Here is a 135806-nt window from a genome sequence, read left to right as displayed (position 1 = left end):
TCCTTTCTATGTCTCCAAGGCCCAGCGTGAGGCCTGGCACAAAAAGGACGGGCAGAAGGAAGTAACAAGTAAGAGGCACCATGCAGCTCTCCGGTCCCACATATTCCACCTCTCCATTTCCCTGATTTCTCCTCTGAGGGCAGAGGTCGTCCCTCTTGTGCTTCCCAGTGGAGAATGTGGGGAACACAGACTGTCTCACCCACATTCATCCTCCTGCTACCCCAGACATAAATGGTCTTCTGCAATTCCTGGACTAACAAGATCTTCCTGCCTCCAGGCCTTTGCACAAGCTGATACTTCTGATCTTCCTGTGTTCTGCAAACTCCTACTCATCCTTCAAAACCTCACTCAAATATGACTTCCTGTATAGAAGTCTCTAGGGGTGGGGTCAGGGATCCCTACTCTGAGTTTTCAGTTTCCTGGGACTTCTTTTCTCTAGACCTTGATTAAATATGGCTCCTCCCCTGGGTCATTAGCTTCTCTGAGACTGGCAAAGTTGTATTCAGTAAGGACTGAATGAACGGCTGGATTCGCAAAGGAGGCAAGGCTGAGGGCCCTGGGGATCTACTGAGAGTCCCATCAGGACAAAGGACACTAACAGGCTGCAAGAAGGGCGGCGGCCCAGAGACACTTAGTGGGCACTACAGGTAAATATCACCTGGCATACATTAGGCACTCAATTAGTTGATTTTTAACTTGATTTGATACTTAACTTAGCAGCAGCTCTCACATTAAACCCTCAAAGATTTTTGCTGGCAATGAGCCCACAGCTAACAGCACGTTTTGTTTGCCAGGACTTAGCGGTCTTTGGCTACATCATCAGAGGGCACGTCTTTGGAACTGGGGAGGTGACCTGTTAGGGATAGTTCTCTGTGTTACAGACACTACCCCTATTTTGTCTTGGAGGATTGGTGGAGCACCCTTTGAAGGGCATTGATAGATGGAAATGCTTTGAGAGAATTCAACTCCTTCTCATGAGGCATGACTGGGAGAAGGGGTAGGGAATATACTGCGAAAAATTTGCACTGCCTCCGACTCCGAAAAGAGCTGTCCTAGGGTGAGGTGCGCTCCTGGCCTCAAGGCAAAGCTGGGACTGGGAGGCAGGCTCCTTTGGCACTGAAAGGGATGCTCCCAGGAGAGGGAGTGAGTGCCTCCTCAAGAGAGGGTGCTCCTTATTGAGATGGTTTAGGAGATGGCTCCCACATTACCTCTGAGGTCCTTTTCAATTTAGAAAGGTCCTTTTCAGTTTAGAAAGCACAAATTCTAGGATTATGTGGCCCTAAGATTCTAAAATGCCACAATTCTGGACTTCTGCCATATGGTTCTCGGGCTCTGAGACCCTGAAGGGAAAATAACCCAGCCTGGGGACCTTGAGGCAGGACATAAGTCTTACCCTGGCCCTACTGGCCCAGAACCCACCTGCCTCCTTGCTCCACATATCTCAAGTGGACATTTTATCCACACCCCCACCTCTAGGCTGCTTCTCCTTTCAGCCTCTCACACACCCAAAGGGCAGTTCTTACCCCTTGAGGAGAGCTAGGAGAGCATGGCGTGACAAAGGACATATGGAAGTATCAGGTAATTCGTTAGAGGGGATGATGCTAAAACAGCCAACAATGATCCCCCCTTTCCTGTCTGAATTAACTGCTTCGGTTCTCTGTGGCTGGATTTCCTCCCTGGTAGCCTTGTCTGATGCTAGCGCTTGTCAGTCCGACTACATTTCCCCCACAACCCCCACCCCATCCCCGTGAGGAGGAATGGAAGGATAAAAGGACGTAGAAGCGGTGTCGGATCCCACCCTGGCCGTGGATAACCTCATCTCAGAGGATACAAAGCAGACTGGTTTGGACAGCAATGCCCCAATGCCAATGGGAAGTCTATGTGCCTAAATCCTGCTGCATACGGCCAGAGCCCATTTCTTCTCACACAGTCTGAGAGAAGACACCAAGGGTCACTGCCTCACCTCAGGGCAGTCCAAAATGCCCTCCCAAGTATCCCCTTCCACCTCCTCCAATGCCCCGAGGTCAGCAGGAATGACACGGTACCACGTACAAGAGCAGAGTATTGGAGATTATTGCAGACTTTATAGAAAACTGCCCAAGGGACATCCAGGGGGACATTTCGGGGGTAGGTGTGGGAGGGCAGGCTTCCAGCCAGTATGTTGAAGAGGGTGACTTCCTGTGTGGAGGCAGCGCAGGCCAACCATTCTGCCTGACCAAGGGGGTGGGAGTCAGGGAGAGGCAGCCCCTCCTCACTCACCAATTGTGCTTTGGGATCATGCAGAAGGCAGGGCGCTGAGGCTCTGACCCTGAACAGGAGGGCTTGTGCCTGAGACAGAAGGCTAGACCCCCTTCCTCTTCCAGAAGGCATATGGGGGCGGAGGTACAGCAGCAAGGAATCCTTAGGGGAGTAGAAGCACATGGGTGGGAAAAGCATGTGGGCAGCAGCTCCCAGTCCTTCACAATCCCCTCCCTCACCCTTCTGAGGCCATGATGGTTCTGAGGCCTGATCTCACACCCCCAGGACTCTCCCCTCCCCATGGGGATCTGCCAGTATGGTTGGGTGTGTGTGTATGGGGGGCACCTGCACCTATCTTGAGGGGCTGGAGAGCTCATCCTAGGAGATAAAAGGGGTGGGCACATCCCAGGGATGGATTCCTCACTGAACCCCGACCCAGTGAGTGGTAAGGGTGGGTACTGAGTGCAAGCTATGGGTGTGTGTGTGGGGGGGGAATCAAGAGCCTAACACTTGGGCAGGGGCAGGAAACTCAGATGGGGATGAAGAGCTGAGAGTCTGGGATTGGGGATAAGCACTGAGTACTGGGCGCTCAGAGCCCCGGTGGGAAAGGCTGAGGATTGGCTCCACACGAAGGCTATAACGGGTGTACCTGTCCCTGGAGGGGAGAGACCAATGCAGCTGAGCCCCCAGCCTCGGCCAAGAAAGCGAGGGTGGTGGGTGGTATGAAATACATCCTCAGATTGGGGGAGGGTTCCCAACCCTCAGAGCCCCGGGAGTGGGTCTCCGTGAAGGATGAGCAAAAAAGGCTCCAAGTCCACAAAAATCTTCCTATGGGAGTGCTGTTTCTGAGACCAGAATGAGACGTGAGGGCCCAAGCCCTGGGAAGGGAGCTGAGGGCTCCGAGTTGAGATGGGGGTCGGAGACATTAAGGGTGATGTTCCCTCTGGGAGGTTAGGGCGCTAAGCAGAGTGGTGGAGTCTCAAGGCGTTCAGGTTTTAGGACAGGGTTCCTGGGTGAGTCTTGAAAGGCGACAGTGGGAGGAGGGGAGGGGGGACTTTTGGTGGGTGCAGAGAGGTGTGTCAGAGCCTGGGATGGGTGGGTAGGGTTTCTGGAATCAGAAGGGGATGTCTCTGGGTCTTTGATGGTGACAGCCTTCAGAAGCCGGGAAGAAGGGTACAGCTTGGGACCTGGGGCCGGGGGGTGGTGGTGGGGGGCAATGATGCCATGATCCAAAGGTCTCAGGTCGGTCCGGCTCAGGTCTCAAAAGCCCCAAGCTCTCAAGTGTCACACCCACGGCTTCAGGCCAGGCAGCCCCAATAAGGTCATCAGCTGGCAGGGACACACCCAACCCCCGACAGGCGGCGCTCAGAGCCCCGAGCTCGGCGAGGTGGCGCGGGAGCCGGCCGGGGCGGCCGGGGCGGGTGCGCGGCGCGGGTCGGCGTCCTGCTCGTAGCGGTAGTGGTAGCCCTCCATCTGGTCCCTGCAGGCCTCGCGCAAGTTGCGCATCCAGCGCTGGATGCCGCGGCGGTTTAGGTAGAGCACCATAAGGAAGATGAGGCCGATGAGCGCCAGCACCAGCCCGAAGAAGACATAGGAGGCTTCCAGCTCCGGGCCAGGGAGTTCCCCTTCTTCCCCGCGGCCGTCGGCGGCGCGGTTGGCGCAGCGCAGCCTGGCCTCGTCCAGGTCCAGGAAAGGGCGGTCGTGCAGCGAGCGCGGGGAGGCGCATCTTAGGCGCCGCGCATCGGGGACGCGCTCCGTCGCGTTGCGCAGCCAGGCCAGCAGGGGGCGCGCGGCACAGCCGCAGCGCAGGGGGTTGTCGGCGAGCAGCAGGCGCGGCGCGGGCAGGCCGCCATCGCGCTCGAGTGCGCGCAGCTCGTCGGGGCTCAGGCCCGCCAGGGCGTTGAGGCGCGCGTCCAGCTGTTCCAGGCGCGGCCGGCGCAGCGCGGCGGGCGGCAGGCGGCTCAGCGCGTTGCCGGCCAGGCCCAGCAGGCGCAGCTCGTCAAGCGGGCCGAGCGCGACGTCCAGCGCGGCCAGCAGTGCGGGGCCGCCCCGGGCCAGCGCGTGATTGAGCTGCAGCGAGCGCAGCGCCGGGAGCCCGCGGAAGGCGCCGCCGCCCAGGACGCGCAGCGGGTTGTGGCTCAGGTCGAGCGCCGCCAGGCTGGGCAGCCCGTCGAAGGCGCCGTCCTCCACCACCTCGATGTTGTTGTGCGTGAGGCGCAGCGCGGTCAGGAGCGGCAGGCGCACGGTGCCCGCCGCCGCCTCCTCCCCGTCCGCGTCCCCGCCCGCGAAGGCGGCGGCGCGCAGCACCGTCAGGTTGGCGCCCACGATGGTGAGGTTGCGCGCGTCGGGCGGCACGTCCCGCGGCGGCTGCCGGAGCTCGGCGCCCGACGCGCAGCGCAGCAGCAGCTGGGGGCTGCCGAAGCAGTAGCACTGGAAGGGACAGGGCGCGGCGGGCCGGCTCAGCGCCGCCGCCACGAGCAGCAGCCCCGGTAGCAGCGGGCCCCTCGGCCCCGGCTGTCCCGCGCGCGCCGGGGCCATCGCGGCTGCCCCCGCATTCAGCGCCCGGGTCGTCGCGCTCACCAGTGAGTTCGGAGCGCCCGGGGGGCGGGGAGGGGGACGGGTGGGCTAAGTCCTTGACGCGGAGAGGCTGGCAGTCGCGGTCGGTCTGTCCGCGGGCTCGTAAGTCCGAGGAGCCTTCACTTTCGTGGCTGGGGCGAGAGGGGTCCGGCGGGGAGCGGCGCCCCCCGCCCCGGTGCCCTCCTCGCCCTGTGCGCCGGCCTCCGGCTTCCGCGGCCGTGCCGGGCTCCGAGCCGAGTGGGCAGGGTTTGCCTCCCCCCACCCCGCCTCCTGGCCGCCGCCTCCGCCCCCAGCGGAGGCTCCGCGCCCTCCTCGCCGAGAGGCGGGGTGGGAGGCTCCCGAGAAGCGGCTTTCGGCCGCAGCGCTCTCTGTTCCCCGCTCTCCGGGGCTCCTGAGAAGTTTGGTTCTCCGAGGATCTGACTTGCTGCCCCCTCCTGTCCCCCATCCCACGTTTACGCTGGTCCCTTCCTCCCCCCTCTCTGGCACGTGTGGGGCGGAGCCGGATCGGGAAGAGCAGGCAGGTGGGTCAGCACCGCGAAGCGATAATTTGGGGAGAGGACTTTAGCGTTCCCCCTACCGGCGCAGGCAGGGATGAGGGGTGGGCTGAGATAATGACTCCTTTTCCAGCCTCTTCCTAATCTCTGTGGTCAAGGAGAGGGCTGTGCTGGGAGAAACTGGAACATCCCCAGCCTCAGCCCCCTTGCCTACAACCCCGGTTACTTTAGCCCGGGCTTGGGTATCACCTTTGCAAGTCCGGTGGGACTCGCGCTCTGTGGACCCCCATCCCATGCCCACCCCCGGAAGTCAGCGCTACCCCCTCCTCCTTTTCCTCCCCTCTCCCCTCTCTCCCCAACTCACTGGCTGCTACACCTGGAGTTCTTTCATCTGGTTTCCTCCACCAGGCTGGACTCCTCCAGCAAACACTCCCAAGCTGTGGGAACGGTGGGTGTGGTGATTCAGCTCTTTGCTGTCCCTTCTCCGGCATCCCAGCACCCCAGCACCCCCCTAAACTGTTCTACTGGATCTCAAGGTCTCTGGGGTTGTTGGACACCATCAGCTGCCCCTCCTCCCTCCAGGGTACCCCGCCTAGAAGTGGTGAATGGGTGGAAGGGTTTGGGGAGCCAGTGGTTAGGAGAATAGCAGATTTTGCAACATGGAGTGGAGGGGGCCTTAGAGGGGGCCAGGGCTGAGCTCTTTATAGTTTTGTTTTGTTCTGGATTTTTCTTTTTTTTTTTTTTCTTTTTGGCAGAACTGGGAAGCTCCAGACCTGATTTAAAGAGACAGACTCCTGAGAAGGGAGCACTCCTGGCCGTGGCATGAATTATTCAGGCTGACACTTGAGCCAGCAGGCCATTCTGGTATCAGCAGAGCTAGTTGGGATAGAGACTCCCCCCACCTAAGAATTAGTCAGTCTCTTTCTCCTGAATTAGGGACGGTTGTTGGTTTGACTCTGAGGTTATATTTAACAGACCGACCAACAGATCAATACCACTTAAGGAGACGCGGTAGACCCTGCAGTGGCTTGGGTCTCGGGCAAGGACCATTGGTAAGGTCCAGGGCTTTTGATGCTGGGGCAGGGGCCTGGCCTCCGGTACCCCTTCTCTCTGTCTCCCCTATCCCCGCCGTCACTCCCAGGTATTGGCAGATGAGAACAGCCACTTGCACATACATGATTGAACATGTCTGTACAGATGTCCATGTGAACACACAGACTCATGCTCACTTGGGTGTGAATACACATACATCAGAAGTCTTGCACAAGCTTGTGCAGGGTTCTAGGCAGGCTCAGATGTGCCTCGTGCAAATACGTGCAGGCTCACACATGTGCACAGGTGACTGCATCTTGGTATGTGCCGTGGATTCATAAGCACACTCATACTTGAATATTCACACTTCTGAGCCGTGCAGTTCCTCGTTGCATTCTCGGAGGGGCGAGCTAAGAGACCCCTGCGTACGAGTACAGCACGTGCATCCAGAGATTGGCCGACACTCTTGACTCCATTCCTGCCCTCCACCAGGCCCTTGGTCTGTGGAGGTGACGGCTGTGGTGTCTTGTCACATACGGTCACAAATACTCAGACAGATGCGTTGGGGCTGGGCCCTCAGCTCCTGCACCACCCTCCCCCACCCCTGCCCTGGCCCATGTCAACTCCAAGCCCCACCTCTGACATCTCCCCCAGGGGAAGGCACGACTCTTCTTCACTATTGTGTTTCTAGTGGACTAGCACAAGACAGTGTACAGGAAGTGTTGCTAGATGGAAGAAGGAGTGAAAAGGTCTCCCATTGCATGGAGCCCCTGTAGCTTCTCACGTCTGAGGAATCACAGTCCAACTGTCAAGGCCAGAGCCCCGTCCCCAGTCTCCATGGTGGCTGGTTCCTGGTTGGCCAGTGGCCTCCTGGGAACGGGCTGCAGGGCAGTAGGCAGCCTTAAGTGGCGGGGGGTTGGAGGGAGGTGCTAGACACCTCAATCGGGGGAAAAGAGCCAAAGAGAACCTAGAATCACTTAGGTGCCAGAGCACAAGGCAGTGATCGTTTTATAAATGGGAAACAGAGGCCAGAGGGTCAGAGACTTGCCCCAAAGCCAGTGGCTGTCAGGGCTTTGCCTGGAACTGTGGCCCCAGGGTCTTTGCCCAGGGCTTTGTCCAAGGTAGTGGCTGCAGCTGTGAGGGTTCAGAGCCACAGGAAATCTCATCTGGACCCAGAAGCCGAGACCAGGAACAGATACTGGCGTGGGTCTGGTGTGACCTTGGCACTTTCTCCACCCTCCTGACGCTGTCGGCTTCTGCCTCTGGAAAGTAAGTGGGCTTCTCAATTCCTCTCCTTCCTAGTCCTCTCAGAGGATCAAGGGAATGGAAAGGGCTTCAAAACAAGAAAAGCCATGTCACCTGGCATCTAGGGACCTAGCACCTATCCTGCCAGGCTTTTACCATCTGATTGGCTGAGGCATTGCCCGTTTCTGGGACTAAATAGCTCCCATGTCTTTTGGCTGTGCTCCATCTTCTCCCCTCCCCAACACAGCAAATTCATGGTATATAGTAAAAGGAGTGAGTTGGCACTCGCTGTCTCGCCGTGTTCCTCTACCCAGCCTCCTTCCACCGCCCGTCTTTGTGCAGGTGTTCCCTTATCTGTCCAGCTTCCCCTGGAGTCAAGTCTGTGAGCCATTTTGGGGTATCTGTTCTCTGGAGAAACAGCCCTGTCCATCTTAGGGCTGTCAGTGTTCAGCATGAAGTAGGTGTTCAATAAATGTATGTCGAATTGCATGGGAGGCTGTGTGTCTATTCTCTGGGGAGTCCAGTGGAAGTATCTTTGCTCAGATTGCTTGTCCCGCGAGGGTGCTCTTTCCCCTGCACAGTTTCTCCAGTCCAGCACACTGCCCCCAGGGCTCAGCTTGAGTTCTGCCCCCTCCAGGAAGGCCTCATGGCTTCCTTCTCCCTCCTTTGGATTCCACTTAGTGATCAGAGGGCTAGAGCTCCCCTGAGCCCTTTGACTGTCGGCAACCGAGACTCAGGTCTGGTCTGATTCCCTGCGTTATCAGCACACAGCTCGGAGCTCAGCATGGAGGTGTCATCAGGGAACATTCATTGAATGAAATAATGATTTAAAAGTCTCTGGCTCGATCCTCCCCTCCCTGTGAGGCAGACGAGGTGAGGATTCCCCCATCTACAATTGACACCAGGACACAGCTGCCCAGAAAGGTGAAGTGCTTTTCCCTCAGGTTGCACAGCTGACTGGACCCGAGCCTGACGGGAGCTCAGGTTTCTTGCTCCTCTCCTTTGCCACAGCCCTCCATATCCCCGGCTCATTCTCTGGGGAGTGTGACTGGGTCCTGTCTCAGGGGAACCTCTGGGCAAAGAGCCCAGGCCCTCAGGGTTTCCCTAGGATTCAGCACGTGAGTCACCCCAGCCCCACCCAAACAAAGTTGTATTCCCCATGTCGGGTTGAAAGTCCCCCAGGTCGGCCACTCTGGACCCCAAGTTTTGAATTTATTATCCCATTGGACCCCCGAGCCCCTCTCAACCTTCCAAGGCTCTGTCCCCTCCCCTGCTCACCTTCACTAGGGCGCCTTTCTCCCCACAAAGGCCCTGCCCTCTGTAAACTCCACTGAGCCTTGGTAGGGATCCGGGTGAGGTTTGGGGACTTCCTGAGGTTACCCAGCAGGTAGCCCCTTCCCCATCCTCTTCCAGCTATATTTTGTTCATCAGAAGGGTCTGTGTTACTGAAATCCTTGGGCACCTCTTTCTTTCTAGCTGTTTCCCTGTCTGCAAGAAGGTGTGTATAAACACAGGATAGGACAGTCTTGGAAGGCTTTTGAGTGATGTGCCCCTTGGCCTTTTAGGGATGGGGGTCATGGAGGGGAAGGTAATAGTGATTTGCCCAAGTTGGTGCCCCTGCCTTGCCAATGCATGACCTTGAACTTGGCCCCATCCCGACTAGACAGTGTTGGGAGGATGGTCTGGGGTTCTCCTAAGTCTGATGCCGTAGCAGCCTGTGATCCAGGGTCCCTTTATCCCGGCACCTCCTTTTCCCTCCGCTCCTCCTTCCTCTAAGGCAAGCGGTGGAACAGCCAGGAGCAGCTGGGCTGGGCTGACATGATGGAGCTCGGTCATTAGACAGTGGGGGAGGCCCCAGGTTCTTTCCTCTTACGTAGCTTCTGCACTGGCAGGAGGGGAAAACTCCACTGCCGACTTTGCCGTTCCCATTTTTCACTCTCCCTTCCCCCTCCGCCATGAGACTCAGGAAAATCCATAGGCCCAAGATTCATTTTCTCCTTTGAGTCAGCAGAGGCCACAGTGCTTCTGAGGGGTGGACACTGGCTTTTCAATAACTCTCTGATATTTAATACCCTGCTCCTCCACTCTGTGGCCTTGGCCTCTGAGGAAAGGTGAGAGTATAAGCTGGTTGAGTCCTCTGAAAGTCATAGCGCTCCTGCCTCCAGATCAACCCAGCCTCAACCCCCCACCCCAGACTTCCAGGTCCTGGGGGAAAACCCGATTCCTTACTACCTGTACACAGTGCTTTACAGTTTTTAAGTGGTGCCACAGGCTGGGTTTGTTACACCCAGTTTAGAATTAGAAACAGATTTTTAGAAAAAGGAAGTGACTCTATCTAGCTTTTGGTCTTGGTCTGCTACTGGCTGGCTGTGTGACCGTCAGCAGGTCCCTGTCCCTTTCTGGGCTTCTGTTTCCTCACTCGTACTTCATGGTGGTTCAGCTGGTGGGTTGCCGCTGGGCCCTCTAGCTGTAAAGTTTCATGAATTGCTGCCCTGGTCTAGGTCTCCTTTCCTCGAGCTACTTTTTACCTCTATACTCCTGTTCTTGGGGGAAGCTAAAGGGCTGAGTAGACGGAGGTTCAAGGCCAGGCAGGAGCTGGCCGCAGTGTAGACTCATTTGGGTCAGGAGCAGGAGTGAGTGGGGGAAAGGAGAAAGAATAGTTGTACTGTTTTCCTCTCTTCTCCTGCCCTCCCCTCCCCTCCTTCCTTTCTTTTGAGGTAGAGGTCAGGGCAGACCAAGGGAAATAACTTGTTTAAATCTTAGTTTCCTGAAAACTCAGGGTCTCAGCAGCTGTAGATGCAGTTTCAGAAGGTGGGAGCAAAACCGTCTTCCTAAGCTGTGCCAGGGTCAGGCTCCTGAAAATGGAAATTAGTGGGCCCAGTTCTCCTGGCCTCACCATTGTTCTGTGTCATTTGGCAGACCAGGATTGATATCTCTTTTTGTTATATAAGAACATTGGGAGGGGTAAGAGCTATGCTTGAGGTCACCCCAGATTAAAGATGTGTATTTTCTGATTCCCAACTTGGTGCTCGTGTCATTGCCCTCCTCCAGGCAGGAAGCTGGGGACTGAGGGATGGGAATGGGAGAGGCAGGTGGGTTCCTGCTTAGACCTGGGAGTGACCTTAGTTTGCTTGACTTCCTTAGCATCTTCTTGGGTCCTCATGATCGTTCTCAGCTGTACCAAACCTCCTTCTAGAATTATGGAATCTTGGAATCAAAATATTGAATTCTAAGAACCACAAACTCGGAGAGCTATAGAACCATGGTCTGTTTGAATCAGAACATAAGACTCTACGGTGCTGGTAATATGAATGGTGGTGAATGAAGCACTTAGAGCCTGCTGTAGGTTGTTACACAAATGCCCTGTCCCTTCATTACTGTGTTCCGCGATCTGTCCGTGGTGCTGAACGCCTTCATTTTCCTGGCCACGGTCTGCCTCTGAATGGCTATTTCCCAAGGGTAGGAATCATGGAATCATCCCCATGTGTTTGAATTCAACCTCTTCCCTCCTCACTTTTCTCCTCCCCTCCCCTTCCTTCCCCTCTTCTCTCTTCTTCTCCCCTCCTCTCCCCTCCCCTTCTGTTCCCTCCTCTCTCTGGTCCTTCCCTCCCCTCTCGTGTAGCAACCCATGCGGGCCTCTTAGAGGAAGAGACCAGAAATGAGCCATCCCAGCGGAAGCCCTCTAGACCAGTCAGCTCCCAGATAATCTTCTAGCTGTCTCCAGGAGCCTGAGTGACCCCAGGTAAGACCAGGAGAACTCCCCATCTGACACAAGCCCAAATTGCTGACTCAGGATTGTGAACGGATAAAATGGTTCCAGTTTTAAGCCATTAAGCTACACAGTAGTACATAACTGATTCAGAGCCTTAGAATTAGAATTGCAGTATCTTAGTCGTGAATTCCATATACCCTGCCATCACAGTCTCATAGATCCTAGGGACCAGAAACTGGGAATCTTTGACACAGTAACTGAAGAATAGAAGGGGTCTGAGAACTTACCTTTTAACTCCCACATAGTGCTGCACTCTCCTTTAGTTCACAGACCAACTGACCTCACACTCACCCTCTTCCAAACCTGGAGCCCTCTCCCCTACCCCTCAGGGTCCCTTATTCTTCAGTGCTCTGTCCTTATGTCACACAGCCTTCTTGTTCAATAGCTATTTCTCCTTCTCCCTCAGCTGCCTTCTCAGTCCCTGTCTTATGCTTTAGGAAGCTTTCCCACGTCGATCTACTTGCTCTGGTCTCGGGAGCTAAATGTGGCCTCGGTGAAAATTTGTCTTGATACTTATCCCAGTTCCTGGCACAGCACTTGGCACAGAGGGGAGGTTAATGAACATATCTTGAAGAAAAACACCACCCCCACAAAACTCCCTTTTCCCTGCCCTGTCCCCTCATTCCGCTGTTCTGTGATCTGTCCGTGGTGCTGAACTTCTTTATCTTCCTGGCCGCTGTCTGCCTCTGAATGGCTGCTTCCCAAGGGCGGGAATCATGGAATCATTCCCAAGACCTCGAATTCCATCCCATCACACCCCCATCTCTCATATAGAAATCATTGGCCTGGACTATTTAAAAGCAAACTATATGGTGATGTATGCTAAGGAAGTTTAGGTTCAGCTGTATGCATCAGAATGCCCAAAATAACAATCTCTTAAATGATATAGAAATAGTTCTTTTTTTCTCCTAAAAAGTCCAGAAGTAGCAGTGCAGAGTCTGAATGGTGTCTCCACCGTCATGAGAAAGCAGCACTCCGGTCAGCCTCCCCCTCTGCCCTCCCCAGCACGTAGTCCTCATCCTTACGGTATAAAAAAGCTGCTAACGCACCAGCCAGCACATCAGGGAGCAGGTGGAGGCCAAGGAGAAATAAGGGTCCACCTTCCCTTTATGGGCACTTGCCACAATTTCATTCAACATTTCACTTACATGGCTACCTCTAGCTAGCTTCAAAGGGCCTGGGAAATAGTAGTCTTTTAAGTGGGAGGCAAGGTGCCAGCAAATCGTTGTGGTCCTTATTATTGCAGAAGAAGGCAAAATAGCTATTGAAAAAGGACGAGAACCTTTGACATTAGTAACGGAACAGCAGTGTTGATGGTGACCGTCCCTGTGATATACCAGTTGTGGTGTTGATGGTGACAGTGGGAAAGAACGGTGGTGGTGCTGATGTTGGTAGAGGGGGTGATAATGGCAACAGTGGTGACGATGATAAAGAAGGGCGAAGGTGAGCATGCTGATGATAAAGCTGACGGTCAATATACGCTCTGGGCCCGGTCACAGACTCACTTAAGCATCAGCCTGGACCGGGAGAATACCAGATGAACCCAGTGACTGTAAGGTGTCTGGAGCTGGGAGCCTGCTCTCAGCCACCAGGGAGTGATTTCTGGCATCCCTGATGCTTTGCCGTTCGTCAGCCACGAGCCTTTCATCTTCTTGAGTCCAAGGCACCCCCAGCAGAGCATAAATCAGATTCTCCCCGTTGAGGCTGAAAATAACTCTGGAATGAAAACTTAGGGCCTTAGGGAGATGAAGCAGGAAGGGCAATATTGGACTTTTTTTATTAGACAATAAACACCGATGGAATTTGTTGTTACAGTCAAGGAAAGCTTTGCTGTGAAATGCACAGAGAAACACATGGACACATCGCCTCAGAAACAGAGACAAATGGTTGCAAAGACATGCAGACAGAGTTACAAGTTTGCAGAAAGAAACAGGCCCACAGTTATGGAGACCCACAGGCACAGACACACTCAGTCTCACAAGGAAGCACCAGGGTAACCCTTCCCCCCAAACAGATGCAGGCCATCAGCCACTTCATTCCATAGGACAACTCCCATGTTATTCCTTGGAACCACACACTGAACGTACCAAAGAGCCAGAAATGACATTGGTAAGGGGTCTCAGAGCTCAGCAGCCGATCAGAGAAGCAGGCGGTCTGACTGTTGGTACCCCTCCCACCTGGAGGGAGATGGCACCAGTCACCATGGCTTGCCTCAGGACAGCCCAGGTTCTGCAGCTGAAGGGGAGCAGACGGGTGGGACCTGGGTAGGAGGGGCTGTGTCCTTCAGGATGTCTCCCCCAGGGGCCCAAGGACACACCTGGAAGCCATTAGCACAGGAGCCAGCAGGCTCTGGCTCCAGGTGAGAAGGCGTGATGAGAACATGTGCCATCCTCCTGCCTGCTGGAGCTGGCGCATGGAGGACACCGTGGCCTAAGTAGTTCCGGCATCACTCCCTTAGCACCCACCTAGGATGCAGAGGGAACCCCAGCGCAGGCCCTCGTGCTTTGGCTGGTTGGTGAACCCACCCCCAGGTCCCCTCCTGAATCTTGGACATCAGATTTCCGGATCTTCATAGTGACAGCCCTTTTCCCAGAAGGCTCCCTGTGACTCCTCTGCCCCCACTCCCTTCTCTGTGCTCCCGCTCAGAGCTCCTGTATGACATTGTCCTGACCTACCTATCCTTTCCATTGATCTGTGTTCTTTGTAAATGGCATCCCTGCCTGAGTCCTGTGACTGTGGCCCTCCTCTCTGCCCAGCTGGAGCAGCTTTATTTCACTGTGGTTTCAGTCCTTTCTTAGAGGTTGAAGATGTTTGGGTCCCACCTTGGGTCTCAGCCCACTCTGCTGGTAATCCTTGGCCATGGGACACATGACTGGCTCACTTCCCACCGCTGGAGTGCTGGAGCTCCCAGCACCTGGAGGAGTCCCCAGAGAGCCCTGCTCTTTGCAGGCAGGCCATCTACTGCCACCAGCCTAGGCCTCGAGAACTAGAGCTTCTCTGCCACCCAAGAGCCCCTCTCTCCTGCTAGCCTCATGTTGGCCATTTACCAGGATGATCTAGGGCTGGTTTCCCCCAGTGAGTCAGGTTCTAGGTCCCTAAATTTCCCCAACTGTGTTTCAAAACGGTAGAGAAAGCATCGGCCTCAGGTGGGGTTGGGGTATCTTACCCCAACTTAATAAGGGCGTGATCTCTCTGGGGATTGCTGAGCTCGGTCCTCTCTGGAAGGCCTGAGTGGGCGGGAAGACCCTACAGACTGGCCCCAACTTTGATTATTGGTTGCCCCACATGTTCCTGGACTTAGGACAGGACCCTCAGGACACATGGATAGACAGCAGCCTGGACGGTCAAGAAGCAGTTTCCTGTTGGGGCCACCCCAAACTCTGTGCCTCAGCAGCCCCCATGGTACCCCCAGGATAAAGAGTTCTCACCCACTCCTTAGTGTAGGGCCTGGCTGAGGCGGGGACTTCAGCTTGGCCCTGCCAGTGTGTCTCCAGCCCCGCCCTGGGGAAGGAAAAAAGAAGCCAGTTGGAAGTCTAGAAAAGGAAAGGCTAAAAAGGAGCCCACAATCAGCCCTAATGAGCCATTGGGAGAGAGAAAAAGAGGTCAGAGGACTGAGTCTACATCTAAAAGAAAGCTCCTGTGGCAGGCAGAGCCATGGCTTGTTGGTGCCCCCACACCACCTAGCACGGGGCCTGGCCCCACGCAGGCCCGTCAGACCCTGGCCCTTAGCCACCACCACCACAATCACCCTGCTGGGGGGGCTCTATATCTACCCATGGACTCTGTCCTGGTCCTCTCCTCTGGAAGAGGCCGCTGGCTAGAGGAACAGAAGGCAGGCAGACTTCACAGCATCCACTGCAGGCAGGGCACTGAGTGGAGAACTTTACATACATGATTGCATTTAATTCTCACAGGGGCCCTGAAATGGAGATACTTTGGCCCCATTTTTTGGTAAAGAAGTGGACACTCAGGTTAAGTAGTTGACCGAAGATCACACAGCTTAAAAGGGGCCAAGTGGAGAGTCCAGCTCAGGCTGTGTGCTCTGCAGCCTGTGCTCTTGTGGCTGTAAAATGAATGCTCGGAGGGCAGAGCCCTGGCCTGTGCCATCTCTGTGCCCCCACCTCTGTGCTCGGCCTGGGAAGGGCCAGGCATGTGGCAAGTGCTGAGAGGAGCTGTAGAACTCAACAGGCAGGACAGGCAGAACCAGGGAAGGACATAAAAAGGGAGGCAGATGGAGGGATGATGGAGGTGCTGCAGAGACAGAGAGACCGATCACTCCCAGCCCCTGAGACACCGTGCAGGAGGCCTCTGGAGGGGCTTTCCTGGGGCTGAGGACAATCTGGAATGAATGCAACCTGTGCCCGGCCCTGGGGGAGGCAGGGGAGGAAGGAGTGCGGGAATAGTGCATTTCTTCTCCCCTCTGCCATTCCTCCTACCCCTCTACCCGCCCCCGATGGCTGTAGAGGAAACAAAATGAAGAACCTTTAGCCCTTGCTGGAGCCAAGCCATCCCTGCTTAGCCTGGGCAGACCAGCTGGGCTAGGACCAGATGTGGTCCAGAGTGGGGTGGGGGGCTCTGAGAACGAGAGGACACAGTGGGCCTCAGGCAGGTCCACTGTGGGCACAGTGCTCCTCCACACAGCCTGGATCTTCTGGGAGGGGCCAAGTGTCCCTCACAAAGGAGAGAGGCAGCAGGATGGAGAGGGGCGGGGAGCCTTTTTTGGCCCTGCCCATGAGCACCCCAGTAGCAACCAGGGAGTGGGAGACACACATTTTGGGTCAGGCAGACTTCCCATAGCAGCTGGTTCAGTCTTCATAACCACCATCCTGAAAGGTAGTGATTTTCAGTCCTGATTTTAAAGATGAGGCAACTGAGGCACAGAGAGGGTAAGTCACTTGCTTAAGGTCACAAAGTGAGTAGGAGGACAGCTGGGATTCCTGCCCTGGGTGTTTGGCTCCAGGCCTGTTCTTAATCATTGTGATCTCCTGAGAGAAGCAGCAAGAAGCTTGCCAGTCTGCACCCACCAGCAATTAGGGGCCCATTGGTATTGTGAAAAATGTCAGTGGAGTGTGTCTGATTAGGCTCATCAGTGCCCAGCATGGGACACATGTGTTTTTTAAGATGGATCACCATTATCCTTGGCTGAAGAATTGCGTGGGGTTTTCTAATTACAAATTATTCCTGCTGGATTTCATTATGTTCCCTCTTGTACTGGCTTTCTGTGTTCTCAATAATCTTACAAAACTTTGAAAATCATAGTCGGCCAAGCTTATTTTCTCGGTCTTAAAATATACAGCTTTGATTAAGATACAATGTTGTTATATTTTTAACAAGTGAATGTTTGACGCAAGATTAAAAGGAGACAGCAATTATTTGAATTTCACCACTTTACGCTTACAATGAGTCAGAAGAGCAGGATGGAAATTTACCTTCCTATGGAAAACCTTCCTTCAATCAGAAACCAAATTTCCTGCGGTCGAGGGAGGTTCTCATTAAGTGTTTTGAACTGTTTTTAACCAACAGCCAACCGTTGTAGGCAAGTAGCCTAGGTTAATTTGATCATTTCTAAGTGAGACCTTTCAGAGAGGACTGAAAATTCTTCAGATTTAACAGCACTAACAAACACAGCAGAATAACATTGATTTATATCAATAAAACATGTAGAAGAAGAAAATGTAGCGATCACCAGGACCCACCATAGATTTATTTAAAGGAAGTCAGGCTAACCTCCCCGCTCTTCTCCTTTGGGAGAACCGAGTAACAGATCAGGGGTCTGTCAGAGTCCTGAGAATCTTGACTTTGAAAAGGCATTTGGAATATCTTCCAAGGTGTTTTTATAGTAAGGTGAGGGGCAGAATCAAGCAGGAATAGTCCAGGGGAGTCCCTGGCTGCCTGGACTACCGGTGGAGAATTGATAAGTGCATCAATGGCAGCCTGGGGGGCAGACTCGAGCTCTGCTTGGGGCTGAGCAAGTCAGTCCTCCTGCTGACTTGCTCAGTCTGACGGGTTTTTGAAGGATTTGGATGAGGCCGAATAAAACATTTGTATTAAAATCTATAGGCAAGAGAGTGACTATATCAGATGGCAGAACTGGGTTTCAAAATGCTCTGGATTGACTTGACCTATAGGTGTCAACCATAGGTTCAAGTTCGTGGAGGTAAATGTCAAGTCCTTAGCAGGGCTCAAAGGTTGGGGTGGGGAGAGGGGAAGGAATTACTGAGCATATACTGTATATCATACCCTTTGCATATGATAGCTCATTGAATTATGAAAACTCTTAGAGGAGGGTGGTGGTCTCATTTTATAGGGGAAGAGACTGAGGTCCTGAAAAGCTAAGCATTTGCTCAAGGTCACAAGTAGTAAGAGGGAGAACTGAGATCAAAACTGGTCAGACTCAGAGGTCCACCTTCTCACAAATATGACAGGGAGGAGACAGGGAGGAGACAGAGCTGAACAGTAGTTTATATAAAAAGAAAATAGAAACACATATTTATGTGATGTTAGTCCCAAATTCTAACGCTGAGGCTTTTCTGAGCCTCTCCTTTGGGACCATCCTTCCACGAGGCTCGGGGGTGCAGAGATGAAAACAGCACATGAGGAAGCTGAGCAGCTCTGGTCTGGGGAGAGAAACTGACACAACAGGCTTTGACAGGGCGTACCACCTAGTGGCATGGGAGCCCAGGGAAAACCGGGGCCTCCTGCTTTGGGGAGTCCCAGCAAACTACACATAGGAGGCAGTGTCTGGCCCGAGGCCTGAGGACGGCTGGCTTGCCTGGGAGCCCAGGGAACACAGAGGTTGAGGGTCTAGGGGAAGCCCCAGCCTGAGCACTTCATTTCTGCCTCTCAGTACTGAGCTCCATTATAAGTCCCAGAAGCGTCCAGGCTGAGGGGATGGAGAGGTTTGACAACTCCCTACTCCCAGCCCCCAGTCGGGAAATGGAAGAAGACCACAGGAGGAGAGTGGGAGTTCTGAAAGGCTTCTGGGGCTGGAATCAGGGGCATGCCTCCGGGAATGCTGGGAGGTTCCGGGACCACAGGCTCCAAGATGCCCATTACTTTATAACCCCCGGCAGCGTCCCGCAGCTGTTCCTTCAAATGAGAAGGGCCAGAGGCTGGTGTTCAGAGGCAGTGAACACGCAAAGAACAGATGTCTTGGGAGTCATTTGGAGGAGGAAAGGAGGGCAGCCCATGTCCTTGGCCCGTAGGGGAGACAGTGCAATGAACATGTACAAAGGTCTCTGAAGTGGGGGACAAAACCAGGTGGGCTGGAGACGGAGAAGGGACCGCTGCCAGATATAATTGGTGAGGTCTGCAAAGGGCAGGTCACGCTGGTTCAAGATTTTCACCTTTATTCCAATGGCAAGGAGAAGCCACTGAAGGCCTGTGGGGACAGAGCCCCAGAAAGCAGTTTCCAGGCTCTCGGCCTCATGTGGAGAGGTGCTGGCTCAGGTAGTGGATGGCCGTCAGCTGTGGCTGGTTGGCCATCAGCTGTAGCCATTAAGCCATTGGTCACTGATATAACTGCCGTGGCTATGGAGGGGAGCCGAGGAGAGTGAAGGAGGAGACTGAAGGAGAGTGAAGGAGAGTCGAGGAGAGTTGGTCGGTTGGCAGCAAAGCGGACAGCAGGTCGCACGTCGTGTAAACCCAGCCTCCAGTGAGACCATAGTGGTATGACTTCCCTACCTATGGCCCCCTGGGTGTTCCTTTTTGGCCTCACCATGTCCTGCGTTCTTATGTGGGGAGCGGGAGCTGAGACCCTGCAGGACGCCCCGCACGACAAATGGCGTAGCGAGCAGGGTCCCCCGCAGGACAAGGCCTTTAAGCAGAGAGGTGACAATTGTATTTGCATTTTGGAAAGATCACCATCACTGCATGATTGGAGGAGGCTGAGTGTAAGAAGACAAATGAGACGCTTGGAGGAGTACAGGTGGAGGACGCTGGTGCTTGGGCTGGGTGGTGGTGTGGAGGTGGGGAGAAATGGTAGGTTTGTCATTCGGGGCCTGGTGACAGGCCGGGTACACGGCGAGTGGGAGGGATGGCTCCTGAGTGTCTGGCTTATGGATGATGGGACCATTCACTGAGAGTGGGTAGACCAGGTGCAGGGTGGACAGAGAGGGTGAACTTGGCCTTGGTCCTGATGAGTTAGAGATGCGGAGATATCCAGGTGGTAATTGAAACTGCCTGCTTAGTCAGGGTCCCACGGGCCCATTGTCTGCTATGGAAAGCAGTTCCTGACCTCCCACCCTGCTCCAAGGCTGCCTCAGGGCTGCCTCTGGGCTCCCATAGCTCCCCCATTGCAGTGTGTGGGCAATGTCTGCCTCTCCCCTTAGAGGGCGAGCTCCTTGAGGACGGGACCACATGCATCTCTGCACTCTTAGAACCCAGCACCGGTCCTGGCACAGAGGAGGAACTGGTGGCAGTTTGGTCACTGATGCATGAACCAGCTCTCAGTGGAGTGGACTGCCATAGAAAGGAATGAGCTTCCTGCCCCAGAAGGCACGTGAGCAGGGACCCTATGCCCTGTTGGGGAGTAGAGGAAATTCCTAGTAGATGTCCTCTGGGGACCCTCTCAGCCCTGGACTCTAGCTTTCCAGGACCTGAGTCACCTCCCCTAGGGAGAAGGAAGTGTCCTTTCCTCTTATCCCTGAGGGCAGGCTTTGGGCTGGGACTCTCTGTGGCCTCCTGAGAGGTTTATGGAGGCTGCGCTGACCTCAGCAGAGGGCCCCTCCCCCATGAGCCTCTCGGCCCTGGAGCTGCCACCCAAGCGTAGACGCCTTGCTAGAGTTTAGCAGAAGCTGCTGAGGTAGCTTTGGCTTGAGCTACTAGGGCTGGCGGCCTGCCCTGCCCAGCCTCCTCGACCTCGGCCTTGGCCTGGGCCCTCCTTCCCCCCCCCCCCCAAGCCGCCTCCACTCTGCCCCGCTGCATACCGTACTGCAGCAGCTTGGCCACTGCAGGAGCCAAAGCGAACCTCTGCCTGGAGTTTCTGAGGGCTTGGCAACAAGAGGGTGTACCTGGAAGGAGGAGGAGAGGGAGCAGATTGGTGAAGATGCTGGGAAGCGAAAGGAAACAGGAGGAGCTGGGAAGGGGCTAAGGAGACCCAGAATGTCCCCACTGGGTTGGAAGACCTTCACGATGATCTAGCGGCCTCACTTTGTCCAGGAAGCAACTGAGAAGCGGGTTGGGGGACTTGCCAGAGGAGGCAAGGCCACAAGCAAAGCTTCTTGTGCTTGAGGAGGTGGGGGAGGGGAGGGAGCATGGGCCCTGCAGGCCGGGGCGGCCATGACAGTGCCTGCCCCGCTGGGAGGAAGGGGTGGGCAGCTGTAGGGGTCCTGCAGAAGGCTCTGCAGTCCAGGATGGCTGAGACTGATGTCTTCTTATATGAATCAGCCCCTACTCTCTCTCCCTTTGTCTCCCCATCACACTGGGAGCTCCTGTAAACTAGGGACTGCCTCTTCCATCTGATTGAGACATTCATAAGGCAGGGAATAGCCTAGAGTCGTCCTGAGATTGAGGACTGGCTCCCCCGCCAGACTGGGGCCCAGACAGGACCAAATGCGCTGCTTATCCATGACACTTATCGTGGGGGCAGTGCAGGGCGGAGAGGGGCCTGGGGGCTTGCAACTCAGACAAAGAGATGCAGAAGGCACCTCAGAGGGGCCTTGGTGTCACGTGATTGAGCAGCCCTGCCTCCATCACAAAGGGCAAGGTAAAACTTGAAGCCTGGGAAATAAGAGATAAAACTGGCAGAGAAGAGAATTCCAGCCTCTGGAGCAGAACCCACAGTGTCGCAGGGCCTGGTAACATCCACATTGTTACAAGAGATGGGCATGCTGGGTTGTTCCCACCCTGGCTCAGAGTGTTCTGCCTGAGATAAGTGTGACTGTGATCCATGCCAGCTATGCCAGCTCTGGCAGCAGACACTGCAAGGGACTGCCAGGCTGCCCCAGAAAACTCAGAACTACCTCGGCTTCCAAACCACTCTAGGACCTGACTGTAGGTGTTTGAAAGGACCAAGACATGGCACTACCATTTCTTTGCTAATATTTTTATGCTTAGTTTTAAAATACAACTGGTTTTACTTTTTTTCAGAGTGTGCTCACTATAGAAAATTTGAAAATTAGAAGTTGAAAGAAAAATAAATACACCCATAATCCCACAATCCAGAGACTTTTTTGATGAATTTCCTTCTAGTCTTTTTTTCTATGCATATTTTCTCCATAATTGTATTAATAAGCTATAATCTTTAAAACTGTTTTACTTTATTTTTTCTTATGATTATCAAGGTAAAACATGCTCTTTGTTTTTAAAAAAGTAAAGGAAAGTACAGAAAAACATTAAGAAGCTGAAAACAATTACTCGTAATCCCACTATCCCATCAACCATTGTGTGAAGACATTGGAATATGTATTTCTAGTTATTTTCCGGTGCCCTACAGGTTTTTTTTTTTTAAAAAACATGTTAAGAACCATAAGTACAAGTGCTCTGTGTTTACAATTTAGGAGAAAGCATAACACATTTATAACAACAACAACAAAAACCCTCCTGTATTCGAATCCTGGCTCCATCACTTACTTTGGGAAAGTTACTCCACCACTAAAACCTCAATTTCTTCAGCTATGAAATGGGATTAACCATTATATAGTTAGAGAGTTGCTTTGCAGATTTGGGTGTATGAAACTCCTGGCCATGCACCCAGAACTTAGTGAGTCCTCACTGAAGGTGCAATGGAGAGTTGTCACGTGTTTTGCTGCTCAATACTTATCCCTTGCTTTGTATTTTGAGTGAATCTCCCACTCAAAACTAAGAAACTATGGCCCCCCTTCCATTTCAAAGCCAAAGGGGGTCAGATACACTCCCACTGCCACCACTTGGCAATTTGGCCCGCTGTACCTGGCTCAGGACTTCCAAGTGACCATTAGTGAGGCTAGAGGGAAGATTTGTTAGGATTCATTTACGTTTCTGTCACGAGTAGTGCCACCTCTGGGTGTACAATGCGGTGACGTTCAAAGGCTGTACTGGTGGAGCCACTGGGACCCGCTTTTCCTATAGTATGACCTTGGCTCTCAATCCGGCTGCCCACCCATTTCGTTCTCCAGCTTTCTTATCCATTCTGAGCTGCTCACCGGAACGGCCAATAGTCTTTTTTCTGTTTTACTTAGTCTGAGTTTCTATTGCTTAGGTTAGTCCCTAAATCTTTTCAACAGTAGAATAAATTTCAGGCACTAGCTTCAATTCCCAGCCAAAGTTTTCATGCGGACAAGTACTGGATGTGCTAGAAGGATTGTGCTTAATGCTGGCCTTTTGGACAAAGAACAAGGCGACCCTAGATGTGTGTCTCACTGCTCAGCCCAGAGCCTACCTAGAGAGAGGAGGTACTCAGAATTGCTGCAGAAGAGAAGGAAGGGAGAGAGCAGGCAAGGAAGGGATTTCCACCTGCTCACTTCCTGCAGGCAGCTTGTGTGAGGTCTATTTGAACTCCTAAGGCTCCTGGGGCCTCCATGTGATGAATCCTGTGACGTGAGCAGCCTGAAACCGTCGCAGCTCATATTCTTCCCCTCCCGTATCTTTACGTGCTCTTGTTTCCCAGAGGGTGGCATGGCCCAAGGTAAAAACCCTGGGTGTCTCCCAAGTCCCTTCCAGTCTACCTCGTAAATATTCGATCCATGCTTTGCCTCCATCCCCAGGACACGAGCTCAGCCCATCACTATCTCTCATCTACCAGAATTTGCTCATGGGGACCTTGCTTGCCACAGGACTAGTCTTCAGGAGGCCAGTTAAGTGGCAGAACAGGCCCGAGAGGCCAGCTTACCTTTGAGCAGCAAGATGGCTTGCCTGACTATCTCAGTCCTAAGGCAAGGGGCTGTGGGCAGGCCCAGCCAACAAATGGAACTCCAGAGACACCAGCCAGACCTGAATCCCACCCAGAGCCAAGCTGGGACTGTCCAGCATGGCAAGGGGAAATATTTGTGTGTCCTTCTAGAACTCCGGGAGGCCAGGGCCTGAGTCTACTTCGTCTCTGTTTGCCCCACTCCCACTCGACCCCAGTTCCAGTGCAAGGTCTGCCCTGCTGTCTATGCTCAGGAAGTGTGGATTAATGAGAGACTCTGGGATCATTGCCTCAGGCCTTTCTTGGCATGCCATCAAAAGTGAGACCTAGACCCTGCTACCTCTCCTGCCTCATAGCCTTCGTTCTTACCTTGCACTCCAGGCTCCATCAACACCAACTCCTTCCCGGAATGTGTGCCAAACTTTTGTCATTGCCACACCTTTGGACATGCTGTTCCCGTTGCCCAAGGTCCTCTCTCAACCACGTCAGCCCAATGAACTCCCACTAATCCATCCTTCCTTTAAGGCTTAGTGCAAATACTGCCACTCTGGGAAGGCTTCAGGAACTGGCTCCCGGAGGCTCCTTCATTATGCCACGTCTGGGCCTGCCCCTGCAGGCTTGTTATACCACTTGGCACAGTGTTGTGGTATCCCCCCCAACCCTCCAGGCAGCAGTTCTGAGGGAACTGGGTCTGTTTCTCTCTGTACCTCTAGTGCCTAGCCAGAACCTAGCACAAAGGGCAAACCAGGACTTTTCTCTCTCTGTCCACCCCCACCCCTTGGAGACAGGAGATGCGGCTAGAGAGTTTGCAGGGCCTTGAATGCCAGTCTAAGGAGAGAGGCTTGGCCAGATTTTAACTGTTGAATGATCCTGGTGGCTGGCCCCCTTCGTTTGTCGAAAGAAGAGTGATTTAATTTGGTCCTCTCCGAGCCCAGAGAACACGGGCTTGGAGTTTTCAACACGAAGGTGGAAGTTGGGCCTTTGCCTGGAGTCACTTCTGTCCCCTCCCCTGGTCTCCCTTTCCCCTTCTGTATTCACTCCCAAGTCCTGATGTCTCTCTCTAAAGGCCTGGGATCTGGGATCCATGCCCACTATTCAAGGGCCTTGTCCAAACCTCAACCCCGTTATGTAAGTGAATTATCCACTGTTCCCAACCAGTGCCAGCCAGATCTCCTCCCTCTAATTGATTTAATCTTCTCATACCAGAGAGCTGGGCGGGGTTAGGGAGACAGGTTGATCAGAAGCCAACACATCAGTGACGTAGGCTCATTAATTACAGAGAATCTAGGTCATGGATTGGCTCTGAGTGGCTCTAAATCTCCCCCTCCCCAACCATTTGTGTCTCTGAAAGAACATTTTCAGCTCCTCCTCATTCTTCAAACCCCAGTTCTACATGGAGAGAAAGTTGAGGGTCCCATAAGACTCTATTTGTCTCTCAAATCTCCCCACACCCTCAGCGCTGGACAGAAATTCCTGGCATTCTGAGCCAAGCACAGGGCACAGCTAAACCTAATTTGTTGACAAAGAGATGAACAGATGATTTAATTTTGGGGTGGGAAGAGACCTCAGAGTTGCCTTTATTTACTTTCCATACCAAGCAAGTCCCCACTTTGCAGCTTCTCTGATGGAGGATGTCCAGATCCTATGTATGTACCCCCAGTGATGCAGGGGGTCACTCTCCTCAGATAGTCCTCCGTTTGTGTTATAACCTTTCTCACAAGGGTCTAGGACATCAGCCGTGTGCCTTCCGTTGGGACCCAGATTTGCCTCTGGAAAGCTAGCCAGATCCCGAAATAGTGATTATCACCCCTGACTTGGCTCTTCTCCAGGCTGAACACCAGGGTATTTCCACCAGTTAGTTCACTTGGTAGACTTCACAGATTCCTCCTCACGGTATCTCTTATGTGGCTAAGCCACAGATGTCATCATCCAAGACACACAGACCATAACACAGGCTCCAGGACAGTGGGACAGTGTGAACAGCTCAGGTCAGCCAAGGAGGACCTTGGCTTTTCGGATCTTTTTTTTTGGGATCTTTGGATCTTGATATTAGACTTCCATTGATACAGCCCAAAATTGCCTGAAATCTTTTGGGGCCTTGCCACATTTTTGACTCAGCTTAAACATAGAGTCAGGGAACCCCATAGTCATTTTTCTGACATTAGCCATGGAAATGATCTATGTGATATTAGGAACATTTCCATGTTTCTTTCCCATAATTCCTCTTTTCATCTACCCCTACATTTATCTTTCCATACAATCAAGCAATTATCCATCCACTCATTCATCCCCAACAACTATCTAATTATATATTAATCTCTCAGTTTATCAATTCCACTGTCCACTTCCACATCCTTCTATTCAGCTGTTCATAGATTCACTCATGCGCTCCTTCACCTGTCCATTTACCCACCTATCAACCAGCCCATTTACCCATTTATCCGTTTTCTATCCATCTAGCTGATCATACACTTATCTATCCATTCATCCGCTCACCCACCATACACTCGTATATCCATTCACCAATCCACACATCCAACCCTTCATCTACTCTCTCTCCCAGTCACACATACATCTGTATTCATCATGCACCCATCCATCCATCCATTTAATACTTATTGAGGTTCTACTACATTTCAAATCTTGTGTTGAGCATTCTGAGTGATTCAAAGCTGAATAAAATACAAGCCCACCCCACCCCCCCTTCTTCAGGGAGGGGATGGGAGCCAATAAGGCAGATGATGCTGAGTACTATAAAACAGAAACAAAGAAAATGCTTTGGGAAGAGGGAGAAATTACATCTGGATAAGGTTATGGATGCCTTCCCTCCAGACGAGACTTTTGGTTTGGGCCTTCATGGAACAGCATTATTTGGATGTACATAGATGCATTAGAAGTAATTCCAAGTACAAGAAGTATTACATCAAAGATATAGAGAAAAGAATTCATATATCCTTCTTCATATCCTCTCCAAAGTGCATAGTACAGAGCTGGGCACACTTCAGTAACCTAATATATACTTGATGATTGATATTTTCCCTTCTCTTCTCTGACAGAGGCACCCCTCAACACTTGATTGGGATGAGTTCACTCTTTCACTTTAAGAAGATTCTACTGGATGGCCTGAGATAAGTCACAGAACCTTTCTGGACTTTTTGGAGTTTGAGGTTGTATCTCTGTTTCTATCAGGTGGTTCTTTCCCCCAGTTGTAATTATTTCTCTTATGCTCTCTGCTTTTTTTGTGTTGGCACAGGTGAATTCAATCCCAAGTATCTTCAGCTTCCTCAGCCCCATACCCAGGCAACAAAGTCTGTAATGTGGATGAAGGGGGAAGTTCTGTGCAAGTGAATTAGCATTGAAGTAAAAGCCAGGAGCCATGAATTTAAACCCAGCTTTGCCATGAGCTTGCTGTGTGACCTCGGGCAAGTCTCTTTCCCTCTCTGTTTTAAAAGTTCCCATCCTCGCCACAGAATCTTAGCACTGAATATAGCATTTGAGATTGTCTAGTCCAACGTCCTCATCTGACAAATGGAAAATTGACTCTAAAAGGACATATGGCTTGCTCTAGATCATATCTAGATTAGTGACAAAGCCAGAGCTAAACTTCAAATTTCCTGACTTTCGATTCATGGTTTTCTTTATCCAACTACCACGTTTAAGACTTCATTCACAGCCCCTGTTTTTCTCGGGAAGAGTTTTCTCTCCCACCTCCATTCCCCAGGAAGAAACATGAATCTTCCAAGCGTTCTGGCCCTGTTTTACTGATTCATGCCTGGGTGGGGGCTGGGCAGGCAGTATTTAAGAGAAAGTATTCCCAGCCTGACGGAGTTAATTATGTTCATCAGGAAGAGAGAAGAGAACAGAACAAGGCGCTCTGGTTATCTACGGGTCTTTAATCAAATTGAGAAACGAGGAAATCCATCACCCAGAGGCTAAGAGATTTGGAGAGCTTGGCTTCCGCTGGCTCCAGAGTCCTGTAATGGGTTGGGCGCTGTCCAAGGTGCTGACATCTTCACTTACTGCTCCGAGTTGCTGGGAGGAGCTGGGAGGGGCCCACTGGGCAGAGAGATGGCAGCTTTTAGTAGATGGCCCAGGACAGAGCAGGAAAGGGTCTGGACACGTTGGAGAGAAGCTTGAGTTCCTACCCTGCCTCCGGAATCGTCCCTTTTCCATTTATTTGTCTATCTGCTTTAGGGAAAAGATCCCTTCTTATGGCCAGAGTCCTGGGCTGGGAATTGAATGAATAAAAAAGAGAGGAGAAAGCCCTAGACCCATTTGCTCTCAAGGAGACAGCCCCCAGTATGAGGGGGGAAGCCCAGTCCTTGGCCTTAGGAAATTCCTCCTTTTAAGGGGAGATGTAGCTTCTGCTTTTATAAAATCCTCAGTGCAATGGCAGAAACACAAACTTGCCTTTGAGAATTTATTAATCTGGTGGAGGAACATCATTCTATCTTTAACTCTAACTCAAGTATGATATAAGAGAGTCATGGCTCATGTCTACATGGAGTCTCCAGTGTGATGGGGAAGACATGGTCTTCCTCTGGAAAACTCTCAGTCTGGTTGAAGAGACATGCTCCTGATTTAGAAGGAAACCTCAATTATAATCAGGGATACAGCATGGACAGATAAGTTAAAATGTTCACAATAATCAACCAAAAAGCTCAGATCTTCACACATGTGAGGATATCAATGCTAGACATCAACCAAGGAAGTATTCCTGGTAGAGGTGAGTTAGGGTTGAGCTTAAACAAAAGCAAGGGACTTGGGTCCCTAGATCTTAAGCCCCCTGAGAATCATGACTATGTCTTCTCATCCTCTTATATCCCCTTTGTAATAAGCACAAGCCTGGACATAGAGAAGGCTCTTGTTTAATGAACAATCACCAGCAGATAGAGAGTGAATGTACCTATCTGGTGAGTTGGAAGACAGCAGAGTGGAGTTGGGGTGCAGATCAGGGAAGGGTTGGTTGGAACGGAGAGCCTGAGGCTGGTATGGGGGGATGGCAGTGGAGTGATAAGAGGGATAGAGGGAGTAGCCCTATGTGTTTGCAGGCCACTGAAGCACGGCATTTAGAGTGACTTCCTCATGTTTCTGGAGCTGGTGAGAGACACTTTATTGAATCTTAGATTGTTAAAGCGAGAGACTATTAAATTACAAGATCATAGACTGCTCAGCTTCTAGAGCCACACAATCATGGAAAATTAGAGTATTAAAATCATAACATCTTAGCAGGGCAGAATCACAGTGTGTTGAAATTATAGAACTGTAGAATATTAGAGCCAAAGAGCCAAAAATTCATATGAAAGAATCTTAAAATGCAAGAATTTCAGTGTCAAGGGGGAGAAGAAACGATCATTTATCAATTCCCTCTATTTGTATCAGTTAAAGTGCTGGGAGTATTCTAGTATATTATCCGATTTAATTCCTACCACAAATTTTAAGCCATTCGGTCCCATCCCTAGTCAATGCAGTACTTTTGACAAAGGTTTATCAAACACAGGCTTCCATAAGCTTTTTGACAGGGGAGTCATTACCTCTGTGCATAATTCCACCCCTGCTGAACAACAGCTGGAAAGTTCTACCTTATATAAACTGCACTCTATCTCCTTGTAGTGTCCCCCACTGGTCCAGTTCATGTCCTATGAGCTCCACTGAGTATATCTCACCTCCTACTCACACGGCAGCCTTTCAGATGGCTAAAGACAGTCCTTATTTCTTTCTTCTCTAGGATAAGCTGGTTTGCTCATCATGTAGCTAGACATGGGATAGCAAATCAAAGAATCTTTGAGATGGAAAGGCCGTTAGAGGTCATGTTGCCCAGAGACTTTCTTTTATCACCAGGCAGTATAGCATTATGTTCAGAAGCCTGGGTTTTAGAGAGAGAGAGAGATGAGCCTGAATTCAGAATCCAGTGATATAACACTAAATGGCTGTGTAACCTTGGGCAAATTACTTAATATCTCTGGGCCTTAGTCTCTTTATCCCTAAAACAAAGAGAGTAAAAATATTGGCATAGCAGATTTGATGTGAGGATTGGATGAGATAATGGAAGGGATGATCTTACCAAAATGTTTGGCACATAGTAAGCAGTTGATAAGTATTAGCTGTAATTATTAGAGGCCCAGAGGAGCAGGGACTTGCTCAAGATCAGAGAGCAACTCAGAAGCAGAGCTGGGGTTAGACCAAGGACTCCTGCCTCCGATCCCAGTGCCCTTTCCTGTTCTGCATTTCCACACTATCTTCCTCAGGAAAAGGTGATAACCCCAAAGGGAACTAGCCAATTTTGCTTACTGAATCAGTTAGAATGCAAGTAAGAGAAAACCTGGTTTAGAGGGGCTTAAACCTTTTGTTTCTTTAACAAGGAGGCTAGAGAAAGGTGGAGCCAGGGTTGGTCTAGTGATTCAACCATGTTCTTGATGTCCCAGACTTTCCCCATTCTAAGGCTGAGTGAGACTCCCTTGTGGTCACTAAATGGCTCATGTGGCACCAAGCACGATGTTCTCCCAAGTAGGAAGAAAGGGCATGGGAACAAATAGTGTCTCCTTCCCTCATGCCTCGCTTTTATCCAGGAGAGGAGCTTTCCAAGTAGACCATCCCCATTATTTCATTGACCAAAATGGGGTCCCATGTCTACTCTTCGGCCATTCAGTGGCAAAGGAGAAGGCATTGCATAAATGCCTCTATTGTCCCTGTTGCTAGTTCAATGAAGAAGAGGGGATTTGCTGTGGAAAGGCATATTCATCTCTCCTTTTCACCTCTTCCAGGGAGCCTTCCCTGATTTCCACCCCTTAGTCCAGCACACCTTCTTCTACCATGTAATTCAGCATTGCCCAATTCAAGTCATAGTCTACTTTGCCAAGTTCTCTCATCTTTTCACGTCCAAATCTTGTCTTCCCAGCCAGTCTGTGAACATTGGGAGAATCATAGCAGCTACTAATGAATAAGTACCTACTGAGTGGCAGGCACTGTTTTGGGCACTTGTGGAAGCCAGCTTCCAATGGCTCCCAGTGATCCACACCTCCTGGTATCCACACCCTTTTCTACTACCCTCCCACACATTTTACCAGGGTTAGTCTGTGTGACCAGTGGAATATGGCAAAAGTTATAGTATGCCACTTCCAAGATATGTAGCTTCCATCTGGGTAGCACACGTTCTCTTTCTTGGATCATTCATTCTAGGGGAAGTTCAGCAACATGTCCTAAGTAGCCGTGTGGAGAGTCTTGCGTAGAAAGAAACCGAAACCTCTGACTTACTGCCAGCAAAGAATGGAGGCCTGACAACAACCAGAATGTGAGCCCGGAAGTGGATCCTTCTGCCCCAGTTGAGCTTTCTGATGACTGTAGCCCTGAATGACACTTGACTGCAACCTCAAGAGAAATCCTGAAGTAGAATCTCCTAGTTAGTACACTTCTGGGTTCTTTTTTGTTGTTGTTCTTTTTTTTCTCTCCCCGCAACCTCCCTCTGGTTCAAGCTGTTGTTTCTCAGTCTAGTTGTGTAGGACGCAGCTCCTGGGGCCCATGCTGATGTTATGAGCTTTGCTCTCCCCCGGCTGAGGCAGTTGGTTGGCCACTGACAGCAGCTCATGGCAGCTCTATTCAGCTGCTCCTGGCGCACACAGCAGCCGGTGGCAGCTCACGCCCACCTCTGGCTGCTCCTGGCAGCCCAGCTCCAGGGAGAGCTGTTGTTCACAATCTTAGCTGTAGAGGGCGCAGCTCACTGGCCCCTGTGGGAGTTGAACCCGCGACCTGGCGTTAGGAGCACGGTGCTCCAACCACCTGAGCCACCGGGCCGGCCCCCCTTCTGGGTTCTTGATCCTCCGAAACTGCAAGATAATAAATCCTTGTCTTAAGCTGCTAAGTTCTGGGGTCATTTGTTACTGAGCAATAGATAACTACTACAGTGCCACAATATCACGCAACAACCCAGAAAGCTGGAACTTGTTTCTCACAGTTTTCAGATGAGACAACCAAGGCTGAGACTTCCCATACCTGGAAAGTGGCCACCCTGGGATTTCCTCCATGTCTATTGCATTCTAAAGCAGAGGGGATCTGGTTCTATTTTCTCAGCTGGAATGTCTCCAGCTCCAGGCTGAAGGTTGAGGAACTGGGAACAGGAGGAGGCAGTTTCTTTCTCTGAGGTGTTTTCTCTCCATTTTTTTTTTCCATTCCAATCATGTTTGTTAGCAGCTACAACATCTTGTGTGTATGCGATTCAGGAACAAGTAGATTTATTAGAAAAAGCATCAGAGTCTTAACAGGGTTATACCTGGGCTCTTGAGTGATCTTGGACAAGCTCCTGCACTTTTCTAGGACTCAGTTTCTTTATCCACTCTCTGGGGCTAATAATCCCCATTCCCCATTCCTCACCAGGAAACCATGAGCATAAGTGTGAAGGGACTTTGTGCAATGTAAAGTGTTGTGATCCCGGAAAGGTTTGCTTTGAAGTAAGAGGGGCGCGCCTACCGCTGCCGGGAGGTAGCCCCGCGCAGCCACGTTTGTACAAGTGGCCAGTGATCCCTCTCCTCTCTCACTTGAGTCGAGGTTCAGGAGACAGAGAAGACTGAGAGAAATTGAAGGTCCCAACCCACTTCTTCCACTTCATCCCTCGCCACGACCTCTCGTATGCCACACTGCAGCCCTACTGAACTAGTGGAAATTTCCCAAGCCTGCCAGGAGCTTTCTGTACGCGAGTCTATCTGTGCAGTTTCTTCTCCCTGGACACTGTTCCCACCTTCTCCACCTGGTGCGTTCCTACTCATCTTTCAAGACTCAGCTTCGATGTCCCCACTTCTAGGATGCCGCTCAGACCTGCTGCAAGGCCTCCTACTCCTCTTAATTAGTGCACCAGCCTCCTGACGGCTTGGCCTCCAGCTGCTCCTTTCCACTCAAAGCCCCCATGGTGCAGCCACCGGCCTTTCTAAAACACAAATCATGTCACTCCCTGCTTAAAATAACTAGCCAATGGAATAAAGCATCAATCAATGCTTCAAGAGCTCCTCCTTGCCCTCAGGAAGCAAAGCTTTCAGCTGGAACTCAAGGCTTGGGCCCCACTGGTGTCTCCAGCCTCAGCTCTCCTTTCTGTCCCCCACTCCTACACATGTGCTACAGCCCTGCCTGTCGCTCTCATTCCATAGTCAGACATGCCTCATTCTCTTATGCCTTCCTTTCTGCTTGTCCCATTTTCCATGCCCATGCCCATCTTCTCCATATGGGGATTTCCTGCCTAATCTGGAGTGCCAGCTTTGATTTAACCTCTTCCAGGAAGCTTTCCCTGGTGGCCCTGGGAAGAGTCTGGGGCTTCTTCCCTTCCTTTTCCTATATGAGTACTCATGCTTTTATTACTGTTTGTCAGCTTGCCTGCATACACTGGGAGTTTCCCGTATCTGACACATGGCTGTGTCCCCAGCAGGGCAGCACAGGTGCTTGGAGAAGCCAAGTAGGATTCGTTGGTTGGTTGAATGAATGAATGAATGAATGATGAATGAATCCATCCTTGAACAGTCATTTCTTGGCCAGCCCCAGAACTGCCTTTTTCCAGGGTAAGCCCATTTTATAGCAAAAGGAAGAGACGGCTCTGGAAGGGAGAAAATCAATAAAAATGTAAATCTGGTTGAGAAAAGCTGTCCCAGGTTGGCTGTGGGGAGAGATAAGACCGGAATGGCTGAGCCCTGGCTGACAGTGGAAGAAAGATTAGAGACCAGCAGAGCTGTAGCCAGGGCAGGGCAAAGGGACTGTCTCCCCTCTCTGCTCATAGTGCCTCTTCCCTCTGTCTTCTCCACCTTCCCCTCCTCCTGTGCTCCATGTACTCCTTAAATTCTCTCAGGGACCAGGGAAAGAAAAGGAAACTTACAGATTACCAGGTACATGGCACTACCTGTGAGCTAGTATGTAATCATTACTTGGTCTTCACAACTTTTGGGAGACAGGAGATAGGAATGATTAACCTCAATTTCCAGGTGAAGAAACTGAGATGCAGATAAGTGAAATCACTGTTCAGCGTTACACCACAAGGGAATGAGTGGTAGAGTGATTTGAACTCCAATCATTCTAAAACTCTGCTCTTTTCACTTCACTCCACTGGAAGTCTAGAGCCAGCCTTCAGGTGGCCCCCTAGCTTGTGGAATCACATGCACAGTTGTGCATATGTTTGTGTACATTTTTTAATGAAAAGTCTGTATTTTTTATCCGATCCCATAAGGTGGTTACCCACCCCCCTTTGTCTACACCATGCTGCCTCCACAGGGAGGGGGGATGGTCTTTGAGCCAGGCCTAGAAGATTGGGTAGGACTTTATAAAGTGGGAGGCAGTGGGGTGTGGATGGAGTACACCAGCTGGGTAGAGAAGACACACATAGGGGTATGTTGGGGAGGGAAATCATTCAACACGTCCAAAGAATGCCGAGGGTGCTGTGGGTTCTTGCCCCTCATTTGTGCTCCAATTATGGCTCCTGGCTCCCAGCTCCTATGGGCCATCTGCCTGCCCTGCAACTTCCCAGCACAGGTCTACGGGCCAGAGGAAGTCTGGGCTAGGCATCAGGATGTCTGTTCTGGTTTCAGTTACGTCCTCTGCTGCATTTTACCACCAGTAGAATTGGAAGGGAGATTTCACACCTTTTCCTCCCAGCTCCCGGGGTGGTGCACTTGCTTGTGGCTTTCCATTGGCCAGAGGCCATATTAGAAAAGAGGACTATTCCCTGGACTCCCTCCATCTCCAAGAACCACCCCAGCACTTACCTGCTCCACCCCTGCCTCTCGGCCTCACGTCTCTCTCCCGATGACTCCTGGAGTCTCCGTGTCCTGACCAGCCTCACAGGTTTTAAGCACAAGGACCCCTCTTCTCCCTCAAATCTCAGCTCAACCAAGAGGCAGATTCAGCATGAATCGGATGCTGCTTGAGCATCAGGGCCTCTCCCCGGGCTCAGGGAGGCGCCTCCACAATGTGTTCACGTTGTCGGGTTCTTGAGAAATTTGCAAAGGTACAATATTTTAACCACAGTCAGTTAATATTGCTAGTTCTTTCTACTCCTTCTCTTGTGTCCCAGCTTCCCTGTGTGTGAGGTCGTTGGAGGGCCCATGGGCATTTCTGGGTCTGGCTAAGGGGTAATTGAGATGGGAATCAATTTAATTTGGGTTCATTGGAATATATTTATGCGATTCTCAGTCACCACTGAGAATAGATATAAATCATTGCTAGCCACCTCTATGTAGAGAATGGCTTCTCGGAATCTGCCTGACCACTGTCCAACTCACTCAGCACTGTGATGTCAAGGTGTCATATCCAGAGGTCATCTCATGACATGAATGTGTTTTATGCAATCTGGCCCTGGAATTATATGGGCAACAGAGGAGAAATGGGAGAAATGGGTTTAAAATGTATAGAAACAGAAGCGAGTATGTGGGAAATCCTTCCAATCATCAGGGTAAAAAAAAAAGTATTTTAGAGGTATGCACAGCAGTTAATAAAAATACTGTGCTATTTTTCTAAATTGTGTGATGTCGTTGTTTTGACTTCTTTTCTCATTCTAGGTAAAGATTCATGTTCTTACCTCATTTTATGTTCTTTTTCTTAAAGAAGACTCCCCAAATTGTATGAGTTTCAGTTCCCACAAAACCTGCATCTAACCCTGGTGCCACCATTTATTTTCTATGTGATCTTAGGCAAGTTACTTATCCTTTCGGAACTGTTTCCTCTTTGGTAAAATGTAAATAGACAGGTGAGGACTGAGAAAACCTCCTGCCCTTATTCCATTTCTGAATCCATTACTAGAGGAAGCAGCCCAGCCACACAAAATTGGACCAGAATATACAGATAGGGGAAGATGTCGTATACAAGAAATAATGGTGAGCAATGAATCCAGTAAAACTTAAATCTAAATAATTGGAAATAATGTGGTTATTGCAAACTAATGCAGTTTGTAAGAAAGGATTTTTGTAACAGAAGAGAGATTATGCAAGAACAAATTTAATAATAAGCTGTATCTATAATTCCAGATTATTTCTGCAAAACCTGGCAAACAGGAAAGAAGGAGAAGGAATATAAACATACAAACAGCCTCATCTTATTGGAGGAGACTTTGAAATTCTTGGCACTGATAAATACAGACTCAGATGTTTGTGAAACATTTCAAGGTATCAGCAAGTAGAATAAAATGGGAATTACAACTTCTGTACTTCCCTCTTCTTTCATGTGAGAGCCTCGAAGCCTGCTGCTGGGAGCTGTTCAGAGGCCCACAGCCACGTGTGTCCCCTGCCCTCCCCCCAGCTTCTCCTTGGCCCCCAGCACAGGGCTGGACGTAGGGCTTGGGAAACTGCTATGGATGGCTTCTGTCTCCTGCCTCTGGAGCAGCAGATCCCAGCCAGGTCGGGTAGGCGGGAGCAGATCAGGAAACTCTCTCATCTTCCAGGGTGATGACCAGGCCTGGCCATAAAATCGGACAAGGCCTGACGTGGACAAGGTCCAGTTTGTTCAGACCCAAACATTCCACAGACCCACTCGTTACAGAGTTGGGCGTTAACTGTTCTCAGCATTATAGGCCTGGGCAGTACAACGAGCAGGTCCTTACACCAACCGAGGCATCACAGAGAACCAGATGATACCCCCCAAAACTTGAGTGTCACAGAACCAGACATTCGCTACATATTCCCAAGTGACACAGATTCAAGCACCTGGGAGGAAAGGGTAAAATTAGGATTCTAGTTACAAAAGTCGCAGTGACTTTGATGGGGGACGCTGGTCAAATGTGTGAAATCTTGTCAATGAATAGATACCTGTGTGTGCTGGGTATGTGTGGTCTTTGAAGATGGAAATTGCTCAAGTGGGGGGCCTGCGTCTCCCTCTCCACCAGAGCACCTAAGGCAGAGACTAGATTTTATCCAGACAGTGGCGCCCTGAGGGCACGGGTTGGGACTTGCTGAGTCCAGAGAGTGAGTCTCCCCTCTCAGCTAAGACCCCCTAGGGCCCTCACACCAGGTTTCCTGAAGGTCCTACCCAGCTTGGACGACCTGACCTCCGTAGTGGGTCTCCCCTTGGAGCCCAGGGCTCTGCCTCCAGGGGGCGCCAAATGGACACTTCTTAATAGAGGCTGTCCTGGTCCTGCCTCCAGGCTGAGGGGCTGGGGAGGACACATGAGTCCATCCTGATTGCACAGTTGGTCACAGCTGGAAGGGGCTTGAAAACTGCTAAGTCCATTTCCACCTGACACAGATGGTGGCTAAGGCTCAGAGAGGGTGCTCCAGGTGAGCGGCAGAGCAGGGTTAGGGTCTGATGTGCGGGGCAACATGGCCTGCTATTGTCCATTTCTCTACCCTAGGGCCCTGGGGAGAGATGTGCAGTCCCTCCCACCCAGGAAAGCCTAGTTTCAGGTCAGCCTGTATGGCTTGGGGAGAAAGAAGTAGGACCCTCTTGCTTCAGAAGTGGCCAACAAAAAATATTTTTAAAAATAAAAATGATATATACATATATTTTTTTAAAAGTGGCCAACACAGCAACCCCCTAAGTAACCCCCTGGTTCAGATGAGCAAACAAAGACACAGAGATGGTAAGTGACTTGCCTGAAGTCACACAGCAAGTTAGTGTAGGTGTCAGAATTGGAAAACAGGGCTCCTGACAACCAATCTCAGGGAAAGGGCCCAGAGGAGATACTCGCCGTAGCTGCCTCTCTTGGCCAGGGTGGGGCCCTAGGAGAGCTCACACTCTGGATTCTTCAGGCTTCTTCTCTGGCTGCGACACTAACAGCTGCTGCTGGAGGCCAGAGCAGGTCACTTTGGGCCCTTCCTCTTTGTCCTGCTGCCTTAGGATGGCCAAAATCAAGGCAAAGCAGGCCAAGGAGCCCACCTTGAAGAAGAACTGGAGACCAATAAACCTGGGAAAGAGCAAGGGACCCGTGAGCTCAGGACATCGCCGTCCAGGGCTTGGCTGTCCTTGGGCTGGGGTCTGAATGGGGTCAGCAACCATCAGCCATTGTGCACTGGAAGCTTTGAGGCCTCGGGAGGGGGAGGGGCCTCCAGCCCCAGGGCCGTGAACTCCAGCACCATAGTCTTGGCTGGGGAGACGAGGGAGCCCCTGGTGTTGACCCCCGTGGGGGCCCTTCCCTGGAAGAGGGCGAGAGCTGTACAGGAGGATCCCTGGCTTGGGAGCAGAAGCCTAGGCATTCTCCCTGCTCTGGCCCTGACTGCCTTGTGGCCTGGGCCAGCTCTGCCTCTGCCTAGGTCTCTCGAAGGGCTCAGGGGCCTGATAATCTCAATTTTGGATTGCCCCACCCACCAAAAGCAAAAGAGGATTCCATCTCCTTCATTTGTCTAACTCACCATGTCTCTCCTTTGACTTTCCATCTCCTACAAAGTCTCTGGACAGCTCTAGCCCACAGGAACCCTGCTCTTTTCAGAGTTGGAGGTGACCAGCTCCGTGGCCCCAAGCTGCTAGCAAGTCCCCCTACTCACCCCCACCCCATCCTAGAGCCAGCAGACTCTTTGCCTTCAGGTTCCTATGGGCTTCCCATTGTACAGATGAAAAGACTGAGCCCCCCAAAAGCAGATCTCACGATAAAGGTGACCGAGCTGGGCCTGGATCCCAGGCCTTCAGTGTTCTAGATAAGGCCTTCTTCCTACTCCACCCCAATTTCTCGTTTCTCTCACAACCAGGCTTCTCCCCTGATTCTCCCCACACTTAGCCATGACGAGGCATGTTCCCGCACAGACTCTGGTCAGAAAGCTTGGGTTCAAGGACCAGCTTTGCCAGTGATCAGCTGTGTCTTTGGGCCACTTTCTTTAACTCTCCCTTTGCTCTTCCATAAAGGGGTGATAGTGTTTAGCTCACGGGACTGGTGAGCTTAGCACTGGATACAGCGCCAGCCGACTAGCAGGTGGATAGAAACAGACCCCCCCTCCCTGCTGGTATTCTGTCTGGGACTCCTGGAGTACGTCCAGCCCCCTTCCCACAGTCCCTTGGCAGCTCCCAGCCCAGGTCTCACCGGTTTCGGAGCAGGTCGTTGTCATAGTAGCGGCAGACGGCCCGACGCCCACAGCTCCAGGCCCAGTGGACACAGGTGGTGTCAATGGCGCTGCCGTGGATCACAGGGCTGGGCATCCAGGCTGGAGGAGGAAGTGCTCAGGGGACACAGGCCCGGCACTCCTGTACCCCCACCCCGCATACATACCCCTCAGGGCTCTGAGCCATGGGGGGCCTCTTGGCCCCTAAGTCTGTGACCCTCGAGCCCACCCCTTACCCTGGTATCAGATGCTGCCATCCTCATGGGCTGTCTAGCTGCTTGCACACCCACCTCCAGGTACCTGGGTCGGATCTGTTCCCCCATGGGCCTGTGAACCCCAAGGTCAGCGACTGAGTCTCATTCATCCCTGTGCCCCCCACGCCCAGCACACAGCAGGTTCTTTACCCAGAACTCTCAGGAGCATGAACTGGATCCCCACAGCCAAAGCCTTGTCTTCTTTCTTCACTCCCCTAACAAGCAGGGACATGGGTGACATGAGGATCGAGAGGGTTCCAGCCCTCAAGGGGCTCTCAACATCCCCTTCTTTCCCACCATCCAGTGCTAGCCTTCCCCCAGTTTGAAGCTCCTTGGGTGGTGGGGTGCGGAGTGGTGTGCTCAGGCTGCACACACCATCCCCCTTCGAACTGCAGAGTCGGGCCCCTATGTCCCAGGCACACGCACTGACCTCAGAGCCCTGTCCTGACCTCCCGTGTTCCTGGTCTCAGATACCTCCCTTCTCTCCCCATTCATGGCCCCACCAAATTCTCCCCTTCCTCCTACACTTAGCAAAACCTGGAGCTGGGCAGCCAGGCATGCCTTCTAACTTCCCCAACCACCGTAATGCCGCAGCCCAGGTTGCCCTGGCAATCACTGGCTCCTCTCCTAAGTAGTACCAGGGGCTGGCATTTATGGAGTGCTGACTACGGGCTCAGTTATTCTCTAATGCTATGCCCCCCATGAGGTAGGCATAGCATTAGCCCCATTTTACAGATAAGGAGACTGACAGACACTTGGACAGGTGAAGTAACTTGACCAAGATCCTACGGCTGATGGGCGGGATTTCGTGTAGCACATTGACTCCTCTTAAGCAGGCTGCCTGCTGGGGCAGCTGAGTCCTGTACTTTCTCTTGTGGCCATCCTGTTTTATGCATCTAGGTGTCTTCTAATATTTGTAAGGGGCTCCACCCCCGCCCCTTCTAATTGTCTAGGAGACAGGGAATAAAGTAATCCCGGCATAATGAAAAATTAGAATTATCCTTCTCTGAGGTGCTCTTATTCCAGCCACAACCCCAGGAGATGCTGACTGTAGATGCTGACAATGTGTCAGTCCCAGGAGCCCCTGCCCCCCAACAATGACCAGAAAGATCTTGGACCGAGGGGTGGTGCTTGGCATGGGCTGGGTCCACAGTAGGCACTTCACCAGTGGCATTCAGAATCTTGGACCACACTGACAGGGCTTGCTTTTCTGGATGAGCTCCTGTGGCCCGCCCACGACAGATGGGGGCAGGTGATGACCCTCACTTCCTCCGCCAGTGACTAGGAGGCCAGGGCAGTGCCCTGGGTGTGGCCTCCCCTCCCTGGGTCAAGGAGGGGCCTGGGCTCTGGGTCCTAGCACCAGTACTATTCCATTTGCTACCCAACACTTGATGCATGGCCTGGGGCTAGCTCCTGAGCTGCTCTGAGCCTCAGTTTTCTTATCTGTAACATGGGGACAAAACGTTTCAGCAGGCTGTCATGAGGATAAAGACAGGAAGTGGGAGCCTGGTCTGTTGTGGGGACCCAGGGCATCCGAGTGGCCTCCTCCTTTCACGTCCTCCCTCAGGATTCCCAGTCCTGCCCGTGGTTAAGGACCTTAGTATCTACTGGGTCTGGCCCCCCCCTGCTTTCACCTTAGGATGAGCATGAAGGACGGTGTGTGGGTGACAGAGGCCATGACCCCGCCCAGGCTGATCAGGAGCATGAAGGGCAGCACCAGGTGACTGCAGGCTGAGTCGCAGGAGCCCGCCTGCACCGGGCCTCTTCCTGTCACGCAGCTGCAGTTGGTGTAGAAAACCTGAAGGGAGTGGGGGGAAGAAGAACCTTCGGGAACCTCCAGGGACAAGCAGCTGGCCAAGGGCCTAAGGGCCCCTGAAGGCTTGCGAGAGACCCAAAGGCACGAGCCAGCTGGGCCGACTGGAGGCGGGGACGTCTGACCCCTTGGCTGAGTCAGGATAACTTGAGCAGCCAGGCAGCCACCCGGACACGGGCTGTCTGCACACAAATGGGCTGAGCCCGCGCTGAAGCTGGGGGGGGCAGGGAGGTGGGGAGGCAAGGGAGAGGGGCCTATGGGAGCAGCCCCAGCACCCCACACACGCTCACTCAGACATACACAGTCACACACACACACACACTCACACATACACACTCACACATACACACTCACACATACACACACCACATACACACACACATACACACACCCCACACACACGCTCACTCATACATACACATTCACACATACACACACACACATACACACTCACACATACACACACCACATACATACACACACCACACACACCACACACACGCTCACTCATACATACACATTCACACACACACACATACACACTCACACATACACACACCACATACACACACACCACACACACCACATACACACACACACACCACACACACCACACACCCCACACACACGCTCACTCATACATACACACACACACACATGCACATACACACTCACACATACACACTCACACATACACACACCACATACACACACACACCACATACACACACAGACCACACACACCACACACACACTCACCTACACACACAGACACTCATGCGTATACACATACACACGCACCCACACACATACACTCATTCTTTCACCTGGGGATGTCAGAATGTTCCAAATTCCTGACCACATATGCAAGTAATCGAAGTAACAAAAAGTGTTTCCGGGGGAAGGAACTCAGATTTTTCAGCACAGTGTCCCGCCTTCCACTGGACTGAGGTCTTTCAGGACACTGGGTTCTAGTGTAGACTCTCAAGGAGAAATTTAGAAGAAATGCAGACAGTACTATGGAGTCCTGGTTCAGCAGGTGAGGGGCAAGGAAGGCTTTCCCCCAGATGGGTATTGGATCTGGGTCTTGAGGAATGAATAAGAGTTTGCCAAGAGGAAAACCAGAATGAGTAAAGGAAAGGTCAAATGTAAAATCACAGAGGCAGGAAAGAACCCAGCAAATCTCTCCCTCTGGCTGGAGCAGACTGTGTGCAGAAGAGGGCAGAAGGGAGGTGCTCGAAGGGTTCCCTGGGGTGACATTGTGAAGAGCCTTGGACACGAAAGAGGAACCTGGGCTGCTATTTCCAGAGACACAGTGGACCAGATGCCCTGCCAATCATCCTGCTGACAACAACTTAGAATGCTGGATAAAGTATTGAACACCTTGTCTTGAATGCATTCACAAATGTTTGGTACTAAGTGAGGCAGGAATCCAGAGAGGTGAGCAGCATCTTGAAATGAGCTTTGGCCTCAAAGTGTTTGCAGAACCTAGTATAATGGTGTATAGCTTTCTGAGATTTGGGATTGGGGGAGCTACAGGGCCAGAGAATAAGTCCTAGCCCTCCCTCCTGCCAGGGTGAAAAGTCTAATAAACAGACCCCCAGAAAAGTAGGACCCCTCCAAGGGCTGAAGTTTGAGTAAATGCTGACCCCTTTCCAAAGTGCAAGGAAAGGTCCCCAGGCAGGCCAACTGTGTGTTTGATTGCAGCCCACATTCCCACCTCCTAGGTGGCCTGGAAAACCTCCAGCCAAAGATTCTTTCAGAAGTGGTCTAGACTACCAGTGACCTCAGGCACAGACAGGAGCAAAGCCAAGCCAGGAAGCCCAGGCTTTTCTTTTCTTCTCTGTAGATCAGCTTCCTGACCAGAGTGCCCAAAACCAATGTGCCCCAGGGACCTTCAGGCCTCAGATGGGAGACAAGTGTGCAGGGATTGGTCCCAATGAGGACTGGCTGGCCCAGGGCAGCTGGAATGGTCTGGGCCTCTCACTTCTAGCCTTGGCAGCCTCAGACACTTCCCAAGGTGAAAAGGTTTGGGGGAGCCCTGAGGTGGGTGCTGCTAGCCTTGTAAAGAAAAGGCCTGATAGTACAAAAGCTTTCCTGACTGCTGCAAGAGGATGGGAGTGGAGAAAAGGGGTTTGATATGATAGATATTTAGGAGGGGGAGTTAGAGCAAGGAGAGCTGGAGGGAGGGAGGGAGAGAGAGAACACACCTAGGATTCAGGCGTGGGTAACTGGGTGCGCTTTCCTGCTCTTTCTGTCACTTTGCAGAGCTCCCTGGGCGTGACAAGGCTGTGCCGCCTGTCACATGTGTGTGATCTCCTGAGCTCACACTCTTTGGACCTTCACGTACAGGCTGAGCAGCCCATTGGGTTGGAGATACAATGGAGGGACAGGTAAGGGGAGAAATACGCCAGGGCAAGGTCACTGGAAGAGAAGTACCCTACCCTGTTCCTTTTCTGAGAGGCTGGGACGGACACAAAAGCTAGAGGCCTTTCTCTAGGGGATTTTCCCAGCCCTTCATTCATATTTATCTAATTTCATGGCAGAAATTTCTTCTTATGAATGATTTCAATCTCTTCAGCTGCCTGATTCTCACTCCCTAAGGGGATTCAGCTTTCCCCACTGAGCCCTCTATCCTGCCAGCAGCCCGCCTCTCCCCATCTTTCCGCGGGTCACTTTTTCATAAATGGTATGGAGCACGGCTGAGCTGGATACCCACCCACCATCTGTGGGCCCAGAAGCTCACAGTTGGCCCACAGGAGGAGGCAGTCTCCACCAAGAGACAATTCCAGGCCAGAGTGACCTGGGCACCAACCAGGACTCAGCTGCATCCTTCACCACGTACTATAACAAAACTCCACCTCTGAGGGTGCTCCAGAGAAGACGCTGGGCTGGGCGGCCGGAACCCTGGGTTTCAGTCCCAGCTCTGGCATTAAGACTTTGGGCAATGCCTGCTTCTTTCCTGGGCCTCCATTTCCCATCTGTATAATAGGTGTAAATAGGAATATGTATTACTGAGTGCTTACATTTTCCCAGGAACTGTGCTAAGTGCTTTTCATCGATTACGTCATGTGGCTCTTCACTTACTGTTTAATGAATTCATCTGAGGGAAAGCATATTAAGCACAGTGCCTGGTATATATAGTAGATACTACTATCACTTCCATTTTATAGACTGGGAAACTGAGGCACAGATTAACTAATTTGCCAAATGTAAGAGTTAGTTAGAGGCAGAACAGGGATTTGAACCCGGTGACCCGGCCTCAGTGCTCAGGGGCCCATATCCATAGGAGTTCACTGTCCCCTAGGGGATCCTGCCCCAGATTCCAGGGCCTGGAGCCTTCTGGAATGGTCTCAGGGAGATCAAACCAGGTCAGGACAGTGCGTGCTAGGAGGCCTGAAAGGCTGGGATTGCAATTATTCCAAATGCAAACAGTTTACACAGCCCAAGTGCTGCCTGGCTGGCTTCTGAAGCACCATCAACCAGGTGCTTTACTCTGCACCAGCTCTTGGCGTCCAGGTCTCTCCCTGGAGGAACTGCTGGCTTCTGGCTTAGATGCTGATGCCCAGCAGGACATGATGCGGGGGGAGCGAGGGGGTGACTTAGAAGAGCGGGAGGTGCTTTTAGAACAACCAGCCTGACACCACACCCCTCACACACATGCTTTACTACAACCTGGGGGCCGGATATTATCCCCATTTGTCACTTGGGGGACTGAGGAGAAATGGGAGGAGGAGCCAGCTGGTCTTAGTGGCCTTACTAAGGTTTGTGCAGAATGCACTGCTGTGGGTGATGCTGCCCCCTTTTCCTGCCCTGCAAGTTCCTTGAGGGCAGGTCCCTGGGCTCAGGGTCCTCAGCCCAGAGGGTGACTGACTGAGCAGGCTCATTGCACAGCCTCCCCTCTGCTTTGCTGTCTCCTCCTGGCACTCTGCTTTCCTTCCTCCACCCCGTGGCCTCATTGTGATCAAACACAGGTCTGACCCTGCTTAAAACCCATCCAAGGTTCCCCATGGCTCTCGGGATAAAGTCCCCTCTAGAGGTCTGCGCTTTGTTTTCTCTCCATGAACCTTTATGCTTCTGCTCCAACAAGTTCGTTGTGATTTCATGAAACATCGTGTGCGTGTGTGCGTGTGTGCGTGCGTGTATGTGTGTGTGCACATGTGTATGCGCTTTCTTTCAGACTCTGCTTCTGTTGGTCCCCCTGCCTGGAGAGACCTTCCTTAGTTTGTCTACTCATCCTTGAAGGTCCAGCACAAATGCCACTTCCGGTGAAGCCTCTGGAGCCCTCTCAGGTGGGATGTATCTCCTTCCATCCTTGTCTGTACTGTGGGAACCACTTCTCCTACCTCTCAGCACCCCTGGAATTCCCAAGTTATTTCCTTTTGCGTATCCCCTGCAGACAGCTGGGGCCAGGTCTTACTCACCTGTGTGCGCTGGGCCCTGGCTCATGGCTGGGCCCAGGCTGGTAATGCAAGCGATTGAGAGAATAGTATTCTACACCTGCCAATAGAAGGAGCTAGACAAAAGAGGCAGAGGTGGAGAGGGTGACAGGCACAGAGACAGGGATGGGTAGAGCCCGTGAGAGGTGGAAGGAGCAGCCAGAGGCCGGACCTACGTGGCTTTTGTCCAGAGCCGCCTGGACCTCCTGGTTTGTGCAGCCTGCATGGCAGGGCGTGAGGTACTCCACACGGGTGCTGGAGTCGCACACAGGGTTAAAGTCGTCCAATGGGCAGGAGCAGGGCTCCATGCAGCCTGGAAGGAACTCCAGCCCGGGCTGGCTGCTGGGGAGAGAAGATTGGCAGGGTTAGCCTGACTATCCCTCCTCCACACCATAAGCTGGGTCCACCTCAGCCCTCAGCCAGGCTCCCCTCCCCAGAGACCAATGACCAGAGATTTCCATTTCACACAGGTGTTTCACTGTCAGGGCTGCTCCATGACATGAGGTGCTGAGCTCCTTGCCGAGGAGGTGTGGGAGCAGGGGGATGGGCTGGAAGCTTCAGGAGGCTTCTGCCTGGGAGAAGTGGGGAGTTGAGCCTGGACCAGAAGCCTCTGAGACCTCTTTCAGCCCCAAGAGCCTATGAGTCTTTGAGCTGCTTCTGTGGACATCTCTGTTCCTCAGTGGCCCTTCTTTAGGGAACATAAAATAAATTCCTCCCAGAATCTAGTCTCAGATGAAAAATCCTTTTTTTTTTCTTGATTTAGCTGGATTACTTCCTCTTCTTGGAAAATTTGAGCTGTGCATGTGGAACTCAGGATACCTGACTAGCTGTCCGACCTGTTCCCGCCTCTCTCTGGACCTCAGTTTCTCTGTCTGTCACCTCAGCTGGGGATCCCCCTCCCCATTGTCCAATGAGATGGAATATGAAAGACCTGGTGACTCTCAGTTCTTGGCAACTGTCGGTGTCATTAGTTGTGCTGGAGTCTGAGAAATTCTCCTCAATTAGCTCAGTTGGTCCTGAAAGGCTTGTTCAATGAATCAGGACCCGAAGTTCAGTGAGTACATTACAAGAATATAGATGAGAGCACAGGTAAGATGATATGGCAAGGTGAGAGGGAAAAGAAAAGAGAAATAGGGCATGTAGTGTAGGCTGACTTCTTTTTTTTTTTAATTGTGGTAACATATCTATGTACTTTCTATTTTAAAAAGCATTTCAAGGCCCTGGCTCCCTCCTCAGAGGGGGCTTCAGGAGGGCCTGGCTGAAGCCCTCCCTGCAGTGCCTAGAACACGGCTCACACACAGAAGGCCCCACCCTGGACAGCAGAGCGGCCTGTGTAGGGAAAGGAGAAGGAGAGGAAGGAAGTGAGGGGGGAGGAAAATGGGGGAGAGGTCAGTGAGGTGGGACCTGGGACAGAGAGGGCCAGGGCTGAGCATTTCTAGCCATTTGTCCATCCCCCTGCCCATGTCACATAGAAGGAGCCCAGGTGCAGAAAGCTAGTACCTGGATAGAGGTAGGAGACATCCAGGGAGAGGCAGGAACACAGAAATTTGGGGAATTCTAGCTGGATGTTGGGCCAGCCTAAGCCTGGAGCAGTTTCCAGGAAAAATGAAATCATTCCAGAGAAGAGGTAGCAATGTAATTTCCAACATCCTCTCCAAGTTGCTCCCAAGGGGAGAAGGTATGGGGGTGGTACGTGAGAGGGAAGGGAAATAGACATCAGAGGCTTTCCTCCTGGGCGGGGTGTGGGAGGTGCGGGTGGAGGCAGGAGATTCCCCACAGACATGGAAAAAGAATTCTGGAATTTTGGGGTTATGGAACAATAGAATTTAGCTCCACACTCTAAGAACTAAGAATCTCCAAGGTGTCCAGGCCAACCCCTTCCCAGAGCAGAAGTCCCTTTGCAGTCTCTCTGATAGGGGCCTCTCAGCCCCTGCTTGCCCCTTCTCTCACCCTTGCCCCGATGGATGGAGAGTGGTTTCCCTCCTGGGCTGGCCTGCCCTCTGCCTGGGAGCAAAAGCTTCCTCAGGCTGAGCTGGGTCCTGCTCCTAATGCACCCCGCCTCCACTGACACACAGCACTTCTCCATCCTGGCGATGCCATCCCCAAAAGTGGCTTTGTCCTGACTCAGCCTCCACCCATCTCCAGGCCTGAGCTATCCCGCTAGGTGCAGTTCCACCCCTGCCCCTTCTAGTGCTGCCTGAAACCTTCACTGGAGAAAGAAGTCCCACTGCTCACAACTAAGCCCCATAGAAAGCGGAGATGGGGATACAGGGGGTGAGATTTGTGGTACCCCACTGACCGGGCCTTGTCTGGGTCACTCCTCTTTCCTGTCCCACTCTCTCCCCTGCTTTTGCTCCTACACTTCCGCATACTCACCCAGGCTGGTGGGTGATGCCTGCGATCTGGTGGGTCGGGCAGCCCATGAAGAAGAGGGGCAGGTTGAAAAGTAGGCAGAACAGCGATCCCAGCACGCAAAGGGCACTGCAGCGCATGGGGCCCAGGTGGAGGCACTTGACCAGGATACCCCCCAGCACGATGCCCATGATGGCGGCAGGAATGGAGAGGCAGCCAATGAGCATGTTGGCGTAGGAAGCTGTGATGGAAAACTGGCGCTCCAGGAACTTGGAAAGGAAGGTGGCCACGCCCGCCACCGAGCAGGACATGCACACCTGGGACAGGACCACCAGCAAGAAGATGGGGTGACGCAGGGTCCGCAGCAGCACCCTGGGGAAGACTGTGGGGGTGAGAGGGGAGAAGGTCAGAGTGCTCAGCCAGCCACGCCATTCATTTCTGTCCCATCCTGCCCTGTTCAATTTAAACGGTTCCCTTCCTTCCATTCCATCTCATTCCATTTAATTCTATTGCATTCAAGTCTATCCCATTACATTTGACTCCTTTCCATTTAAGTCTATTTCATTTTTGAAATTCTGTTTCGTTCTATTCCATTGAATGAGATTGCATTTTATTCAACTGTATTTATTTTTATTCAATTCTATTCAAAATTCCCCTCCATATAGTGCTTTTCCATACCGTCCTACCTGATTCTGTTTCATTCATACCATCCCGTCTCATTTCATTTCTTCTGTTGCAGTTAGTCATCCCTTTTATTTCTCACTCAGCCCTTTCCATCCTGTCCTGCTGTAGCTCTTTCCAAGCCAACCCAGGCCTTTGCCTTCCCTTCTGTATCCCCAACATGGAACAGCATCCCCTCCCCTGATTTCCCCATCCCTAGTTCATGTCTCTCCATCGCACTTTACCTAACATGCTACACATTTAGCCATTTTTTTGTCACCCCACCAGAATGTAAACTTCATGTAGAGCAGGGATTTTTGTCTGTTAATTGCTGCATCTCCAGAGCCCAGGATACAGTAAGCACTCAATAAATATTTATAGAATGAATGAGGAAGTGAATGAATGGACATGCAGACTAACGTGTGATCAAATATCAAAATGTTGGGGCAGAACCTAAAGGCCTTTCGAAGAAGGAGTGTCAGGAGCAAACCACTTGCTAGACTGGGCTGGTCGGGAGAGACAGCCATGAGGCTTCTCTAGGCCGAGCTGGGGGGTCCCTGCTGTTCCTGCAGCAGCAGGACCAGGGCCTCTGTCATGGGAGATTTCTGTCCGTCCTCAGAGCACCGCCAGAGCCAAGCCAGCTGATTCCCCAGCCCTCTGGGCGGGCCTGAAGCTGTTCTCTTGGGAGTCAGAAAATAAAGACAAACAGTGCAGGCAGGTTCGGTGGCCTCTGGGGCTGTGGAATCCCCCCTCCTTCACGTCCCAGGCCTGTCTCCTGTCCCTAGTCCCTTGCCACACACGCAGTGCACTCAGCCAGGATTTGAAACAGGGCAGGGTGACGGTCTGGCGGTAGCTGCTCCAGCCTCCCTTCCTCCCTCTGTAAGTTTCCCTGGCCAGGATTGGCCTGGGTTTGGCCCAAACTGTACAGACACCCTCATTGTACAGGGGCAGCCAGGGAGGGGCAAGGACTCATCCAAGTTCATCTGGAGAGGTCAGGCAAGGCCAGGAGTTGCAGGGGGTTTCCTGACTTCTCGTATAAGGGCCATTCCCTCTGCTGTCCCCCCCACCCCACATTCCTGGGCCTCTGGCTGCCTGGCTCCAGAGGGCTCCATCCATTCATTGTTTCCCATTTTTCTGTGCTAATCACTGCAGTGCACTTTGTACCCATCCTTTGTCTCCAGCATCTGCAGCCTGTCCCTAGAACAGATGGGAAATTCCTGGAGGTCAGGGCTATGCGTTTCACTTAGATAGGGACACCTGACAGGAGACGGCAGCATTTAGCTCAAGCTCAGAAGCGTGTCTTTTTCATTAGACAAGGGCTACCCGTGGCTTAGCACAGTGTCTCCGCCATCAGATAAGCCAGGGCCTTGCTGAGCTCAGAGACTGTGTCTCCCTGTCAGACAGGCGCCTCCTGCAGCTCAGAGGCCAGGGACCTCTCTCAGAGAGCACAGGTCACCCCTTGGTTTAAGGACTATATTTCTTCCATTTGTCAGGGACCTCCCTCAACTCAAAGACAATGTCTCCCTCATCACACAGGGCCCTCCTCCAGCACACAGGCCAGGTCTCCTCCCTAAGACAAGATAGGTTCTCCCTCCTTCCGGGACTGTGTGTCTTAAATCGGACAGGGATGCCCACCCCCACCCCCACCCCCCCCACCCCCCCCAGCACAGACACTGTGTCTCTGCCAGCCACCAAGGCGTCTCCCAGCTCAGGGGCTACGTCTCCCCGTTCAGACAAGGGCCTTCCTTAGCTCAGGGACTGTTTTCCCCCAAGAGTTGAGGGCTTCTTCTGCTGAAGGACCATAATTCTACCTCCCTTTGTTTCTCCCTTGGTCCCAGATGGTCAAGGCCAAGCCTCAGGGTCAGACTGATCTTTCTGGAGCTCAGGGGAAAGCCCAGCAGCCAAGTTGGCTGACTGGCCACAGGGTTTGTGGCCAGCCTGCCTCAGGTTCCTCTAGTGTCAGGTAGAAGTTGAGTCTACCCTAGACAATCTGGCCCAGGACACAGGTTCCAGGATTCAGTGTTGGTGACGGGCTCCAGTTTTTCTCTGGGCAGGAGCCAAAGCAATGATTAATAAAGCTCTTCCATGGAGCTGCACGCCAGGGCCTTCCAGCAGCCGGGGGTGACATGAGGTTAAGGATTCTAAGCCCCTGACTCCAGGCTCAGCTCGCTGGGGTCCAGGCCCCCGTTCCCTGGGAATGCTAGAGAACCGCGGGCTACATTACTAGTATCTTAACATCATGTCTTAGGAAACACTTCCCCAAGAATTCACTTCCTATTGCAAAAGTCCTCAGTGGGGGCATGAAGAAACCCAGTGGCTATTACCTTCTTAAACCATAGGCAGCTCAATTTTCTGTCCTGGGGCAGGGTCAGAATAATAATAGTAGGGCAGGAGTGATAATTGAAATAGTAGTTATACCTTACATAAGTACAGTTTAAAAAATATATACACTAAGGGCTTTCCATTCATCATCCAATTTGATATTCCCAATAGTCCTTGAGAGAGGCAGAGCAAGGCTTGTACCCAATCTTTCATGTGAGGAAACTCAGGTCAGGGGACGAAAGGAACTTCCACAAGACTGTACATTGGTCAATGTTGGGGGTGGGCTTCTAATCCAGGTCTCTGACTTGCTGTCCAGGGCCCTATAAGAGCTTGGCACATACCATGTTTCCCTAAAAATAAGACCTAGCCAGACCATCAGCTCTAATGCGTCTTTTGGAGCAAAAATTAATATAAACCCAGTATTGTATTGTATTATATTATATTATATTATATTATATTATATTATAGACCTGGTATTATATCATACCCCGTCTTATATTAAAATTAGACTGGGTCTTATATTAATTCTTCCTCCAAAAGACGCATTAGAGCTGATGGTCCGGTGAGGTCTTATTTTTGGGGAAACATGGTAGCAGGCACTCAATCAGTGGTGATAGGATCAGAATCTTCAGAAAGGATGTCCTGGTCACATTATGGACCCTGGTTACTGATCGACATAGTCTCAGGATCAGAGTGACATGGATCTTAAATCATTCAGTCTACTCCCCACTGCACAGATGGGGAAACTGAGGCCCAGGGAGGTGCAAGTACCCAGGACAAAAGCCCAGGTTTCTGTACTTTAGCCCAGAGCTCCCTTTATCCATGCCCCAGCCTGGGAATTTCATAAAAATATTTAGTGAGAGTCTCCTGTTTGTGGGCTCAGTGGTGGGTGGGAAAAGGGTCATCGATGAGCCAGCCCAAGCCCTGGCCTTCAGGACCTCACTGCTTGGGGGAAGGACTAGACAAATGTGTAGCACAGATCTGAGCTGATATAGACATCCTGAGGTTTGGAGAGCTGAGAGGAGAGGAGAGGAGTGGTACTTGATTTGGACCTAGAGGGACAAGGGTGATTTTGATAGATAGTAATAAAAAATGATGTTCAAGGCAGAGGGGATCTTCTGAGCAAAGACAAGGAGTGTATCGTGCTTATGAGGGGCTTATCGGTGTGGGAGATGAATCGAGAAAGGCAGGAAGCGGCTGGATCTTGTACAACCTCGAATGCCTCCTCATAGCCTGGCCTGAGCTCACTTACCTTTGATGAACTGGATCATGGTCAAGTCTGGTGCAATCTGGGCTAGGCCCTGCTTCTTTGGGGGCTCCCCAGGGGGGGCGTCCTCATCCTGGGAAGACACACAACCGAGAGCAGTCAGCTGGATGCCAGACATTCTGCTCAGACATGCTTGTGGGCTGGGGAAGGGAGCGCTGGGAGAGGAGAACGTATGGCGTCTGCCACTGCCTCAGCAGCAATAGGGGCCAGCAGTGTTCCATTTGTTCTTGGCCCTTTAGGTACTGAACAAGTGGTTTTGGAAGAATGAATGACATTCCAGTGGTGAAACTTTGTCATCACCATCATTAACATCATAATAACTGTAAGGGTGAAATTCAGGGAATCAATAATGAACTTAAACTTAGCTAGTTTGCAGTTTGCCTCACTACATAGCTTACTATCTAGCCACCTGTAATTTGATCCACCCTGATATTCATCTATTTTCTCCGTTTCTCCCCTCACTGATTAACCGACGAACTCTGTTCTCTTTCTCAAGGCTACTCATACCTTGTTAAGTAACAACATCCTAACCTGAAAAGAGCAATTTCTTAGTCCTCAGGTGCCCAGACACAAAAATCCAATTTACAACTCCCTTGCAGTTTTTTTTTGTCTGTTTGTTTTTAATTTTATTGGGTAACAGTGTGTTTTTTCCTGGACTCATCAGCTCCAACTCAAGCCGTTGTCATTCAATCTCGTTGTCAAGGGCACAGCTCAGCTCCCAAGTCCAGTCATCATTTGCAATCTAGTTGCAGGGGGCGCAGCCCACCATCCCATGCGGGAATCGAACCGGCAACCTTGTGGTTGAGAGCACGTGCTCTGATCAACTGAGCCATCTGGCCACCCACCAGCAGCTCAGTGGCAGCTCAGAGGCAGCTCATTGTCTTCAATCTAGTTGTGGAGGGCACAGCTCACTGGCCCATGTGGGAATCGAGCAGGCAACCTTGTTAAGAGCTCGCACTCTCACCACCTGAGCCATCTGGACACGTACCCCTCGCCCTCCCGCAGTTTTTACTAGTGACACAGGCAGCCCCTTCAGGTCGCTATGGCGAAGTCCGAGTCCAGAGTCTGGAGATAACATCATCTTCAAACAGACCGTCCAGGAAGGATGTCAGCCTTCAAACCTGCCTGACCAGCTCCCAGATCTGCCTACTCGACCCCCACTTTCCTATGTAAGAAAAAGCTAACCTGAAGTTAGGTGCAGCTGCCGATCAGTCTCTACCCTGGCAAAGGAGTCGGCCAGTATTTCTCTCTGACCCTCTGTCTCAGCAGCTGTCCACTCTCAGACTCTGGACTCTGCCCTGGTGACCACCCCACCCCCTGCTGGGGTTTCTCTCCTTACAGCCCATGACAGTCGTCATCTTGGGACACTGCCATGAGCATTTTTTCTCTTCCTACCTTTAATAAAAACTTCCTTTGTCGAGTCTGTGAATGCTTTCACCTTTCGTGAATAAGCAGGGGTTAATTCCACTCGATGACAATAATCACCAACGTGACCATGAAAATTACCACCATAACCACCATCGTTGTGAGTATTTCCATCATGTTAAATATCACTTCATTCGCATTACCAATATCATCATGAATAAATGACCTCTATTGCCCTCACTAGTGTCCTTCCACCTGATGAGGATGGCCTGCATGCAACTCTTGAAGGAGAGGTCGTTAATCCTGGGAAAGAGGACTTCAGGGACACAATCGCAATCTCCTGAGTGTCAGAAAGGAAGAAGGAAATAATGACAAATAGTGGTTAATGGTTCCTAAGCACTTACTAGAAGCCCAGTGCTGTTCTCACCACTACCTTAATGCACTGACTCATTGAAACCTCACAGCAACCTTCTGAAGTAGGTATTATTGTAATATAATCCCCATTGTTAGGAGATCAAGTGACTTAGAGATGAAGTGACTTGCTCGGTCACATAACTAGTCAGTAGTCAGGCTATGATTTGAACCCGAATAGCTTGACTCCAGAGCCTGTATTCACTTGGCTTGTTCACCCTAAGGGGCAAAACCCAAGGTCACTGAGTGCTGGGTGGCTTGCTCTAATATAATAGTTTCATGCAGGTACTATTACCGTGCACATTTTTTAGATAAGGAAATGAAATCTTGGAGCAGTTGCTCCTGGCACAGGAATACCAGTGATCGAGTGGGGTCTGGTTTTATTACATTTTTCTATGTAGCCTGAGGCAGGAGGAACAAGTTTCATGGAAAAAGACAAGCCCAAAGTAAAGAGCACTTTGGATGAGGCTGCCCTGGGAGGAAGTGAGTTCCCCATCACTAGGAGCATGCAAGCAGAGGCTGGCTTCTCCCTGGTCCGGGGTACAATACACTATAGGAGAGGCCAATTTGGGCTGAAAAATATACGTGGGGTCCTCTGGTTGTGCCTCTTGTGGTAAAAAAAAAGGGGTTCTTTAATAAAACTGACAAATCCAGAGGTAGAAAGTACAGTTGAAGGAGGGCCCGGTTGGGACCCCTATAATAGAGACCTCCCTGGCCTCACCTTTCCTTGACCAATAGCTTAACAATAGATCATTTCCCTGCAGCTTGAGCTTGGAATGTCCTCTGTCCCAGTACCCTGCTTTAGAAAATCACGCTGAAACTTATGATTAACACTCTTAGATTTATTGATCACAATCTCTATGGTCTAGCATTCTTTCCAGGCTACTCCCATCATTGTTCCTGGATCGCTGATACCACAGGAGAGTCACGTTGCCAGAGGGAAGGCTCCATGCAGACCCCCTCCCTCTCAACCTTCATGTAGCCTCAGGAGGAACGCTCAGGTTTTCCCTTAAGTGCCCTAAGGCGGTCTGAGAATGTTAAGGCAATTTTTGGAGGTGTTAACCTGTTGCCTTCACAGACCACTAGTGCTCTGATAATAAACGCTTATCCTATAGCCCAGCTCCTGTGTCGGTCGGTTGGCTGAGTGGCACAGGCAGCACGCACCCCAGACTCGGTTGCCTTCTGGTTTCAACCTCACAGGGTAGTCTGATCACAAATTCCTAACTGAGAAGGTCATGGTGGGTAGTCATGCCCCAGGCCTATGTCTTCTTTAGTAAAAGGTTTATCTTTGCCTTAAACAAGCCCTGTCCATTTTTCTTCTCAACCTAGGTTAAAACACCTTTGAAACGCCAGAGTAATCCTTTTTTCAGACTCTTGGCAGGCATAACCACCCTCAAGGGAGCACGTGATCTTGTTAAGTATCCTATACTTTGCTTTCTCACACCTTCATGTAATCTTCCTTACATTCCCTCCTTAATTCCAAGTGCACTGAAAGAAACTTTGAAACTCATTCTACAGAGCATTTGAGGTCTTACTTCCAGGCAATTGTCAATTTGGACTCAAATAAACTCTTACAAAAATTCTCTACAGGTCTGGAAGTTTCTTACATCGACATTCTTTATATTTATGATGTACTAAAATGAGAATATCTTAGCTATAGGGGGTTAAAGGAAATATATTAATAAAATTAATTTCTTTTTACTTTTGAACATAGCTACTAGAATATTTAGAATTAGCTACGTGGCTCACATACTATTTCTTTTAGACATGCTGCCGAACGAGAATGAGAGACTCTCTTTGCTCCTTTTTCATTCGTAGCCAAGTTATGGGAGAGTGGTGTGGGAGGGACCTCCCAGTGTGGTGCCAGGCTCCTGCGTGGGAAGAGGGGTGCTCGGTGTGGGGGATACTGCCTCCAAAATGGAAGGAGGAAAGGCTGGGATAGACTGATAACTTCCCAGCCTCTCTTATCACGCAGGGGAGGGCTAGACCTTCAGACAGGCAGAATCTTGTGATTTCCTTGCCTGGGACTCCTCATCCTCAAGGAAACAATACAAACAACCACAATGTCGTCTGTGGCCACATGGACGATCCTAGATGGTCTACACTGCACTTTCACATCCACCATGTCAATGAATTCCCACAACAGTCTGGTGCAGGGATTAGTACTACATCTATTTTACAGAAGAGGAAACTAACTCCCCCCAAAAGGGAAGTGTCACCCAGGGAGCACTTGGCAGAGCAGGCTCCCAAACCCAGGTCCTACAGTAGCCCCACCTCACTCGTCTCATGCTATGAGAAAGGACATAGGGACTGGAGAAAGGAGGGGAGGGACGGACTTTCAGAGGTTGGGGGTCCTCCCTTCCAGGGAGAAGTGAGGTTTGGGATTTGAACAGTCAGAAAGGGAGAGGTACGGAAGGAGAGGCATAGTACAGCACAAGTGTGATGGTGGGAAGGGGCCTGGTGTGTGTGTGTGTGGGGGGGGGTGGTAGGGAAACCAACCTGACTACGGCCGAGTCTCTGGGGCAGGAGCTGGGCAGTTTGGAGGGCCAAGCTAAGGGCCTTGGGCTTTATCCTGTGGGCACTAGGAGCTCTGGCTGTTCCTAGATGCTGTCTCTGTGCTCTTCACGTTTCTGCCCCTCTCTCCCAGATCTGTTTTGAGGACTCCTGACTCATAGTGGGCTCCAGAAAGAGGAAACATTAGGCCTCTGCTCAGAACAGTGATTGGAGTATGACCCATCTGGCTATGGTTTGCCCAGGTCAGCAGGCTGGGATGAGGGAGCTGGTTAGAATTTCCCCTCTTGGGGCTGTGTGCTGACTGCTGCAAGCCCACAGAACACGGAGCTCTGTGTGGTCCAGTGCACGGAAGGCCCCACTGTCTACTCGGACTCCAGAGATCCAGGAGCTGTTCTCAGAGGAAGCTGGGTTCCTACAGGAAGGCTCTGACCTGGGGTTCTGTCCTAGCCCCATGGAGTCAGGGCTGAGCCTGGCGAGTGACGTGGAAGTCTCTGCCAGCCTTCAGCTTCCATCACCTGTGGTCACAAGAAGCAGCCACAGGGAAGGGGTTATCTGCTCAACTTCCTATCTCCTGTGGGAGGGAGATGGTGTTTTCTAGCAGAGTGCCTGGAGATCTGAACTTCTGTGAGGAACGTGACATGCTTTTGGCTTTCTTATAACGAGATTCATGCAACTGGCCATGCCTCACTTTCCTTTGGCTGCCAGAAAGCTCAGAACCAAATAAGTGGTTATCAATTGAATTCATCTTTGGGGTCCACGCTTCTGTGTTTTTCTGTCTCTTTCTGATACCTTTTGCTGTTATTTCTAGTTTCTTGCTTCTTGGTCTTGATTGAGTGGTTCAGTACATAGGTTCTGCTCTTCCTGAGTCTGAATCCCAGCTCCAACATTCACTAGCCACGTGATCAGGTTCCTCTGTGACTCAGTCCCTTGGGTATAAAATGGGGGTAGGAACTGAACCTACTTCATAGGTAGGTTACAAGAATTAAATGAGATAATACATCAAGGGCTTAGAACAGTGCATGGTACAGAGCAAGCAATACACGTTAGCTTCATTTCCCACTCTTTTACTAGTGTTGTACATGCCTTTGGTGTAAGCTGCCTTAAACCTTTTATGGAATATAGGGGAAGCAGGATACAGAAAAGCATATAAAAGGAAAATTAGAAAAAAGGTCATGTTTCTGTTATGTTTCCTCTTAAGAGTTGGCCTGATCAGAGAAAGATACAAAGAAAGAGCATGCCTGGTTATTGAAGTTCTGCGTCAGCCATTAAACTATCCACCTCACCACTTGGCCTCATTTTGTTCTTACAAAAAACCCAAAATATAGATTTTCTGGTTATACCCATTTTACAGATTTCAGAATTAGTGGCTGCGCCAGGATTCATACACCAGTCAGTATGGTGCAGACACCATGTGTCTAACTCCTGCCCCTGTTGGACTCCCTCCTTGCCACTGCAGGATGTCTCAGACACTGAGAAGACTCTCACATGGTGCCTTTTGGGCCAGATCAGCTACCAATCATCCGATCGCCTCTCTTCTCTAGCCTCAGTCTCTTCCTCTGTCAAATGGGGGTATTGGACTAGACCAGTGTTTTTAAAACTGATTTTTAGCAACAAAATCCTTTTCCCAGTTGAAATCTCACTCAAATAACTGGAATAAAAAGACATAAAAGTTGAACTTGTCTGATTGAAGTGTGTGTGTGTGTGTGTGTGTGTGTGCGCGTTTGTCTAGTTGGGTAGAAGGCCCTTAGCTCTGCTGAGGACACCTCCCCTCAGTCTCCCTATGGTAGCACCTTTGGGGTTCTGAGGGGTGCAGTTTGAAAACTACTCAAGCAAAATCGCCGCAAAGGGCCCTCCAGCCCCGATGTTTGAGGAAGCTCTTATCTGTACCAGGCTGGGGAGGGGGGCCTCTCCTCAGCACTTTGGGGCCAAGACCTAGTCTTGCACAGACTAATGCAGGGAAAGGTGGTACTGGGCATGGCTTTAACTCTCTCTGGGCCTCAGTCTCCCCATCTGTAAGACTGAGGGGGTTGAACTGAATGATCACACAAGACCATCTACCTTAGAGAGGTGAGCGAGGTGAGGGCGGAGTCACAAGGCCTGGGGTGCCAGGAATGGGGGAGGATACCAGCGGAATCCCAGGCCAGCCGGGAGGATTCCTTGGGGAGAGGCACAGTGCATTCCGGAGGGAGAGGCACAGAAAGACCAAGTCACCTCAGGCCTCACAGGGGCTGCAGAGGGAGCCCGAAATCCCAGGGGGACGGGGGCCTCCAGGCCGGACAAACCTCAATAGACTAATCCTAAGTCCTGGGTTTTAAGGCCATTGCCACAGCCTACTCCTGTCCCCACCCATGGCCATTCTTCCAAAGAAGCACATCGATGTTAATGACTGGGAGACAGGGATTTCATAGACTCTTGGGCCACATTCTAGCCCTTTAGAAATGTGAATTTTGGGAATCACAGACCAGTTGAGGCATAGAACCTTAGAATAATAGAACACAAGTACCGGAGAATCTTCCACTACTAGAAACACAGAGCTTTAAAACCATATAATCTTAGAATCCCAGACCCTGAGAGGTAACCCAGAGTAACAGACATGGAGACTCCCAGGAAATATGAACCCAGGAAAGGTGACAAAGGCTAGTGGTGCTTAGAGGCTAGGCAGGGGCAGAGGATCTCAACAGTCACGGCCCTTCCCAGCCCCTGGCCCAGCCCCAAGGGCAGGTACTCAGAAAGACCTGGAGTATGGAGGGCACATAACGGTGGCTGGCTGAATGGGGCCAGATGGAGCAGGACGACCTGCTAGGGAGCCCCTAAGAGACCATCCTTACTCCACGGGCCCTGCAGAGCCATCTACCAGGAGTCCAGGGGCTTGCCAGGACCTGAGAGATTGGCTAATTATAGACTGAGACCCAAAGACAGGTGACACCTGCCCTGGTTCACTCCTAGAAAAATGTCTGGGTGGCCACCTGAGCTCTGAGGTCATAGACGGAGCCAAAGGCAGGAAAGTAGAGCTCCTGCCCCTTCCCATGTCCTGTATGCCCCCCCACCTGCCCCATCCTTCATCTTATAGTCTTCTCTATAGAGACTATTAATGCTCTCCTTCCCCCTGGCAGAGAACTCTGAGCACGGGTTAGGGGAGAAACCTGAGCTGTCATTCAGCCATGCCCTGTCTGTCTGCTCCTGGCCTTCAGTTACTACCTGAGAGCCCCTTGGGGCAGAGACTGTGGGATGTACTCCTCTGTTACCTGTGATAGCGCTGAGGTACTGCTCCAGAGACAGGGGGCCATTTAGAGGAGACATCACTGAACCTGACCGACCTTGTCCAGTCTTTGCCTATTGTACAGACAGGGAGACTGAGGCCTTCTCTGGGTTTCACAGTCCTTAGATTACACACCACCATCTCCTGGATACCATTAGAAACCCTATTTACTTCTAGGAGAGTATTTAGGGGACCCCTGAGCCTGAGAAGGGGATGCTCAAAGGGATTTCAGAAATAGTGTCCCATTCGCTTTCTCCCCGTCCTGTTCCCACTCCCTGTCGAAGATACACCCCACGTCGGGGGCCTGGGCTTTCTGGGAGCTGGCTCTGTCCGCTTGGGCCCTTCCTTCCGGTCCATCTGCCTCTGCGTCAGTACCCTGAGTGGTCTGGGCCAGCCTGAGTCACTGCGAGGAGACAGGGCCACGGTAGCCTCGGGAGGATGGGGGAACAAGTCCTCCCACATCAATATTTATTGCCTGAGAGCTGCTAGAAGCAGATCATCATGTTCTCAGCCTTCCGTTCTTTTTTAAGAACCTCTCCCCTCCTTCCCTCCCCACTCCCCATTCAAAATGTGCTGACAGAATGAATATAGACAGCCAGACAGATTCACAGCTAGGGAACCAGGGTTTCAAGGCATCACAGAGACACAGCTCTTAAAATCCAAATCTGCATTTCAACAGCTTCAATGCAAGGAATCGCACATTCTCAGAATCTGAGACACACAGAATATGCTCCAGCTATTTAACCTCAGCATCTTACATGACAGAACAGAATGGGGAAGTGACTTGCTCAAGGTCACATGACTGACATGTGACTGAGCCCAGCAGAGACAAGTCTCTTCCACTATTCCACCCCATGGTTCAAGTATTATAGCTATTTTTTCTGTTTCCATTTAGGGCTCAGCGTGGAGACTACCCATAACCAGCAAGCCAGGCTCTCCCTTTCCTCTGTGATTTCCCTCACTTCTAAGAACTCTTCCTCAGTTCTAGGAATTCTAGCTCATTCAAATTTTGGCCTGAGCTAGGCAGAACCGGGAAGGACCATCTGCGATTCCAAGCTTTCCTCTTCTCCTGAAACTGGTCCCTCTCCAGGGCCTGCCTCCCCCTGCCTCTGAGCCTGCATCAGCCTCGCTCTTCACTGTGTCTGGTATGTTCCATGGCAGAGCAGCACCCAGGCCTGTGCAGTCCCCGCTTGGGTGGCTCCAAGACACATGCCCATGCCCCACCTCACTGCCAATGCACTGGCTCCTGCCTGGACCAATGCCCTAGCTTCTGCTCCCTGCCACCAGCCATTCTCTGCACACTCCCCAGCCCCTTTAGTCCTTTCCCTGCCTGGCACCTGGTGACAGAGCCACAGGACCCTCTGCTTACCCTCCTTCCAGGGCCACCTGCTGCTCTTGAAGCTGGCAGGCAAGGCTTTTCTTATTCTGGCCCCTGCTGGCTGTTCCTACATCATTTTTCTTTGGTTCCCCTTATATACACCCTCTGCTCCAGCAGGGGTGGGGGAGGTGGTAGATGGGTGGTGAGGTTCATAGAGCAGCCCGGTCAGAGGTCAGACAGACTTGGGCTCAAGTCTCAGCTTTTCTAGGCAGAGACATTTTCAGCCCTTCCTCCCAGGCCCAAGCTTTCTTGCTCTCCAAAGGAGGCCCTATCATATATTACAGCAAACATATTCAAATGTACCAAGCTGACACACTAAATAGAATTATTCTTGCTGCAAAATATTCAACAGGATTTTTATAAATTTTCCCTTTGAAATTAGAATTACTTAGCAACAACTAACTCAATTTATGATTGTGATTTCTCAATAATTACTTCCCTGTGAAATATACAGAGTGCCAAAAAAAGTATACACATTTTAAGAAAGGAAAAAACTATATTAATTGTAATACTCAATATAGACCAATAGCAAAAGATGAATACATTTGACTTCTGCAACTACAAGAGGTCCTCAAAGTGGTAACTATCAGTGTCCAGACACGTCTGATTATGGCGAACTACTGCTTGAGCATAGATAACATCTCTTAAAATGGGTATACATTTTTTTGGCACCCCCAGTATATCTATATCTATATATACCTATATATCTATATCTACACAAACACACACACACACACACACACACACACACACACACACACCCCACAAGGTGTGACAATTAAGTTCCTGAACTTGTTGCAACAATGTTGTTAACCTTTTTTGATATCAGAGGGATTATTCATTATGAATTTGTACCAACTGGACAAACAGTTAACCAAGTTTACCATTTGGAAGTGCTGAAAAGGCTGAGTGAAAAAGTTAGACGACCTGAACTTTCCGCCAACAATTCATGGCTCTTGCATCACGACAATGCACCAGCTCACACAGCACTGTCTGTGAGGGAGTTTTTAGTCAGTAAACAAATAACTGTATTGGAACACCCTTCTTACTCACCTGATATGGCCCCCAGAGACTTCTTTCTTTACCCGAAGATAAAGGAAATATTGTGAGGAAGACATTTTGATAACATTCAGGACATCAAGGGTAATATGACAGCTCAGAAGCCATTTCAGAAAAAGAGTTCCAAAATTGCTATGAAGGGTGGACTAGGCACTGCCGTCAGTGCCTAGCTTCCCAAGGGGAGTACTTCGAAGGTGACCACAGTGATATTCAACAATGAGGTATGGAGCACTTTTTCGAGGATGAGTTTGCAAACTTAGTTGTCGTACCTCATAACGGAGTATTTATAAAACATTTCTATTTTGTCATTTTCTTTTGTATTTTGGAGGCGATTTATGGTTTTCCTGGCCTTATGTTATTGTGGGTCCCTAGAAACCTTGGAATCTCCTGGCTGGAATCATCTCTCCTGCCCAGTGGCTCACATGGTCCTGCCCTCTCTTACCAGGTGTGACCGTTGGCATATCCTCGCACCTGCTGGGCTTCAGTGGCCTCCTCTGAGGAAAGACCACCTGCCCCATAAGTAAAGCAGAAGGATTCAGTGAGGTACCCCTGGAGCACCTCACCAGCTATTACTTCTCAACGAGTCCTTGTCCTGACTAGGCTGTGCCTGTTTATGGGTAGAGACAGTGTCCAGCCTGACGCCTGGCCCAGGGGATGCATTCAATACATATTTGTCCTCTCACTATCCCTGAAAAGGTCAGATTCATTTCTGTAGCCAAATCCTCTGCCCAGCTGTTTCCACAGCTAAAATACCCCTCCCTCTCTTTTCCAGGCTTCCACACATCTTTTAAAATCCAGCTCAACTCTCTCCCCTTCAGAGAAGTCTTCCCAGACCTGCCACACACCCTTCATCTCCTACCAGTTTTCAACCTTGCTATAGCATGTTCAGAATTTACAAAAAACCTCTGAGTGACAAGCAGAGAGGCAGCAGGGGAGTGGTTCGAGCCAGGACCGTGGGCTCAGACAGGCTTGGGTTCTCATCCCAGGGCTGCCTTTGCTGGCCTGGTGCTCTTGGGCAGGGCACTTCCATCTCTGGCCCTTGATCTCCTCCGCGGAGGGAGGGGCAGGGAACACTCACTGGGCAGGGCTGTTAGAGGGGATGCAATGGAGCTCGACAGGAGTGTTTTTGTAAGCTGTGACTCGCAGTGCCCAGGAGGGATGACGTTTAATGTCACAAAGGAGGACAAATGATTGGGGCCTGAAGTCTGGATGAGGGTGAGGACACGGAAGGAGCTTACTTTGCTGACAACTGTCAAGACCCTTCGCCGGAAGTGAAGCTCCTGCTTCTCCTTGGGCATCTCCCTGGGGAAGAAGAAGTAGGGGATGGCAGCCAGGGCCACTGCGCCAGCAGAGATGAGGAAGCCCAGCCACCAGGCACCCACCCATCGGGGGTCCTTCGAGGTTAGGCTGATACCACCTGGAAGAGAAGACCATGGTGATGTTGGGGTCACGATAGGCCTTCAATTCTTGGCCACCACCCTGGGACTGGCCTCTGAGATGTAAGGTGGCCTGGTTGGGGAGTCAGGAGACCTGGGTTATGGTCCTGGTTCTGCCAGTTATGTCCTGTATGACCTCAGGTGAGTCCCTGACCCTTTGTGGGTCTTGGCCTTTCCAACTACTAAGGCAATGCATGTACTGGTCAAGGTCGTGGACTGCCAGGTCTGAATTCCATTACTAACATGACCTTGGGCAGGTTGCTTAACCTCTTTGTGCCTCAGTTTCTTCCTCTGCAAAATACAGATATTAGTCGTACCTATGTCAGAGGGTTGTTGTGAGAATCATAGAAGTGAATACATGTAAAAAGCACTTAGAATAGTGCTGGCATATACTATGCTCTATATAGGTGTTTGCTCTTCTTCATGTTACTGTCACTACTGTGGTTATTGTTATTAAATTGATGGTTAAGACTACTCTCGTGGTTCTCAGACCTGCAGGTTGATTAAAATCACCAGGGGTGCTTATAAAAAAAATACCAGGTCTTACCCAAGACCAACTTAGAACTACCACAGGGTGAGGTGGGAAGGTGACCGAGGAATCTATACCTTTAACAAGTTCCCCAGGTGATTTTTGATGAGGACTAGAGTATCCCAGATGTATCTGCTGGCAGGGGGGCCCACATCTCCCATCAAACTTCTTGACCCCCAGGCTGAGTTGGGCACCTCCTCCTTTAATCACCACCGTTTCCACAAGCACTTTGTAACAATATGGCTGCATGATGACAGCAGCCCCATGAGTCAGACTGCTTCCCAGGGACTTGATCCTGAGCTCCTCCTGAGCGCGAGCCAGATCACACAGTCGGCACTCAGGAAACGTATCTGTGAAACTGGGGATGAAGTTGGCTTTTGCGCTGATTCCCTCCTCCACTTAATTGTTCCTCCCGCTTCTGTGCCAAGTTGGCGAGAGCTCGCACATGCTTGTCCCCACCTCCTCTGCTTCTCATATACCAGCCTGTGCCTGCAGTGGACCCAATCCACCTACCCCATGAACTCCCCCAGAGAGAAAGAAGGACTATGTCCACAGGAATGTCATATCTGCCTGTGGAGGTAGCCCCATTTGCAGGATGATGCCAACAGAATCAGAAAACACACCTGCTTGCCCCAAGCTGGGGTGTGTCTGGGAAACCTAGGGGAGCCTTGACTCCCAAAGGAGTTATAACAAGAGCTCACACTTGTCTCCTGGCCCCAGCTTTCTAGAAGGAGAGGAGGCAGGGCAGGGCTGTTTCTAGTTACTCTTGCTCAGAGCTGCCCAGACCTGTCCTAGCTAGAGGCACCCTTGGGCAAAAGCCGGAGAACAAGAAGCGGAATCTGTACTGCATAGCCATCTATTCCTATGTGTATCACCTGAGGCTTCTAGGGCTTTCTGGAAAATTTCCAGGTGAGAGATAAGACTTCTGAGTAGCAGAAGGCAGAAGTCAAGGCAGCTCAGAGCTGCTCGGTAGGACAGGCAGGCAGTTAAGGTTCCACAGTGACCTGTTCTAAAAGGATTTCTCTTACACTCCAGCAGGGCACCAGGGCACCAGGGCTCCCAAACCCCCAAACTCCTCCCTCCTGGCTGCCTTCATACCAAGCTTCAGTTTCACTCTTTGCCCCACTCTGACCACTACCTGGATCAGAGACCACTGTTCCCCAAATGGTGCCCTCAGCACAGGTTCCCAGACTCTGAGGTGGCCAGAACTAGAAGGGTCCTTAGAGGTCACCCAGTAAGTTTCTCATCGGAGAAAGGCTCAAGGAAACTGAGTCCTGCTCCCAAAGTTCTCTCTGACATACCAGTGTCCTTTTTGTTTCACCTGGGTCTTGTTCCCCCTAAAGATGGGAGCGCCCTACCGGCCAGGAGAGTATGTGCCCCTCTCTGCCCACAGCATATCTGAGCATGGGGCTGAGGGCCTGGGAGACTCAGAGATAAAACAGGTAAAGACTCCTAATAATAGCAGTGACGACAACCACAGCTCCTTATCTTATGGTGCTTTATAGCTTAGCTCCGTCACCTCACTGGATTCTGGTTGTGGCTTTGGGAGGTGGACAGGACAGAGATTATCTCAAAGATGAGAGGGCTGAGGCTCAGAGAAGTTAAGAGGCATGTCCAAGGTCAGTGGGATTGCTGGGGTTTGAACCTGGGCCCCCTGGCTCAGTGTCTCCTATGAGACCAGTGGTCACTCAGCTAATATCTGTGTGCCTCTGGGGACAACTGTGTGTTCTTAAGGCTCACCTTCTGGCATCCGGTCAATGTCCACATAAAGGCGCAGCATGACGCCACCCAGCCCAAAAGCCAAACCTGGCCCCATCAGTGTCACTGCAAACAGGATCCCTGTAACACAAAGCCTGGGTTAGGCCTCGCTGACCCTGGTTTCCTCCATAGGTCAGTGCCTGCCCCATGGGCCCAGGGCAGCCTGTCTCTCATGGTTGGGCCTGGGAAACTCTCCAGAGCTTCTCTGGCTCTTTACTGGTCACATGGGACAAGGTCAGGGACTCCTGCCCAGCCACCCCCTCTCACTTGGGGCCTCTCATCCTCCTACCTGAGCCCAGCCCTCCCTCAGAGGCCAAGAGGCGGGACCAGTCCTCACCAAGGTAGAGAGGAGAGTTGTTGCTGTGGGCAAAGTCATCGATGTAGGAGACACCGAATGGCTGGATGGGCACACCACCCACGCCGAGCAGGGTCTGTGCCACAAACATTATCCCCACCACAGCCAGATGCTTGGCCTCCGTGTGACTTGAGCAGTTGCTGCTGGAGGAGGCTGGGGCCGGGACCAAGGTGGTGGGAAGGCACAGGGAAGCCTCGAAATCCTGTGACATGTTCCCTGAGAGATGATAAAACATATTATGACCATAGCTAAAACTTTAATATGGCACTTCCTGGATGCAAGGTACTATTCTAAGTGCTTGTGTATTTAAATCATTTGACCCTGCCCCTCTCCACGACCACCCCCACAACAAACCTAGGGGATGGGTGCTCGCATGACTCTTGTTTCACAGATGAGGAGACTGTGCTCAGGCAGCAACTAGCAAAGGGTAAAGCCAGGACTGGAACCCAGGCAGCCTGGCTTCGAGTCCATGCTCTTACACCACCCTATGCCACCTTTCTGAGCAGAGGTACGTAGAAGTGCCATGGCAACATGGCAATGGTGGCTCTTGGGTGGGGTGGGGCTGTCAAAGGAGGTCAAGTTTGAACTGAGTCCAGAAGAACAAACAAGATTTTCCAGAAAAAGAAGGTGGGGAGAGCTGGTCCAGGGAGAGGTTACAGTACATGTAAATAAAGGGGCTTGAGAAGGTCAGCGTGGCTGCCACACACAGTGTGACAGGCGAGGTCAGGGCTGAAGGCAGGGCTGGCAGGGAATGGGTGCTGGGGCTGGCCTGTGGGGGCTCTAGTGCCCTCGGCTTTCATTCTGGGGAGGGCGCGGTGTCCGCTTGGGACACAGAGGCAGAGTGCAGTAAAGGGGCATTTCTTAATTTAGTACCAGATGTTTGTTCCCTGTAGCTCACCAATATTTGGTGAGCAAACTGAAGGAGACCCTCATGCTATTATTATCCCAAGTGTGGGTCTAGACGAGGCCTACTCTGTGTGGCCTGCCCAGCCCTTTCCAGGAGCTGGAACTCTGAAGCAAAGCTGGGTGAACCAAGGTCAAGGACCCAGACTGGCAACGGAGGCTGCCTGGGCTGTGAGATTTTTCCACCCCTCTGGGCCTCAGTTTCCTCATCTCTCAAAAGAGTCTCCTAGAATGGAAGTTCTATAGAAATACGGAATTCAGAAAAGAATAATTCAGTAGTTCAGAGCAGGGGTTCTAGGGCCAGGCTACCCGGACCTATCATAGCTCTGTTAGCTGTGGGCCTTGGTGAAGTCCCTCCTTTTCTAAGCCTCAGTTTCCTCACTTGTAACATAGGGTAACGATAGCACCCACTCGTAGGGTTGTAAACATGAAGAGTCATGAGTAGTGGGTGGATGGATGGATGGATAAATGGGTAGATGGGAGAAAAAAAGGAATGAAGCAAATTCTCAGGCTGCTTGGGTAATTATCTAAGGGACAGGTATCCATCTGTGAAGTAGGCCCTGAACAAAAATGCCACTGAGCTGAACAGGGCCTGCTTCACTATCCCTGTCTGAAATTCTTTCATTTTTTAATTTGTTCATTCCCTCATTCATTCTGTCTTTCCTCAGTATGTTGGCTTCTTGGGAGGGTTGAACACATTAATACACGTAAAGTGCTTAGAACAGCGTCTGGGGCCTAGCAGTGGTATGTGATACTGTTATTCCACAAATATTTCCTGTGGACCTATTACTGCCAGGCCCCAAAGTAGGCTGTGTTGTAACTTCACCCCCACCTCAAAAAAAGCAGTGACATAGAAGCAGGCCCTCACCAGGATTGGCCCAGAGAGCCTAACCCCAGGACTCCCTGCTACCCCACTCCTCAGAACTGCCAGAAGGACCCACCCAGGCTGGGACTGAGGGAGGCAGTGGGGATGGGGTGGGAGGACCAGCATGTGTCCTGGGAGGATGGGCCGATGCAGGTCTCGGGAGAGGCCCTGGTTCACAATAATGCTACTTCTCATGTCCACCTCCAGCCCAGTCACTCCTGCTCTTACCAGAAGTGGTGCCATCATAGCGGTATGGCTCCGAGATGAAGTGTGGGAGAGTCATGAGCAGGCCTGCCAGGGCCACAAGGATTGCCCCACAGCCAATCAGTCGGGGCCGGTGTACCCGGATGCCGAAATAACTCACAAACACAATCAGGGCTGTGTTTCCCACCTGCAAAAGGACAAGGGGACCCATTAAAATGAAGCAGAAGCCAGGGCTGGAGGCCTACACCATCCTTCCTCTATTGACAACCTCAGTGCTTTCATGTGTATAATGGACTAGCTGGCTGAATAAGAATCCCTGGGGTCCCTCTTATACATTCAGATTCTGGGTCCTCTTAGGAAGGGACCCAGTGCCCCATTAGGGGAGAGAAATGAGGGCAGAGTGGACAGGCTAGAAATTCAATTTCATTCTGGAACACTGGTTGGACCCCATATTGGAACATGAAGAGGGGCAGACAAGGAAAGGGGTTTTGAGTTTCTGGGACCTCATGAATGAGAGAAACAAATAAAGAAACTTTAAGGCCAGAGGAGTATGGCTGAGAACTCTGAGCCTTAGCATCAAAATCCTAGGATATGGGGACTTGAGAGCTTGCAGGGAAGGAGAAGCCTGTGCCGTCAGAAGCTGGGGTGTGCACCCCGTTCAGCTGCTTACTGGCTGGTGACGGTGGGCGAGGTCCTCATCCCCTGAACCCTGGGTTCCCTGCTGGTAGAGTGGGGGCAGTGTCAGCAGAGGGTGGGTGGGAAGGACTGACCCTGGGAAGGACAGCCACTCTCCATTTTATAGATGGGACACCGAGGTCCAGAGACAGAGAGTGACTCGCCCAAGGCCCCAGTGCTGGGTGATCACGCTTCCTTTTTTTTTTTTTTCACGCTTCCTTTTCACCTCTGAGATCTGGAGGTGGGGTCTGAAGACTGGGGACTCTGTGTAGCGAGCAGGCTTTGGGGTTGGAAGAACATGACACATCACCCAGTGGGGAGAAAAGTTCACAGACATCTGCTGGGGCAGGGAAGAGAAAGCGTGTTCTCCGGACAGTGACTTTCTCCAAACATCTGTTGGGGGAGGTGCTGTGCACAGCTGGACTCTGATCTCCAAACCGCCCCGAGCAGTTTGTGCACTCTTCCCTGTTGGGTGGCTGTTTGGTGGCTGGCCCCAGAGGCAGAGGCCTGTAGATCCCTGGGCAACTCTGAGGACGACACTCCATGCCATGCTGTCACTCCCTCTCCAACTACCTCAAGGTCCCAAATTCTGCCTTTGATCTCATTTAAACCCTTTTTCACGACTGTTGAAGCGATTTCCTCTGATTCCTTCCTGGAACAGACATTAGCCAGGTGCCCAAAAAGGAAAAGCAACCAAAGGGAGAGTGGGTAGATATGGAAAGCCTGGCTAGCTTTAAAATACCCCATACCTCCCATTAAAGTGCCCCAAGGACAGCAGTGCCAATGCTGTGATTTTACAGGGAGGGTGAGGTCGCCTTGTTAGGCCTAACACATGGCTTGTCCGTTTATGAGCCAAGAAGGAGCTGGCTAAGAAGGTTTGGGAGGGAGCTGTAATGGGGTGGCTCTGGGAGTGGAAGGGTTTATGTTGGGGTAGTGAGAGAGGAGGACCAGGGGGAGCTGGGGTTGCCCTTTTCCCTCAGTGCCCACCCCGGAAACTGGGCCAGGGACAGTACCTCATTGAAGGCAGCCAGTAGTCCAGAGGTCTGGCTGGAAAGGCCGAAGCGCTTCTCCACGGTGGAGATGGAGCTCTTGAGGTAGCCTGAGATCATGAGCTGCGCCAGCTGCAGAAGGCTGTGGCACAGGACGAAGAACTGCCGGACAGGGGCCACAGTGATGGCAGAGGGCAGAGGGCCAGGGAGACAGCCGGGGGCGGTGTGTGGGGGTGTTGTGGAGAGACAGAGTCAGAGTTGAGGAAAGAGGGAGAGTAAGGAGTAAGGCCACGAGAGAAACAAGGAATAGAGATGGAGAAACAGAATTAGGGGGGACAGACACATAGGAAGAGAGAGTAAGGGAGGAGAGTCAAGAATGAAAGAGACAGAGACAGAAAGAATTATTGGAGTAGCCACAGCTTCTCACACAGACCTGAAAACTAGAAAAGCTGTCCTGGGTACTACTTTGATGCCTGAGGGCTACTCAAAACCTACCTGACAGAGAGCAGGGTCTTCATGGAACCAAGAATGGTGGAAGCTCGCCCTGACCCTCAGAGCTCCCCTGGAGCTGGACTGGACCTCTCTGCCTATTCCACCACCCTCATCTTTCTCCAGGAGGCTATCCGATATCCTTCTTCACCCCGCCCCTACCCTCACCCTTCCACCCCATCCTTCCCTAGAGCTCTCCTAAGAGACCACCTATACATACCGAATCCCCGAGCTGCCTACCCGCCCCCTAGACCCACCCCAAACATCCTCTCCTGCTTCCTAAAAATCAGCAGAATTCCTAAAAGAAAAACTAGTCTTAAAGAATTAAAAAACAGCTTTTTTATGTTTAAATAACATTTTATGAACTAAATAACATTCATTCTGTTCTTCCAAGTCATGGTTTCCTCATATACAATGAGGAAAATGCCCTAGCCCCCAGGGTCACTGTGAGAACTAAATAAGATTATGTGGGAATAGCACTTGACACGTGGCCTCACAACCTGTAGGGACCAGTGGGTGCTTGGATGTTGAGGGCTGTCCTTGGTGGAGCCAGAACTCCCCAGTATTCACACAGGTTCAGGATTCTTGGGGTCTTTTCTTTCGCCCTAGGGAAATGAGCGGTAGGGAGACTGGTCCCCCACTGCCACAGAGTAGTTCTTTCATCTCTAAAAGGAGAGAACAAGTGCTAGGCATCTTCTATGTGCCCAAAACCATGCTAAGTGCTTTCGTAGGTCATCCCTTTGATATCACAGCCACCCATTCTACAGATGAGGAAACTGAGGCTCAGAAAGGCAGCAATTTGCTTGGCGTGACACAGCCAGTGAGTGGCAGAGTCTGCTCTGCCAGGCTTGGATGGCCCTGTAGCTGCCACGCCCCAAGAGGTACCTTGATGCTGTGGAACACACTTGGCTGCAAGTCCTGAGAGTCGGGGCTGGCTTTGCCTCCAGGTGTGTCTTCTGTGCCCGTCATGGCCATGGTGTCTTTGTCTGGCATCTGGGGCTCTTCACCCACTGGCCCTGTGGGATAGATAGCCAGGGGGTGAGAGTGGAGATAGAACCCCAGAGAATGACCCTGACCCAGATAGTCCATGGTGTTTCAGGGGTTGGTGAGAATCTGAGAGTCTAAGTACCTTCAGCCTTTCTGAGTCCCACGTGCTGGAAGGGCCCTTCCGAAAAGAGGGTGCGTGCATGCTCCTTGTGCCCACACTGGCCAGATCCTGACTAGGGCCACCGATTTTACCCCTTCATTCCGTTCCCAGTGTAAACCTGCCTCCTAGGGAGAAGCTGCTGACCCTGTCACACAACCTTTGAGCAGTGGCCCCAGTGGTAGGGACACACAGTGTCAGCCTCCCTTGGGCTTACAGCTGTGAGACATCAGTGCTCCTGGAGGCTGAGTCTTGGTCTGGGTCTGTCTTGCTTAGGATCAGACATCTGGGGCCGCATGCAGGGTCAAGGCTTGGTCCCTGGTCAGGGTATAAAGGCTTTTCCTAGAGGTAGTTTGGAACAGATACCAACATCCCCATAAGGCATCACTCTGTGTGTAATTACAAAGCTCACCAGCCCGATCTCCAAATCCCACATCACACCATGTTGCTGATTGGTGCAGACAGGGCCCTCAGAGGTCATCCCATTTACCCCCATCCCTGAGACAGTAAACTGAGGCCCCAAGTGGGGGGATGACTCAGGAGGCAGAAATGTGTACAACCTGGCCCCTGACCCCTTTACGCATGTCAGTTTTCTCCCATGGCCGTCATGGGAGCCATGTCACTATCCCACCCACTGCAGTGAGAGGAAAGCTGAGCCCCTTCAAAGGTATCTCCTACTGTCTCCTGACGTTTAATCTCAGCGAGGAGCTGGAAGTCCAGCCTTGCGGGACCCCACCCCTCCCCTTAGATGGAAACCACCTGTGCCTCCTGACAGCCCAGGCCTTGCCCGCCGCCTGGGGCCCCACTTCCTGCGGAAGCCTCCTCCATTGTTTCATAGGCCTCTTAACCTGGCAGGAGTTTCCTCTCATTCAACAAGCTCCTTTTGGAGGCTGAGCACTGACCTGAGGACACCTCTGACCAGATTGGGGGCTGGGGACTCTCCATTTCCAGACCTGGAAGGCAAACTCAGGAGAGGGCTACACAGGCCTGGAACTGCCATAAGCAGAGGTTCGGTGCTCCTCACCCTAGGTACCTGGAAACCTGAGGAATTCTTTTTTAATTGAGATATAATTCACATACCATAAGATCCACCCTTTTAAAGTACACAATTCTTCAGTGGTTTTTAGTATGGTCCAAAGTTACACACCATCACCGCTACCTAATTCCAGGGCATTTTCTTTACCCCAATAAGAGATCCCATCCCTGGTAGCAGTCATTCCCCCATTCCTCCCTCCCCCAGCTCCTGCCGACCACGATTCCATTTTCTAGCTCTCTGGACTATTCCAGATGTTTCGTATAAATTCACACAAATGAAATCCTAAAGCATGTGGTCTTTTGTGACTGGTTTCTCTCACTTAGTGTAGTGTTTCAAGGTTCATCGTGATATATCGTACATCAGTACTTCATTCCTTTTGATGGCTGAATAATATTCCACTCTGTGGGTACGTATCACATTTTGTTTATTCAGTCATCCACTGAGAGACATTTCAGTTGACTCAGGTACTGTGAACATTCACGTACAAATTTTTAGAGAGACATACGTTCTCAATTCTCTTGGGTATATCGCCAGGAGTGGAATTCCCGGGTCATATGGTAACTCTGTTTAACTTTCTGAGGATCTAACTGCCAAACTGTTTTCCCAAGTGGCTGTACCCTTTTATGCTCCTGCCAACAAAGTATGATGGTTCTAGTTTCCCTGCATTCTTACTGATATTTATTGTTGTCTGTCTTTTTTATTAAAGCCATCCTCGTGGGTGTGAAATGATACCTCATTGTGGTTTTGATTTGCATTTCCCTAATGACTAATGATGTTGAGCATCTTTTCATGTGGTTTTTGGCCATTTGTATATCTTCTTTGGAGAAATGTCTGTTTAAACAGCGAGAGGAAGATTTTTGCAAACAGTGCCTCCGATAAGGGGCTAATATCCAAAATACACAAAGAACTCATAAAACTCAACAACAAAAAAACAAATAACCCAATTGAAAAATGGGCAGAGGACCTGAAGAGACATTTCTCCAAAGAAAACATACAAATGGCAAATAGACATATGAAAAAATGCTCAACATCACTAATCATCAGAGAAATGCAAATAAAAACCACAATGAGATATCACCTCACCCCAGTCAGAATGGCTATCATCAACAAGACAAATAGTAACAAGTGTTGGAGAGGCTGTGGAGAAAAAGGAACCCTCATACACTGTTGGTGGGAATGCAGACTGGTGCAGCTGTTAAGGAAGGCTGTGTGGAGTTTCCTCAAAAAATTAAGAATAGAATTATCATATGACCCAGCAATCCCTCTCCTGGGTATCTACCCAAAAAATCTGAAAACATTTATCCGTAAAGACATGTGTGCTCCAATGTTCATTGCAGCTTTATTTACGATGGCCAAGACATGGAAACAACCAAAATGTCCTTCGATAGATGAATGGATAAAGAAGTTGTGGTATATATACACAATGGAATACTATTCGGCAATAAGTGAAGATGAAATAGGACCATTTGTGACAATATGGATGGATCTTGAGATTATAATGCTAAGCAAAATAAGTCAGACAGAAAAAGTAGAGAACCATATGATTTCACTGATATGTGGTATATAAAACTGAAAACAACAAAAGAACAAGACAAACAAATGAAGGAACAAAAACTCATAGACACAGACAATAGTTTAGGAGCTACCAGAGGGTAAGGGGGGAGGGGGACTCTAGAAGAGGGTAAACGGGGTCTAATACATGGTGATGGAAAGAGAACTGACTCTGGGTGGTGAACACACAATGTGATTTATAGATGATGTATTACAGAATTCTACACCTGAAATCTATGTAACTTTACTAACAACTGTCACCCCAATAAACTTTAAAAAAAAGAAAACCTAGAGGAGTTGACTGAGGAAATGAAAGTGTGTTGGCTGGGGAGGAACCCCTTTGGGGGACATAAATACTCAGAGGAAAAAGGAGTTATTGAAACAAAAGTGACACCTGACAGGGAAGAGATTAGGGGTTGGCTTAGTGAAGAGTAGGGGGCACCCTGCAGAGGTCAACTGAAGGAGAAGAGGAGGTGAGGAGGGTCCAAGCAGATACCCAGAGGAGATGATGGGACCATTTGTAGGCTCTAGTTTCTCTCACCAGCAGAGACCGGTCACGCTCTCTGCCGAGGTGCACGCTCTACAGAACTCCATGTTTTTGGTGCTTTCATTGTCTCTACACCTCTGATGAGGGTGCCAAGGCTCAGAGGTAACTAGGTCTGCTGGTTGACATTGGTGCAAGGACTCAAGCGCAGGTGTTAACCCCAACGTTACTTGATGCCCCTTGTACAGGTTTGCTGAGGGGAAGAAGCACAGTGCTCTTTTCTGTCTTAGCCCAACCAAGCCTAGCCAGGCCACCTGGAAGGCAGCAGAACCCACCAACCAAGGGGCCTGGCCAGCCAGGCAATGGGGCTAGTGCTGAGGCTCGGAGGGCAGAAGTCACTGACCTGGAGCCCCAACTCTGAAAAAAACGCAGGGGATGGATGAGGGAGAGGAAGAGAAGGTTAATGGACCAGCTCAGAACTTCCACGTCCCTATGGTCCAGTCCACAGCCTGAGCTCTGAGCAGAAGAGGGAAGCACTGGCCCTGACCCCCTGGGTTCTAAGAGCAGCCATCAGTCAGTGCGTTGGGATGTCAGTCGGTCAATGAATGGGGCTGGCCAGTCAGGTTGTCCTCTGAGCCCTTCCTGAGGCTTTTTGAGAGGCTGCCAGCAAATAGTCCAACTCCCTGATAGAGGAGAGAACTCCCCTTAGAAGGAGGGCCCTGCATCCAGGACTGTGTGTCCTTATGTGATGTCTCTGCGGCCCTTCCCATTCTGTGAAGACCGGCAGGGGCCAGCGCTGGTAGGAGGTGGGCAGCTGTGGGAGTGAACCTGGGCTGGGCTGGGGTTGCCTAGAGGAATGAGGGGAGAGGCAGGGAGCCAAGCCCCCCCCCCAAAAAAAAATCCCAGCTCCTTTCTCTCCCAGGTAAACAAATTTTGGGGCCCCAGGTAGGCCAGGTGTTTCCAAGTGTTGGAGCCCACAGCCCCAAAGTTGACAAACAAGGGGTCTGTAAGCCTGTCAGTGGGTTAGATGTCGGGTATTCACATAGGCACACTAATGTCCATCAGCCGACAAGCCATGGGTCTAGCTTGTCTTTCAGGAGACTTGTCTGTTTGGGCTGTCAGCCCACTACCTGCCTGCAGCTGCTCAGCGAGCTGGTCAGATTGTCGTCCTGAAACTCTGTCAGCCAGAGACCTTATTTGCCAGTTCAGGCAGACTTCAGAGATGCTCAGGGCAGAGGGTCTGCCTCCAGCTACCCCTTCCATGGGCAGGAATTGGCATTCTTCACACCAACTGAGTCCAAGGTGATGAGGGCCAAGGTTTCAGAGAACAGCCTGAGACTGGGGGCTGCCCTTTCCACCTGCTCTTTGCTGGAAAGGCTTGAGATCCTGCCTCCTCCACCAACTCCCAGTTGCTAACAGTGAATTCCAGGCAGATTTCCAAGTCCTCAGACCTGGGTCTGAACCCCAGCCCCATCGCCACTGGCTGGCTATGTGAGCCTAGATAAGCTCCTTCATCTTTCTGAGCCTGTTTCCTCATCTGTGAGGTGAGGATACAGCATCTGCCCCAAGGAGCTAAGGTATTACAGGCGCCTGGCCCATGTCTGGCACACAGCAGGCCCCACTGAGGACCACTGCCCTCCTCTTTCCTGATAACCTTCACCGTCTCCGAGACCACAAGGCCCACCTGACCCATTCCTTTCCACACATACCTGGCTCCCCCAAGTTCACACCATCTCAGGATTAGCTCTCCCCCTTGCAGCCAAGTCAACCACAAGACCTGAGGACCTAGACCCCTTCCCTCCATGCACACTCACTAGCTTCGGAGGCAGCCACCCAGGTTTGAATCCCCAGTGGCAATCCTGCTGCGTGGGCTTGGACCAGCGACCCTGTGGCCTCCTCATCTGCAGTGCAGGCATAAGGACCCCTACTTCCCATTGCAGACAGTGTCCCCTGGGGACAGGCCCTCCTACCCCACAGTCAGCCTGGACACTAAAAGCGCAAAACCACATCTTACCGTCCACATGAACTTGACTTTGACATTCCACTGTCTTCATTAGCGTTTTTCTGTCTTACTCTCCCCAGACTGACCAGACCAAACCGATAGCTTGACCACTTTGGTACAGGAACTTCCTGAAAGACCGATCGTCTTTTCAAAGGAAACCGTCAACAGAGTGTGTACCCTCAAATTCTTTGAACCTCTCCCCTCAAAATCCTTACCTTGCTGTTTCCACCTACAAATCCTGGACTACAAATCCCGGATCATGACTCTTACCCAATCCTAGTCAAACTCCCCTCACCCACCTCCCTGCTCGCGCTGGAGCAAGGACAGCCTTAAAACCAATTTCCAATTCTCAACAAATGCTGACCTTTCCTCCTAATCTGAGACACTGCCAAAGCTTTGCGAAGTGGTGCCCTTCCTTATCTGGTAAACAATGCACTTCGTCCTATCAACAGGTTGTGTCAGTAATGAGTGGGGAGCCAGTACAGACACGGCGCATAGCAAACGTTCAATGAACTTTGTTTTCTTCTCAGCCAGGCGGCCAGTCTTTCTGTCAGCTCTCTGTCCTGGCACAAACACCCCGCCAGCCTCCATACTTGTCTGTGACAGCAAGGAGCATCATCACTCTCAGAACCTGAGAATCAGAGAAAGTTCAACCTCAAGGGCTGGGAAGGTGGGGGGCTGGGAGACCCCAACCCGCCTACAGGAAGTGGCCCAGGTGAAGGAGCCTGCCCCAGGGGTTACCATAATCCAGCAACACTATGCTGGCCTGGGCTGGGTTGGACTGGGCTGGGCACACTCACCCATCCTCCAGCAACCCTTTGAGCTGGCTACTGTGACTCCATAATACAGATGAAGAAACTGAGGCACAGAGAGGAGAGGTGATTTATCCAGGATCCTGGAGCTGGTAAATGGAAAAGCCTGGACTGGAACCCAGATCTGTCTGACTCCTGAGCCCCCAACAACCACAAGATGGCTGTAATGATGACCTTAGAACGAATGCAAAAATAATCCCCATGTAGCCATTTCTTATCTCATCCTGGCTTCCCTCGTGAGAGTGATCAAAGGTGGTTGTGTGGGAACAGTCTGCCATTCTACCAGCTGATTTTGTAGCTAGTCACTTAGTCAGTCAGTTCATTAGTCAGTCGACACCCTCTTCTGAGGGCCTCAGAGAGCACCGTCAGGGCAAGGCTGGAAAGAGAAATGTGGTGAGAAGTGCATGTGGGCCCCAGTCCAGGGGACCTGGGTATGGTAGGAATCTGGGACTCATACGAAGGCCCAGATTTGAACCTCCAGGAGGGGGATGCTGAGACATGCTGAGAGTTCTCACATCCTGAGGACAGAGGAGAAGGTCTTGGATCAAGGGGGCACAAGGCAGTGACACTTTCTCTCCAGAATGTTCCAGCCTGCCTCTCAGCAGAGAGAGCAAGATGTAGGACAACTTAGACCTGGTGTGGCCTTGGGCCAGCAATTAGACCTCTCCTGAGCCTCTGTGAAATAGGATAAGTGCCTTGCCGCTCAAGCCTGTGTGAGGGTCACACAGGATAACGTCCTTTGTCAACTCCAAGATGCTTCACAAGTGCCAGTTTTGTCAGTCTTTACCCCAGACTCACCAGGGAGTCTATTTCCAGGTCTGGCCATCAGGCCTCAGAATAACTTATTTTCCTTCCTGTAAGAGACTCAGCCCTGACATTGTCTCTCACCTCCTCCTGATCTCTGAAGACACACAGACCCCTCTGGATGCTGTCCCTCTGCTGTCCCTTCTCTTCCCTCCTCACCCCAGCCCCACTAGCTGCATCCCAAGAGCTTTCGGGTTTTTTTCCTAATAATTTTCCTGTGCAAAACAAGGAAAGGCCTCCCACCTACTCACCACACACACGTTACCAGGTCCATCAAAGGAATGGGCAGAGACAGACTATAAGGCAGAGGTTCCCCCGGGGAGGCCCTGGCCCGTGTGCAGCTGTATGGGCTGTGCAGCATGAGGGGAATGGCGCCCTCTGGAGTTGTGCAAGGCACAGCAGTCCTGCCTGGGGGCACATCTAACTACTAGACATTTTTTGAGAGCTTGCGTAATACAGGCTCGCTGAGTATTTTTACGTTAGTTGCCAGCATTTAAAAATCAGACAATTTCACATAAAACTCCAGATGTTTGTTTTTTTCTTGGAAGATTAGCAGATCTGGCAACACTGGGCCTGCACTCACATTTGGCAACACTCAGCTTGTCCAGGCTGCGGGGCCTGCACATGGCAGTTTGCCCTGTTGGAGCCTCTTTGGGGGTACCCGCCTAGCTTGCTCTATGGACCCTCTTTACCTGCCTGGGTGGTTCCCTGTCTGTGATCACATAGCAACACTGGTTCTGCGGAATCCATTGGACAGAAAGCTGAGCTGGGTTAACCCTTTGAAGGGTGAGGAAACAGGGCCAGAGAGGGCCATGATTTGCCTAAGGTCACCATGGCGGGGACAGAGCTGGTCTCTGCTGGTTTAAGAGAATAAAAATTCATTCCACACACACTGACAGCTCCCTGAAGCAGGCCACTGGGGACACAGAGGCAAGAAGCCCCAGTCCCTGCCCTTGGGGAGCTCCCAGTGTGTGCATGTATGCGTGGGGGCGGGGGCACAGCAGACATCTAACCCAGAATCACTGACAGGACACAAGGAGTTTCACGGCTTTAGAAACATAACATAGAGGCCCTAGCCTAGGTTGGAAAGTTCTGGAAGACTTCCTGGAGGAAGAAACATTAGAGAGAAGGGCAGAAATATGAAAGTGCAATGACGGCTTAGGGAACAAATAGTCTGGCAAGGCTGGACCTCTGGGGTCAAGACGGGGAGGTGAGGCTGGAGCGGTTGGAGGGGTCAAGCAAAAAGGCTGGACCTTGTCCTGAGCCTGGTGAGGAGGTCTGCTTTGACCTCCTGGGAAGACCTCTATGCCGGTGGGAGAAGAGTGGCGAGGTGAGGCTGCAAGCGGGAAGCAGGGAGAAGTCAGGAGTGGGGTCCCGGGGAGCACGTGGGCATGAGACTTGGCCCAGCAGGGGCAGCTGGAGTGATGAGCAGATGCACAATGGTGAGGAGGTGCACTGGACAAGGGCTTGGTGGCAAAGCAGCTGTGGGGAGTGCAGGAGGCCGAGGAGTCCTGGAGGCAGGGGAAAGGCTCAGCTTTCCATCTGGGTGTACCACCACTGAGGGCCGGGATTGTGGGGCGGTGATGATTGCAGCCTTAGACGTGGTGAGACTGGGGTGGCAGGGGCGCACCCAGGGGGGGATCCCTGCAAGGCTGTGGGCTCCAGAAAAGCTCATGAGAGGGTATAACTTCAAGCCAGACCTCTGGAAGCCTAGGAGGCATGTGTGGAAAGAAGGTAACAGAAGCCACAGGTGGGCACACTTGCCCAGTGAGCCTGAGAAGCTCCAACCACATACCCTATCTGAGGAGAACAGAGCGAAAGGAAGAACCGTCCTGGAACTGTGTTCAGATGCCAAGAGTGTGGGGTGGGGATGTACTGTCACAAAGGAGCCAAGATATTCTGGAAAATCCACAAAGCTCCAGCACTAACACACCCATCGCCTGAGCCTCCAAACGGAAATATTCCCAGAAGCAGATACTGGGCAATACATCCTTTATCACGAGGGCACATATCTCTCTCTGGAGGGGCTGGGGTGGGAAGAAGCCGGCCTCATCGTTGCCACCCTTTGCCTGAGCCCTTCCCACCTCCTAGATTGCCGGGGTTCCCTCGGCCTGCTGGCCCCCCAGCCTTCCTCCTGCGGCCCAGGCCTCTTCCTCCACAGAATCCTCCACCTTGGCCAGTTCCCTCAACCAGAGCTGGTCACTCCCCTGCATTATTTATGTCCCCTGTTATCTGATTCGGCAGTGAATGGTCCTGGGCAGAAGCTGACCGGTCCTGTGCCCTGATGGACCATGTCAGGTCTTTGCTAAAACCCTCTGGGTCAGAGACCTTGGATTCAAATATTTGTTCTGCCGCTTTGTAGCTGTGTGACCTTAGGCAGCCTTTGGAGCCTCTCTAAGTCTCTCAGTTTCCTTCTCTAGAAGTGAGAGAAGCGTCTCACGCAAACATGCCCTGCTGGTTTATACTGTGGTCCTGAGCAGCGGTCAGCCTCTCCTCCCTCCCACCTATCTGCCACTCGTGAGTAGATGCCTCAGCCTCTAGGGGGTCAAGGCCACTGGGAGCCACTTTGTCTCATCTACCCACACTTACTGAACATATTCTGTGGCCCCGGGAGATGCATCGTGTTTTTTTCTCACCTCTCAGCATTTGCACATGCTGTACTCAGCCTGGAGTATCCATCCTCTCAGCAAACCACTTATCATCTTTCAAGGCCTGGCCCAGCTCTAAAACAGGGTCGTTGAATTGAGATGAACTGAATGAGGGAGAAAACAGGCTGGGGCGGGGGGCTGTAAAGGGAGCTTAAGGCAGGGAGTGGCGGTGCTGAGTTCTCCAAGTCCCAGGGTGGCCAGGCTGGGCTTCTTCAGAAGGCAGCGTCAATGGCAGGAAGCGGAGTCTCTAGGCTTTGGGCTTGGCTATAATATTCGGGAAATTCCTCTTAAAAGGACCCTTGAGCGGTCTGTTGAAAGGATAATATCGTGTTTGAGGTCCAGCTGTTGCAGGCCTCCCAGCTGTTGCTTCTTGGAGATCTATGTGGGGTGAAGGATGGGGCCAACCACTTTCTGGTGGTTTCCAAGCCGGGTCAGAGACCCTATGCTGGGACTTTCTGTTCCCAGTTCTGGCCCCAGCTTCTCACCTAGACCCAAGATGACCCTAAGTACAGTGGTGAGGGCATGGGTGGAGCGTGAGCTCTGAGCTTGCAGAGAATCCAGGCTGGTTTCCTTAGGCCTAAAACCCAGAGCCTGAGGCTCAGTTATAAGTGCCATTGGCCCAGGCCACTGCCTCCTGTAACCACTCGTCCTAGTTCACCTCTCTGTGCCTACACTTACTCCCTAAGGGCCCTGTTGGACCCCCACCTCACTCCATATCATGAGTCTCCAGTCTCCCATTAATTAGAGCAGGCTTTCAAAAAAGGTGGAAGGGAGGGAAGGAAAGTCATGGGAGGATGGGGGCACAGAGAGAAAGGAAGACAGCTTAGAATTGAGCCTTTCCCAATACCCACCTTTGCCCCACATTTGCTGAGTTCTGGGGCCTCAAGAATGGATCAAATCAGGCTCCACCCCCAGGGAACTCCCAGTCTGGAGAGGCAGCCCAGTCTCTCTCGGCTCACATTTGAACCCAGAAGAGCTCGAGAGAGCAATAGAAACAACACCAGGGACAAGGAAGGATGAACCACAAAGAGAGGGTCAAATAGTACATGGGAGAGAGGTTTGTGTTAGCTAGGAGAAGCAGTCTGGAAGGCTTCCTTGGAAGAGTTGGTGGTTGGAGGAATTGGAAAACGGCTAATTTCACCAGAATGGGATGTGGGCAGGGACTTTCCTGGGAGATAAGCTGAGCAAAGGTGCAGAGGTGGGACAATGTCTTTTCTGAATTACAAAATGGGTCTGGTCTTAGTTTATTTCCTCCAGCCCGTCCTCCGCAGACAAGGAAGCTATGCCTGTTGCCTAAGGACATGTGGTGAGCTGGTGGTGGGCTCAGCTGAGAGCCAGATCTGAGGCTGTCTCCTTTCTCTCTTGTGTCTGCTCCTGGCTGGGACAGCTGGCCCCTCACTCTCCAGTGAGCTGGGACTGAGTCTCTTCCCAGGCTCCAGGCTCTGTATCCTGCCCCACCTGCATCCCCACATTCCTCAGACTAGAAAGAGAACCTGGGGAAGCCTGGCCACAGCTCAGGTTGGGGCTCAGGAAGAGCGGCCAGATGTGGCTTCTGGTGGCTAAGTGGGCAGATGCTGGGGTCAGCCTCCTGCTGCATGTATGTAGGTGGTGGGGGTGATGGGGTGGCAGAGCTAGAGAATATTCCAGAACTGAGCCTTGCAGGGATAAGAATAACAATAGGGGTGGGGGTGAGGCAGGCGCAGTGCAGCCAAAGTCTCTAGTTTCTTCCCATACCCTTAGGATCACCAACCTCCAATCCCATAGTGCACCAGGTGATTGGGAAATTGGTTTGTCAGTGGCCCATCTCCAAACCAAGCCATCCAAATCTGACTTCATTGTCATCTCTCCTGTGAGGCCCCCAGAGGAAGCGTCCACCCCCACCCTTCCTGCCATGCGTCGGTCCCCAAGTCATGGCTGCAACACAGGCACGTCTGCCTGCCAGGGCCACAAAGCCCTCACTGCTGCACTGCAGGAAGCAAGTCCAGCCTTGCCTGAGTGGGTGTGAGGCTAACACAGCCAGAGGAGGACAGACAGCTGTGGGGTGGGGGGGGGGGTCCGAGGTAATCACAGCACGGTGTCCTGCCCGGAGGGCCATCCTCTCTTAAGACCCTTTGTTTCTTCCATTTCCCTCTGCCTGCCCAAGAAATGCTCAGCTGGGCTCTCTGTTCAAAACCAACACCCTCTCCACAGGGTGCTTCAGCCACACTCCAGGACAGGCAGCTTCCCTCTAGCCTGCTCCCTAACCCCCAGCCGGCGCACATAGGTCTCTGCAGGTCTCTCTCTCTCTGAATCCCCTTCTCTCCTGTGCCAATCTGATTCTCTGTCTGCAGGTCTGTCTGTCTTGTTGTACCTGCCTCTGTTTAGTTTTCTCTTTTGCTCACTCTCTCTGCTTCTCGTTATTTCTCCTCGTCTCTTCTGCAGGCCTCCCTCAAGGGCTGGCCTTCTCCCCGCCTGCTCCGCAGCCAGACACCTGTTGGTCTTTGTCCTCTCCCTGCCTCGGTCCTTCTACCTGGGCCTTCGACTCCTGCATTTCTTTGGACTTGCTCTGGCTCTGACTACACTTCTCCCTCTGTTTTTCTCTCCTACGTGTGTCTCAGTCTTTCGCTGCTTCAGGGATGGGAAACAGGGCTCCGTGAATGACTGGTGTGAGGTGGGCGGGCTGACTTTCCATTGCCCTGTTGGTCTCTATATCTCATCAGGGAGGTTAGGTTAGGTTCCCTGCCTCCAGCTGAGTAAACAGAATCCTTTCCTGCCCCTCCCGCCATTCACTCATCCATTCAACGCACTTTAACTAGGTCCAGCCGTGAACCTGGCTCTGTGTAGGGCACCATGAGACCCCCCACCCCACCCCCGCCACACCCACTTTGGCTCCACAGCCTTACCCTATACACTGGAAATGTGGCCCCCAGACTCCCTCCCAATGCCCCTTCCTTCCTTTATCTGGACTTACCTATCCTGGGTCCCATGACTCCTGGGGAGCGGTGAGTTCCAGCCCCTAGTTCAAATCCCAGGACCAGAGCGTAGCAGGAGGGAGGAAGGGAGCCCTTATCAGGTAGTCCAGGAGACAGCAGGGATGCACTAACGTGGGGACGCCAGGCAGCGCGCTGATGCCTCTTGGGCCACACTGTGCGGCAGCTACCTCTTTCCAGGTAGGAGTTAGGAAGTCCTGCTCACACTTGACCCCACTCTCCAAGCCACGTGTTCCTTCTGTCTCTCTGCCCTGGCGTCCTACCCGTGTCCTGGCTCACTGACTCTCTCTGTCTCTTGCTCTCTGAATTCCTCTGATTTCTGGCTGAGGCAGTCCAGGGCCAGTTGTGTGGGAGGCTGGGTTTGTTTAGTTCAGCCCCTCTGATGGGAGGAGGCTACTACCGTCTTGCCTCTCCTCAGCCTGTGTTCTTTCTTGCCTCAGCATTTCCCTTGGATATTTTCTCCCACTCTGTTACCCTGTTTCCCTGAAAGTAAGACCTAGCTGGACCATCACCTCTAATGCATCTTTTGGAGCAAGAAATAATATAAGACTTGGTCTTATTTTCCTACAATATGAGACCGGGTCTTATATTAATGTTTGCTCCAAAAGACGCATTAGAACTAATTGTCCGGCTAAGTCTTATTGTCAGGGAAACACGATTGCAGCAGAGAGGTGGGGTCAAAGGGAGCGTCCCAAACCCCAGAGCCATTCAGCCCTGATTCTCTAGTCTTCTCACTGTGCTCCCATTCTCAATCTGAGCCCCCTGCGCCATGAAGCTCTTGTTCCCGTCACAGAACTTCTGTCATCTTCCATGAGCACCATAGAAAGCCTTGTTCTCCCACTCTCCTCCTTCACTGAACCCCTGTCCTCCTCAAGCTCTTATCCCCTCTCACTGAACCCCCATCTCCTCTATGAATCCAAGGACCCACAGCAAGGAGGGACTCTGTCCACTGGGAATCACAATGACCAGCCTGGGAAGGACTCGCGGTAGCAGCTCCATAAAGTACGGCCATCTCAGTGGGAGTGGGGTGGGGAGCAGAAGGCAAACAGGAAATTCCCAGAGTTCCCTGGACTAAGGACCGAAGATGGAGGCCTTGGAGCCAGGAAGACCTGGGTCCCCTCTTAGCCCTATCATTCACTGGGCAAGTGGCCTGAGGTAAGTTTCTGCACCTCTGAGCATTAGTTCCCTCATCTATAAAGAAGGAACACTGTTCCTCACTGGCAGGGCTGCTGTGGAAGTTCAGTGAGCTAGAAAGAAGCCGCTTCTGAAGGCCTGGGGCTTAGAGAAGGGAGTGGCTGAGGTGGGGCTCAGAACAGAGCAACAATGGGGTGTCAGGTTAGCTCAGTTGGTTAGAGCGCAGTGCGCTTAACAACAAGATTGCCGGTTCCATCCCCACGTGGGCCACTGTGAGCTGCGCCCTCCACAACTAGATTGAAACAACTACTTGACTTGGAGCTGATGGGTCCTGGAAAAACACACTTCAAATTAAAAATAAAACAAAACAAAAACAGAGCAGCAAGAGAGAAAAACCTGGTTTTGCTTATTCCTGCTTGCTCAGTATTTTCACATATGTGTGTGGCCACAACGGGCTCTCTTATTGACATTATAGGCCAGGAATTTATTCCCTCATGTGACACATGAGGCGTTGAGTCTCAGGATCTGCCCAGAGGTCACCCAGCTAGTAGTAGGTAAACCTGATCGAGTTCCGGAAATAGGGTCGTTACATGAACTGGCAATGTGTGGTTTGGAGTCCAACTTTCAAGGTGCAGTGATAGAGAAATATACATTAGCCCCACTTGGCTTCCAGTGGCTGTATAAGGATGCTAATAAGAGTTGAGGGGTATTTGAAATAATCACAGATTGGCCTAGCACATAGTAAGCACTCAATAGATACCTGTTGCGTCAATGAGTCTTAGAAACCAGAAATGTGAACATGTGACCACTGCACTGGGAAAGGTCAATAGTTGGCTTGGACTGATGGAAAGATGAGACCCTGATCCTACCTGAGAAAACCAAATTGGGTCTATCTCTATAAAGCCTGTAGAGTGAAGTCAGCACTGCGTGTCCTCCCTGAGATTGGCAGAAGGGCATCCTTCCAGACTGTAAACTGCAGGTGCATGGTTGTAAGAGGGAAGGTCCCTTTAGACTTTCTGGAAGCCTAGTTACCCCTATCTTGGTCCTGGAGGCTGAAGAAGTTCTGCACGTGGATTGGTCTGGGTATGTTCTGGGACTAGCGTGCTTGGCTAAGTTCATCTTATCAATGCACAACATTCCACAGGGTACGGAACATACAGAAACCTCAGGCAGGAGTGGTCTTCATTTATCACTTTAGCCTCACCAGGCTGATACAGCTGGGTCCAAGAATATTTCTGAACACAGCTGTGGATTTGGACCAAGGGTCAGGTACCTGGGAGCTTTGGGGAGTTAGGTAAACAGGTCTTCTGATGGCTCCTGGGCTAATCCTGCAGTGAGGTCCCATTCTGGGTGGCCCAGGTTTGAGTTTTGACAACCTGGTTTGCACCCCAGCTTTGCCGCTTGCCAGAGTGGTGTTTGCTGAGGCCTGTGCATTTTACAGAGCCCCACGATGTGTGGGGATTGCAGTACCATCTGTAGACTCCCCAGTTTGCAAACTTGATGCCTTTTTTGAGTCCCGTGTTATTGGCAAAGCCTGGCACAGCTTGCAGAGCTCTGTAGCTTTCAGGGCCCCGTGATGTTCTCCCAGCCCTGTGTACACGTGCTGAGCCTGAAACTGTTGGTAAAACCTCAGGCTGTTTGCAGAACCCAAGTTCTTCCTCTCTTTATGCCAACCCATTCAGGGAAATGCCTTTTTGCAAACCAGGCAAAATAGGAGACTTCATTTTATAGAACTGAGTTTGGGTATGAGGGAAGAGTCCTGGGCTCCAGACTTAAGACCTCGATTCTGGTCCCAGCTCTGTTGCTACCTTGCAGTGGGACTTAGAGCAAGTCCTTTCTCCTCTCTGGGTCTTGGTCTTCTCGTCTGTTAAACGGAGATCGTGAGGTCAAACAGTTCACCTTCAGGACTGTTATGAGTATGGCTGTAAGGATGCCCAGAAGATGGGGAGGGGGGAGGGAAGAGTGGTCAGAGGCTGCTTCCTGAAAAAGGCTCCAAAGTGCCACCTCAGCACCTTTACTCCCACTTCCCTCTAGCCTGGCAGCCAGGGAGCGGATATCTATAAATAAGCCCTTGGCTGCTCAGACAAGTGAGAGCCTCAGGCTTTCTTACCCCTCCAGGTGCTGTCTGGGAGTCAGAGCGCAAGCTGTGCAGACATTCTCCCATGCATGGCTCATTTTATCTGTCCAAGGAAGGCAATGTCATATTTATTTCACCCATGAGAACTCTGACACTCAAAGAGGCCATGTGACTGGCCCAAGGATAAGTGTCAAATATACAGTAGGGACTGGAATCTGAGCCAAGGACAGCACGGTATTCTGAAGGTCAGAGCGGGAAGGAACTTGGGGCTCATTTAATTCAACCTTTCCCTTTTTCTGATTGGGAGACTGAGGCCTGAATAGGGGTAGGCTCTGCTGTGTGTGTCGTGACCACGGGGAAGTCACTGTCTTTCTTTAGGTTTCAATTTCTCTCTCTGCGGAGGGTTTACCCCTCTTTGTTGACATAGCTCCTGGATTAGAACACAGCAAATTTCCTAACCCTGTCCGGAAAGTGCAGATTAGGTAGGCACAGCCACTGGCTGCTCCAGCCCACTCAGCCTTAAACCTCTCCTGGAGGTTCCTCCTCAGGAAGCCCTTTTGCCCCAACTGCAGCCTTCCCCAACGTCCAACTGACACCACCTCCCACCATCCATTCCCCCCCTGGAGAGAATGCATACCCCGCTAGAAGCTCTGCATCCCTCCCTGAAAGTGGCAGCCCTGAGCCCTTAAAAGAGCATGAACTTGGGCATCAGACAGTTCAATCCTGACCCAGTAAGAAGAGCTCTGAGACTCAGTTTCCTCATCCATAACACTGAGATGACAGGAAACCTCCTGCAGGCCTGCACTAAACCCGATCATCTCACCCTATCTTCAACTCGGTATGTGCACGGCTTCTCTCTCTCAGGAGACCGTATCCTCCCCCAAGGCCTAGCTGGGTGACCTGAGGCTCGTCACTTGCCTTTCTGATCTTCAGTGCCCTTGTCTGGGAAATACCTTCCCAGGGCTGTCATAAGGCTCAGATGAGCTGATGGATGGATTAGTCCTTGCTAAGTTCTGAGAGCGGATCAGACACGAGCCATTATTAATGTGGGGATGGTGGCAATGGTGATGACTCTGGTAATTCTGGAAACAGAAGATGAGGAAGACTCAGGTGGTGTCAGGTCAGTACAACCTAACTGACAACCCCATGGGAATAAATCACAAGGGAAGGCCCCCTGAGGTAGGAGGGAGCTCAAGGGCAAAACTGGGGTTCACCAGGCAGGCAGGGGGCCGTCGTCAGCAGCTGTTGTCCCATGGGTACTACAGGGCTGTGCCCTCTCACGGGGTCCAGACTGGGCATTGGCTGGCCCCCAACCCCGGCTCTGCCACCAACACACTGGCATTGGTCAGGGTCCATTTCCTGCCTGGTCCTCAGTTTCCTTATTATAAAATGGTGGTGGGGAGATAAAAGGAAAGGTTTCATTCTGCTCTATCCTGTCTTTTGGGAAGGACAGCATGAGATAATGGATGAACCACAGCTTTTGTGAAGTGTCAAGAGTGGGACATGAGGGATTATGGTTATTAATAATTTGGCTCCTGGGGGAGAGAACATGGGAGAGGGAGTGCTACGAAGGCTGGGAGAGGAGGCGAGGGTGCAAGCAACTGCCTCTGGCTGCAGGTAGTTTGGAGCAAGGGCCCCAACCTCCCAAAGATTTTGCAACACTGCCCCCTGGGGCCCAGAAAGGAGGCCTGTGCCACAGGCTTTTCCTCCAGGATGCCTGTCTGGGAAAGGGGCTGGAAGGACCAGCGAGCCTGAAATGGACAGGCCAGAAGGAGCCTGGTGAGAGTTCTCCCTCTTTCTCTCCCTCCCCTCCACACTGTCTGTTCCACTTCACCAGTCTCTTAAACCGGCCCACTTCTTCCCATCCTGCTGTCCCCACCTTGGTCTAGGCCACCAGCAGCTCTGGCTGGCCTGTGCCCTAGCTTCATCCTCCAGTCCATCTTCCTGGGAGCCAGAAGAAAACTTCTCACTCTTAAATCTGACCATACCCCTCCTCCCTGCTGAAAACCCTGCACCCCCATCCTGCACCCCTTTCCAGTACCCTCAGGATAAACACATCTTTCTCAGCTGAATGTCAAGTGCCTCAGTCTCTCTGTCTCTCTCTGTCGTCTGCCAGTTCAGTATCTTCACTTGCAAGTGAGAGGAAACCATGGGTGGTCAAGAATAAGGCTTTGGGACCAGACTAAGTGGCTACGACTCCTGGCTGCTCCACTTGGGAGCTGTGTTACTTACTTGTTTGTTTGTGGTAAAATAGTCATAACATCAAATTAACCATTTTAGTTGTTTGTTCAGGGGTATCAAGTACAGTCATATTGTTGTGTAACCATCACTACCATCCCTCTGCAGAATTTTTTCATCTTCCCAAACTGAAACTCCATACCCATGTGTTTCTTAATTCTTTCTGCCTGTTTTCTCCTCTGTAGGATGGGGCTAATAAATGGACGTGCTTGAAATAGTGCCCGGTAGGGAGGTACTCAACAAATACTACTGTGATCTTATTCTCTTGAGGAAAGGAAGTGCAGTGGCATGTGTGGGTTTTCTGTAGAAACCCAAGGGCTGTTTCTGAGCGGAGTTTAGGACAGCTGCTGGGGGAGCACGCCTCATGCTTCATCTAGGAATCTGAGTTACCTCCTCTCCTGATGTGGTTATGAGCCTGAAGACGGAGAAGGCAGGAAGCAGAACCAGGGAGGGCAGCTGCTTCTCAACCAGGCGGGCCCCCCTCAGATGTTCCAGTGAGAAGCACACGGGCAAAGAGAATTCTGCGTGGCATCAGGGCCGCCTCCAGGCTTGCCTCTGTTCTAAGGTTCTCGGGAGGGGCTGGAACAGGCTAACTTGTTTTCATCAGTGTTGCTATTTGGAGCGTTGTCAGTTTGTGTTTTGCTTGAGGAGAATTGATTCTCTCCTTTTCACGTTCTACCCCAAACATACCTACTCTCTCCAATCTACACACACTTTTCCTAGATTCGCTCACTCCTGCTGTTTCTGGCATTCATATCTAAAATTCTCTCATTATTCAAATGGTACTGTCCTTATTTAAATGCCTGCCCCCCCTTTTTTTTTTGATCCGCTGGGTGGAACACAGAAGTGTCCTACTGGGGGAGGGGAGAGACCAGGCCTGAGGTGTCCCAAAGGGAGCACACCTAGTCTCTGCCGAGGGTAGGGGTGGCTCTCCTCAGCAAACAGGCTTTGTGACGGTGTTAGAATCAGAGCTGAGCCCAGACAGGGAGCCTAGAGGGTCACAGAATCTCCTCTAAGGGTGCTTAGGCTGGGGACTCCTGTCTCTTAAGTTAAAAACATCACCCATTTTCCAGAAATAGCCAAAAGGGAGGACAGTTCAGCACAAACAAAGCAATCTAGTTTTTGGAGTCACTTAAGTCTCCCCTCTGCCAATAACTAGCTGTGTGGTGTTGGGCAATTACTTCATTTTTCTAAGTTTCAGTTTCCTCAACTATAAAATGGATGCAATGATTATGACTGACATTCATTACATGTCAAGCACTGTTGTAAGTACTTTATTCGTATTATCTCCGTTAATGTTCCCAACTACCCATTATAATCCCCAGTTTAGACGTGAGGAAGCTGAGGCACAGAGAGGTTAGGAGTCCTGCCCAAGGTTACACAGCTGGTAAGAGGCAGAACCCGGATGTACCTAGATGTCTGGCCCCAGAATTCATATTCTAAGCAATAGCACTTAAGTGTCTGAAAGGGCTAGTTTGAGTTCTCAGTCATCAGCCCACCTGTCCCTAAGCCATGGGTTTGAGTACAGAGTTGAGTACTGAGCTAAGTACCTTTGACTGGTTTCCAGGTCTGTTCTGAGTGACCTTAGCTATGTCACTTTCCCCCTCAAATCTCAGGTTTCCCATCCACAACAGGAAGGGCTTGAACCCCAACTGGTGACTCCTAGATCTGGCTCCAGCCTAGATTCCCTCCTGACGTCTACCTGTTCCCGGGGGTCCCCCAGATACCTCCGGCTCAGCAAAGACTTCATCATTGGCCTGGAAACTGCCCGTGCCAGGTCCCTGCTTTGAGCTCCAAGCCTCACTGGGGGCATTCCCATCCCTGACTCCCTCCCTCCTTCCCTCTCTACAGCCTGTGTGGGAACTCTCTGGTCCTTCACATTCCTCTATCTCCCCCTGCACCCATGTATTCAGCAGCCCTCCTCATTTCTCCTGGATGCTTGCCCAGTCTTCTGACTCTTCTGTGACTCGTTTCCCTGTCCTAATCGATCACCCACATTCTACTGGAGTCATCTTTTCAAACCCCGATCTGACAGGATCCAGCCCTGCTCCTCACAGCCAAGTTTCTTTCTTAGCCTAACATCTGATGCTCCTCATCACATACCGGTAACCTGCCTTACCGGCTGTGCCGCCTACAATGGTCTCCGCCCAGAGCCTACTATGCACATTCAGGTCTGGCGCTATGTGTGCTCTTCCTCCCTGGTCACAGGATTAGCACTCGCCCTTCTAGGACCACCTCTGAGCCACCACTACTCCCACCCCAAGTATTGCCTGACTCCTCCAGAAAGAAAATGGATGAGGGCAGGATCAGGGTCATATCCTAGTTCTCTGTATGGCCCGGGTCAGTGAACATTGGACAGGCTGGCCAGACCCTCAGGGAACTTCCCATCGGCCAGTTCCTCTGCCTTGAAGCAGCGATGAGGGTAAAAAACCTCAGAGGGAAGACATCCAGGGGTGGCCTTTCCGTGACTGTGGCAGTGATGGCAATGGAAATCGTCACAGCATTTCAGGTTGTAAGGTACTCCCACCTGGAGTATCTGACTAACCCTTACTCTAGCAGATATCGCTGGTACTGTCACCGCTATTCACAAAGGGGAAACAGAGGCAGAGAGACGTGAGATTTCTTGTCCATCTGGAGCCGGTAAGTGGGAGGAGCTGGGATTTGAACCCACCTTCATTTGTCCCCCGAAGCTGATACCACACTGCCTCCCAGTGGCAAAAAGGAAGGTGATGGTGATGAGCATGCAGGAGGCCCCAACCGTGAGCCGATTCTGGACTCTTCTCCCCAGAGCTCCACGGGACTCCTGCCCACCGCCTGGTAGGCAGCTCAGGCTCTCCGTGGACATATTTATAACTTTTCTTTCCTCCTTGGCACTTTCCTTTTCCAGCCTCTTGCGTCTGTCAGAGCCTCCTGCTGGTGAGGGTGAGGAGCAGTAGGGGCGACACAGAGCGTCACTGAGGACATTCCAGGGCAGGCAGCTGGCCTCCACTATGGTGGGAACTGCAGAAGGCTGGGTGGTTTCTGTTCTGAGCTCAGAAATGTTCCTGGTACAGGCCTCCTCCTAGAGACATTTCTTGACCTCCTCACTCTCGAAGGAGGGTGAAACCTGGACTGTGAATGTTATGGACCTTCCCCGTGGTCCCAGGTGAGAGGGACGAGGCTTGTGCAATCTCAGTGGAAAATGCTAATGACACCTGCTCGCATCCCTGACCTCTTCTCAACCGGCACCACACTAGCACAGAGCTTGCTCGCAAGAGATACTTACTCAACGAACAACCTTCATTTTACAGAGGAGGAAACAGAGTGTCCAAGACATAAATGCCAGGCTTGAATCCAAATTGGTCTGGCACCAAGCTCTAAGCACATAACCATTATACAGCCTCCCAGTCCCATGTGGTGGAGAATAAACTCTCCTGCAATCTCAGCACCTTCACAGAATCCTCCCACCACTCTTGTCTTAAGTGAGACTTGTCCCCCCCGCCTCCCCGCACCTGAGTCACTAAATCTGCAAACTTGCCTTTATCACACTCTCTTTTTATTTTTTTAACCTCCTTCTCTCCCACCTGACTCATGAAGAGTCTAGACCTTGGGCTCAAAAGTTCCTCTTCTCCTCCTCTGGTGACCATCCCTTCCTCTCCCATTCCTTCCTTCTCAACCTCTCCACTGGCTAATTCCCTCCAATAAATGGTGGGAAATCTGCTCAAATACCTCCAACTTAAAAATACAACAAAATCTTCACTGACATTGCCCTCCGATTATCCACTTCTCTTCACAGCTAAACATCCTGAAAATGTTATCTCCTCTCTCTCCACGTACCCCCTAACCTTCCACGCCCACCATTCCGTTGGACCTGCTCACCCCGAAGGTCCCCAGTGACCTCTTCCTTGCTGGGGACCCTGGACACGCATCATTTCTCATTTGTCTGGTCCCATCAGCAGCTTTTACTGCTGCTCACCACACATGCCCTTTGGAGCTCCTCTGTGCTGTGTCATGCTCTCCTGGCTTTGCTTCACTCTCTAGACATTTTTTTTTTCAGCATCTTTTGCAGACGCTTCTTGTCCTACCTCAGTCTCATGCTGGTTTCCTCCAAGGTTTTGTCCTTGTCACTCTACATTTTCTCCCAGCTTCATAGAGCATACACCTTCCTAGTCTTGGCCTGCCACTCAGCTCTCTCCCCTCAGCTCCAGACATACATATCTGCCAGCCATCCCCATTTGGGTGTTCCATGGGCTCCTCAAATGCAATATGTCCAAAACCAAACTCATGGTCTTCCTCCTGAACCTTCCATCTACACTGCTCATCACCTACCATCATGTTCTCCGTCTCGGTCAACATGACTGCTACCTGCCTTGTCACCCAAACCAGAATGCTGAGCATTGTTTTGGACTCTTCCACATACAGTTATCAAATTCTGACGATTCTACCTCAAAGATTTCTCTAAGCTTTGATGGTTCCGAGCTGTGGGCTTTGGCAACAGATAGGATTCTAACAGCAACTCACTGTTGGCCCGGAGGAGGGACCAAGGCAGGATTAGTTACTTAGCTTCCTCATCTCTGAAGGAAGGGTAAGAAAAACCAAAGCTCAGGTGACCTGAAATGAAGTATGTGACCACGTGCACACAGTCGCTAGCACAGGTCAGCATTCAGTAAAGGGCAGTGGCTTCTGCCATCGTCATCGTTGCTATTTCTCCCTATTCTTCTCGTTCTCTGGCTGGTCTCCCTGCCTCTGGTCTTTCCCACTTCAATCCGTTCTCCACGTGGCAGTGGGTGTGATCGTTTTGAAACTTGCAGCTGACTGTTAGTCTTCTGCCTACAGGCTGGCCCTAGCTCTCCAGTGTCCTCGTGCTAAGTTCTTATTTCTTGGTCTGGAATTTGAAACCCTGCTCACTCTGGTTCCTGCCAAACTCTTTAGCCTCATCTTTTGAGACTCCCAGTCTCTTCCTCTATATTGCATCCCAGACACACTTGTGTCTGCCCTGTAACACACTTCCTGCCTTCTCACTCCTTCCTGACTTTGCCCAGGCCATATTGGCCTGGAGCGCTCTCCTCATCGGCTTATAATTCATGCCTTACCCAAAAGATGTCTTCCATGATGCAAGCCCACTCTGTTCCCTCCTCTGAGCCCTTCAACTCTATAGCAGCACAGATCACATTAGATATAATTGGTGGTCAGTTTTTTCATTGTCTACCCCCACTGGACTGTGTCAATTCACTGTGACCAGGTACCCAGCGCAAAGCCAGCGTCAGTCATTGTGGAATGAATGATGACCCTCAGTTCTTCTAATCTTTAAAATGGGCAGCATAGGCAGCCAGGCCTGGTTAACCCAGAGGAGAACAAGAACACTGGGAGCTGGAGGAAAGTGAAATCACAAAAGGCTTCCTAGGGGAGGTTGGAGTTAGAGTTCTAAGGCATCTAAGAAAAAATAAGAGTGAACAAGAGAGCAAGAGAGAGTGAAGATTTGGGGAACTGAGTGGCTCTCTGCTCGGTCACACTTGTTCCTCTCCCTTCAAAACACTCACAGGGCCACCCTTCCACCTCCAGTATTCCGTGGCCAACAGCACAACACTTTACATTTACATAGATAATTTTCACAATATTTTTCTCTTTTGTATGTTGGGTTGGCTCAGAGGTAAGGCTAAGAGCAAACCTGAGACGTCTGATGCTTGTCCTTGGCTTGCTGTGTGCTGCGGGCAATCTCTTTCCCCTCTGAGCCTTGGTATTTGGGGATGCCAATAGGCGTGAAAGGCTGCATACACTGCAGAGTTCTGGGCCCAGTGAGGACTATTCATCTTGTTGTTCTAGTATCAGCAAAGCCCAGTGGTAGCTGCTAACCGGCCGCTTGGGAGTCCTCAGAAAATCATTCCTTAGGGTCCCAGCAGGAGACTTCAGAGAGTAGGGCCCCAGCAGGCTAGGAATGGGCAAGGCCCGGGGGTTTAGTGGGATCAGGCTCAGCACCAACCTGGTCTCACCCACTGAGGTAGAGCTAGCTTGGGAAGGAAGGGGGCAGCTGGAGTGGCCTGGGCTGCAGGTGAGTCGGGCCACCTTGCAGAGGTCTCAGGTGTGAAGGCTACAAAGGAAGTGCCAAGAGCCCGTTAGAGCCCAAGGAGGCCCAAGGCTCTGGGAGGGCAGGGCTTAGGGCGGGCAGGCACTTAGGGACCCTCACCCCACTTGGAGAGAGGCTCTAAGAAAAGGAAGATGGGCTGAAATCTTTCTGCCCACTGTATAGCATTCCAGGCTGGCTGACTTGCTAACTGTGTGACTTTGACCAGGTCGTAGCCCCTCTCTGGTCCTCCCATGTCCTGTGAGAAACAATGAGGGAGCAGGACCAGAAGCACTCCATAGAGTCAAGTGTTGTCTGATCCTGCAGGGATTAGCGAGAACCTCCTAAGGTTGTCAGGACAGCCACACTCCAGGCTCGGCCTGGAGCACTGAGAAGCAAGGTGCTGAGCCCCACGGAGAGGCTGGTTTCACAGGAGACGAGTCAGTGCCAATCTCCAGCCCCAAAGACCCTCCAGGCAGGTGAGGGAAACAGGATGACAACAGCCAGAATGATCTTGTCCACCAAACAGAGACATTTCAATGTCTTTCCCATGGTGGCCCCTTAGGACTCCTGGGCAGGGAGCCAGGAGTCTGGCTTCTAGTGCAGCGCTGCCACCAACTCCCTGCAATCAAGGCAGTCCCTTCTCTGAGAGTTTTTTATTTATTTGTTTGTTTGATTGTTCGTTTATTTATTTATTTACTTATTTATTTATAAATGAAAAATGAGGGGAAATAGGGATTGAAGTACATTGCTTGCATTTGAAGGTCCCTTTTGGCTCTGATGTTCTGTGATTGCCCAGCAAACCTGGCAAAACCAGCTTCAGGGGCCCGGTCAGTGGAAGGAACCGCCTGTCAAAATTGCAGCAACGTTCAGGGAAATGGGTTTTGTGTCACGTTAGATTCTAAAATAAGAGAAAATAAAAATCCCTGCTCACTCATCCATTATGGAAAGACGTTTGGTTTAATTCAGGTTCACCTTTCATTCATTAATCCATTTACTTACAAATGTTTGTTGAGGGTGTATTATGAGCTGGGTTTACCAGGCATCAGGTGTACAGTATGGCTGCTCAGGACGTGGGGCCATGGCTGCCATGACCTTTTCCCTTAAGTCACTTCTTGGAAAGAATATTTTTCTAGCCATGTAGAACCTCTATTTAGGAACCGGTCCATCTGAACCTGTTTGAAAACACCCACAGAACAGAACAGAAATTTGTAGTTGTCTCTGACATCAGCGAAAGAAATGGAAAGTGGAAAATAAAACCTTTGGCCTATTTTTTTCCCAGGTGGAAACTAGAGCCTCCAAATTGTCCCAGTGGCCTACCTTGGTGGAAAGAGTCCAAGGCCAGAGCTAGGAGGCCTGGTTTCCAGGACCAACCCTGGCTCTGATCTATTGCTGACCTAGGGCTGCTCCTCACCCCCACCCTGGCCTGATTCTTCATGTGTAAAGAAAGAATCAGGGCCTCAATTACCCACAGAGCCATTTCCACTCTTACATACTCTGAGGCATGTTTAGTTAGAAGAGGGAGAAATTGGAAGTGGTTTTGGAAAACCCAGTGGAACTGCTTCAGGGGTCGTGGGGCTGGAGAGGCAGTGATCTGAGTGCCAACATAGACTGGCTCTGGATTGCTTAGCCAAGGTGAAGGACAAGTCAATATTTCCCTCAGCTCAGCTCTATGAGTTGGAAAGTCTTACTTCGGGAGTCTTGGGCCTCCAGGAAGCAGAGTTACTCTCTGCAGAGTGCTTGGTCTTCTCTCCTGACTCTGGTTCTGAGACTTTTCAGTTCTCTGTGGTGCCCTCTGAACTGGGTACAGAAAAGGCAGGCTCCAAGGTGTGGGCATGAAATGGCTAAACAGTAACACCTGCAGCAGCCAGGAGGCGGGAAGATGTATTGAATGATCCAGGACGACCCCTGGAGTCTGTTTTTTCCCAATAGGAGGAGAGTCCATCCTCAATTTGGATCCCATTCGGGAAATGACTCCTTCTACCAAAGGTGTATGCAATGCCTCTACCCTCGTACGGTAACCAACATCGGGTTTGCTGGGAACTGAGGGATTTCGGGGGACATGGGATTTTCTGGGCAAATCAGGATAGTTGGTCCCTGGATATGACAAAGAGACAGGATACAAGCAGGTCACAGGGCACCCAGGTTAGACTGAGACAGACCGAGAGCCCAGCAGCAGCTTAATCCATTTCTGGGTTCAGCAGACAGCATTCTGGAGTGCTCCTTGGAGGAAGAGGCCCCCCGCACCACCACCACCACCATCAATACCACAAGAAGATATCCCAGAAAGGGAATCCTCAAGTGAATGGACATATAGACAGAGAACACTGATTCGAGAGATACAACATCCTAGCCCAGGAATGAAATGAGAATAGAGTGGGGCATAAAAGAGAAATTGAATCCAGAGTTGTACAGCAATGATTCTTTCAGCTCCTCTTCAGGAGGAAACTCCTGAAGAGGAGTTTCCACCAGTTCCTTAGCACCAGTGAGCTGGCAGTTTTTGTCAGAGGTATTGACAATCATCTGGGCCCAGAGGTATACAAGTAGAGTCAAAGGAACCTTAGAATAAAGTGCTTAGAGTTTTTATTCCTGGGTTTAGCTTTGTTACTCTCAGCCAGTGTGGGGACAGAGCCAGGAGTGCAGTTTCCAGGCTCTCACCCTCACGTGGAAAGGTGCTGGCTCAGGTAGTAAATGGCCATCAACTGTGATCGGATGGCCATCAGCTGTGGCTAGTTGGCCGTCAGCTGTAACCCGTGAGCCATTGGCCACTAATATAACTGCCGTGGCTACGCTAGCAGCAAAATGGGGGCTAGCAAGAAGATGGTAGCTGGGCTGGCAAGCGCAGATTGCAGTTAGCAGGGCGGATTGCAGCTAGCAAGTGAGGTTGGTTGGCAGAGAGAAGAGGACGGCAAGTTGCGGATAGTGTGGCTCCTGCTTCCTGTGTCTCCAACCTAGTAGCCAGCGAGACTATAGTGGTATGACTCCCCTCCCTATGGCTCCGTGGGTGTTCCTGTTTGGCCTCGCCATGTCCTGCGTTCCTATGTGGGGAGCGGGAGCTGAGACCCCGCAGGACACCCTGCATGACAGCCAGTCATCCTGTTGTCTTCACAAGGTCTCAGGTTAAAGAGCTCCGCGTAGGAACTGCTGTGTAGAGAGAGCTGGACTGGATGGGCTTGTGCCAAATGACTGCAGTCATGATTGTGGTGCTGACAGTGGGCAAAATCGGGTAAGTGTTTCGTCAACATCACCATACACGGAGTGTTTCTCCACCTGTGGTAGAGGGAACGGGGCGACCACATCAGATATCCTTAAAGGAGCTACTTGAATTAATAAAGAAACTACATGATTTTTAAATTGATTTTTCATTGAACATAAATGGATGCTTCTCGACTTTTTCTCTCAAATAGAAGAAATTTGCCCCTCAAACTCTGAATCCGATTGATGTGGTTCACTTATGTTATTCTTTTTTTTAAAGGATCCAGGGTTAGAAGCTTGTTTAAAGGTCTTTAATTTAACTCCTATCCAAATAGTAAACCTCCTCTGTAGCATTTCAGCCAAAAAGAACTCAGCCTTGCATACCTCTAGTTATATGGAATTCACTCCTTTTCAAGCCACTTTTTTTGCCTTATGGGATACTTCTAATTGTAAGAAACATGTTCCATATGTGGGGATGAACTCTGGACCCTGGCCTCAGTGCTTCGCATCAACTCCTGAGAAGGCCGCTCAAAAGCCTTCTCCACCTGCAGCTCCCACCTCCTGGTGGTTGGCACCTACTACTCATCCATTGCCATCGCCTACGTGGCCTCTAGAGCTGACCTGCCCCCTGACTTCCACATCCATTCTCACACCTGTCCTCACCCCTCTGATCTGCACGCTGAGGAACAAGGATGTCAACGCAGCCATCACCAAAATGGCACGTCCCCGGGGCCCAGGGCATTCTGGGTCCCTTGATCCTTAAATGCAACCAGTTCAGTTCCCTGGACACCAATGACAGTGCCTAGCACCAAATAGAAACACAGTCAGTATTTATAAATAAATTACAGTAGCCTAAATTGGCTTCATTCAGTTCAGCAGACAACGAAAACCTGGTCCTCAAATACCGGCTCAAGAAGGCTTCCCACTGATGCTATAGGATAATTGTGGTTTTCACCATTTTTATCAATCATTAATGTGATTAATAAAAGTTGATCATGCAATCATTCGTAAAAATCTTTACTAGGCACTGGACACAGAAACAAACCAGACACAGTGAGGGAGTCAGACCCAGAGAAATAACATAAGGTGATAAAACAGAGAGAACCAGGTTGGGGAAGCCAAGAAGTTAGCATTTAATTCAATGTCAAATGTTTCCTTTATAAGTTATTATAATTTTGGCATTGGCATCACTTGTTTGTGAGTGAGTACTCATGTATCAGCAATATAGTTGGGGCGTGGGGTGGGAGGCTTGAAATGATTGCATAAGAAAACTAGCTGCTCCAATAAGGGAGTGGTAACAGGGTCCATATTTCCGTCCAATGGGAAGGATCCATTTTCAGCTTGATTGCCCATTAAAAAGGCAGGCTTCCTGCCAAGAAGCAGTGGGTGGAAGTTAGAGTGGCTCCACTTACCATTATCCACAGTGACCCATTTGAGAGAATCTGTGCTTCCGTCCTAATGACTTTAGCCTTTGTGCGTTAAGCAGTCCTGATTCCATAGGAGACACAGTAAGTTTCACTACATTTAAAGCTACAATGACTACCTGGTCATTTTAAGTGCACTGCGTAAGTAGACGAAGGTCAAAAAAAAAAAAAAGAGTTACATATTTGTAAGGATATTTAGCCTTGATCTTCAAGAGAAAGTAAGACCACTCTTCCATAACGGGAGCTGGGATGTTGGCCCTCAGGCACAGGAGCATTTGGTGTTTCTTCCATGACCAAGTTTAACTGTAAATGGGCAATTAAAGCAGCGTGGTCTGATGAGACATAATAACCAGTCTCAGAACTACCAGGGATGAGGGTCTAAGTCATGCTAGAAGGGACTCCATCTAGACTAACTAAAGTGATTGAATGTGAAGGGAAAGAGAGAGAAATCTAGAATGGGTGGTAGAGGCCATAAGGAGTATCACTTGCAGCCTTGGGACTGACTACAGTAGCACGGGCTGTAGTTAACCCCACTAATCTTTCTCTTAGAGATTTCCCCCCAAATTGTGACTAATCAGAATCCTGGAAACCCTATGTCCAAACAGTGAACTTCTTGTGATAAGATTGAGGTCTGAAGAAGGGTTAAGTGATAAGTGAATGAATCTGAAAGGTTCAAGGGCTAGACTGTAGTAGACACAATTGGGGGCTTGCCCTCTGTGCTAGCAGCTGTGTTGGCTGCGAAGAGCTCACACACGTACACACTAAGATATAGGTATAAGGCCCTGATCCTGTCGCTTCCCTTTTTGGGGGAAGGGAGTGAGAGAGTAGCTCCATAAGCAGAACAAACTGACTACTGGGTACTAAGCAGTCTAAGCTTAGATGCCAGCTGTTGACTGTTGTTCAGCATCTAGAGACCCTGAGAAACCATAAAAGATGCATCTTTTCTTTCGAGAGGTGGACACCCACCGTCTCATGAGAAATTGAATCTATGCAAGCAGACTTTCCTCTGGCAACTGCCAGGTAATACAAACAACACTCCTGGAGTAATTTTCAAATAATCATGTTTCACTCCACGTACCCTATGTCCCTCATCTCATTAAATCCTCTCAAATACTCTGTGAGATAGGCCATATTATTATGTTCCTTCTTACAGATGGAGAAACTCAGACTCAGAGAAGTTAAGTAAATTTCCTAAAGGGACACAGCTAAAACATATTAGAACTGGCTTTCAAATCTAAGGCTTTCTCACTTTAGACCCCAGGCCCTTCCCCACGATGGAATCCTGAAGAACGCAGGCCTGGGAATGAAGCCCTGGATCTGGCTAGTAGCTCTGATACTAAACATCAGCATGAGCATTAGTAGGTCATTTCACTTCTTTGGACCTTCCTTTTCTCCTCTTGGGCTGCCTGTCTCCCCTGGCTATTCTAGGGACCAGATGGAATAATGGCAGTAAAAGTTGTCCTGTTGGTTGTAAAGTTCTGGAACCCATGAGGGTTGTTAACAATGCTGTTCTCATTATCAGCAAATCCCAGAGGCAAACCCCCTTGCACCACAGGCTCTAGGAGGGGCCAAGAAGTTGATCCTGGGTGACACAGGGGTGGGGTAGGGGGAAGAGTGGGCGGGAACAGTGCCCTAAGGAACCCCATACCAAGGGAGAGGGCCCCAGCAGACCTGGGTGAAAGGAGGAGTTAAAAGGTTTAAAGGGCTCAGCACCTGCCTGGCTCTTCCCTGCCAGACCATGTTGGAAGACACAAAGGGGACATTACAGAAGACACCAAGGTGGACAGGGCTTGGCAGGTGAGTGGACTGGAGGCAAAGTGCCAAATCTCAGGAAAGACCAGAGTGGAGAGACAGGGGCAAGGATGTGGGGAGGGGGATGTGGAACTGGGGGTCAGGGGCCCTGATTGAATGCTTTAGGCCCGACGCACAGGGCTATCGCTCAGATGTAGTATGTAGTTCAATGTATAACAAGAACCCTAACCTGTAAAACAAGTGTAAGAAAGTCCAGCCCAATTCAGATATTCTCTATAATGATATAGTGAAATAGTGCTTTGAAATATCGAAGGTGAAATTCTTTCAGGAAGTATTTTTGGTGCCCTGCCTTGTGGAGACCCAGCACGCGCCTGGTCTGCCTGTTGGATAGTCCAGCACCGCCTGGCAGTGAAATGCCATGTACCCCCTCTCCACCAGGGTCTCAGCATGCCTACCTCCACCCGCAAAGCCGTGGGACAGAGGACGCAGGAGAGGGGCACCTGGACTTGATGGACCCTCTGGCTTTGGCCCTCTGCATTTCTGCCCCTCAAACCCCCTCCTGTGCCTCACCTGGAACCATTAGCCATGACTGTCGCTCCGAGAGCAGAAATGTCCAGGGCAGTCCCAACTGGGTCCCTTTGGGTGTGAAGAAAAATCCATAACTGAACTTGTTGGAATGGGGTTCTGTTTAACCGAGCGTTAATCGTTTAAAACCGTTTAAAATGGAGACAATCAGGTTCACATCTGAGGTTCTCTTTCAAGGAAGACACACAGGATGGTTGTCTCTCCATGCTCATTTTAGACAAAGCATTTGCCAGTCACCACTTCCAAATCTAGAAGCCAAGCTGCACAATCCAAATCAATCACAGAGCAAACCAGGAACCATTTTAATGGCGGTGGGGAAGCAGGGTGGGGGGAAGAATCGGGTTGGAATTGAAGATTTAAAGAAACCTTTTTTCTGGTTCTGACATTCTACGATTCTAGGGCATGAGAGGTGTTTTTTGTTAGTTCGTTTTGCATTTGCTTTAGGCAAAGAAAGAAGGTAGATGTAGTTCCAAGGAATTCAACAAGAAACTGCTTGTGGAAATCCCTGGGGTTCAAAGAGCAGTGATGCAGAAGTAAACACGAAGCTATCTGGACCTCTCATCAGAAGCTCATCCCGCAGTGGGAACTCGCCAGTGTTGCCTCAGCTCCAGTCCAGCAGCCCCGGAGCTGACCCAGCACACATTTAGTGAACAACCACCGATATGGGGTTCTTTTGTCTCTGGGAAGCTATAGCTTTTAGGTCTCTGGGTCCTTTCTTGCAACAATGGAGCTCACAACAGCTCCTTGCGGCTTCTTCAGAGTTGGTATTAGAAAAACCAAGGGCAGAGTGGGCATAAACAGAACTAAACAGAACACCCGTTGAGCTGTAGCAGCCAGGAGGAAGGAAGATGATAGACCCAGGACGCAATCTGAATGGTGGGAAGATCCACCCTCAGTTTGGACTCCATCAGGAAGAGAGATGTCCCACAGAAGGCATTTTCCCGTCCCATCACTGAAACCTGAGTGGGAGGGCACCCAGAGAACTCAGCAGAGAGAGAGCCAGGCAGAGCTGCTGCACCGGAAAATGAGAGAGAGAAGCCACTCCCTGGGTGATGAGTAGACTGCATAGGCAGCATGTGGCGGGAAAGCTTGGAAAAATCAGCCCTTCCTAGTGATGCCACTTAGTAGAAGTTTAAGCAAAAGCAAAAGAAAATACGGTAACATAGAGATCTACGAGTTCATCTAAAATCTGATGTCCAAAAGATAGTCTGACATGGAGGAGACAATGAGCAGAAGCTCTTTCAGTGCATTTGTCACAGTTGTAACTAGATAATTTACTGTGCGATCGGCTTTTAAACATACCACTCTTTTACGAGAGTTTAAGCCCTGTGACGGTGAGGGCCTTGAGTGCTCTGTTTACCATCTCGCAGCCTCGTGCATTGTAGGTGCTTACTACATAGTTGATGGAAGAAAGAAGGAGTGAACTGCGGGTTAAGATGGAAGAATCAATATTGGATGGTACCACCAGTCTTCTAGACTTGGTCATAAATGATTTGCATTGCAATAAGTGTGCAGTGAGCTATACAGAATTCTCATTCCAAATTCCTCGTTTTGCTGATTTCCAGATGCCCTGGTTGCCTGTCACCCAGGCACGCAACTATGTCCCACCATGGACGCCACAGCCTGTAATGGATCAAAAGACTCTTCACCCATCTTCTACCTGGTGGACATCCCTTCTCTACAGGAATTCCTCTTCTTCCCTGTCTTCCTCATCTTCCTGTTCTTCTACCTGCTCTTCCTGGTGGGTAACACCCTCATCTTGGTGGCTGTGGTGGCAGAGCCCAGCCTCCACACGCCCATGTACTTCTTCCTGATCAATCTCTCTGCCTTGGACATCCTTTGCACCATGTCCACTGTCCCCAAGATGCTGTCCCTATTCCTGCTTGGGGACCACTTCCTCAGCTTCCCTGCCTGCTTCCTGCAGATATACGCTTTCCACAGCTTCTCCTGCTCTGAAGCCTTCATCCTGGTCGTCATGGCCTATGACCGCTATGTGGCTATCTGCCGCTCACTGCACTACCCTGTCCTCATGACCCCACAGACCAACGCTGCACTGGCAGCCGGTGCCTGGCTGACTGCCCTCCTCCTGCCCATCCCGGCGGTGGTGCAGACCTCCCACATGGCTTTTGGTAGCACTGCTCACATCTCTAACTGCTTCTGTGACCACTTGGCCGTGGTCCAGGCCTCCTGCTCTGACACCACACCCCAGACACTCATGGGCTTCTGCATCGCCATGGTAGTGTCCTTCCTGCCCCTTCTCCTGGTGCTTCTCTCCTATGCCCACATCCTGGCCTCGGTGCTTCGCATCAGCTCCCGAGAAGGCTGCTCAAAAGCCTTCTCCACCTGCAGCTCCCACCTCCTGGTGGTTGGCACCTACTACTCATCCATTGCCATCGCCTACGTGGCCTCTAGAGCTGACCTGCCCCCTGACTTCCACGTCATGGGCAACGTGGTGTTCTCCATTCTCACACCTGTCCTCACCCCTCTGATCTACACGCTGAGGAACAAGGATGTCAATGCAGCCATCACCAAAATGGCATGTCCCCAGGGCCCAGGGCATTCTGGTCCTTAGATGTATTTAATTCTGCTCCCAGAATACCAGTGTGCAGAGAATGACATCAGCAAGTTTTCTGAGGGAAAGAATGACTTATAGCTGGGCCAAAAATATACCACTGGGACTTCCATTTCCATTAATAATAGGCTAGGTTATTAAATCAACCCTTCTATGGAAAGAAATACAAATGTCCAATAAGTACTGGAAAAAAGTGCTCAACCTCTTTAGTAATAGGAGAAGTACAAATTGCAACAAACAGATACCACTAGAAACCAATTAGACTGACTAAAATGTCAGATAAAATATAAAAAGTATCTTCTTAAAAGTGGCAAATAGGTTTTTCAATATTAATAAGGGTAAATGGTAATAAAGATGAGAGCACAGAGAGGTTAGTTACTAAGACACAGATAGACATAGAGATCAATGAAACAGAATAGAGTCCAGAAAAAGACCCTTCAATATATGGACAATTTATATATATGGGCAATGACACTGCAGATCAGTGTGGAAGATGGACAGATAATAAGTGGTATTGATACTATCAGGCATCTATATATCAAGAAATGAAATTTGCCTTTTACCTCAAGAAAACCAAAATCAATCTCATTAAAGGCCTAAATATGAAAGGCATAATTATAAACTATATATGAAACTATAGTCCTGATCCTGAGATGAGGAAATATTTCTTAAAGTAGATTTTTTTAAAAGCTCTAACCCTAGAGAAAGAAAATATAAATTTGCCTGTTTTAGAGTAAAAGGGATCAAATATGTGGTGATGGAAGGAGCACTGACTCTGGGTAGTGAACACAATGTGATATATAGATGATGTATTACAGAATTGTACATCTGAACCTATGTAACTACTAACCATTGTCACCCCAATAAACTTGAATTTTATAAAAGATTGCCTGCTTTAAAATGTAGAATTTCCATTCATCAAAAAACACTAGTAAAAAGAGTGGAAAACCAAGCTACAGAACAAAAGAAGTAATATTTCAATGCAGATAACCAATAAAAGGACTCGGGATTCATAGCCAGTCTATATGAAGAAATCACTTGAAATAAATAAGTAAAGACAGTCAAGCCATTAGAAAACTGAGCAAAATAGTTCACAAAAGAGAATAGATGAATGTCTACTAAATAGAGGAAAAAGTGCTCAACCTCTTTAGTAACAGAAGCGCAAATTACGATAACAATAGATACCACTAGAAGCCAATCCCACTGGCTAGAATCTCAAATCTGACATTCTAGTTTGGGGTTGGCAAGGATGTGGGTCGTCCGAACTCTTATACATTGACAGGGGGATGTTCGCGGTGCAAATATTTTGGAAAACACTTATCACTATTTTATAACTGTTGAAGATACACATAGTCTATGATCTAGAAAAGCAGCATTTCTCTAATTTGTGACATGTTTGTAAAAGGTTAACAGTACACGCCCATGAAACGTGAAGGAATTACAAGTACATGCAACAACATGGGGGAATCTCACATCGTGCTGAGCACAAATACCAAGATTTAAATGAATATATGCAGCAGGATTCAAGGGATAGAAAGGTTCAAGACAGGCAATGCTACACTATGTTTTTTATCAACGCCCACAGCTGTCATAAACTATGAAGAAAACAGAAGGCATATGTATTATACAAGCCAGAATCATGGTGATTTCTGTAGGAGAGGGAGAGGGTTGTAATCAGGGAGGGGCACCAAGGGCTTTATGAAGTGTTGTCATGTTTCATTCTCCCCTGAATGATGTGACATGGGGTTTGCTTTACAAATAAACGGTGTATTTAGGCTTTATACGGTTTCGCTTCATGTGAATATAATATTCCATAATAAACTCTTACAAGGCGTCATTCCACTGGGCACAGTCTGCAACAGTAGTTCTCAGAGCTCGGTCCAAGTCTTCCCATGGGCACAGTGGATTGTGGTGGTTTTCACATGCGCAGTAAGCATTAAGCTGCTAAATAGAATTTTCCCCATTTGGTCCTTCATTTGAGAAGCCTTTACTGAGTGTTTGGGAGGGGCTAGACCACGCAGTGGAAGCTAGAGACACGGAGATAAATCAGGGTAGTCACTGCCTTCAATTTGTTCGTAGTCGTGAGGGAGACAGACATGGGCAGAAATAGACAGTGTTTTGACTGCTGTTTCTGAGAGAAGCACAGGGCCAGGTGGGAGCACAGAGGGTGATATTTAATTCAAGGTAAACATGGCTGCCATAAATATTTTGACCCATGGCTCCCGGTACTGTTTGTTTGGGTCTGGACTGATTGAACAGAAACCCTGAGCTGCTTCCATTGCAGGAGAGATTTCATTCTAGTGCTGACAGGATGTGGTGCGGTATCCTATTGCTACCTGTCAGGAGAGACCGCTTTTTAGCATCCAAAACTGGAGTTTACACGCAATGAAACCAAAGGACTTTAACACTCAGTCCCCTTCAAGTTTCACATGGGTCAAAAAGGGGTCAGGGATAGCCGCTCCCACCACCACCACCACCGCCCAAAACAGGCAGACAGGAAAACCATTCTCGGAAAAGTGAATGGAGCAGGCAGTGACCTTCTGGTGGCCCATATTAAAGGGAAGAAAATCTTCCTTAGAAAATTGTGATACAGATGCAGAGCTTAAATGCAACTTTAAGCCAAGGAGTTAGCAGAGAGTGAATACTTCTGCAGATAGTAATGAGAATCTTCATACAGTCACAATTAGGATCATTTTAAGTCAAAATTATGAAACAAGGCATTTTTAGTGAATTCTAGCCTCTATTCCTGTTGCCTCCACCTGTCGTAGCTCCTTGAAAGAAACCTTCAAAACCACCTTCGACTCCATCATGTTTATTAGATCAGGAGGGGGTACCATTTTTTGTTACCAAGAAGTTTTGTCCTCTGTCACCAACGGCCTCGCCGTCTTGCATCCCGCCGTTTGCAAGTCCACGGTCAGTAGAACTCTATGATGGAGTCTTCTCTGTGGGCTGGACCGAATGGCGCACACGCGGTGTCCTCCGGTCCTGGGCGCAGCAGTGGGCACCCGGGTAGCACAGTCAGCTCAGCCATTGCCGCGGGTCAGTGTTCTCAAAGCCTCGAGGCCCGAAGCTGCGTCACTCCCTGCACATGCCCACCCTATTCCAGTCAAAAATGTGCTTACTGCTCGGCCCACAACTTCTGCTTCTAAGGATCTGTCTACCTCAGAGAAATATCTGGGCACATACACCCCAAAAAGCATGTTTAAACGTGTTAGTTACAATATTATTCATAATAGCAATAATTGGATGCAACTTAAATGTCCATCAACAGGGAAATTATTAGACAAGCTCTGTCATATCCATACGATGAAATACCAGATACCAGATTAAAAGAATGAAGTGGATCAGACATAGAAAGAGTTCGAGACTTATTAAGTTAGAATATAAGTGATGCAATGAGTACAAAATGATTCAATTTATGTTAAAAGAACACACACACACTCACACGCGTGTGCACACGTGCATGTTTAGCGAAGGTCTGGAAAGAACACGCCAAATAAGTAACAGTGATTACCTCTGGGGGTGGAGAGTGAAATATGGGAAAGGTCTGGAGTGAAGAAAATTTTTACTCTTTACTCACTAAAGCTCTGTATTGATTTAAGTACTTTATAATAAGATCTATTCATTACTTGTGAAGTGTTTTAATTTGTTTAAAATCTTACACAAAGTCAGAAATAGAGAGCCCTGGAGGTGAAGGAGAACATTGGAGTGAGGCAGGGATGATCTCTGATGCGTCTTTGGCCCTGCCTGGGGTTGGGGCAAAGAAACTCCAGCTCACAGTCGTTCCACAGAACCTTTGCAAGTTTCTCACTGAAACTGAGTATTGATAAGCAGTAGCTTATCCCAATCATGTCTAGGGTTTTACCGTCTGGATTTATTAAAATAATAGCTGTCACTCATTGAATGTTTACTCTGTGGGAGACACTGGGCCAAGCACCTAACCATCCCAGTAGCCCATGAGCTAAGGAGTATGGGTATCCCGTTTTTACAGATAAGAAAAGGAGACTTTGTGAGGTCCTGGGATTTGCCCAAGGTCACATAACTGAAAGAACTCAGGTCTCAGCCATTATACAATGTACTGCTGAACCGCTGAACTGGGATTGGAGCATTGGGTCTAAATCCCAGCTCTGCCACCCCCACTCATGTGACCTTGGAAAAGTCACTTCACTTCATTAAAGCTTGCTTTCCTCAAATGTCAAATAGTTAGAACAATCCTGACTCTGCTTGTCTTCCCTGGTTGTCGTGAGACCAGATGGGAAAACAGGAATCCAACTGCCCCATTGGTGATAAAGTTCTGGGACCTGTGAGGGTTGTTAATGATGCTGCTTTCATTATCTGCAAAGCCCAGGGCCAAATCCCCAGCTCCACTCCAGGAAGCTGTTCCCGCTTGGGAGTGTGAGGCCCCTTGGGGGCACCAACTTGAGAGAGAGGGCCCTAGCAGGCCCAGGCACCAGGGTTTAATGGGCCGTCTCAGTCCCTACCTGGCTCTTCCCCCAGAGCCAACCAAGTGTGTTGACTCCAGAGACGACACCAAGGTGGATGGGCTTGGCAGGTGAGCTGGGCAGGGAGGGAGTGCCTGGAAGCAGGCAAAGGCTGGGGTGTGCAGGCAGCTCAGGGAGGCCAGGGCATGGACAGTCGCAGCGAGGAGCCTGGGGTCACACACCGATGTGCGAGTGTCAGGGTCCCAGTGTGCACACACAGTCTGCAAGACCCCGGGTCAGACACCCTTGCAGGACAGGAAGGGATATGCAGTCACAAGCAGGAGGCTGATGATCTGATAAGAGAGTTTCTCACCGGGAGGCGAGGCCTACAACAGGACAGAAAAGGGGAACTTTGAATGAGGTCTCTGTCAATGTTACGAGTCACAGATGAGGGAATTGCAATTCAGAAAGGGAAAGTGGAGCGCGATGGATGGAACCAGGATGGAAACCCAGGTCTTTCCAACTCCAAAGCTAATGAACCCAAACTCTGTAATTCACACATGTCTTGCTCCTTTTCTATGCAAACAAACAGCATAGTGGAAATATCATGAGAGAATGGCCTGGATTTAGGAGTTGTAGTGAAGTGTAATGACTCGGTGACTGTAAGGAATCAAGCATGTAATAGGGGCTTGATAAAGGGAGAGCCCTTGCTCTCTCTCCTAAAAGGGTTGGGCCAGAAGACATCCATCTCTGACCCCTCACTGGGCCAAACACAGAGGGGATACTAAAAAATGTTCATTGAGCTGATGGAGATCATGTCTTTCAAAGCCCTCATTTTATAGATGGGAAAACTGCGGTTCAGCGGCCCAAAGCCACAGTAACTGAGTGGCAGAGCTGGTCCAGGAGCTGGGACTGTTGGTTGCCAGGTGGGATTCAGCAGCCAGCTGAATCCAAAACAACCTCTGCTCTCATCCCTCACCAGCCATGGCCTTGAACAAGGGCTTGTCCTTCTCTGACCTTCATTTTCTGATTTGTCGAAGGGGCATAACCACTCCCTGGTAGGTTGGATGATGAGAGGAGATGATAACGTGAAGTGTGGCATCAGGTTGGACATTCAGGTAATTGTTCTTTCTGTCCTCTGTCCCCCACCAGCACTGCAACCGGCTGGTAGATAATCCTGACCAAGGAAACTGTCTCCTAACAATACCTTGAATATCCTTAAGCATTACACACATCCCTGTAATATGTATTCAAAATAAAGTTAGCTAATCTAAACCAGAAAGTAAACGTAAAGAAGTCCAGAGAATTTCTGATTTTTACTAGGATGCTACATCGATGATGTTTAAAAGTGTCAAATACTAAATTCTTTCAGAAGCATGTTTCAGTGCACCTATCTGGATGGCACCCGAAGCACATGCCTTGTCGGGTGCCTATGGCTACTCTGCCAAAATAAAAGTTAAGGGAAGGGAAGTGCTTTGGTGCCTTGGGGATGAGCACATCAACCTCAGCTGATTGGTCTGTCCCGTGGCCCCAAGTCGGTGGGGCAGCCTGGGCTCATTGCTGAGTTACCCTGGCCTCTAGATGAGGGTCCAGCCCTGCTGATAGTCTAGTTCTGGTTCTGTGGCCCACGTACTGTGTGACCTTGGGCAAATCACAGCCCATTTCTGAGCCCTCATTTGTGGCCCCCACCTGTATAAGAGAGGGGTTAGGCTAAAACTAATTAATTGCGATGGGGTGAGGGGCATTGACACAGTGTGAGGGATATAAATGATAAATGTCTATTACATTGTTTTGTGCACCTGAAACTAATAAAAAAAGAAGCATATATATTTTAATATTGTTTACAAAAATAAATAGATGACATATTGATCAAAATGAACTATAAGAGTTCTATTAAAATTATGCCCAATACTCAACTTATCAATAACAAGTTGTTGTTACATTTCTAAGTCCTTAGACCTGTTCAAGTTTTAATAAAGGTTATTTAAAAAGAGAAATAAATAAATAAATAAATCTAGTTAATTGCCAATGCCCCCTTCATTCCAGTTTTATAATTCAGCAACACAACAAGCCCAGTGGGGAAAGCTGCATTCTGGCTCCTGTCTTTGGAGCACTGAGCCCTTGGGAAGAGTGGGGGTGCCTTGCTAAATAGCAATGATCAGGTTCCAGGACAGGCCTGCGAGTGCTCTCAGTCTGGTGGAGCCATAGACGCATAAATAGACAGGGACAACTCAGTATGATCATAGTGATGACAAAGGAAAGCACAGGAACTGGGAGAGCCCACGAAAGAGGCCCCTGGGCCAGCCAAGAGCAATGAAGGCCCCTTGGAGTATAGAATATTTGGGCTTTGAATGGCCGGCCAAGGAATCATCTGCACTCATAGAAATGCTTATGAGCACTGGGTTGGCGCCAGGACACTGGATTCAAGACCCACCTCTGCCATGAACTTGTTGTCTGACCTTGAGAGGGCACTTTATTTCTGGACTTCTGACTTAGCGTCTGTCTCCCCAGATGTTGAATGGAACTGGGGCAGAGGAGGGAGAAGGAAGGCACACTTGGACTTGATGGATCTGAATTTCTGCCCCTCAAACCCCAACTCTGCTTAACTCAGTGACATTTAATCTAAAATTGGCTTCTCGGAGCTCTAACAACATGCAGGAAATTGCAGTTTTCATTAATTTGAGTAAAACCTGGTGATTGGCCTAGGTAGGTAGAATCTGGTTAGCTGAGGGTTAACTCCTTTCAGTTGAGGTGCAACAGTTTTGCTTTCCTGCCTGGGGGCTGTCCTCTAGAACACGTTTTGTTCCTGTTTCAGTGAAGTGGTCTGTTCCATGTAGCGTTCAGAAAAAAATTATACTAGCCTCCACTCCCTAACAGGAATGAAGTACCCACCACACTTAAGAAATTAAAGAACAAATAAAAAGTTATGGTGGTTTCTGATAATATCAACTCAGAAATAGAGAAAAAGAAGAGACAATCTTTACCCCAATCTCTCCCCACGTGAAAATTGACGCTTCCAGATTCTCCAGGGAACATGATATAGAGAAAGAGCCCCCCTCTGGGAGTCAGAGGCCTGGGCTCGGGCAGGGCTCTGTGACTGACAGGTCGTGTGATCTCGGGCAAGCCTTTGCCCTTTCTGTCTGTAAAGATAAAGGCTGGCTGGAAAGGTCCAGGTTTGGTATTTTTATGCTTAATGGCATGAGACGTGTTTTATCAGAAGAGAAACAGGACATTTCCGGAAAAACCAGGGAGGGAGTACACTTAGAATCGTGAGGGTTGAAGAGGCAATGACACAAATGTGACGATGGACTTGCTCCTGAATTGCTTCTTCAGAGGCACAGCCCCAACATATTAGAGAGGTCATTGTTCTCCCTCCCTTGAAGACTTCCGGTTCTGAGAACAGAAGCACACATCTCCCCTTCCTTACCAAAGGGAGAACAACCTCTGGGACAGGGGCTTCTGCCTTGGGCACTTGTCACAGGAAAACTGTTCTGTGGCAACAACAACTCACAAGACTCCTAAGGTTCCAGATGACTGTAGAACCTTCTTAGCTGGGACTAGGGAGGTCCACAGGCTAGTGGTTATCAGGGACATCTACTGAGCAGGAATAGCAGCTAGGGTGAAGACCAGGAGAAACCTTCCCACAGCACTTGTCAGCATCGTAATTCAATAATCCCCTGTTTAGATCTGATTTGTGCCAGTAAAATGCAAACTCTAAGAAGACAGGAACTTTGCCCGCCTTCTTCACTTCCATCACTGTATCACCTGAGTGCATCATAACGACTTCCATTTGGTAGATTATCAGTTAATGAATAACTAATAATTGACCAAAGAAGAAAGGTAGGAATTTGGGGTTCACATGATGAAAGTGAATGCCACAGCCCATCTTCAGTCCTCTAGAGTTGGTTTTAAGGCATTATGCTTATATGAACTATAGAGAAAACATCATAGAATCTCATTCCAAAATCCTTTGTTTCTATGGTTTCCAGATATTCCCAGTGTCCAGATGTCCCAGCTGCCTATCTGCCAGAAACCCAGCTCTGTCTCACTATGGAGGCCACCCCCTGTAATGGATCAGTAGATGGCTCACCGGTCTTCTATCTGGTGGGCATCCCCTCTCTACCAGAGTCCCTCTTTCTCCTTGTGTTTTTTATTTTCCTCCTCTTCTATCTTCTCATCCTTATGGGCAACACCCTGATCCTGGTGGCTGTGGTGGCAGAGCCCAGCCTCCACAAGCCCATGTACTTCTTTCTAACTAACCTCTCTGCTCTGGACATCCTCTTCACCACAACCACTGTCCCCAAGATGCTGTCCCTATTCCTGCTTGGGGACCACTTCCTCAGCTTCCCTGCCTGCTTCCTGCAGATGTACCTCTTCCAAAGCTTCACATGCTCTGAAGCCTTCATCCTGGTGGTCATGGCCTATGACCGCTATGTGGCTATCTGCCGCCCACTGCACTACCCCATCCTCATGACCCCACAGACCAATGCTGTACTGGCAGCCGGTGCCTGGCTGACTGCCCTCCTCCTGCCCATCCCACCAGCGGTGCAGACCTCCCAGATGGCATATAACAACATTAATCACATCTACCATTGCTTCTGTGATCATCTGGTTCTTGTTCAGGCCTCCTGCTCTGACCCCACGCCCCAGACACTCATGGGCTTCTGCATCGCCATGGTGGTGTCCTTCCTGCCCCTTCTCCTGGTGCTTCTCTCCTATGCCCACATCCTGGCCTCGGTGCTTCGCATCAGCTCTCGAGAAGGCCGCTCAAAAGCCTTCTCCACCTGCAGCTCCCACCTCCTGGTGGTTGGCACCTACTACTCATCCATTGCCATCGCCTACGTGGCCTATAGAGCTGACCTGCCCCCTGACTTCCACGTCATGGGTAATGTAGCGTATGCTATTCTCACACCAATCCTCAACCCCCTCATTTACACTCTGAGAAACAAGGATGTCAAAGCAGCCATTACCAAAATCACATGTCTCAAGAGCTCATGTGGGATAGGAGCCCTTGGCCTTTAGATGCAGCGAATTCTGCTCTCAGGACACCAAATAACAGTGCCCAGCATAGATTCGGAACTCAATAAATATTGTTGAATGAATAAATTAATGAATACAGAGTGGCAAAAGAAAATTGAGTGGATCATTCCAACAACGATTCTCACGTTTGGGTCCAGAGCTTTTCCCCTGGTGCAATGGAATAGGTTGATCTTTGTAGGAAATCTTAAATTGCACAAACAATTTCACTACTTACTAATTCAAGAAACCCTCTCTTTAAAAATATCTTTATGGAAAAAATCTTTTATAAGCAAAGTCAGAAAACAAACAAACAACAAGACTCATATCACAGGGAATGGGCAAATGTCATAATATATAGAGTCCTAAAAATTTAGAAAAATAAGCCTAACATTCCAATATAAAAATAGACAAACTATGTAAAGAGACAGAAAAACATAAAAACATAATGGTCTTTTTTACAACGAAAAGATATTCACTCTACTGTACAAAAAGACTAAAAAGCCATTAACGTCCTTGTTCCAATTTTGAGTTAATTTTTGGATAAGGTGTAAGGCTTAGGTTGAGATTCATTTTTAAAATGTTTTTTGCATATACACATCCAGTTGTTCCAGCACTACTTGCTCTAAAGTCTATTCTTTACGTGTTAGTTTTCCTTTACACTTTCATCAAATATCAGTTGACTATATTTGTGTCTATTTCTGGGCTCTGTATCCTGTCCCACTGTTTATATGTCTATCTTTTCTTTTCTTTTTTTAATTTTTTAAAAAGTTACTGGGGTGACAATTGTTAGTAAAATCACATAGATTTCAGGTGTACAATTCTGTATCACATCATCTATAAATCCCACTGTGTGTTCACCACCCAGAGTCAGTTCTCCACCAGAGGGTAAGGGGGGAGTGTCTATCTTTTCGATAATACCACTTGTCCTGATTGCTATAACTTTATAGTTAGTGTTGAAATTGGGTTGTGTGAATCCTCCAACTTTGTTACTCTCTTTTAGAATTGTTTTGGCTATTCTAGTTGCTGATAGAAATTTTCGAACCAACTTGCTGGGGTGTTCATTAGGATTGTGATGAATCTACAGATCAAATTTGGGACAATTGGCATTTTAACAATATTGAGTCCTCCACTCCATCAACATGGTATATCTCTCCATTTATTTAAAATTGCTTTGATTTTATTCATCAGTGTTTTGTAGTTTTCAGTCTACAGATCTTGCACATATTTTGCTAGGTTTATATTTAAGTACATTTTTCTTTTACTCTGATAACATAATGGGATTTTTATTGATTGATTTTTTTTTAACATTGAACAAATTTTGTATTCCTGGGATGAACTCCACTTGGTTGTGATGTATTATCCTTTTTAAATATTGCTGGATTTGATTTATGAATATTTTGTTTAGGATTTCTGCATCAACATTCATGAGGGCTACAGTTTGATAGTTTTTTTGTAATTTTTTTGTGTGGTTTGGTATTAGGGTAATGCTGGCTGCTCTTATAAAATGAGTTGGGAAGTTTTCCCTCCTTTTCTATATTCTGGAAAACATTGTATAGAACATTGTTATTTCTTCCTTTAATATTTGGTAGAATTTTCTTGTGAAACCATCTGTGCCTAAAATTTTCTTTTAGGGAAAAAATTTTTAAGTACAAAATCAATTTCTTTATAGATATAGCAGTTTTAACATTATCTATTTATTCTTGAATGAGTTTTGGTAATTTGTGCTTCTCAAGGAGTTGTCCATTTTCTCTAAATTATAGAATTTATGGGCATGGAATTGTTTGCAGTGTTCCCTTACTATCCTTGTAATGTCTGGGATATCCCGTCTTTCATTCTCGATATTAGTAATGTGTCTTCTATTTTATCTTTGTCAATGTGGTCATAGGCTTATCAATTTTATTGATTTTTCAAAGAATCAGCATTTAGTTTCATTGATTCTTCTCAGTTGTTCTTCTCTTTCAATTATATCGATTTCTGCTCTGATATTTGTAATTTTCTTGCTTTTACACACTTTTGGTCTAACTTGATCTCCTTTTTTCTAGATTTTTGTTTTTGTTTTTTAAGACCTTTTTATTGGGAAAGGGGAACAGTGTACTTCCAGGACTTTTTTCCAGTCAAGTTGTAGTTCTTTCAATATTAGTTGTGGAGGGTGCCGTTCAGCTTCAAGTTGTTGTCCTTTCAGTCTTAGTTGTGGAGGGCGCAGTTCAGCTCCAGGTCCAGTTACTGTTGCTAGTTGCAGGGGCGCAGCCCACCATCCCTTGCAGGAGTCGAACCGGCAACCTTGTGGTTGAGAGGACGTGCTCCAAACAACTGAGCCATCCGGGAGCTCAGTGGCAGCTCAGTTCAAGGTGCAGTGTTCAATCTTAGTTGCAGGGGACGATGCCCACCATCCCTTGCGGGACTCGAGGAGTTGAAACAGCAACCTTGTGGTTGAGAGCCCACTGGCCCATGTGGGAATTGAACCAGCAGCCTTCGGAGTTAAGAGCACGGAGCTCCAACTGCCTGAGCCACCGGGCTGGCCCCTTTTTCTAGTTTTTTAATGTCGAAGATTAAATTGTTGATATGAATTTTCTTCTTTTCTAATACATAAGTATTTAACTCTATAAATTTCCATGTAACTACTGTGTTAGCAATTCCTACAAATTTTGATGTGTTATATTTTCATTTTCATTCCATTCAGAAAGTGTTTTTAATGTTCCTTTAGACTTCCTAATTGACCCATGAGTTATTTAGAATATTTCGTTTAATTTCAAAATATTTGGAGGAGTTTCCCAACATCTTTCTGTTATTGTTTTCTAGTTTATCTCATATGGTTTGAGAATATACTCTGTATGATTTCTACTTTTTTATTTAATGGCTCTACCTTGGTGAATATTGTCTATCTTGGTGAATGTTTCAGGTGCACTTGAAGGTGTAATTCTGCTGTTATGTGAAGAGATCTTCTATAAACGTCATTAGGTCTAACTATTTGATTGTGCTGTTAACACTTCTAACCTGATTGTCTGTCTGCTTATTCATTCCATTACTGAGAGGAGGAATATTGAAGTCTTCAACTATAACTGGATTTTTCTATTTCTCCCTCAGTTTCATCAGTTTTTGCCTTAGTACTTGGAAGTTCTGTTGGTAGGAGCAGATATATTTAGGATTGTTATGTCTTCTTGGATAATTGAATCCTGTATGATTATCTCATGTTCCTCTTTATACTTAATAATTCCTTTGTTCTGAAATCTGTCTTTTCTGATATTAATATAACTGTTTATTAATATAACTTACCAAGTTTCACCAAAGGTCCCAAGAATCTTCACTCAGGAAAGAATGGTTTTTTAAGAAATGGTGCTGGAAAAACTAGATGGCCACTGTTGTTTCCTTAATGGCCCATGTCACAGACTTTGATAAAAAGTAAACTCTTAAAATGGGCAAAAGGCACTTTTCTTCCATGAAATTTCTTTGCATATTGTCACCCCCTCACCTTTGTATTACAATCATAGCATATGAAATGGCCTCCTAAGGGGAAAAATTACCAGTGTGTGAGTTGGGAGAGCTGAGTAGGATACGTTTCAGACATGCTGCCTGTGCCAGGTGTTCTCAACTCCTCTAACTCTACTTGGATATCCATATTCCAATTGTCAGATTGCCAATTAAGAATTTAACACTGACTATAAAACACACTGTATTTGGGGAATGAACTCAGATGCAATTTGACAATGCTTGTGATCTCTTTCGGGACTGGTCATCTGTTCTCCTGTTGTAGCATTCCATGACTGGTCTATAGTTTCTAACTTACTTCCTGGTAGCCAATCTAGTAGTGGAGCTTTTCAATCACACTCTATAAGAAATACTCAACTCTCACTTCTATGAATACATTCTTTATTCCCTTAAAAATTTTCTAGGCAATAGCTACCAAGTTCATTAAGGCTTGGCCTTTGCTTGGTAGGAATATAATCCCAGAGACTACAGGAAATAGCCAAATATATTATCTCATTACCACATACTCTTAGCTTATTAGCATTCCATCCCTGGAGTCTCATTAACTCTATCCATGGCCATTCAATAACCCGGACAAAAAATACCCCTAACTTCTTTGTTTTACCCTCTTTTCCTCCCCTGTACATGTAGTTTTTTTTTTAAATCAACTTTATTGAGGTAAAATATTCAAGTAATAGAACACACCTATTTCAAGTATACAATTTGATGAGTTTTAACAAATGTATATACATATGGAACCAACACCAAAATCAAGAAATAGACTATTTACATCAACCCCCAAAATTTTATTTACGCCCATTTCCAGTCAGTTTCCCTTCTCAACTCAGTCTCCAGACAACCTCTCATCTGCTTTCTGTAGTTACAGATTCGATCTATCTTTTCAAGAGTTTCATATAAGTGGAATCATACAATACGTATTCTTTTGTGTCTGGATTCTGCTCAGTATGTTTTCAATAGACATCCATGTTGTTGCATATGTCAATACTTCCTGCTTTTTATTACTAGAATTATTTCATTGTATTTCCAGGTATGTATATACAACATATTTATTCACTGATTGATGGTCATTTGAATTGTTTCCAAGTTGGGGCTATTATAAATAAAGTTTTGAAGAACAATTTGATGCATATGTGAGGAGATATGCTTTCATTTCTGTTAGGAAATACTGGGAGTGGAATTGCAGGGTCATATGGTAAGTGTTTGTTTAATTCAAAAGTCATTCTGCAACTGTTTTCAAAGCATTATATTCCCACAAGCAATGTATTATCATTCCAGTTGCTCCACATACTCATCGTCTTTTGATATTGTCAGTCTTTTTAATCCTAGACATTCTAATGAGTGTGTAGTCGTAGTTCAACCTACCAGAGATAGAGTTCAAAACAATGGTTATAAGAATGCTTAATGAACTTAGTGAGAATTTCAACAAAGAGATAGTAAGCATAAAGAAAGACATAGAAACTGTAAAAAAATAACCAGTCAGGAACAAAGAATGTAGTAACTGAAATGAAGAATACCCTCAAAGGAATCAACAGCAGATTAGATGAAGCAGAGGATTGAATCAGCAATTTCAATCCTGGGTAGAAAACACCCAATTGGAACAACAAAAGAAAAAAAAGAATAAAATAAAACAAAGACAGTTTAAGGGACCTGTGGGACAACATCAAGTGTAACAACATTCACGTCACAGGAGAACCAGATGGAGAAGAGAGGCAGCAAGGGATTGAGAAGCTATTTGGAGAAATAATGACTGAGAGCTTTCCTAACCTGGTGAAGGAAATAGACATACAAGCCCAGGAAGTGCAGAGAGTCCTAAACAAGATGAACCCAAACAGGCCCACACCAAGACACGTTATAATTAAATCAGTTGATAGTCTTATGGGAGCTCTCTTGTAAGTCACTAGTTGTCTTTCTCTTGCTGCTTTTAAGATTCTCTCTTTGTCTTTAACCTTTACCATTTAGTTGTATTTCTGGAAGTTTCTCCTGTTCTTTTATTTGGGACATGTTTCTTTGTTTCCTCATTCTAGCTGCCTGTCTGTGTTTGTTTCTAGGTAGATCTCCTATGTCTCTCACTCTTTGCTGGGTGGCCTTATTTAGTATGTGTCCTGTGTGGTCCAACGGCACAGTCCTCCTGATTTTCTGTACATGTGTTCCAGGAGTGTCCCTTGAGTGGTGTGTGTTCTCCTGTTGTAGTTGAACCTAGATCGCTTTTGGCACATCACGTTGGATTGACTCTCAGGCTGACTGACTATGAGGATTGGCTATGCCCACAGTGTATGAGCTGCTGTGTGGGAGCTGACCCCACAGATGGGGATTTGCCCCTTCAGGCTCTTGTGCCTATTGAAACCATCCTTTGGTTGTGCTCTAACCAGGTAGTGCTCTGGTGTGGTCTGAAGCTGGCCTCTGGGTTTGTTTTTTCTGGTATTTCTTGGGAGGGGCTCCCACGCAGGCCATTTTTAGTCTTGCCGCAGCACTGGCAATGCCTCATGACTCCCTGGGACCCCGCCCTACCCAGGTAGTGCTGCATCACCAGCGACATGCTCAATACTAGGTCAACCAGTCTACATCCTTAAGGAGCTTCTTTCAACAGCTGAGCCTTAAGGGCAGCTGACTGGTGCCAACAGGCCTAGGGGGCCCTGGGCCTTTTGCTAAACTTCCCAAGGCACAATACTAGTGGCAGCCAGCCTCTGTTCACAGTGACGCTGTCCCCACAAGCCTTCAGGTCCAGCACAGGCAGCAACCAATTACATATAGCTTTGTGCTCCTATCGGATAGCTGATTTCTCAACAGAAACTTTGCAGGTCAGAAGGGATGGGCAGGAAATATTCAAAGTAATGTAAAACAAGGGCCTATAACCAAGACTACTCTGCTTAGCAAGTCCATCATTTAAAATTGAAGGAGAGATAAAGAGTTTCCCAGACAAGAAAAAGCTAAAGGAGTTCATTAGTACCAAGCCAGTATTACAAGAAATGGGAAAAGAACTTCTTTAAGCAGAAGGAGAAGACAAACAAACAAAGATCAAAAGTTTGAACAATAAAATGGCAATGATTGTGTACCTATCAATAATAACATTAAATGTAAATGTATTAAATGCTCCAATCAAAAGCCATAGGGTAGCTGAATAGATAAGAAAACAGGAACCATATACTGTCTACAAGAGACCCACCTTGATCCAAAGACATACATATGTGTAGACTTAAAGTAAAGAGATGAAAAAAGATATTTCCCACAAATGGAAATGAGAAGAAAGCTGCAATAGCAATACTTATATTGGACAAAATAGACTTTAAAAGAAAGACTGTAATAAGAGACAAAGAAGGACATTACACAATAATAAAGGGATCAATCCAACAAGAGGACATCACCCTAGTGATATATATATATAAAACAAAATTGACTGACATAAAGGCAGAGATCAACAGTAAGGCAATTAGAGGGAACACCAAGATGGTGCAGTAGGTAAACACTGTGCTTACCTTCTCTCACAACGACATCAAAATTACAACTAAACTACAAAAACACCATCATTGAGAATCACCTAAAATCCTGCTGAACCAAAGCCATACAACTAAGGACGTGTAGAAGAAGCCACTTCCAGATTGGCAGGAGCGGCAGAAGTGAAGAACGGGCTGGTCCAATACCTGCGTGTGACCATTAAAGATCGGGAGGGATATTTCGTTTGTGGTGGTCCCCCACCCACCCCTCAGAGGAGTGAGAAGTCCCAGCCCAGAGTCCCAGTCCCAGGGAGAGAAGTTCCCATAATTTCTGGTTGTGAAAACTAGCAGAGATTGTGACTGAGTGAGACAGAATGTGGCTGCACTCCTAGGTGCTCCTCTTAAAGTGATGGTGCATGGACTTCCCCACAAATGGAATCACTGGCTCTGAGTACCAGTGCGGGGGCAGCAGCTGGAGAGGCAGCAGGGACATATGGTGGGAAACTGAGTTGTCTGGCTTGGGACGGCAGCTTTCTCCTGGACAGAGGAATTAGTGGAGGCATTGTTTCTTTGTTGAGCTCTCCCCCATCCCGGAGTGTGGACACAGGCTGCTGCCATATCTGAGTCTCTGCTGTTCGTTTGCCATGCCCTGGCTATTTGAGACCCCGCCCTACCCAACATTCAGGCACACTCAAGCCTCTTCCAGTGGCTTTTTTGTACAAATTACCTGCCTTAGCTCATGCAGCAGACTTTCCTAGGGACTGCCAAATGTTTGCGGAACCAAGACAAGCAGCATCTGGCTTGAACATCCTGTACCTCTGGCTGGGCAGCCCTAAGCTTGGCACTAGCGGCAGCCAGCCTTAGTTTGCAGCTTGGCCTCTTAAGGTACATCCAAGCTCTGGCAAGGGTGGCAGCCAGTTGCAGATTTCTTTGTGGCTCTTGCCAGGTGGCCCTGGGTGGGGCACTGGCTGCAGCTGAACTTGACCCATAGCAGATCCCCTCCGAGGTGGTCCTGGGGCTGGCGCCCCCAGTGGCCAGCTTCAAAACCAGCTGGAGCATCACCCAGCCACCTCCAAGAATGACACACCCAAGGGGAGGATTGGGCAGGCATCAGAGTCCTGCTGAAGCAGGTCCTGCTCTGTAAGGGTCAGCCCCTGGACAACAACTCTTCCACTGTAGTCAAGGCCAGTCCTCACAACCAGGGACCCCAAGGGTCAGTCCCTCACATTGATGTGCAATTATCATCCAAGTCTCAACTATACGAGGAAGGCACACACAACCCACACAAGGGACACACTGGGAGTGCGTGGCTCAGGTGACCAGAAAGACTGCCTCTGAACCCCACAGCATACCTATTACTCTACTAAGATCAGAAGACATAGCAGCTCTACTTAATACAGGGAAGCAGCCAAAATGGGAGACAAAGAAACGTGTATCAAATAAAAGAACAGAATAAAGCTCCAGAAAAAGAAGTAAACAAAATGGAGACAAAGAATCTATCAGACGCAGAGTTCCAAACACTGGTTATAAGGATGCTTACTGATTTCATGGAGAACTTTAACAAAGAGATATGAAACATAAAAATGGAGATGGAAAACATGAAAAAGAACCAGTTGGAAATAAAGAATACAATAATGGAAATGAAGAATATATTACAGGGAATCATCAGTAGGTTACATGAAGCAGAGGATCAAACCAGCAATGTAGAAAATAAGGTAGCAGAAAACCTCAACCAGAGAGCAAAAGAAATGAAATAGAGACTGAAAAAAACACCAAGACACATCATAATTAAAATGCCAAAGGTTAAATACAAAAAGAATCTTAAAAGCAGCAAGAGAAAAGAGGTTAGTTACCTACAAGGTAGGTCGATTATCAGCTGATTTCTCAACAGAAACTTTGCACGCCAGAAGAGATTGGTAGGAAATATTCAAAGCAATGAAATGCAAGATCTACAATCAAGATTACCCAGAAAAGCTATCATTTAGAATTGAAGGACAGATAGAGTTTTCCCAGACAAAAGAAAGCTAAAGGAGTTCATCACCACCAATCCAGTATTACAAGAAATCTTAGAGGGACTTCTTTAAGATGGGAGAGGGATTAGAGATGAGTTAAAAGGGGAAAAGATTAATTGGTTGTTACACAGTAGTCATGGGGGTGTATGGTACAGCATAAGGAATATAGTCAACAATATTGTGATAACTGTGTATGGTGCCGGATAGGTATTAGATCTGTCAGGATGATAGATGGGAATGGAGTTGGGGCAGGGTGAAAAAGAATTCAAAAAATTGAGGAGCACTTAAGGGGCCTCTGGGACAACATCAAGCATACCAACAATTGCATTTTAGGGGTACCAAAAGGAGAAGAGAGAGAGCAAGGAATTGAAAACCTATTTGAAGAAATAATGACAGAAAACTTCCCTAACTTGGTGAAGGAAATACATATACAAGCCCATAAAGCACAGAGAGTCCCAAACAAGATGAACCCGAAAAGGCCAACACTTTTCAAGTGTACATGGAACCCTTTCTAAGATAGACCACATGTTAGGGCACAAAACAAGTCTCAATAAATTTAAGAAGACTGGAATCATGTCAAGCATCTTTTCTGATACAATGAGATGAAACTAGAAATCAATTACAAGAAAAAAACAGAAAACACACAAACACATGGAGGCTAAATAACATGATACTAAATAATGAATGGGTCAACCATGAGATCAAGGAAGATATCAAAATATATCGTGAGACAAATGAAAATCAAAACAAAATGACCCCGAATCTATGGGACAAAGCAAAAAAATACAAAAGATCAATGAAACCAAGAGCTGTTTTTTTTAAGATAAACAAAATTGAAAACCTTTAACCAGACTCATCTAGAAAAAAAAGAGAGAGGACCCAAATTAATAAAATCAGAAATGAAAAAGAAGTGGCAATGGACACCACAGAAATAAAAAGAAAATAATACTACAAGGAACTATATGCCAACAAATTAGACAATCTGGAAGAAATGGATAAATTCCTAGAAGAATACAATCTTCCAAGTCTGCATCAAAAAGAAACAGAAAATCTGAACATACCGATTACTACTAATAAAATCAAATCAGTAATCAACAAGCTCCCAACAAGCAAAAGTCTTGGACCAAATGGTTTCACAGATGAATTTTACCAAACATTCAAAAAAGAATTGACACCTATTCTCAGTCTAGAAAAAGTGCCGCATACCTCACTGCTGAATATCACTATGGTCACCTTCCCTTTGGGAAACTATGCACCAAAGCCAGCACCTAGTTCACACTTCAAAAGCAATTTTGGAACTCTTTTCCTGGAATGGCCATAAGAGCTGTTGTCATATTACCCTTGATGTCCTGAATGTAGTCAAAATGCCTACCTTTTAATATTTCCTTTATCTTCGGGTAAAGAAAGAAGTCTTTGGGGGCCAAATGAGGTGAATAGGGAGGGTGCTCCAATACAATTATTTGTTTACTGGCTAAAAACTCCCTCACAGACAGTGCCGTGGGAGCTGGTGCATTGTCGTGATGCAAGAGCCATGAATTGTGGGCAAACAGTTCAGGTCACCTAACTGTTTTATGCAGCCTTTTCAGCACTTCCAAATAGTAAACTTGAAAGTGCTGAAAAGGCTGCATGAAACAGTTAGACGACCTGACTGTTCGCCCACAATTTGTCCAGCTGGTACAAATTCATAATGACTAATCCCTCTGATATCAAAAAAGATTAGCAACATCGTTGCAACAAGTTCACGAACTTAATTGTCTGACCTTGTGTGTGTGTGTGTGTGTGTGTGTGTGTGTGTGTGTGTGTGTGTGTGTAGTCACAGGACGTAAAGTACAGCAGAGGGAATATAGTCAATGGTATTGTAACAGCTGTGTACAGAGTCAGATGGATAGTAGACTTGTTAGGGTTACTACTTGATGAAGCAGGTAAATGTCTAATTACTATGTTGTTTTGTACTCCTGAAACTAATCATTGAAAAAATAAAATAAAATGATAAACGTCTAAGTATTACTTTGTCTTGTGCACCTGAAACTAATAATAATAATAAAAATAAAAATAAATAAATAAATAAATAAATAAATAAATAAATAAATAAATAAATAAATAAAATCTTTGCCCACCTCAACCTTTCAAAGGTTTATCCTCCATGTTTTCTCCTGGAAGTTTTATAGTTTTAGTTTTTAATATTTAGTTTCATGAAACATTTTCAATTAATTTTTTGTATATGGTATGAGCTAAGGATCAAGTTTCACTTTTTTCCATATAAATATTTTGAAAATCATGTACCATGTGTCCCCTCGATTTTTCTTCTTTTTCAAAATTGTTCTGGCTTTCCCAGGTCCTTTGTAGTTCCATGTAAATTTAGAATCAGCTGCTCAATTTCTACAAAAAAGTCTGCTTGTATTTGATGGGGATCGTATTGATTCTATTGAACAATTTGGATATATTTGTCTTCTAAACAATGTTGACTCTTTCACTCTGTAATTATGGTTTTCTTCTCCATTTATCTAGTTCTTTAATTTTTTTCAGCACTGTTTTATAGTTTGGAACACAGGTCTTGCAAGTATTTTGTTAACTTTATCACCAATTCTATGTTTTTTTATTCCATTACAAATGATATTTTTATTTTTATTTCCAATTGGTTATTGTTTGTATACAGAAATAAAATAGATATTTTGTATAGTGATTTTTATTTACTCCTTTCCAATATTTATGCCTTTTATTTCTTTTCTTGCCTTTTTGCACTGGCTAGGATGTCCATCGCAGTACTGAATAAAAGTGGTGAGAGAAGATAGGCTGTCTACTTCCTCGTCTTAGGGTAAAAGGCATTCAGTCTTACACCATTAACCATGATGTTAGCTATGGATTTTTCATAGGTGCCATTTATGAGGCTGAGGGTGTTCTTTTCCATCCCACACTTTACTGAGAGATTTTAATATGAATTCCATTTTATAGGATATTTTGGTGAGCATAAAATTCTAGGCTAGGAGAGTTTTTCCTTTTAGCACTGTTAAGATGTCATTCTACAGTCTGTTGGCTTCCATAGTTTCTATTGAGAAGGTAGTTCTCATTCCTATTGTTGCTACATTAAAGGAAAAGTATCTTACTTTCTCTGGCTATTTTTTAGTTTTTTTCCTTGAACTTCGGTTTTCAAAAGTTTGACAGTGATACATTGTGTTTCCTTGGTGGGTTTTCGGTTTTTTTGGCTTGGGATTTGCTGAGCTTCTTAAATCCGTACGTTGATTTCTCACCAGTTTTGGAGATTTCTCAGACATTATCTGTGCAAATTGTTTTTGTATCGTTCTTTTTCCCTTCTACTTCTGGGATTTGAATTGCATGCATTTCAGATCTTTTGAACAGGACCCACAAACTTTTGTGCTCTTTTTTTTTCTAATTATTTTTGTCCTCTGTGATTCACTTTGGTTATTTTCTATTAACCTGTCTTTCTTTTGCTCATCCTTTCCTATTTATACCCATCCAAAAAGTTCTCAAGTTCACACACTATATTTTTCAGTTCTGAAATGTTCATTTATTTTATTTTATAGATTCCAATTCTCTCTTGAAATTTTTCATTTCTTATACTTTGTCTATCTTTTCCTCTATTTGCATGGCGGGGGGGTGATATAGTCATTATAGTTAATTTAAGGTCCCTGTCTCGTAATTATGATATCTATGTTTTTGTTTCTACTCTTTCTTTGTCTCATTTGGCCTATTCAAATTTTTTTAACCTGCCCTCAACTTTTTGATTGGGTACTGGACATTGAAGACAAAAATTTTTTTAAGCTATAGATGATTTATCTTCCTTCAAGGAGAGTTGTATTCTTCTAGCAAACAAAGTATCAATGGGTCATCTTTGTTGTGGCTTGGTTGTTCATTCTTATGCCTCATCTATTCTAATTTGCCTTTATTTATAGGGTTTAGCCATTACTCCTAGAGCCTGGCATTTCCAGGGTCTCAACTGAAGTCCTGGAGGACTTACCAAGGCCCATCCACTTAGCTAGGGCTTGAATTCCAACCTCAGACTCTACACAATCATGTGGGTGCTAAAATCTCACTGCAACTCTGTAACCTGCCAGCTATATTCTTCTGGGCTCTCCAAGTCTTTCCCTATCTATGCACACCTCAGGAGTTGGTCAATGACTTGAAGGGAATTTGTTTATAGATTTGATGTTCCTTCTCTGCAGTACTCTCTTATCCAGGATTCTGCCCCTCAAGATCCAGCCACTTTGGTTACCCGAATCCCAACCCCATATTTCCTCAGCCTAGTGAGACTTCTCTTTTCTAACTGAGCTCGACTCTCCAGCCCTGCAAATTGGGAAATGCCCTCAGGTAAAAGGCTGGGGTCATGTGGACTCACCTCCTGAGCTTTCCCTCTTTCAAATACTGCTGTTCTTCGAGGCATGCCATTGCTTGCTCTCTGAAGCCTTCAAACAATTGTTTTATACATATTGTCCAGGATTACAGTTGTTTGGGGCAGGAAGGTTAGTTCCAAACAGGCTATTCTGACATAGCCAAAACTTTAAAGTCCTCTTTGAAATTTTGACATAACATACACTATGAATAAGAGAATCGCAGCACCAGCCCTAGGATTTTAGAGTGAACCAGGACTTTTTTTGGAGAAGTAGTTCCTGGCTCTCATGCAGATTGAATGCCTGACCAGGGAACTTCATGACTATGGGTCTCAAGTTGTCCCTTATGTATTGGGTATTCATTTGAATAAACAAAATATAAAATTGGATATGTATGGAAACATCCCATCATCAATTGCAAGTGAGAAATGTTATATTATTAGCTCAAGTAAATCCTAAAGCACAAGTAAATTTCATGAGCAGGTGGCTCAGACTCCCATGACACACCATCTTTATCTTGCTGTATTAACGCCTTTCCATCAAGCCTAACATACAGCCTCATGGGAAATTTCCTATAACCAACTCCTTCAAGAAGAAAAAAATTCAGACCTGATTTACAAATAGTTGTTCAAAATACACTGAGACCACCCAAAAGTGGACTGCTGCAGCCCTGCAGCCCCATTCAGGAGGTCCCTGAAGAATCAATAACAAGGTAAATCCCATCAGTGGGCAGAATCTTGGGCAACGCTGCTGGCTTTTTGCTTGGTAGAAGGTGAAATGGAAAGAGGTATAGATTTATACAACTTTATGGGCAATGACTAATGGTTTTGCTGAGCTATGAAGGAACTTATAAAGAACAAGATAAGGGGATTGGTAAAGAGGAGATCTGGAGAAGTGTTAAGGTATTAGATCTCTCAGAATGGGCACAAAGATATTCGTGTCCCATGTAACTATTAACCAAAGGGTACCTGATTTACAAATAGTAGGTAAACCAGCACTGCAAAACAGCAAGAGTAGGCAAAGTCAGGTAGACTGATCCATCCCATGGATATCAGTCAGACTCGTAATAAGAATGAAGGCTGCAGCACTGGAGTGAAGTGCTGAGCCCTTGAGGGCTGCTAATAATGTGTCCTCATGGTCAGCAAAGCCCAGGGACATCCTTCCACCCTCTCAGATGTGCTCCAGAAGATGCCAGGGAATTGATCCTTGAGGGATGGTGTCCCGTGGGAGAACCATCTTGAGAGAAGGACCCCAGGAGGCATCCCTGAAAAGAGGGGCTGAAGGTCTAATGAGCCGTGGCTCAGCCTTCAACAAGGTCTTGCACAGAGACAGCACAGGAAACAGCAATGTGGACCAGGCTTCACAGGAGAGAAGGGCAATGAATGGAATGCCAGGGGAAAGGCAGAGAAAGCTGGGGTGGGGAGGCCAGAGCCTAGAAATCTGGGCCAGGGATCAGGAAGACTGACTGGGTGTGCACAAGAGGCCGACAACCAAGATCCAGCTTGGTATGCACACATGGGCTGTGGGATCTTGGACCACATACCCCGGTAGGTCTGTGCACGGGCGTATGCTCACATGTGGGACTCAAATCATCATGGCCAAGGGTGCTGCACAGGAAAACAAGACTGAGGACAGCAGTAACCATTGGAAACACTAGCACACTTCGCACTCTGACATGTCCCAGGTTCTTGTGTAAGCTTTGTCCAAGCGTTCTTTCCATCAAGACTCACAACAAGCCCAGGAGGTCACAATGAGGGAAAAGGGCTCAGAGGGGAAGTGATTTTCCCAAGGTCACACAGTTGGAGGTAGGAGCTGGGATTGCAATCGAGTCCTTTCAGACTCTCAAGGCCACACACTTAACCACTAAGGTCCACATGACATAATGAAGGTAAAAAACTCGGCTGGCAGCCGGTGCTCACTACGTGGGTGAGCCATTGCCCTTGGACGTGGACCATTTTGGAGTGCCCCCTCTGCTGAAAACAGAGCGGATATTCAAAAAGATCTCATTGAATTGGAAACCCCTCATAAATCTGTTCCCTAAGACCCTCACTGCATAGATGAGGAAACTGAGGCTCAGAGGCCCAAAGTCACAGCAGCAAGTGGCAGAACTTGTCCAGGAGCCAGGACTCTCGGTTGCCAGATGGGGCTCAGCTCCTTACAGCAGGCTGGCTCCAGAACAACCTCTGCTCTCACTGCACACCAGCTGTGGCCTTGGACAAGTGCCTGTCGTGCTCTAACCCCCAGTGACCCCTTTGTGGAAGGGACATAACCACTCTGTGGCAGGGCTGGATGAGAAGTGATGGTGTTCTAAAGTGTAGTGTCAGGTTGGGCTTTTTGTCCTCTGTCCCCTCCAGCACTGTAACCAGTCATACACAATCCTGACAAGGAGAACCTGCTAGGCAAGTTCTATGCCCTGAGACATAACTCCCAGTGGGCACTAGGCACAGGGCCGTGTCACTCACAAGTAGTGTGTAATTCAAAATAAAGCAAGAATGGGGCTTTGAAATATCGAAGGTGAAATTCTTTCAGGAAGTACTTGTGGTGCCCTGCCTTGTGGAGACCCAGCACGCGCCTGGTCTGCCTGTTGGATAGCCCAGCGCCGCCTGGCAGTGAAACGCCATGTACCCCCTCTCCACCAGGGTCTCAGCAACCCTACCTCCACCCGCAAAGCTGTGGGACAGAGGACACAGGAGAGGGGCACCTGGACTTGATTGACCCTCTGGCTTTGGCCCTCTGCATTTCTGCCCCTCAACCCCCCTACTGTGCCTCACCGGGAACCATTAGCCTCTCTGAGAGCAGAAATGTCTAGGGCAGTGCCAATTACATCCCTTTGGGTTTGAGAAAAAAACCTGGTGACTGAAATTAAATGGTTTTCGGTTAACTAAGGGATAACGCTCTCAATTTAGGACAAAGCGGTTTCACTCTTTTGCTAGATCCTGGGGGCTGACTTCTGGAACATTATTTCAAACAAAGATTTTCATTGTCAGATACCCATTCTTAATTTAGTACTTACCCTATCGAGACTCACATAAAAATCTGAAATGTAGATTCATCTGATGTTATCAATAAAGAAACAGAAAAGGAAATAGAAAACCTTAGTCCTAATATTTTCTCCCTTGTAAACTTGAACTTCTGGGTTCTCCAGGGAACATGGCGTAGAAGAAACAGTCCTGCCCTGGGAATCAAAAACCTGAGTTCTGGTGGTGACTCTACATCCAATCCTGTGACACCTGGGAAAGCCCCTGCTCAGTCTCTGGCCTTGAGGGCGGGGGCGGAGGGGGGAATTAGTTGGCCTTGAAAATAAAAAAAGATTTTTTTCCGGTTTTCACATGGGTGGTTTTATGCCTAAGAGCTGTGAGAAGAGAGAGAAATTAGAGGTGAGAAGGAAAATCACAGGGACAAGGCTCATGGAATCATCAGGATCGGTGAGACAGTCATACCAGTGTGGACTTGGACTGGCCCGAGGGGTCACTTAACCCGAGGGACAATTCTAAAGTTCAGGCATAGGATGGAGACAGGATTTCTGGCAGCTCAAACCTCCCAGGTCTGTGGGTTGAAAACACTCCCTTCTGATTCCGGGATTCTTTTGCTTCTGAGCAGCTAAAGCAAGCAGATCTCTAGTTCCTCCGCTCTGTGAGCCAGGCCTCCCAGGCCTGCCCAGGTCACATGACAACTTCTGACCAGGGACTTCAGAAGACTGCTGGGCATGCAGTGGTTCAACAAGCATGCCTGCTTAAGCAGCCACAGCCATGAAGGAGGCAAGTTCAATGGAGTAACACACATACTGTCTTGGATTCTCTGTTGCTACCCCATGGTGGGAGAATTCATTATCAGTTCAGACTCCAGCCAGGAATAACTCTTCTCCCCAACAACATTTTCAGTGTCACTCCCTCACTTTAACATGACAAAGAGCCCCACATCCAGAGAGGTGATACAGAGTATTCAACTTAGATGGAGACAAACAGTACCACTGCACCAAGAAAACAAGAGCAAAAGGAGTCGTTCCCTGGTTAATAATTATGGTTGGAGACAGCATGTTGCTGTAAACCTTGGAGAAATCTGCCTGTCCTAGTAACGTGGTGACAAAGATGTCACTTTAAAAAAACTTAAAGTAAATGCCGAAAGAGAAAGTTTAGAGGCCTGGTTTAAGATCTGATGCCCCCGAAAGGATCACATGGGACACGGGAAAGAGGAGCCACAGAAACTCTTCCACAATTGCAAGTAAGTAACTACGTGATTCATTGCTTCATGTCTTCCTCTACCCCCAGAATTTCAGCTACATGAGGTTGGAGACCTTGTCTGTCTTGTTGAACTTGTCTAGTACATACTGAGCATGTAACACATGGCTTTGTATGTCACCGGCAATTTTTCCAAATTTGATTAGAAAAGGAAAGAGGGAATAGAGATAGGATGAGGACAGGGCCTGTCATCTCTCTTACAAAGTTGATTGTAAATAATTTGGCTACATTAATTATACAGTGATAGTTATGTAATTCTCATTCCCCGATCACTGATTGTTCTGTTTTCCAGATATGCCCGGTTCCCGGATGTTTTCACTGCCCACCCACTGAGCATCCAGCTTAAGCCGCCATGCAGACTACAGCCTGTAACAGATCAGAGGACTACTTGGTCATCTTCTATCGTACGGCTTCCCCTCTCTGCCAGAATCACTCTTCCTACCTTCTTGTCTTTCTCTTCTTCTACTGCTCATCCTGGTGGGTAACACCCTCATCCTGGTGGCTGTGGTGGCAGAGCCCAGCCTCCACAAGCCCATGTACTTGTGGTGGTGCAGACCTCCCACATGGCTTTTGGTAGCACTGCTCACATCTCTAACTGCTTCTGTGACCACTTGGCCGTGGTCCAGGCCTCCTGCTCTGACCCCACGCCCCAGACACTCATGGGCTTCTGCATCGCCATGGTGGTGTCCTTCCTGCCCCTTCTCCTGGTGCTTCTCTCCTATGCCCACACCCTGGCCTCGGTGCTTCACATCACCTCCCGAGAAGGCCGCTCAAAAGCCTTCTCTACTTGCAGCTCCCACCTCCTGGTGGTTGGCACCTACTACTCATCCATTGCGATCGCCTACGTGGCCTACAGAGCTGACCTGGCCCCTGACTTCCACATCATGGGCAACATGGTGTTCTCCATTGTCCTCACCTCTCTGATCTACATGCTGAGGAACAAGGATGTCATCGCAGCCATCACCAAAATGGCACATCCCTGGGGCCCAAAGAATACTAGGAAACCTTGATTCGTACATGTAACTGGTCTACTCACAAACACCAATAACGATAGAGGGGAAAATGGAGAATTCAGGCAGCCAGATAGTTAGAATAATAATTCTCAAAATATAGTTTTAGGTATTCCTCCACTGTGATAAAATAATGATTTTCTTCCCTTAACTCGCAGACAAATGGATGATATTTTTCTATTTAATTTTTAAGTTATGAATCCCAAATTTCACAAGACTGTGAATACAATTGTGTTCACATTTCCATGAATTCAAAGGAGTTTTATTGTCAGAGACTCCAAGTATTTGACCAGGAAGAAATTCAGCCTTTTCCCTTATGTCTCTTCTTCCAATATTTCTAGATGTTTCCAGGACTGCTGACACATAAATGTGTCTAGCATAAATGCCCTTTTTGCTAGAACAGCTACTTAGAAACCCCTTCAAGGAAAACGTCTGACACTGCTACCATTTCAATCCTTGTTGCGTGAAAATTCACAGCCACTACCAATATTTCTATACCAGTCACACAGAAAATTTACCTCTGGTATCTATACCCTCATGATGTCGTTAAAGAGCATACCCTTCTTCAAGTTTACACTTAGGCAAGTGCTGTCCCTTACCAAACCCATGTGGGCAACAAAACATTCATTCTCAGTCACACCACAGTTTTTCCACCCACGACAATGGGGAGCTAAGGTAGAGAAATTTCCCCTTATCAGGAGGATGCTGTGTCCATGACCTCTACTCTTTCTCAAAATACAGTCTTAGGAATTCTTTTTCTGGCCTTAGTGGCCAGCCCAGGCTCTTTCTTTTCTTCCCTTATGCCACATTGCCTCTTGAACACCTGTGGGGTTTGTCCATTAAGGGACATATAGAACGTACAGTGAAAAGTGTTTGAGGAAAACCTGGGGATCGATATCTTCATCTCTGGCCCATCACAGATATTCCCACTCCAGTTCCTTGGGTCTAAGGTTTTGCCAACCAGAGCATTAACTTTAACCATTTTCCCAATGCATAAACCCAATGTAGATGAAAACTCAATTGATGATGCAATTCAACAAAAGGTAGGGTTTGTTCCTGGACTCAGCTTTTAGCAGTCTTAGAGATCCTGAGTTACAGTCAGAAGGGGCTTCCTGAAGCAGAATGATAGAAGGTTTCCTTGTGTACTGACACTGGGCAACTGGGATTGTGACTCATGTTCTTCTGTCTAAACCTTATTGAATCTGCAGTCCTTCTGTTCCTCAATCCTTCAAATTGACACCTAGACCTCAGTAGGACCACAATTCTCAAGGTCTAAAGGGGACCTTAATAAATTACCTTGCCTCTGAGTTTCATGAGCTATTAGAACTTAACCTAAGGACGTGGAGAGGAATTTTTTGTTTTTTCTCTACTCCACTACCACCGGATAAATAACTCCCGCAGTCTCCCCATGTTACCACTGATGTTCTGTTTTGTGCAACTTCTCTTCTACTGTCAGTTTCAGTATCCATCCAGGGCTTTGGTTTCCTGTGTCTCTGGATGAACCTTATGACATTCTTTCATCTTCAGTTCCCCTTCCAGATGGAACAATGAATTAATCATGTGGAGAGTGGATCATAGTGATATGGAATCCCAGGCTAGTTCCACCCCCACTCACTATTACTCTGTGGCTCCACCTAAACATTTTTCATTAATGGAGATGAAATAACAACAATAATGTTTTCACCGGTAGCCTTACCTGCTAATTGGTACAGTCTCTCTGTATCTCCCAACTTAAAAAATAGCTTCAACTTTTGTGCATCAAAGGACACCATTAAGAGAGTGAAAAGACAACCCACAGAATGGGAAATAATATTTGCAAATCATATATCTGATAATGGATTAATATCCAGAATATATTAAAAAAAACTCCCACAGCTCAGCAACAAAAAGAACCAAATAACCCAATTAAAAGATGGGCAAAAGACTTGAATAGACATTTCTCTGAAGAAGAGATACAAACAGCAAATAAGCACATGAAAACATGCTCAGCATCAATCGTTAGCCATCAGGCAAATCAAAACCATCATGAGACACCACTTCACACCCATTGGGATGGCTATTATCAAAAATGAAAAATAACGAGCATTGGTGAGGATGCAGAGACATTGGAACCCTTGGGAAAAAATGGTACAGGCACTGTGGAAAACAATATGGTGGCTCTTCAGAAAATTTAACATAAAATTACCAAATGATCCATCAATTCTACTTCTGGGTATATATTCATAAGAATTAAAAGGAAGGCCCTAAGAGATATTTGTACACCTATGTTTATAGCAGCATATCCACAATAGCCAAAAGCAGGAAACAACCCAAATGTCCATCAACAGATACGCTAATAAACAAAATGTGAGATATATATATATAATTCAGTCTTAAAAAGGAATGAAATTCTGGGGTGACCGATTAGCTCAGTTGGTTAGAACGTGGTGCTAATACCACCAAGGTTGCCAGTTCCATCCCCTCATGGGCCACTGTGAGCTGAACCCTCCAAAAAAAAAAAAAAAAAAGAAAAAGAAATGGAATGAAATTCTGACATTACAACATGGGTAAACCTCAAAGACATTATGCTAAGTGAAATAGCCAGTCACTAAAGGACAAATATTGTGTGAGTCCACCTATGTGAGGTACTGGAATAATCAAATTATAAAGACAGAAAGTGGGAAGGAGGAAAGGGAGAGTTACTGTTTTATGTGTACAGAGTGTCTGTTTTGAATGATGAAAAAGTTCTGGAAATGGACAGTGGCAATGGTCACACAACGTTGTGAACGGACTGAATGCCACTGTATAGTGGACTTAATTTACCAGTTTAAAATGGTAAATTTTGTGTTATGTATATTTTACCAAAATAAAAAATATTTAAAAAATAGTTTCAAACCAGGCCATAGGTCATAGGTCCCTGAGTAGCCTAGGGGCTGGCTGTCCTTTTGGCAGATGCCCACCTCTGGACCAATTAGTTGTCACCAGAAGGAGATGTACAGAGTTTAATCACATGGTTTAACAAGGACACGAGTACTAGTGGAGCAGTTTGCCTTAAAAAGTGGGGTGGGAGGGCAGGCATTCGGAGCTTGGTACACTTAGAGGCGTCATTTCCCTATGTGTATCACGTAGTTGTTGTGACGATTTGAGTGAGAGCAGTTTTCATCTTTCAACTATCTCTAAACTGCATCCGCTCCTCTCCATCCCCACCTCATTGACCCTAGTGCAGATGTCACCTCCTTCTCTCTCCTGAATGAGCACAGCAGGTGCCCCACTGGTCCCTCTGCCTGTGTCCCCCGCCCTCCGTTCCATAGTGGCCTGAATGGGCTTTCTGACACACAAATCTGGTCACCTCACCACCCTCAACATACATGAAAGGCTCTCTGTGATCTGGTCCTAAATGATCTCTTTCACCTCAAATCTTGCCATTGCCTCTCTCCTGGCAATTCTGAGCTTTTTTCAGTTTTGCAAATACACCAAGTTCTCATTCTCACCAACAGCTCACTCTTCTCTCTTCCTGAAACCCTCTTTCTTTTCATCTGTTTCGGCTGAAATCTTACTCAGGCTTCTCCTGAAATATCATCTGGGAGGAGCCTGCCCTGGCACCTCACCCTGAAATACCATTCATATGTGTCCCTCAGCACTGTGTACAAGTAATTCTCCCATCAGGGCACTTTTTAATTTTGGGACGTTAGGAGAAGAGAGCTCTGAGCACATTATGCCCATTAATCTGTGCGAGCTCCTTGCTTGTTTTATTCATTCTTCCTCTTTACCTGTAACCCTCTCCCAATCACCCTCCTGTTCCCCTTTCCCACTTGAGCACCAATTCTGATGGAGTGGGTGTACGTCCATAAATCTATGCATATTTTTGTAAAATATGTAATGCTGTTTTATGCATATGTGCACACTTTTGATTTACATAAATAATTATG

At 48.9% G+C, this 135806-nt stretch overlaps 5 protein-coding genes and 1 long non-coding RNA gene across 11 annotated transcripts; 4 read left to right on the top strand and 2 right to left on the bottom strand.

Annotated features, from left to right (window-relative positions):
• Positions 1-2141: 2141 nt before the first annotated feature.
• Positions 2142-5021, bottom strand: TPBGL (trophoblast glycoprotein like). The gene has a single exon (XM_081063364.1). It carries the CDS (start codon positions 4774-4776, stop codon positions 3604-3606), a length of 1173 nt encoding a protein of 390 aa, XP_080919490.1. The 5' UTR covers positions 4777-5021; the 3' UTR covers positions 2142-3603.
• Positions 5022-6106: 1085 nt separating this feature from the next.
• Positions 6107-27638, top strand: LOC308503883. The gene is made up of 4 exons (XR_013994242.1): positions 6107-7610; positions 11209-11328; positions 26242-26352; positions 26439-27638. It is a non-coding gene; the product is annotated as an uncharacterized lncRNA (long non-coding RNA).
• A 7487-nt stretch (positions 27639-35125) lies between these two features.
• On the bottom strand, positions 35126-83239 carry SLCO2B1 (solute carrier organic anion transporter family member 2B1). Of its 6 annotated transcripts, none has more exons than XM_081063614.1 (15): positions 82900-83232; positions 70354-70484; positions 69004-69141; positions 67340-67502; positions 65326-65559; positions 64971-65069; positions 62504-62682; positions 51265-51352; positions 47055-47412; positions 44855-45017; positions 40061-40224; positions 38577-38641; positions 38154-38274; positions 36831-37046; positions 35127-35850 (listed from the first exon to the last, which is right to left on the bottom strand). In XM_081063614.1, exons 1-14 carry the CDS (start codon positions 82913-82915, stop codon positions 36872-36874), a joined length of 2094 nt encoding a protein of 697 aa, XP_080919740.1. In that variant the 5' UTR covers positions 82916-83232; the 3' UTR covers positions 35127-35850; positions 36831-36871. The 6 variants fall into 6 exon arrangements, with proteins under 6 accessions (XP_080919736.1, XP_080919740.1, XP_080919737.1 ...); XM_081063611.1 differs by having other exon boundaries at positions 35129-35850; positions 44855-45020; XM_081063612.1 differs by having other exon boundaries at positions 35135-35191; positions 44855-45020.
• Positions 83240-102972: 19733 nt separating this feature from the next.
• On the top strand, positions 102973-103935 carry LOC308503429 (olfactory receptor 2AT4-like; the record flags this gene model as incomplete). The annotated part of the gene is made up of 1 exon (XM_081062720.1): positions 102973-103935. One exon carries the CDS (start codon positions 102973-102975, stop codon positions 103933-103935), a length of 963 nt encoding a protein of 320 aa, XP_080918846.1.
• An 8471-nt stretch (positions 103936-112406) lies between these two features.
• LOC308503945 (olfactory receptor 2AT4) lies at positions 112407-113378 on the top strand (the record flags this gene model as incomplete). The annotated part of the gene is made up of 1 exon (XM_081063740.1): positions 112407-113378. One exon carries the CDS (start codon positions 112407-112409, stop codon positions 113376-113378), a length of 972 nt encoding a protein of 323 aa, XP_080919866.1.
• Positions 113379-130356: 16978 nt separating this feature from the next.
• LOC308503428 (olfactory receptor 2AT4-like) lies at positions 130357-131898 on the top strand (the record flags this gene model as incomplete). The annotated part of the gene is made up of 3 exons (XM_081062719.1): positions 130357-130408; positions 131316-131424; positions 131466-131898. 3 exons carry the CDS (start codon positions 130357-130359, stop codon positions 131896-131898), a joined length of 594 nt encoding a protein of 197 aa, XP_080918845.1.
• Between the last annotated feature and the right edge of the window lie 3908 nt (positions 131899-135806).

Source organism: Rhinolophus hipposideros (genome assembly GCF_964194185.1).
Source record: "Rhinolophus hipposideros genome assembly, chromosome: 10".
Classification (NCBI taxonomy): Eukaryota; Metazoa; Chordata; class Mammalia; order Chiroptera; family Rhinolophidae; genus Rhinolophus; species Rhinolophus hipposideros.
Note: the sequence above shows the minus strand (reverse complement) of the source record. Positions and strands in the feature narration are given on the sequence as shown.

Excerpts from the sequence above, each read along its gene's own strand:
- TPBGL (XM_081063364.1), bottom strand. The coding sequence starts at position 4,776 with ATGGCCCCGGCGCGCGCGGGACAGCCGGGGCCGAGGGGCCCGCTGCTA.
- SLCO2B1 (XM_081063610.1), bottom strand. Across the intron at positions 69,142-70,353 it reads GTGTGTTCCACAGCATCAAG|TTCTTCGTCCTGTGCCACAG; the intron begins GTACCTCTTGGG and ends CCTGTCCGGCAG. Across the intron at positions 65,070-65,325 it reads CAACTCTCCTCTCTACCTTG|GGATCCTGTTTGCAGTGACA; the intron begins GTGAGGACTGGT and ends TTTGTGTTACAG.